Genomic DNA, 142,916 nt, shown 5'->3' on the forward strand with positions numbered 1-142,916 from the left:
CTGGTAGATATTGGGAGTCTGTACAGGAGACTGGTAGGTATTCTCTACAGGAGACTGATAGGTAGTCTGTACAGGAGACTGGTAGATAGTGGGAGTCTGTACAGGGGACTGGTAGATACTGGGAGTCTGTACAGGGGACTGGTAGATACTGGGAGTCTGTTCAAGAGACTGGTAGATAGTGGGAGTCTGTACAGGGGACTGGTAGATACTGGGAGTCTGTACAGGAGACTGGTAGATACTGGGAGTCTGTACAGGAGACTGGTAGATACTGGGAGTCTGTACAGGAGACTGGTAGATACTGGGAGTCTGTACAGGAGACTGGTAGATACTGGGTGGTGTTTCAACAGTGGGATTCACATTTAAGAGATTAAGAGGAGCGTTACTGTAATCATCCAGCTTTATGCTCCAATTAGCGCAAGCGTTGTACAATAGAGAACCACAGGGGTGCGTCTTCTCATTCATCTGGACAGACTGCTCATTTCATTCATCTTATAAACACTGCTGTGTTTTTGAAAGCTGATTATCGATGGAAAACAAATGAGACTGGGGCAGAAGCAGCCTGGGAGCAGATTGTGTTCGAGGTTTGAATCTGGAACTTGGAATGTTCAATGTAACTGTCCAATGACTAAATGGGTGTGATGATTCATGGCTTAGTATGGCAACTGAGTTTGCAAATGTATAACTTAGTCATATTTTCTATCATATTTAATTTGTAGTGTTAAGTTAATATACATCAACCCTGTGAAGTGTCACCAACTTCCTGTCAGTGTACAGATCTGGCTTGGATTCCAGTCAAGAACAAGATGAGCAGTTTGTTGTGACAGGCGGTACCACAGGGCCCAGTCTATCAGTGAGAGTGGGATCAGAGGGAGAGTATCAGGGCATCGGGGCAGAACATGAGGCCTGCTCCCCGGGGGGTCCTGGAGGCTTGCGTGTGTGGATGTACTTATACACAAACATTATCCAGACTGATCTGGTGATAATATCTCGCTAGTCCAAACATCTCAGATGGTACCGAGGTAACAGGAAGGTAGAACTGCATCATGGGACTGAAGATCCATTCCAGGCTGAAAACGTCCACAGGGAATGCTGCCCGGCCCTGGGAACACCGCTAGTCCAGAACATTCCCAACTTCTATCCTTGTTACGCTGAAGTTCAGCAGTTACACATGATGGAACTACTTCCCACGTTATCAAAATCCCACAGAAAAAACAACGCTTGGTATAAGTTAGCTAGAAAACCACTTTATTGAAAAAGCAGATTATATCATCTACAGTTAAATGATACGTCCCGATTTTTTAATACATTAAATAACTTTAGACTTTTCATGTTTAGATAAATAAATCTAGTTTCCTTTTTTTAATGAACCATCTAGGTAATCAAACACTTAACGATACAAAAGAGTGATGTGACAGGTGTGCTTGTTCAATCTACTGATAGGAGAGCTTGAAAGGTCTCTCACTCATAGTGATCTCTGCATGAAACAAAAACTAGCCTCTTTATGTACATTGATCCTAGCTGTGTACTATGCAATAGAGATGGAATTGAAGTAGTATTTTTAAAAAAGAGGTGTATTAAAGGGTATAAACTCTTGTCAAGGTTAAACTTTTTTTTCAGCTTTAATGAACATGATTTGAGATTCGTACGTGGGTCTTATTGTGCTATTACAAACTATCGTTCAGAAAATGCCATCATGTCAGTCTTCAAGTAAAATACACGTTCCTTGACTAGGAATCTCAAACTAATATGCTGAGGAGATTCGGCTCATCTACATCAAAGGGAACATCCCAGCAAAATCAAAAAACATCATGTGGAGATACATGGTTTGCTTGTACGACTGGGAGCGGAACAAATACAGTTTGCCAAACATACACTAATAATTACATTCGAAAGAATCTCATCAAGGGTTACATGAAGAAGCACATGACGCCTGTAGGGGCCCTCTTTCTCTTTAATCTCTAGTTCAGCCTCCCTGCCTGACAGATTCAGTAGTATTGGAGGAGACTCTGGTTGTTGAGAGAGAGAGAGAGAGAGAGAGGGAGAGAGAGAGAGAGAGAGAGAGAGAGAGAGAGAAGGGATGGGTTTGTGGAGCCGGATAACAGCTGTTTACTGTAAGCTGCCCTGCTTACTGAGAGGTGCATGTACAGTACCATGGCCCTGCCACTGGTGTGCTGCAAACACAAACAGGCGCACACACACAAATCCATACCGCCACACACACACACACACACACACACACACACACACACTCACTCACACACACCGGCATATCCAGCAAGGAGAACGGACCGCATTAGAGACGCGGGTGGGACCAGCAACTCCGGGTTATCAGGGCCCTCCTCCCACAACACAAGTCCAGACAATCTAGAGAGGACCAGTACAGGGTGAGTGCACACACACACACACACACGCATGCACGCACAAACACACCAACAAACAAACAAACACATGTTCTTCTGTCTTAAGGCATGAGGAAATGTTGGAGGCCACATTACACCAAACCAGTGTCTGGGACGCTGAGAGAACCGGCGGCCCCTCAGGAGCTGCCGACCGCACTCAGGGGCCTCTGAGGCCCCCGCTGTCCTTGAGGGGAAATGATAGACAGACCCCACTGCTATACACTCCAGAGGCTGAGACTGTTACAGCTCGCCTGAACCCCCCCCCCCCCCAAAAAAAAACAACAAACCAAACAACAGAGACTACTCCTGGAACTTTGTGGAAAATGACAGCAAAATATATATTCGTGTACAAAAGACAATCTATGTGCATCTAACCCCCCCCCCCCCCCCCCCCCCCCCACCCCGCCCCCTCTCATAATATAATCATCGATTAAGACACTGCTTGTGAAACTCGGGAGGTAACGTCTAAGACTGTGAAGTGGAATGAGAGCGTCGGTCGGCGCTCTGGCCGGCGATGGCGTGTGTGGCTCCGGCACCACGGGCATCTGATGAGTCAGAGGGCACTGTCACTGGGATGGGGTTTAGGGTTAGGTAGTGCGAGTCTCAGTCATAGGATGGCGCTGGGTACCCTTGCATAGCCGTAGCCGGGGGCGTGGCCGGGACAGCGTGCGCCCCTCGGAGGGCACAGCGCGTCCCGTCCCGGGCGCTGCCAGCCAGCCGGTGCCCCTGGAATGTTAGCGGCCTGTTTCTTTTTCTTAACCCCCCGGCGTCCCTCCCTGCCGGCCGTCAGGCCCTGGCATTCTCCGCGACGGACGAGCAGCGGGCGCCATCGGGTGAGCGCGCCGCTTCAGTCAGCACGATGGAGGGGAGAGGGAGAAGAGAGAGAGAGAGAGAGAGAGAGAGCGCGGTTCCCTCCCTCCAGCTCGGACCCCTCTCTGTGATAAATGTGCAGGGGTCAGGGCTGTGACGTCGGCCAAAGCTCCAGGATGGCCCGGGGGGGATGGGGGGGGGTCGGGGTCGGGAGACCGACAAGGAGCCGGGAGGAGAAGAGACGGAAGAGGAGGAGGAGGAGGAAATAAAAAAAACAACAGATGGGAAGAAGATCCGTGGACTCCTTCCAGCCCCCGGTCACATGCTGCTGCTGCTGGGGCCGTGGAGGGAGACGAGTCTCCCACCCCCCCCGTCCCCCCCCTCCCCCATCCTCCAGGGCGGGGCCGGGCCGGCGAAGGCCTCCCCGGGTTTGGGCTGTGCAACTGGAGGTGGGTCCGTGGAGGCGGGACTTCCTTCCTAGTTCAGGTTCGGTTGTGCCTGGCGGCCCCGGGGCCCCTCTCCCTCGCTCTCTCCTCACAGCTCGGTGACGTGCAGGGGGTAGCCGGGCGCCGGGTGGGGGGGCGCCGGGGCCTTCAGCCGGTGGATGTGGCAGCCGTGGCACAGCAGGTGGCTCTCCAGGGGGTAACAGCGGTGGCCCTCCTCGTCGTTCAGCTGTAGGCCGCAGTCCTGGAGGGGCACAGAGGGAAAGACACAAGTTGGTCTCTGAACGCTGGCGCTCAACTAGAGGAAGTAAGGAAAGTAAGTAGCCTGGGGAACCAATGGTTCTGGAAACTAGTGGCCCATAGGGCAGGGGCCTATCTCCTGGTTCCTTAGCGTGAGGCAGCTTTATGTACAAGTCCACCACCTGGACATGAGGCTAGTATGTCGCAGGGACCCCCAATCCAACCCTTGATGCTGAGTGCCAAGCAGGGTACCGTTTTTTATAGTGTTTGGTATGACTCGGCCGGGGATCGAACCCCCACCTCCCAATCTCAGGGCGGACACTCTAACCACAAGGACACTGTTACATTGTGATTAGCTGGTCGCTCAACTAGAGACTGAAGACCAGTGGTCCAGGTTTTGTCACTAAAAGTCACTAAAAGTTAGTAGAGGTTGAAAAAAAAAAAGTCTTTAGGGTGGTCCTTCCTAATGGGGAAGTGAATGTTTAGTTTTGTTTTTTTGATTCTCTACTCCAGTTTGTTTGGAGGACATGATTTCTGGTAAGGCGGGTCTTAACGCTATTGGAGATGTAGGCAGTGGCTCTGATTGGTAGTGTCAGTTTTCGGTAAGATGTTCATGATGTCTCCAGACTTAGGAGGTGGAGATAACCCAAGTCTGGCATCGCGAGACTAAGGATCAGTGAAAGGACGCCAAGGGTTGACTCAACACAATGAACGTTTCCTTGAGCTAAATCCCCCGAGTCACCATATTTGGGAACATTCCTCTGTTCATGCATTTTGCACTAATGTGTAATACTGCCTACTGCCTAGTTAACCGAGCGTGTCTCTTAACCTTCTCCCACGATGCAACGCTTCCTCTCCGTCGCGTCCCTCTGGACTTTACCCCACATCCGATAACTGTCCAGGAATGCAGGTTCTCTGAATCATTACCTTCTGTTTACGTAATTCTTTATCAATTAGCCAGAGGGGCGTACGAGGCGTACTGCGGAATGTGCTGCGATAAAGTAAGTCAACTGGATGTTTTACAGCTTTCCATTTCACATGTGCGGGTCAATATCTCTTAAACGCACATTTTTGCCAAACACCCGAGGGGGCGCGCTAAACACGTGTCGTTTAAACGCCTTCGCGAATCCACGCACCGATGGGGCCAGTGCTCGGATGGGTTGACGTGCGGGACGATGGTGCGATGTTCGGAGCTGGTTTCCTGAGTGAGGTGAGTGATCGGCGAGCTATGCGACCCCCCAGGTTAAAGAACAACAACCCCCAGCTGAGCCCCGGCTCAACGCTGGAATGCGTCTGGTCAATGAATCACCAGGCTGGTCCGCTCTCTCTGAGATTTAAGACTGGGCATGGACGCTCGCGGACGCACGTGAACGCACTCCCGGAGTGAGGATGGGTGTCTCACCTCGCAGTGGTAGCACTCCACGTGGTAGTCCTTGTCCATGGACACCACTCGGATGGTCTCTTCTGAGCCCTGTGGGGAGGCGCATGAAAACACAGTCAGTCAGACAATCAGAAATCTCCAGTTCATGTACAGTGTACAGACAAAGAGACAGATGGACAGACAGACAACGAGAAAGACAGACACGGACAAAGAGACAGACAGTCTCTGTCTGACAGACAAGACAGATTGACAGACAGACAGACACAAGCCATGTTTCCATCCACACGTTTTATGCGAATTTAGTTATATCGAATTCAAAATGCCTTATGGAGACAGTAAAATTTGATAAAAAGTCATGAAAATTGACAAAAAGTTTGTACTGTCGACCTCGTCAGATTTTCTTTTATTCGATAAAAGTCTTTTGTAATAAATGCTTTATCCAATTTAAAGCCATAGATGGAAACGCACGTTCACCGGCTTTATTCGCATTCATATTTTTAGCGATGCTCACATAATTCGATTGACAAGTGGATGGAAACATGGCTATAAACAGACAGACACACACAGACAGTCTCTGTCTGACAGGCAGGCAGACAGACAGACAGACAGACAGACAGACAGACAGACAGACAGACAGACAGACAGGCAGACAGACAGGCAGACAGACAGGCAGGCAGATAGACAGTCATTACCTGGGCAGGGAGGATGGGCTGGTTACAGGAGGCGCACTTGGGGGCAAAAACCCTGTGGGAGAGCACGCAACCACAAGGTCGAACTCAGTTACATATGGTCATCTTCATACTGTATCTAATGCGTATCGGTCTCAGAACACGGCTACCGCCGGCACTAGGATTCATGACGTGCCGTGGCTGTGTGTGTGTGTGTGTCTGTGCGTGTGTCTCTGTGTGTGTATGTGTGTCTGTGCGTGTGTCTCTGTGTGTGTGTGTGAGGTCCTGGTCCTTACGTGTGGTAATCCTTTACACAGTAGATGTTGTTCTCGACGTCGACCGTGAAGGGAACGCCGTCTAGACCCTCTTTGCACACCACGCATCGGAAACAGCCAGGGTGGTAGGACTTGCCCAGCGCCTGGAGGATCTACACACACCCACGCACACACACACACACACACATGATAACAATGACACAGAGGAATGAGTCCAGGCGGTCAGTAGTGAATGTTATCACACCGCAAGGAATCAGGGAGGTTTTGAAGTGCGGATAAATCGGGACAAGCGGTGCGGTGTGAGGGGGTCTGGTGGAGGAAGAGCTTGGGGGGTCCGGGGGTTGAAACGCCCGGGCTGGTTGTTCATCACGCAGACCCCCCCCCTCTGACAGGAGGATGTCTTACCATGTCCATGATGAGGTGGCCACACACAAAGCACTTCTCGGCCGTCTGCTGGAAGCCGGAGTACTGGCGGGTGATAAAGAGAACCAGGCTTGTTAGGAATGTTAGGCCTGTATCAAACATTCAAAGCATTCAAACATTCAAAGTATTCAAGGCCAGCGGAGGTGTCGCACGTTTCGGGACATTGTTTGGTTGGGAAACTCGTGAGTCGCGTGAGTGGAGTCGTGCGTAGTCACTGAGTCAACGGCGCATGAATACAGGTACACACAACCTCCGCGCTTTCTCTCTCTCTCTCTCTCTCCCGGTATGAACCCGCCTATAGGGGGAGCTGCTGCTCTCTGTATGTCTGTGTTAAAGGAGTCGGCCTTTTGTTCTTTTCTTCTCAGAGTCCGAGCAGGAGCAGCGGCGGCGGCTGGAGTCGTTTACCGTGACCGGCCGTCGCCACGGCCCTAAACCAACTCGCGCCACCTCAGAGCTCCCGACGGGCAGAAGCACAACAACAGACCAGACATGTAGCCTGGCTCCCTCCCTCTCCCTCTCCCTCTAAGCCACGGCCGCGGGGCGAGGTGACCATCTGCACAGCTCGGGTCGTCAGGGTCGCGACCTGATGACAGTCTTGGGGGGAAGGGTCGAGGTCGGGGTAGCAGGTGGAGGTGGGCGGTACGGGGAGTGGGTGAGACAAGAGACCAGGCTGCCCCCCCCCCCCCCAACCCCCCCGTTTACCCCCAGACAGACACACCATCTGCCAGACCCCCACCCCCCCCCCCTCCACCCTCCACTCCCTCAGAGTCAATACTCAGCCGGATGAGGAGGAGCAGGAGGAGGAAGGGGCTTTGTCACTTCCACCGTCTGACCCCCTGGGACCTATCAGGAGCCGGTCCCCTTACGGTCATCCTTCACTCCGAGCAAACAGGAAGCCCCGGCGTTACGGGGCTGCTGTTCTGCAAAAAAATGACTTTCAAAAGTGCTATCGCAATTTCCCTCAGAGCCGAGCAGAAAGACTGGATGATGTAAACCTTCTGAAACGACTGCAGTCAGAGGCGGAGCGCGGCAGAAGCCGTGGTGTCGGTTTCTCCTCGGTCGGCAAACCTGGGCAGATGGACCTGGAGGTCAGACCTGCAGCTGGCATGACTTCCTCTCCCCCCCCCCCCTAATTGTAAGTGTGGTGGGGGTAAACGTGCTCCTTTGGGAAATTTGGGGGGAATTAGTGGGAATTGGTGGGGTGGTGCTTCGTCGTAATTGTGGCGCGACGTCTGTTCTCTCTTGAGGATTCTAGAATGTGAACCCCCCACTTTCTTATCCCCCACGGGGAGGGGGGCGGGGGGGGGGGTATGGAGCACTACTCAGGCACATCTCTGCATCTCTTCGCATCACAAACAACAAACATCAGCCACACACACACACATGCAGCACAGACAAGAAAGGGATCACTCACCAAGAAGTCCTCTTCACAGTAGACTTTGCCGTTGACATTGTAGAAAGCTTTCCCTCTCAGCCTCCGCCCTGGGAGAGAAACACAGTAGATGGCATCTTTGATTGCTACTACAATTACACAGCATACCTCTTAGCTTTGACACATACGAACAAGAGACATACTGTCACTGCAGTCCAGCATTAGAAGATGTTACACTCAGCAGCAACAGCCTGTTGAACAATATGGAGGCACATAAAAATGCACTATACCAAAAAAGGTTCAAACTAAAGTGTAAAAAAAGTCAATTCAGATATCAGAATAATCAATATCAAATCAATATGACCTCTCCAACCCATCCTGTCTATTACAGACACCAACAACAGGAAGCATGGTGTCTGCAGCAGATGGCTGCCTAATGTAGGTGACACAATCGGCTCAGCTGGCACAGCTGTCTCGTCCCTCTGGCCATCGATCCCCACAGGAGGATCCCAGCCAGCCCGTCACACAACCCGCAAACAATCAATAAGGCAGCCACAAGCTGCTTTACAAACTACAACCCCCCCCCTCTCCTCCCACACACACACACACACATATGGGGGCACACACACACAGACACACACCACTACAACCCTGTGGGCTCATTGTACGCCTCTCTCTCTGTCGCTCTCGCTGTCTCTCTCTCCCGCTCACTCTGTCTCTCTTTGTCACACGCACGCACGCACGCACGCACGCACGCACGCACGCACGCACACACACACACACCAATAATTAGAGAAGCTGAGAGTGGGGCCTCCACCAAAAGCTAACAGGTCTTTCCTCAACAAGTCCCCATCTGAGGTTCCCCGATCACTTCAGCAAGTCACATGCTTCAGTCAGGCCCCCAGGTTGGTTTAAAACGAACGGGTCTCCGCTTGGATCCCAGGAAGTTCGTTTTTTCCTGTCGGTGCTGTCCTTTCACCCCCCCCCCCCTCCCCCCCGGGATGCTTCGCCTTAAAAAGCACGGTCATTCAGACGGACTAAACGGCGTCCGCCTCTTTCTGGCAGCGCGATGACTTCACCGCGGAGCCGGCGGGCGGACGGAGCGCACGCGGGTCGTAAATCTGCGGCGTTTTTAGGCCCGTTTCACCGCCGCCCCGATCTGCCACGGCTTTTATGGGGTGCCCTGCATGGGAAAGGCATGACCCCCCCCCCCCCCCCCGCCTCCCTTCTACGTCCAAATTTATGCAATTGCTGTATTTCACACACACACACACAGTGACACACAGAGCTGGAAGATAGCAATACATTAACACCCACATTAAATGGCTGCGGCGGCCAAAGAATGTGGGCGGAACAATGGGTGAGAGTTTAAGACTGAGAGACATTAGCATTCGGCGGACGGTGGAGGAAAAAGGAGAGAAAAAAGCTGTGTCCTCCTCGCCGCCGCCATCCCAGCGGAAGCGTTCTCAGAGAGCATCGACCGGTGAAAGGGCCGCCAGGCCGGGGGGGGGGGGGGGGGGGGGGGGGCGGAGCGACCCGGAGGTGGGCTCGGCGGCGCTGGGGCTTGTCGCTGTGCGGCGTTAAGAGCGCCGGCCTTTGCTCCGGCGAGCGGGACTGGAGGGGTGACACACAAAAGCCGTCGACGCTAACTGGGGTGCCGCTGCTAGGGGAGCGGGCTGCCTGAGCAAACGGGGACATTCTTTCTGCCTGAGGTCACTAGCTGGTCCCATTCAACCCCCCCCCCCCCCCCGGCCCCCCCTCCAACCTCGGCCGCCCCCTCCCTCAGTCCCTCATGGAGAGGGGGAGGGCTCCCTCCCTCCCTCCATCCTCCTCTCTCTCTCTCTCTCTCTAGCCTTTGTCACAAGGGCCAGCCCTCCTCCTCCTCCTCCTCCTCCTCAGCCGCCGAGCATTGTGGGACATGTGGCATTTTCCACGGAGTCCAGGAACCGAACGGCTCTCTGATCGGGATTTTACACTCCCAGATATACACGTCATTTCTCCTTTTTTTTCTCTCCTACTTTTCTCTCCGCCTCTCCGCTCCGTTTCCCATGACTCGAGCCGTTTCACAGACATGCCCGTACAGACGGGCCTCCTGAAACAATGTGGACTTTTTTAATCCCTTCCGCCGTCGTTAAAGGACAGCATGTGCGCGGCGGTTGGCCGATGCTCAGATCTGACAGACGGTTGGTTTAGTGGAGTGAGGTGGCCTCGGTGACTCAGCTCTCTCTCTCGGTCACCAGACAGTCCCGGTCTGTGGATCATCTTGGTCTGTGTACCAGATTATTTTGATTGTCGGGCGATTTGTTGACGGGGGGTTGGGTGCGGACCTTTTGTCTTAAATTCTGGATCTTTGGTCTTAAATTCTGGACCTTTGGTCGTGAGGGGGGGTTTGTTCGATCTACCCGATCCCCCCCCTGTCAGCGGAGGTTTGGTGGGGTCATCTGGTCTGTGTACCAGCCCCACTGACCGTACCCTGGCCGAGGATGTTTGGGGGGGCCCCCTGTTGGGGGGCCATCCTTCTGGGGGACTGTTAGGGGACCCTGTGTCATCATCTCTCCCGGCCCGCGCGGGACCCTGACCGGGCCGACGGCGGGGGGCTTACGGGACTCACGCCGGCCGAACGTTGGCCGGTGGCGTTCGGCCTCTGGGATGTCGACGGGGCGACGGTGAGCTCGGCGGCGCTCGGCGGAGGAGCGGGCTGGGGACCCGCGCCGGTTTCGGCGGGGTGTCGTTGAACCCCGTGAGGCGCGGCAGACGGAGAGTTCTCACACTGACTCGCGACTCAAGACAGGAGATTCAAAACACAATCGCACGGTACGAAAGCATTAGCAGACCATTAAAATACCAACACACATGCGTGCTTTATAGAATCCTTCTGCTCGCAATTCTGCTTGCAGCTTGCCAGCAATGCGGCAACTTTTCAAAACACTTCATCGCCAGGCAGGCCAGACTAACACACCAGGTCTTCCAACTTTCCAGTAATTCAATGTACCCAAAGATTGCGTGCGGTCATTGTGAACAGATTGCTGGATGTTTGGGAGGGAAGCATCTGAGATTCCACGTCCCTTCACCTCCTCCTCCTCCTCCTCTCTCCTCCTCCGCCTCTCTCTCCTCTCAGAACAAGTGGGCCTTTATCACCTGCAGGCTGTGTGGTGAAGATCGGGAGGGGGTGGGTGGGGGGGGGGGGGAGGCGGGGAGGGAGGAGGGAGGCTCAGTGCTGGCCGGGTTAGTGAGAGAAGGTTGCATACTGGCGGCGGTGAGTCACTCCCGACAAGAGGGACTTCAGACGGGAGTTTTTTGGTTCCCGGGGCGGGAGGTGAGAGCATGTGCAGGCCTGCTGCCTAGAGCGTGGCTCTCACAGTCTCCCTGGGTGGGAACAACAACAGCAGCCCCGGTTAGTCAGCACCTCTGATAGAACCACAACCGCCGCCGCGTCGCTGCGAAAGGAGGAGGCCGAAGCCATGGAGTCGCCCGCCCAGAGACCAGACACACTCCCGTCTGGGATCAAAGGGTCTTGGTCTGGTAGAAAACGGCGCGGTACGCCAAGCTCTTGCGGATGATGATCCCACATCGAGACACATCAGTCGACTAGGAGTCAACAAAACAAAACAAAACAGCTGCTAAAGAGCTCAGGAGAAGGAACGGCGTTTTTTTTTCCCAGTTCTACTGCAACACACAGCTCAGGCCTAGCGTCCTCCATAGACGAGCTCAGAGGAACCAGTCAACTAAAACGCAGGTGGGGAGGACGGCAATGGCATCTGCTGCACAGTAAAGACTGAACAGTTAAGCTAGTGTTTTTCACGCTCAAGGTGTGCCCTGCGCTGTGTGCCAGGTGCAGCTGGCTGGAGAGTGGGCAGAGATGAACGCATCACAAACAGGTTCCACAAATCTAAGGCCCGCGGCTGTTATCTAGAGTGTCTGTTCTGAGAGGCAGGTTGTGTTACAGTAACATGCAGGTGAATCACCAACCATCGCCCATATTAAAGGCACGGAATGTGTGCTGGCAGACAAAAGACGTGGGAGTGGGTGATCCAGTCACGACTCCTGTCTTAAAACATGTGGAGTGGGTGATCCACTCAGGACTCCTGTTATAAGACATGTGGGAGTGGGTGATCCAATCAGGACTCCTGTTATAAGACATGTAGAGTGGGTGATCCATTCCACTCAGAGCTCCTGTTATAAGACATGTGGAGTGGGTGATCCAATCAGGACTCCTGTTATAAGACATGTGGGAGTGGGTGATCCACTCAGGACTCCTGTTATAAGACATGTGGAGTGGGTGATCCAATCAGGACTCCTGTTATAAGACATGTGGGAGTGGGTGATCCACTCAGGACTCCTGTTATAAGATGTGGGAGTGGGTGATCCAATCAGGACTCCTGTTATAAGACGTTGGAGTGGGTGATCCAATCAGGACTCCTGTTATAAGACATGTGGGAGTGGGTGATCCAATCAGGACTCCTGTTATAAGACATGTAGAGTGGGTGATCCATTCCACTCAGAGCTCCTGTTATAAGACATGTAGAGTGGGTGATCCAATCAGGACTCCTGTTATAAGACATGTGGGAGTGGGTGATCCACTCAGGACTCCTGTTATAAGATATGTGGGAGTGGGTGATCCACCCAGGACTCCTGTTATAAGACATGTGGGAGTGGCTGATCCATTCCACTCAGAGCTCCTGTTATAAGACATGTGGAGTGGGTGATCCAATCAGGACTCCTGTTATAAGATGTGGGAGTGGGTGATCCAATCAGGACTCCTGTTATAAGACGTGGAGTGGGTGATCCACTCAGGACTCCTGTTATAAGACGTGGAGTGGGTGATCCACTCAGGACTCCTGTTATAAGACGTGGAGTGGGTGATCCAATCAGGACTCCTGTTATAAGACGTGGGAGTGGGTGCACTCAAAATAATGCTTTGGATTTACTTGTTTGTGGACAGTGGTTCCACATGATTAATATGTTATGAAAATGCTGATTTGGATATACATAATGTAATTGTGTTCCACAAACGGACAGTGTTAGCAGTCTGTTCTTCAGCATGTTTTGCATATTGGGTTCTTTATGGGGGAAACCCTTGTGAACATGGAGAGAACATGCAAACTCCACACAGAAAAGCCCGGAGACCTTCTTGCTGTGAGGCGACAATACTAGGTACTGCGTGAGGTCCGTGATTTTGGCATTCAGTGTCTTGCTCAAGGACGCTCCGGTACACTCCGGAAGCTGGGATCGAGCCGGGGACCTTGCGATCCGCCGCTGGCTGCTCTACCTCCTGAGGTACACGCCGTGCGGTCATATATTAGGTCAGCAAGCAGTACTTGGTAGTTTTTCTACACCATCCTCCCGCCCACTATGGCATTCAACTGACTGACACACTTTGCTTACAACAACAACAAATCAATTTGAGTTGTGAGATTTCAGAAACGCAGAATCTTTTAAACAGCGCCCCCTTTTTTACAATACGCTTGATATGACGAAATTGGTTAAATTCAATATGAAAATCATTGCGCAACATTAACACATTATGATAAAGTAAAATTGAAGCAAAGCAAAATATATTTTTTTGAAGGTGATCCACTCAGAGCTCCTGTTATAAGACATGTGGGAGTGGGTGATCCAATCAGGACTCCTGTTATAAGACATGTGGGAGTGGGTGATCCACTCAGAGCTCCTGTTATAAGACATGATGTGGGAGTGGGTGATCCAATCAGGACTCCTGTTATAAGACATGTGGGAGTGGGTGATCCAGTCAGAGCTCCTGTTATAAGACATGATGTGGGAGTGGGTGATCCTAGGACTTCTGTGAGAAGGGAATAAGGGACATAGCGTTACCGAAGGAGAGTGACTGACTGAGTGTCCTAGGCACTAGTACGTCTAATGAACAGTGTGTGTGTGTGTGTGTGTGTGTGTGTGTGTGTGTGTGCGTGCACGTGTTTCGTGTATAGTGTGTATTTACGCATGCACACGTGTGTGTGTGTGTGTGCGTGCAAGCGAGTGCGCATGTGTGTCTACGGGCATGTGTGTGTCTGTGTGTTGTTTGCTCAGAGCCCATGCCAGACCTGCCCCCTCTGATAAGCAGGCCTGGTACACTGTGTGACTGTCTGATTCAGGTCCTCCTGGGAAGGCCGGCTGAAGTGGAGGGGGGTAGTTTGCATTCCTGGCCATTTCATGAAAAAAGGGTGCAACCATGGGAGTAAGCCAAGAGGAGGGCTCAATTATGCATGGTTAAACAAAGCCCACAGCGGCCAGCGAGCGAGCAATGTCTCAGCAAACTCCCTCCGCTGCGCCGAGGACTGGCTCTCGCGGGGACGTGCGCTCGGCACATTTCGGTCAGAAACAAACAAAACTCCACCACAAATAACGTCTGATAAATCACCGGGTTTGTGTTATGACATCCGCAGCCACTTCCCAACTAAACTCCTCGGCAGCGTTTAAAACACTCGGTTCCAAGGCAAACATTCCCATTCACGAGAGGGGGCCCGAGTAATACATCACAAGAGTTTACGTTAGGAATAAGCTATCTCAAGAGGCGGGGCGGACTGTGAAGTTATCGTTCGCTGAGACCCGCGCCGGGGCCGTAACCAAAGAGCAACGAAGGAAGACCCGCTCACTTATCAGGGATTAATGGGATCGCATTTTCAGTGCCCTTGAAATAATTCATATTAGTAGACGTATTAGTATTTTCTGTACTATTCAAGGCTTTGAAAGACGAGGAGGACTGGAGAACCAGACTTTTATCAGGTCAGGAGAAATCTATAGAAGCACGTCAGGACTAAAGACACTGCCCCTCATTCTTCCCGGCAGACAATAAATCTGAAAGTGTATGGCTTCAGTTACATGTAAATTATATGCATTCCTTCCGAAGCCAGGGGATCAGTATCCATGTATATCACACACATGAATGAAAGCAACCTTTCCGCTCAAAACTCTCAGACTTCTCCCCCTTGTTTCCACTTGAAACAAGAGAAGAGTGTTCGGAGTCAGATGACGGGGCAGCACGCACACACACACATGCGCGCATGCACGCGCGCAAATACACACACACTTTCCATTTTTCAGGTCGACAGCAGATTTCACTCCCGTCTCTAGAACTTCAGTCGGTGTACAACTTTACCTCATTCAAATATGCTTAACAGAACTCCCGGTGCGTCCGAAACTTCAGTCATGGCCACACTTACTATATTTGAAAAAAGGGCTCGCCACTCAAGTATAAAGCTCTGTACCTTTATTTTAGTACATGACGTAAAGAAGTTCTTAACTGATCGAAACGTTGTTCGCTAAAATAAGGGTATGGAGCATTATACTTGAGTGGCGAGCGCCCTTTTTGAAATATCGAATGCCTGTTTTCTAGAGTTTGGGCTCAGCGCCAAACCTGAGATGTGCGTGAAGACCTGCTGTAGTACAAACAGAGCAACACTTACCACAGGAGCAGCAGGTGAAGCAGTTGGTGTGGTAGAGGTTGCCCATGGCCTGGCAGGCCTGGCTGGCCCCGTACACACCTTTCCCACACTTGATGCAGATACCTAGACGAGGGAATAGACGCCAGTTAGCATACCGATAGACATTAGCACGACAAATCTTGGCAATTTTCCCTTCCATAGTTTGAAACTATGTGTTCCCGCTGGTTCGAGCGCATTGTGTTGCCTCTGTATGAAATGAGGTATATAAATCAAAGTTTGATTTGATTTGGTCAAATATTCCCACACCTCACCTGTATATCGAAGCATGGACAGTAGATATTTGTGTTTAACACATGGAAAGAAACTACATTAACCAGGGGGGTGGGGGTGCAGGCAGGAAGTTCTCTCTGAATGTGGCACAATGGGAGAGTGAGTCAGCGAAAGCCAAGGGGCCAGCCAGGCAGGGCTACGTTCCAATGGTCTGAGATGGTGGACATCCTTCCTTCCTGGGACGGACTGACCACTCAACCATAAAAGACTGCAGAAGTAGCAGGGGAGGAAAGCGGACTGTTCCACAGGTGCAGGATTATAGAACGTTCCAGTTATCATTTCCATCTGGTACTTCAGTCATTTCAGTAAGAGAGGACAGCAGAAAGGAAGGAAGCAAGGCCTTCACTGAGGAGTATTTGGACATAGCAACGGACTAATGATCCCGCAGGCTCTCACACACAAGATGGCCTCCGCCGGGGTCGCATTCCACAGCGAGTGCGGGGTCAAAGCCTGGGTGGGGTGAGTCCAGGGTCACCACGCCTACAGGACACAACATCCCAAGCCCCCCACCCGCCCCACCCGCCCATAGCCCCTTATCCTTCACCATGCCTACAGGACACAACATCCCAACACCCCCCCCCCCCCTATCCTCCACCATGCCTACAGGACACAACATCCCAACACCCCCCCCCCCATCCCCGCCATCCTCCACCATGCCTACAGGACCCCTCCTCCCACCAACCCATCCTTCTAAAGATGACAGTGATGAGGAAAGTGTCATCTCACAGACAGATAATCACATCAAGTCAGAAAAGATTAATAAGATAAATAAGCACTCGTCAGGTTTTTGGCAACATATACTATAATTAAGCTTTGGCTGCGATTCTTTTTTAATCAGCGTAAACTCTGATAGCTGTCTGTGACTTTCTGGAAACGGAGGAAGGACAAGAGGACTGGAAGTGACACAAGGAAACTATCCAAGAGTTCCATGCTTTCTTTAAACAAGGCTTTTGTAAATACAAAAAAAAATCTGCTGGATCAAAGTCAAATATTGGCATTCCCTACTGCAGCTTAAACCCATGACTCTGTTCCTGCACTCAGCAGAGATAGCACAGCAGGAAAATGAGGGCTATTCTCTCCGATAAGGACAAAGGGCTAAACGATGAATCATCTTAAATCGACTCCAGGGTTTGTGCCAAAATAAATACCTGCGATAGCCTCTGGGCTTGATCCCCTATCTCTGCTGTTACCTCTACATCTGCTGATGAGCAACCTGGGAACACTCACTCTGAAATACTAGATCCAGGTCCACTCCAGCAAGAGAACTCTATCTAAGGGTAATGGATCCTGGAACAAGTACAGATTGATTAAAATCTTCCCTCAGCTGCCAGTGGTTAGGTGTCTGATTAGATCGGTGGCTGTCTTCCGATCTGAACAGCCTCCAAACCCAGCGTACTCCTCAGTACGGGCCTAGTGAGAGTTCCTGTATGTTACAGCCTCCAAACCCAGCGTACTCCTCAGTACGGGCCTAGTGAGAGTTCCTGTATGTTACAGCCTCCAAACCCAGCGTACTCCTCAGTACGGGCCTAGTGAGAGTTCCTGTATGTTACAGCCTCCAAACCCAGCGTACTCCTCAGTACGGGCCTAGTGAGAGTTCCTGTATGTGCGTCAAGTGTTTTATTAGACCTTTCTGAGACATTTCTGTGCGACATGTTCTCTAGTCTATCACTGGGAAAACGTGAAATCCTTTATTACTGAGTTTGTTTTGGGGGGACCAGCATTGACGGAAGCCTCTGATGTGTAGATGTTTTGGCTCTGGTGATCCTGAAAATGCTAAGTCACAGCAATACGCCATCTGTTTACCACAATCAGAATCATTTTTATTGGCCAGGTAGTTTTTACACATACTAGGAATTTGTTCTGGTCAGTTGGTGCATAACACTGATGGAGACGACATTAGACAGGGTGCAGGGATTAGACGGGACAGTGCAAAGACAGGACAGTGCAATTCCCACTGTGGGGATGAGAAAATCAGGTATTAAATCAGGGGATGATTCCCTTATATTCATGAGTTCCTCTCTGGTGAGAGAGCTGCCGTTTTTGTCGCAGAACACTGAATTAAACGAAAATACCAAAAGAAACGGCACACCAAGTTCACCAACACACTGTAGCAGCCATCCCTGGCAGCCATCTTGGTGAGTGTGACTAAAATAGATGAATAGAGGTAAGTCTTTGAGTGGTAAACACAGTAGTAAATGTCACAAGCGTTCATTCGCCTAAAGCATCAAGGGGAGGCAGCAGACTTGTGGTCTCTGCTTGTATCATTTAACAAACAGAAAGTTAACCAGATGTGGTCGAAATGACCGTTCTTTCATTGTTAGAACCACCTGTTTGTGGAAGGTTCCATATCTTTTCGAGCTGATAATGGAAGAATGTGGAGAGTGGGGAGAGACAGTGCAGCAGCCAGGTAAAGTCTCTCTCTTTCTGCTCTCAGTGTTTGGGTTGGAGGATCAAGTGCCCTTGGGGATAAACATTTTTGGTGTGTGGACTCCCACCACTCGACAGTATCTAAAGGAGGTCTTTATCGTGACCTCTGCCCCCCACACACAGTTTATTGTGCATTCTCCAGACCAAGGTCTCCTCCAGCGGTTATCTCCAGCCACTTCTGTTGCATTCCAACTGTGTGCACTTGCCTGAAGCCGCCCTCCGCGGTATCTAGCTAGGAGATAGCAGCGGAGAGCTGACTGCAGGGGAGTGCGTTCACCAACGACGTGGGGTGATGCTACATTCTTGCAGTCTGTTAGCTACATTCTTGCACTCTGTTAAATATGTCCATCTTCAACACTGCGGCCGTTCAAGACGTCTTTGTTTTCACCCTGTCTTTTTTTCCACTTGCACGGCTTCTGCGTCGTTCCACAGCGATTAAACGATTGTTTATTTCCACTGGGCTTCCACGACTAGGCCCGAGTTTTTCAACGTAAACAAAACAATTAACCATGTGCACGTCATACCGTAATGTAACGCGCCCATGCCGTTCCTCGAAGTGGAAAGATTGCCATGGGACAAGGAGAGCTCTGGAGGGAAAAGCTAAACAAAGCAGGAAAACTGCTTCAAGCTAAGGACACTTTATGGCACCGTAAGCCAAACTGATTAGAGATTATTCCCAAAACGTCGAAGCGCAGGCCTAACCTCCGTGGTGAAAGGATGTTGTCAGTGTTTTACATGGGAGTCGAGAGAGGGCCGAGCAGGAAACGACTCATTTGTTCTTAATTTAAACCAGATTACAACTCCCTGGTGCCTGCCATGAATACACCATGTCCAGTTGATAAAGTAGACAAGACAGTCCTAGTTCTCCATCCCTTTCCCGAGAAAGTTCACTTGTCATCTCCGTGACACGGATTTAGAAACATTATGTTTGGTGCGCCCTCTCCTTCATTAGGTAGAGGGTACAACTGCGCACTTCCAAGAAAAAGGCTGAAGAATTTGAGAGCTGCCTACCTCTGGCAATAGGACAAGTGCTGTAAGCTATATGTGCCACAAAAACATAACACGTCAGGTCCGGTACTCCGAGGCAGTGTGAGAGAGAGATGCCATGAGTGGAGGCCAGGATGTTCATTCATCTCCCGTCCTGCTGAGAGCGACACGTTTTCACGCAGGGGCGGCGTGTTCTTTACTCCAGGGCCACTCGTGATGGAGTCGCTCCCCCCCCCCCCCCCCCCCCCCCCGAAAAAAAAACCCTGCCATGTGAGCGCTAGAAGGCCATCCAAACAAGCCGGACGTCCAACAAGGAGAGTGACGGCGTATTCTGGACCTTTGAGTCTAAACGTGTGCGGTCGGTGGTACGGTCTAGTCGGTGTGGATGACCGAAGACGTTTAGCTGCAGACCCGCGGTACGACTTGTTGAATCGTGAGTGTTTTGAGTCTGGTTGCTCGGTCACACTGCCGTACAGAGATGCTGTGGTGACTTGGGGCTGAGCGCTGGCCTGACCGGGCCTAACTCCCCGTCGCCGCCAGGCATGTGCGCATGACTGCTGTCATTATTATTCCGAGCAGGTGATCAGACTTGACCCCCCAACAGCCATGTCTGGCCCGTCAGCCAAGATCGTGTGCCAAGTGTCTGGTGCTGCCCGACTCCCCACTGGTTGGTTAATGAAGGGCTTCGCGGGGGTGGGGGGTAGGGTGTGTGTGTGTGTCTGGAGGGGTGGGGGATAGGGTGTGTGTGTGTGTGTGTGTGTGTGTGGAGCGGAGGGGGGGTGGGGGGGCGTAGGCGGGTCCACTCCGGGGCTTCAATGCTGCCTGTCCCCGGCCACAGCTGTTGATTCACAGCTCCTCGGCCACCACAACAAGCAGAGGCCACACAGGGGCCTGTAGGCAGGCAGGGCCACGCAGTGTGACAGAGCAGCCCTCTCAAAAGCCCCAGTGATCAATTTCTCCGCCGTCGCCACGGAAACCGAGCCTTCTCTCTCTCTCTCAGCCCTGGTGTGTGTGTGTGTGTGTGTTGGGGAGGAGGGGGGGGCGGAGACTCTTTCTGCTCTCACCTGCTTCTCTGTGACAAAACCCACAGCCTCACTCTGAGCTGCACCACTGTTCTCCAGCCACTGTGTCCTGTGTGTCTGGCTGGCTCTTTCTTAGTGGCGTTTTCCTGCGATGGCGCGTCCTCTTACTTTATAAAGCGACGGTTTTACGTCTGAGGGAGGAGCCTGTACCTCAGATAGGGGGCAGGGTGGGCGCCCGTGTCGTGGGCGGCGGAGAAACAAAAACCTGAGGGGGGGGGGGCCACAGTGGCACAGAGAATGGGACTTCCAGAGGTCGGCTGCTGTGCCCGTTTTTTCAACGAGCGAGACCACTGAATCACAGAAGGGTTCCTGCTCTGACAGAACAGAAGGTTCCATTCAGTCCCACTCAACGCTGTGTAAACGTTAGCTCTGCCAAGACCGAAATTAGTATTTCCCCGCAAAGGGCACTCTTATCTTCCACAGAGGGAGCTGTTGTTAGCGTTAAAGAAGAATACACATGTTGTTGGTTATGATTTGCGAGTAGACCTTAGACGAGGTGACAAAGCTCTATTGTGTACTCGCTCCTTACTCAACACTGCCTTTTAAAGCGCTGACAGATGAGCCCTATCTGTTTGATGCAATTAAAACATTAAACCCATTTTGAAATAAGACTACCCTTACGGGAACTATGCTGGTGACCAGGATGGAATTTTCCAGATGAGTAATAATATCTGGCTAGAGACCAACATGTGTAATAACAATGTAACAACAATGCAATTACACAGTTGTTATCAAATAGATAGGTTGACTACAGATCAAGATAGATCTTGTGGAAGGACTGTGGTCCCACACACATACACAAACAAATGCGTGCACAGCTGCGGCGCACACACAGACACCCAAACAGACACACACATACCCAAAGACCTGGAGAGAAGGACTGCTCCAGGCAACACCAGGCACATTGGATTTGCCAGTAGCTGGACTGCTGTGAGGCCAGGCCAACTCTTTCAACCAATCAGTGGTCAGTGGGCTGGTGGCAGCATGGACAATGCAGACCAGACCACACTCAGTTGATGCTCCAGTTACCCCGATACTCATTATCGGACACACCACTTCCAATAAGGAAAATATGTTAATTGACATTCCATAGAGATGTCCGAGTGAGATGAAGATGGTAAGATAAGGTCGGTAACCCAATGGAATGACTGAAAACCATAGTAGGCCTCAACTAAAGTTCATGCTTGTTCATAAGCCACATCAGAGAACACCAAGTAGAGAATGCATAATGGCCAACAGAAATCATTTCCTGAGTTCAAATAGTCGACCAGAGTTGAGCTTATCATATTCTATGTATTTGTTCTCACGTCAAGCAAATGCAGAGGCTTCCTACTGGGTCCAAAAAGATATAATGCATAATGCTAATGTCCCGAACATTACCACAACAAAATGTCTTATAAAACCCTCAAACATTAATGTTAAACATGCATTGTGTGTTTGTGTGTGAGTGTGTGTGTGTGTGTGTGTGTGTGTGTGTGTGTGTGTGTGTGTGTGTGTGTGTGTGTATGTATGTGTGTGTGTGTGTGTGTGTGTGTGTGTGTGTGTGTATTATCCTCATTCACATAAAGCCATGCCAACTCATGTGGATGATTGAAAATGAAGACATCTTTCAAAACAACTTTTCAATGAATTTCATTAGGGGTATTAGCCCTGGTATAAGGGTATTAAACTTACCAAAGTATTCTTTCTTCATGTGCATCTCCAGCTCCTTCTCGAGCTCCAGGGTGAGCGCCTCCAGCCTCCTCTCGGCCTGGCTTGGCCCGCTATCCCGGCACGGGGTCACCTGGTAAGGCAGCTTGAACCTCTGGCCCGAGGCTGAGCTTTTCGAGGTTACACCGTAACTGAAAGGTGACGGAGGGCCCGCGGTCACCTCTGTACTCATGCCCGTCTGGGTGGGCGATTGTTGTTGCGCCTGCTGCTGTTGCTGGCAGTCTGGCATAGCCGACAACGCTTGGAGATGGATACGGTTGTGGACACCGTTCGCGTCTCCAAAGTCTTGAAGTAGCGTGTCCTCATGCAGACCAGTCCCCAGCATTGAGGAGCGAGGCGAGGGGAGTTGGAGGTCCGGGTAGGTGCTCATAGATCCCCGGGAGCTGCGGGAACTTCTCGAGCTGTGGCTGGAGATGCTGGAGCGCGGACTGACGACGCAGTTCGCCGTTGTACCGGGTCTTGCGCTCCCGTCCTGGCTGCAGATGCTTGACCGGGGACTCGCCACCGGCATGCCGTGCAACACCGCGCCGTCAAGATCATGGTTTCCCACAGGCATGTATCGTGAATCGGAATAGCTCGATCTCGGGCTGGTGGTGCAAGAGTATTGACTTGCTGTGCTGGACCTGGGACTGATGTGCCGTTGGTCGTAGCCCATACTGATGCCGCTGGTGCGGTTGCTGCTCGGCTTACTACAGCAGTCATAGCTGTTCAGACTGGCCCTTGGGCTGGAATGTTTACTTGTGTCGCTGGCTGTACTTGCATAGCTGGACCGGGGACTGAGGACACTAGTCCCTTCGCAGTGTACTAGACTGGACCTGGGACTCGTGTACTTGTCCTGCCCGGGCACGACCAAACTCGTGCGGGGGCTACTGATGCTCGACCTCGGGCTTGCATGTTTGCTTTGCTCCTGAGAGGACAGAGAAGACGCTAGACTCGACCGCGGGCTTGTTGCATTGTATCTGCCGTCGTGGTTCGACGTTACGCAGATGCTATTGCATCGGTTTCCAGGTACGGGTGTCGGTTTGTTCAGAACCACGCCGTCGAACGCGCTGCCGGTGCTGTACCTGTGGCCCTGAACCTCCAAGGAATACCTCCGGTTCCGCTCAGACACGCCGCTATAACACGGCAAAGCAACTTCGGATTTGGTGCAATAGCTGTCCTCGGTATACAACGTGTCTCTCTGAGGGGTGCAGAAATCCACAGGAACCGTTCGGTTGCCGTTCACGGGGCGCACGGGAGCCGCGGTGTACACTTTATTTCCAGACATGTAATTTTCAACGGTGTGGAGCTGCTGGTGAGGCGCAGAGTTGCCATTCATTGTCTTACTCTTCTGCTCTGGTATCGCTGGAGCCGAGAAATCCAAATCAGGGTTAATGACCAAGTCCCTCCTTACATTGTACATCCCATCTTTGTATGCTTCATATAAGGAAAGATCCTCCATTAATTTACTCGCCCGGAGTCCCAGATCTTCCTCATAGTGCTCCATGTTTGGCTCCCGAGGCGAGAAACAAGTTCGGAGAGTGTGTGCACTACTCAGCCAGCCGACTACCGAGGACGAGATAGCAATAATTGCATTTCACATAGAAATCATAACAAAACGCAGGCTTACAAGCGTCGCTCATATCCTAAACGACCAGTGTGCTCGGAGATCTTTGCGCACTGCACGGTTATCTCCTCCGTAAACATAAACCATTTTCACAAAGTTTCAACGACAGGATACGTTTGTCAACTTCAGTTTTTGTTAAGTTGAAAGGTCTTTACAGTCAATGGCGCGCTAGGCGGAGGAATTTTCCCTTGTTAGTTTTTCACCAGTTTTCCTCCCAATCGTCATAAACGAATTTCAAGTCGTGTAAATATATCAGTGCGTTATAGTAATCCACTATGTCGACACCAAAACTCGCCGAATACGTCGGAATGACTATCAAACACAACTTTACGCAGGGGACTCGTTCGTGGAGATGGAATGCGAGGAGGCGGACGGGGTGCGCTCCGCCTCTCTGGAATGTGGTTAATGCTGGAGCGAAACAATGATTGCGACCAACTCAGCAAGGGGGTGCCGGGTTTGAAAAAGACTAGTCCCGAGAGGCTACGTCTGCATTCATCCCAGTCTCAAACCGCACAAAGGACGAGTCTCACCTGGCCCAACTTTCTTTGCCTCTATATCGAGAGGCACCTTCAGTGAAACTGGGATGGATTGTTATAGAAATATGTGAGCCATCAGTATGAGATGGATAGCCTACTAACATGAAAGTTTAGACACCTACAATGTAGGCTTTTATCCACTTGATATCAGACGGACCTTGCCATTTACCCAAGCAACTTCACATCTGCTCATCATTACGAATATAATGTAGTGTTAGATAATTAATTGTGTGTGTCAAGTGCAAATTATCAAAACCAATCGTTTTTATAGTGCGTGTGATTTTTTTTACAGGGCATCTGAGCATTTCACAAGTGCAACAATATTAGACAGCACAGGCAGATAATTTATGTAATTTTTATTGAATACATTTGAGTACTGTACGCTATCATGACGTGGCATTATACAAAATCGGAAAAAATCCCCCATAGAAACAATTTTACTTAACAATAATTAAAGATTTGTCATAGAACAGAGCACCTTTGTTAAGTAAAGAGGTTAGCAGCATACATGCTTGACGTTTTCATATGCTGACTAGAGGCTCACAGATAACCGTGACTTTTTTAAATGAATGTTTATCATTTAAGATGTTGTGAAAACTAAATACAGTAAGTATGATGTGGGCCTACATTGTGTATCTACAGATACATTCATACAGTATACAGTACATAGCCATGTTTGGATAAACCTTTTGTAAATACCTGTATGCAGCAGGTGGACTATGATCACCTGCTTTCACAGACAGGCACACAATGAAAACAAACATTAAAAAGAACACTTGCCAAAAAGTCACTGTCCAATAAATCTGACAACAAATTAGGGAGTTTGGTTAACAAAATTATCCCAGTAGAATAGTAATAATATAATTGACCCCTGTAAATTGTTTGAAATTAAGGTCAAAATATAGCTCAAACTGACTTTGTTAGTAATTATAATAATAATAATAATACAACTTTATTTGTATAGCACCTTTCATACAAATAAAAGCAGCTCAAACACAGAGTGCTTCACATAAAAATAGACATAAAAGAAACAAAAAGAAGGAAAAAAACTGATTCTACAATGTTACCCAATGTCCAGAGATGAGAGATTAGAGGAACCTATCAGCACCGTAGTTGCAACATGTTTAAACATGACAGATTATGGAGGTGTGGAGTTTGCTGATGAGCTGCTGCCCACCACAGGTAGGTAGGAGAGGGCCACAGCAACCAAGGCGAGCACAACAAGAGCATCCACTAACCATCTTCTGAGGGGCGAGCTGGGTTTTTTCCCATGACCTCTGCTTCTGAACCACTGCACAACCTCATCCAGGTCATACTCCCGGGGCTCGTAGCCCAGCTCCGCCTTGGCCTTGGCCATGCTGAAGTAGTGGGTCACCCCGGTCTTGTACACCTCTGTGCGCGTCAGCAGCGGCTGGAAGTCGTAGACGGGCCCGACGAGATGGTGGATCATTTCGGTGAGGAATGCAAAGAAGTAGACAAGCGAGACGGGCAAGCGCAGCGTGGGGAACGGAAAGCCCAGACCCTCCACCAGGGGCCTGAAGAACTCAAAGTTGTTGACGGGCCGTCCGTCCGAGATGAAGTACGCTTGGCCGGCGGATCGGTGCCGACGCTCTGAGGTGAGAGCCTCCGCGGCCAGCTCGTGCGCAGACACCAGGTTGTCCACGTGGACGAACTCCACCTGACTGCTAGGCTTCCCATACACAAATCGGAATATCCCTGCCTCTAAGTACCCCACTATCCTGGGCAGGTGCCTCTTCTCCCCAGGGCCATAAATACCTGCTGGGCGCAGGGCACAGGTCCTCAGCACCCCGGCCCCGGCCTTTAGCGTCGTACCGTTAGCCTCCATCACGGCCATCTCAGCCACGGACTTGGTTCTGGAGTAGTGGTCAGGGTGGAGATGGAGAGGTAGATAGGGGAGGCTTTCGTCCCCACCCTCGATGACCTGGCCTCCGAACACCACGTTGAAGGTGCTGGTGTAGACCAGTCTCGGCACTCCCCTCTCCACGCACGCCCTGAGCACGTGCTCCGTCCCGCGGACGTTCACCTCCTCGATCAGACGGCGGTCCAGCTGCTCCCGCCCGGACATGCCGTAGGAGGCGATATGGAAAACGCAGTCCACGCCGGTGACAGCCATCTCTACCTGAGCGTAGTCACGAACATCTCCCTGCATGAATACAATACCCTCTGGCACCTCTTGGCTTGGTGGGCTCTTGTCAAACAGAATGATCTTAACTCCCTTCTTGTGTAGTGAACAAGCCAGCCTGTGGAGAGTCAAAGTTTATTGTTGTTGTTTTTTTACTTTTAGAGAAGGCTCCCTGGACACATGGCAGTATCCAAAAGCAATATGGATTTCGGATAGGCCCTGGCCCTACAAACGGTATGGAACGGTTCTGGTGGACTATAACTGGTATGATAACTCCCCCTAGTGGCAACCTACTGCTATAGCCACACTGAGGAGCATTATTGCAGCAGAGCATTTTCTTTTTTTCTTTAAATTTACACACCAGAATGTTCACTGCCGCAGTTATTATGGTTCACTCATGTACAAAACGGATTAAAAAGAAGAGATGATCTCACCGGTAACCAAAGTATCCACTTCCCCCGGTTATCAAAAATGTATTACGTGTATTTCCCATTGCTTGCAGTCTAATTATCTGATCTGCAAAGAAAAGATTAGCAGATTCAATGAGCTTCAGGCTACGGATAGAATATAAACAACAGATTGAATGTGTAATAAATGCACTACACTACAGAGAGAAAGAGGCCACCATGCCATGACGAAAGCAAATGCAACTCTATGTGTGTCAAAATGCAACTAGCCTATTAGCCTAGACTATGCATGCGCTTCTGTTTTCGCGGCCAAATTGTTTGCATCTGCGTCCACGAATTGTAACAGTAGCGGTAGCCTACGTCTAATAGAAAGCAGTTAAGGAGATTCGTTATTTAATCCTTGTCAACTCATCATTGGCGATTGTTTTACGTAACCTACGTTGCAGGCCGATTGTAAAATATGCAATCTACCAGGAATCAAAAATTTCATCCGATGATGTTACCAACCTTTTCATTTGCTCAGCATCAACAAATACCCTAAAGCCTGTATCAGCTACTGTATGTGGATAAATACTGTCGATTAATTTTTGCGTAGCCTAGCCTACTATAGGCTACGCGACTTGGGCGGAGCTACATAGCCTGCGTGAATTCATGGAAGAAGTTTACGTGAGATCAAGAATATTGTGGTAGTGGACTTTCGGGGAGCGTGTTCCCACAGCCCAATGGTCCCACAGCCTTAGTAAGTCATAGTAATGTGGGACCAATGGGCTGTGGGACCAATGGGCTGTGGGACCATTGGGCTGTGGGACCATTGGGTCTAATTTTGAAAGAAAAAAAAGTCTAAGTAATGTGGGACCATTGGGCTGTGGGAACATAGAGCTGACCCCGACTTTCCGGACGGTCTCTGATGGACGAAGCCTGTTAGAAGTCGACCGTATGTGATGCTGCTCCGCTCCCGCTTTCATTTCTCCGCGAGCGCAGGACTGCTTTCTCCGGCGCGCGCTCATCAGGGCTCGCTTTTCAATGCGGAACAGATCTTCATCTTCATCATCATCACCACTGAACTACCTCTCACTCACTCACACGTGTAGCCATGGACTTGCACGGTCGAAGATGGTTTTAAAAGTGTCTCAGTCGACTCACTAGCTCACCGACTGTGTTGTTTGTGACAGGTAGGCAAGCCTATAGACTACATTTGTAAAATATGATTAAAAACACTGTAAATTCTCAGACAGACAGACAGACAGACAGACAGACAGACAGACAGACAGACAGACAGACAGACTAGATGAACATTTACCCTCACAATTTCTCTTCTGTTCTTTCACAGCACAACTGTTTACACACATACTTTAAATAACAGTACAATTGGTCAATTTAGTTTAAGATTATGCAAAGGCACTCCACCTCTGGGCCACAAACTCGGGTGTCTGATTTGGGAGTCAGATTGTTGCATGGGCCAATTTAGAACCCATAACATTTTGGAGCAGAACTGAATTACGGGGTAGATCCACAAATTAAAACAAAACTTTGAGCTAAGCCAGCTCCCTGTGTGGGGGCTCAAAGACACAGGGTTTGTACTGGGGGGTGCGGTGGGAGAGCCTGGAGTGCACCGAACTACCCAAAACTAAAAAAACAAAGATGCACCACCAGTATATTTTTTACTTTTGTCGCCTCCAAGTATCAGCACCCTAATGTCACTGTACATGCTGACCACATGCATTCATGGGCGGAGGCCTGCGCTCTCTGAGTGCAAATTTAGTGTCTAAATGTTTTGTTACACATGACTCTCATATGGCTTTTCTCCTGTGAGAATTCCAAGTAAAGCACCACTTTGAATTGTCCATTACAAAAGTCATTAAGTTACAAGGCTGGAGAGGTTATCATGTATCAATGTTTTCATATTGACCCTATTAACATTCTGGTACCATTAATGTTTGGACCAAAATCTGGATTGGCCCCTGGACTACATGTTGTGCATTAGGAGGTTTGCATAGCTTGTGCATCAAAGGGTTAACTGTGTAATCGTATACCAATGTATGTGTATATGAATGAAAGATAAAACACATTGGAGGCATAATTCACCATTTGTAAGACCATTGATTTCCAAGAATATTGTCTAGAAGTAAAACAAACAACTAAAAAACTAATGAAACAACAGTAATCAGGGTTTTGTGGTTTTATATGGGGTTATGATTGTTTACAGAGTGATTACTATCATTGAGCTACTAGATAGGCAGGATTATTATACAAAAATATAAACGAGATGTAGGAAGACAAAAATATCAAAATTGTTTGGTCACCTTGGGTGGTAGCCTACCGATTTGCGAAAATATCAGCATTGGTCCCTGGCATACGTACTATGACGTAATTATATATATATAATATACGTACACAGTGGATTTGCACCAATGCCCCATATTGGTCCTTGAGGGAGAATGTAGGATTGATCCTTCTGATCTCCAATGATCAGGACACTGAGAAACACAGGAAAACCAGATGATCCTAAAAGCCGAGGCTAAATATCAGGGGATAAGCCCTCTGGGATCACATAACATTATTAGAAGAGTATAGGCCTATATCTTGCCCCATAATAAAAAAAAAATTGCATAGGTCTTTATGTCCTGCTCCTAAGGTTAAAGCTTGGATTGTTTTGACAATACATGATATCATCTGATACCATCTGATCTTGGGTAGTTGTCTTTTAATCTTGATTTAATCCTGATTTAAGCAGTTTGAGACTTTAGAAGGCTTTTATTTTGAAATGCCATATCAGAATCTCGTGAAACTCCACAGGTCAGACCCAGAGGGGGTCTACTACCACTCTGTAGCATAGAACCCGTGGCATCTTGGGTAGTTTTCTTTTAATGCTGATTTAATCCTGATTTAAGCCGTTTTTGAGATTTTAGAAGGCTTTTATTTTGAAATGCCACATCAGAATCTCATGAAACTCCACGGGTCAGACACAGAGGGGGTCTACTACCACTGTGTTGTATAGAACCCGTGACATTTTGGGTAGTTTTCTTTTAATCTTGATTCAATCCCGATTTGAACCGTTTTTTAAGGTGGACCAGATAATTCCAAACGGGTTCTGAGAAACGGGTTCAAACTTCAGCGTCGTCTGTGGACGGTAGTCTGGTCTCATAAACGCAGAGGGGTAGGCTACACCTGCTGTCGGTACAGGGCGTGGCTACTGTACGGTAGCCTACACATGGAATGGCAAGCCGCATGATACACGATAGCATAAAGCCTGAATATGAATTTGCATGTGAATTTATACCGTGATAACAGTCTTTATTAAAGTCCTATAAAACTAGAAACCCAAATGAAGCGAAGTCTAGAAAATGTATTCCGTATTGCACCGCTTATTTTTCACTAGTTTGCACTTTTCGCTCCTCCCCACACTGATTTAAAAGCAAATGATCAGTGTAAACGTTCATTCCTACACAGAGACTTTGCTTTTAAATCCATGGACTGCCTACGGTATGATCGGGTAACTTCAGGGAAGTGGATGGCCGATAAATCAACGCTAGCTTCTAACTTTCTCTCACAACCCTGCCCCCTAGGCTATTTGACGGAAGGCAATATATCGCTGCTTAAAAGGTAGGCCATGTGAAATGGGTATTAGTACCACCTTAATGTAAGGATTTGATGTTCATGTCATTATATGACAGTTATTAGTTTGGAAGGAACATCGTGTAAACATTTGTGAATTGGGGATAGCCTGCATTCAAGGTAAACCTGAAAGGCTATTGGGGGCCAAGCAGCGAAGCTACGTAGGCCACCATTGTTCTTGTGCTTATTATGAAATTGAAAAGTTGAATCCAAAACCAAGGTGTGTCTATGAAAATTAATGTTCTAAAAAAGCATTTGCAGATTTAACATTTCATATTTAATCCTGCATGATCATTGCTATGTATCTTTTACCTATAGGACAAGATGAATTTGGGGGAGTACTTTGAGAGAATTGGGTTCCAAGGACCATTTGATAAACCAGATCTTGCAACACTGAAGCTGATCCATAAGCAGCATGTTATGTCAGTACCATTCGAAAACCTCAGCATTCACTGTGGCGAGGAGATTACCATGGACCTTGAACTGATTTACAGCAAGATTGTAAGAAGCAACCGTGGAGGTTGGTGTTGTGAGAATAACCTCCTTTTTGCTTGGGTGCTGAAGGAAATGGGTTACAACCCCATAACCCTGGGCTCAAGGGTCTTCAACAGCGTCACCAATGAATTTGGCCCTCGGGACACTCATCTCATAAACAAGATTATCATAGATGGAACTGCATACATTGCAGATGTAAGTTTTGGGGTATCTTGCCAGATATGGCATCCCCTTGAACTTGTCTCTGGAAAAGACCAGCCACAGTCCCCTGGCGTCTTTCGCCTCACAGAACATGAAGAGATGTGGGTTCTGGAGAAGACTGGACGAAAACCCTTAGTTCCGAATGAAGAATTTGCCAACTCAAGTCTCTTGGACAAGAGACTAACAAAGAAGATATATTGCTTCAACTTAGAGACCAGAGGAGTTAATCATTTCCTGGAGACGTGCCACTTCCTTCAGACAGATCCAAATTCTCTGTTCATCAACAAGTCCATTTGCTCACTGCAAACTGCCACGGGATTCAGAGTGCTGATTGGCTGGACTTTCAGTGAGGTCACCTTCAATTACCAGGAGGGCGTTGATGTCTTGGATATGAAAGACATATCTGATGACCAGGTGGAGAAGGTTCTGAAGGAAAAGTTTAATATCTCGTTGGTGAACAAGCTGGTACCCAAAAACAACAAGGCCTCATACAAGATCTAGTACGGCAACACTTGTGCTTCTAAGAACTAGTGCACTGCCTGTGGGTATGGTGTGATTTGTAGCTCACTCCATCAATCTATTGATCTATCTATCAAATATCAGTGATTATAAAGTGAACTCTGCCAGGCTGCACATATAGGCAAACACAGGTTAGATAAATCAACTGAATCAGTTAAAGTTCATTCTTATCATCACCTTCGGCGTACACCAGAAACCAAAACAAATGCACCACCAGTAGGGAAGAAACGGTTACCGGTTTCACGGTAAACCACGGTGAAAATTCCCGACGATTAGTATTACCGTTTCAAAATAAATTATCATTAAAACCGTGTTCGATTACCGTGCTTTGAATAACCAGGGTAAATAGGCTACTATAGACATACAGTCCAATGGCATTCCCAGTTTCCACTTCAGAGGAAATCATCCAAAACTACTTATTGAGGATGTACTTATTGAGCATTTTAGCATATTTAAAAAAAATACAGTGATATACCGATAACCGTGGTAATTTTGGTCACTATAATCGTGGTATGAAATTTTCATACCGTTACATCCCTAACCTCCAGTGTACACCGGAAATCATTTGTATCGACTGTAGATTTTTTCTTGCACTTTGCCTTCAGCACTAGATTATGCTCTTAGTCACTTGTTTGTTTTAGAAAGAAAATGCACTTGTGAGTTCTGGCAAGTAGTAGTACATTGGCTCTTCCTACGTTAAATGCAATTATTGTTAGTCGCTTTGGATAAAAGCGTCTGCTAAATGACTGTAATGTAATGTAATGTAATGTAGACAAGACTTGGGACCCTTTCACACCTACGTTGTTTAGTCCGGACTTTCAGACTTTCCAGTTTGATCCGAACCAAATTGACAGGTGTGAAACCTCCTGGACCACGGTGCGCGGATCAAAGACTCAGTCTTTGGTCCGACCTCAAGAGGTGGTCTCGGCTCGAACCAAGGTTCGCTGCTGCCTAATGTGAAATCAAAGGTTCGCACTTTTGGATCAAGTGCATCCTCAAACCAATCAGTGTCAAGTATAGGGAGACGCACCCCCATGCAAGCGATGATGACATAATGTAGGTCTGTCACCAAAAATCCTTTGGTCCGCTGGTGTGAAAGCGAAAGTTATGGAACTAATTAATAAAAAATAACAAATGTGAAAGCGCCAAACGGGATTCTGGTTCGGACCTTGGTCTAGACCTCTAGGTGTAAAAGCGCCCTTAGATTTATGCCTGTTCAAAATGCACTTACAATGACACAGTTGCATCTACCTGGGTTCCCAGAATGTATATGAAGTATGAAGTGGAATTAGTGATTGGAAACAGTTTTGTTTTAAAGCTCAATGAGATAACTTTTTATAGTTCAATATTCAACTTTACTTGCTATTAGTTTATGAATTGGCCTTTGCAAGACCCCAAAAATCATTTTCGTGACATGAGACTGCATGAGACCCTGTGAATTCATTATTTTATAATTTCCGTGTACTGGCTAGTACACTGGTGGGAAATTTTGTGGTGGAAACAGAAATGACGCATTTTGCGTGTCACAATATCAGGAAGACAACAAACACTTCGCCCCACAAATCATGCACATAGAGGACTGGTATTTACCTGCATTGAAGCCATCCTTCCAGAAAGTCCATTGAAGTAGCTACAATATTCCAATCCAGTATGCTCCACGTGCACGTTTATCATACCCCCCCATCATTACAGAGAGTGAGTGGGGGGTTGTGGGAGGTATGGTTCTTAAAACGCAGTGCCGATTTTATCACGACCAGAGGGGCCGCCAAAGTGCCAAGTTATCTCATGTAGCTTTAATAGGCTTTTGTTTTAGTCATGGATGTATTAGTGTACATTGAAATACCTTTATTCTGAAATTCCACAGTGACTCGCTGTGGAAGTTCTTTAGCAGCTTTGAACAGACAATTACTACCTGATCTGACTGTAGATATGTTTTAGCGTTAAGATTTATGCCCATTCAAAATGTATGTATTGTCCTTACTATATTAGCTTATAATGATAGTGATCGACTCCAAACTGCTCAAAAGCAGAGGCCGAGAGGGATTCAATAATGTCCACATGTTGACATCTATCTATCTATACTATAATCTATCTTACTATAATTAGAGAAACGGTCTGACCGACCGGCCGTCGTAGGGTCGACCATGCACTTCAGCGCCTAGCCACCAGAGGGCGCACATGATTGAACCGGCCATATCTCGATGTGGGAAGGTCACAGAGAGATGCGGTTTGGACTGACAGAAGACTCTCTGCTTAATGAACGCAATACCAGATATGTCCCTCTCACACACAGCTAAAACAAAACATTGAACGAAGCCAGCTCCCCGTGTGGGGATGCTAGAGACAAGGGGTTTGGACTAGGGTGTGCTGGGGAGAGCCCTGAGTGCACCGAACCGCCCCCCTGCTGGCTTCAATCCGAGGGGGGCGCCATAGAGCCACCTGAACAAGTCCGCCCATTCATCTCCAGTCATCTAATGACAGTTTTCTTTATTTGTTGATTATTAGTCTTGCTGATTGCTAGAATAATCACTTTTCTCCCAAATTAATTGTTTGTGGTTAGGCAGTTGGCATTTTTAATTATTTCATCAAATGATGTTTGAAATGTTGTTTCTTTGCAAAAAGGCAATAAAACCATTGCACAGATTTTTTGACTTGGCAAAGTTAGTCCTTTTTAACCTATATTTAACCATGGAATTGAACCTATGTTGCATAATAGGCTAGATGATGCATAGTCTACACACATTTCATAGCAGAGCGTGGGACACGGATAGGCTATTTCAATTCTTGGACGTTCATGCGTTAGCTCCTCTTCACAGAGAACCCCCCCCCCCCCTCTCTCTGTATCATGAATATATAATTGAGTTATTATTCTCTTTTGATACAGTATGTTGCCATAGGGCCTATCAAAGCAAACATTCGCGTCATCATCGTCATCATTTAGCCTTTCATATCATCTGACATTTGCATAAATTAAATAACATAAAATAAGAAACAAAGGTGATCAAATATCCCAGTCAGATATAAACTGACTTTGAAGTTGCCGACACTGAAAACGTGTGTCTGGTTTCAACCAATGACACTACAGTTTTCAAAACGTCCAATCCACATTGGTCTGCGTCTGCGTTGACGGCTCCAGGAGAACCAGCCCCATGGAAGTAGCACAGCCTCCACCAGCCGGACAGTGAGCAATGAATTCCTTGGAACAGGCCGAAGGTAGTCAACATGGCAAGCAAACTAATTTACTTACCAGAACTGATCCGTCTCTTTGATTGTGTATTAATAGTAAAATGTCACGTTCAAGCAGTATTTTTCACAACGAGCATTGCGTTGTTGAGAGTGAAACAACATGATTCGGCGAACGAGCGGAGGGCTCAGACTAATTCCTGGACCGAAACAAGTCATTGAACGTTCCATTGAATTGTTACAAATGACCATCTAACGAAGTGCTTATTTTCTTACATTCCAAATAACGTTAATAGACTTGATTCCTTGTTGAGGTGATTAGCTAGATAGGTCATCGGGTTGCAAGCAAGTTATCTTGCTAGCTCCTTACGTCCTTTGCTTAACTGGCAAAAAGCTAGCTAACGCTAGCCAGCTCGGTAGTCAGCAAATAGTCCAGATGTCTATGGTGCGAGTGCATGCAGCTAGCTAACGTTAGCTGTATGAGATAAGATTCGAAATTCAATATTCCTTTTATTTGTCACATGCAATGTACAGTTGCAGTCACAGTGATTATACTCAATACAGAAACTCCAATACTCGATTTTCAAATTACACATTTTGCTAGTTTGTGTTCACTTGTTATTTAGCTCATACCACCAGAAATCTTTTATTATTATTATTATTATCATCATCGTTATTATCATTATTTTATAATTTAGTTAGCTGCCTACCTGGCTGACCTGCATTAGTGATTCTAGAACGATGCTTGGGCTTCATTCAAGTACAAAACTAGTTGAACTGACCACGTATTCTTCGCCTGAGAAACGACTAACGTTAGCTGGCTGTCACGTCGTTTTCTGTCAAGCTTTCTTCTCGAGTCAAAGTCATGTGTGACATGAGTGTGTTGACGGGATAGATGCACGTGTGTGTGCAAGTGTGTGACTGACCATTTTTATTTTATTCCTAGTGAGTTATGATCACTACCCATTTACAAGTGCTACACCCTGACATTTTCTTATCTTATTCTTCCAGCATGAGACAAATACACTAACATGCTACTTTTCTTGCAGACCTAAAAGCATTTGAGAGAAGATTGACAGAGTACGTGTCTTGTTTGCAGCCTGCAACAGGTCGGTGGCGAAGTGAGTATCTTTAGCTACCTCTACCTCAACCATGAACAATGATGATGAGGGCGACAATGGCGTTTGAGTTCACATACAGTCAGGAAGTATTTAAATTAATAAATATTTTATATGTATTTAATACTCTACTACCTCTTTGTTTCAGTGATCCTGATAGTGGTGTCTGTATGTACCGCGACCGGAGCTTGGAACTGGTTGATAGACCCAGACACACAGAAGGTTGGTGTGTTTATGACCAATTGAACCTGGGCTGTAAGTGTTTGAGAGAGAGAACATGATTTGAATATCTCTAACCAGTGCACCCCTTTCGTTGTTGTGTGCAGGTGTCCTTCTTTTCGTCGTTGTGGAATCATCCGTTCTTCACAATCAGCTGCATTACCCTAATAGCTCTGTTCTTCGCTGGAATACACAAACGGGTTGTGGCACCCTCGATGTATCCTTTCTACTGTAAAAAGTTTAGAATTAGAATCAGATTTTATTTTGCCAGGTAAGTTTTTACTCATTCTAGGAATTTGTTGTGGTCAGTTGGTACATAAGACTAATGGATAGACAACAATAGACAGGGTGCAAGGACAAGATGGCAGTGCAGAGACAGGACAGTGCAAAATATGAATCTGTATAGAGCGTTTCATTCTTTAGCGTTATGATGCATGTTATTGCTATGTTTGTCATCCACTGTCAAATTAGTCACGTCCTTGACTCGCCTTCTTTCAGTATCGCTGCTCGTTGCCGGACGGTTTTAGCAGAATACAACATGTCCTGTGATGATGTGAGTTAAATGAAACCATCTGTTGAATCAAATAGTATTTGTATAGCACATTTCATACACAGAGGCAACACAATGCGCTCTACAGAGAGGAAGGAAGGGAGCGGAGAATGTACATAATGATCCTACACCTAATTTTCCAGAGGGAAGCAAAAAAAACAGTTCTCTCACTCAAGTCTGAATATTTGAAATTCTCAGTCTGTGAATATTTGAAATTGCATTATCTCAAGTGGTCATCTGTGCATTCATTTTGTTTATTTGTGTCTTTTCTACAGACGGGGAAACTTATTCTCAAACCTCGACCAAACATCCAGTAAACACAAACTGTGGGTTAGGGGGATTACATGTTCTTAAAATCACTATGTTGATGGTCTGAACAACATGTTGTCCCGGATCTCTAAACAACGTCACATGGGAGGAGATGGCTGATCCGCTCCCTGTAATGGAAATTAAATTGGACGAATGAAGAAATGAAGGAAGAATAGAAAACACCTTTGATCAGCATCTGTGTGTGCGTGTCTGTAAACACGCATACTCTTTCATATTGTACTCATTCATCATGAGTTCAGATGTGTTTATTTCTAATGACGTGCATTTGTTTTAGATAAATGTTTATATTTTTAAACGACTTGTTATTTACATAATAAATGCCTAAGTGTAAAATGTTTCCCATCATTTACTATATTTCATATGATTCCAGTTTAATCAGCTATTTTTGCTTTTTGTACATCCTGTGTTTTTTTTGTCCACAATACAGTACATCCTCAGCTATGAAATTCTAAAGGGTATTATATATATATATATATAAGGGAAGCATATTTATACCAGATTATTTCAACTTTCATGTGATCCAATTATGACAAGTATGCCTTGATTAGTTTCCAGGACATTCCAGTTTGCAATCCATCTCAATTGACTTTCTCCTGGTAGAGAGCTATGATCTTAAGAAAATGTACGTTTATGTGTTATACACTGCTTTACAAAACAGTCATCGACAGAGGTAATTAATTTCAGGGCTAAAATAATATTTCAGCCGCCTCTTTCTGTTTTGAATCTGGTCATGCTATTTACGACAGATGACACGACATACCTTCACTTCGCGACTGTGGCGTGTACGGATTTACGGCAATCGACGAATTCATGCCGACAACTCCACATGGCTACGGATGTGTAAAGTGAATTCGTGCCAGACTACATGATACGAGAACTGGCTATATCGTTTGACCATCCGCACTTTAAATACATTCAGCCATGGGTAAAAGCAAAAATAACAAATTCAAACGCCCCCAGTTCAACTCTGCAGGACTGCCAACAAACGCTGTGAAGGAAGTTGAGGACGACCACGATGAAGCCGATACACCAGCCGGGGAGTTGCTCGAAAAAGTAGGAGCCTGCTGTTCCCCAAAAGCTGCCAGTTACTCTGCCAGCACTCTTAATAAATAGCGTCTTTCTCATGTTATTGAAACGTGATTAATACTTTGCAGGTCAGGTCAACCTACCAGTGATGCATTCTAGTGATTAATAATAGATCTAGACGGCTAAATTCACACGACATTACGTTATGTTGTGCCCCACAGTACCTCCCTGGCCCTTTACCCAAAGCCCACGTATTGCAATGCACGCATTCTTATTCAATAAATACTGTGTAGTCATGCAACTGCTCGTCTTCAGCTGCAGAGCCCCAGTGCAGATCTGAGGGAGTTTGCCTGTGCCACCATCTCACGCGTGGTCCAGCAGAGCCAGACCATCCCTGGGTTCCTGCAGAGAGACGCAGTGCGACGCCTGGGGCCCCTGGTCCTGGACCGCAGCCTGGCCGTCAGGGAGACCGCCACAGGGGCACTCAGGTGAGCCATGTTGGGAGTTGCCACTGTCCACCCAGTCTCACGTAGCCAGACCTATCTCCACACTTCGTTTACGCTGGCTAGAGAAAGGTCTGGGGGGGGGGGATGCTCTATTTCTTTAAACCAATTCATAATTGTCTTCGGCGGAGCAGTTGCTAGGTTATTGTTGTTTTACCTAGTCTGGGAGAATCTTCCATCGCCACTGATTGGTTAGTAATAAACAAATGTCAAGGCTTATCCCCAAAACCTACATCTGTTGAGTCAGACTACTTGTCCACTACACAACCACCCAAACCCCCCAACAGATAAGAGGAAGGTGTTGAAATGAGTCGTACCTTGCAGATATACAGTAGCATAACATGGTCCACTGCCAGACGCGCACACACTGATGTGAAGTGACGCAATCAGGGGATTTCACTACAGAGGATATCTTGAGGGGGGGTATTTGTTGTTTGAATCAGAGACGTAGGTGTGTGACAGTTACATTTGAGCAAACAATAATAATAATAACTGGACCCGAGGGATCTTTTTCTTTATTTTTCACACGGTTAGACACACACACACCTTTAGAGGTCACTGGTGGAATTTGTCCTCTCTGCATTTTCCCGTCCAAGCTGTCCTCCTCCAGGCGCAGCCAGGAGTAGTGGCCAGCCTCGTCAGTGGCGCCCGGGGACCAAGTCCAAGTACTAAGTTCGTCAGGGACAGGACTGAAGAGCACCTATTCTTCTGCATGTTTTTAATATTGGGGTGCTTGTGAGGAAATCCTCGCGAACACGGGGAGAACATGCAAACTCTGCACAGAAAAGCTCAGGACCTTCTTGCTGTGAGGTGACAGGGCTAAGTACTGCACAACCGTGCTGCTCGTGAGCAATTTGGGGCTCAGTGTCTTGCTCAAGGACACTGCCGACCCCAAGACCTTCCAATCCCCAGCCGGCCGCTCTACCTCTCGACTTTTATGTGAACTCATACATTTGTGTATTGAGGTGAAAGCAGGGTCCAACAATAAGGGGTGGCACATAGCTCAGCAGGTAGAGCGGCCAGCTGGGCATCGCAAGGTCACGGTTCAGAGTGCGCCGAAATGTCCTTGAGCAATCGCTCACATGCGGCACTCTGGCGCAGTTAGGTCTCTGGGCCTTTCTGTGTTTCGGAGTTTGCATGTTCTCCCGGTGTTCGCAAAGGTTTCCCCCATAAAATAAAGAACCCAATATGAAAAACATGCAGAAGAACAGATCTCCAACGCTGTCCATCCCTGGCGAAGATGGACAAGAGCCCTTGGTTGGCCACTGGGCATGCCCATGAATGCAGCCTGCTGTCTGCTCCCGGCTGGATGAAGGGATGGGTGAAGAGCAGAGAAAAATTGCAGATTGGAAAGAGAGGCCAATAAAGAATTGGTCATTGGCCAAGAAAGAATTGAGTGGGCTAGTAGTGTGACGCATGGCTGCCAGTCATCTTTTAAATGGCGGCAGGCACGTAAAGACAAGAGTTATGAGCTCAAGTGCAAGCGAGCGTTTCAATTGTCTTGGACAAAGGGTAGCGGTTGGGTGGTGTTAGAGGATGTGGGCGAAACTCCAACTATGTGCAGTTTGTGGAATGTTTGAGAGCAAGGTGGATAAAATGGGGTCGTTTTTCAAAGGCACTTCAAGTCTTTGTTATTTGATAACTGCTACTAGATAAAGCAATTTGTATTGGGGCAATCATATTGAATGATGTGTGTGTGTGTTTCTATTATGTCAGGAACCTGAGTGCCTGTGGGGGTCATGATGTGTGTGAGGACATGGTGAAGCAGGATATCTTGACTCCGCTGACAGCTCTGCTCAGAGAGGTGAGTGGCCTTATTTAACCCACTGTTCCTCTTATATAGGCTACCTTTCGGGCCTTTTCACACCTACCCTTGGTCCGTTTTGATCGAACCGGGCTGTGCTTACTCTGTATCGGTGAGAACACACATTCAAACTCCGGTGCAGCCCAAACACTCGAACCATTGTCCCAAAGTCGGGACTCGGTCCGGTTCCAAGTGCACCACAGTTTGGTTTGCTTTAGATTAAAATGTAATCAGACTTAATATAGGAAGCAAACCAAAATACAGTGCATTATGGGTTGAAAACGGATGTTTGGCAGAGATGGTAACTAGCAGCAAAATGAGTCAAGGACAAACATGAGGGAATGATGAGGCTGATGATAATATTTCACAGTTAGTTGCATGTGGAAACATACTGTAAGAATACAGAGGTCTTCAAACTCTTCAGTGATACGCTGAAAGAAAGGGGAAATGAGCGCACAGTGGACCAATATCCGTTGAAAGCTAAAAAACTTTGACAGTAATGCATAAAAGTGCATGATGTTCTATGGAAAAGTGCTAGCTCGGGGAACGAGAATGATACATTTCCATACTGGAATTTCTCAATAAAGATGTGGACAGGAGAAGTTGTCTGTCTTGGTTTTGTTATCACGCCTGCACAGACGAGAACACTACAACCTTCAACACAGTCTCAGGCAGAGAGCGATCCTCCCCCGGCCAACAGTCTTATTTATACATTCTGAATACAGACAAAGCATACTTTCATCCGTTAATAATTAACAATTGCTTACTGTTATGTGTGTCTGCTCCAAATTTGTTGAACGCTTATGCTATGCAATCTGTGCCATACACTAGAGATAGGGCCCCCTATTCATCACACCTCTTAGGCATGGTGCACACAACCAATAGCTCTGAAAATCACCTTAATCGGTCAATTCACTGGGTAATACAGAGTTCAAAAGTTCATAGGTTCACAGAGAAGTCGTTAGATAGCCTACATAATTATATCTCAACCAGCTCTTTAGCTGAGCTGTCTTATATTACATAAAGGGCACTCTTATACAATTAGCCTAGCCACAGACACAAATATCCACTTACCAGAGAAGCAGATATTCACAAACACATTACATTAGTCATTTAGTAGACGCTCTTATTCAAAGGTAGGAATAATTGCATTCAAGAGAATTCACACACAATGCATTCAAGAGTACACGTTGGGGTCAGTTATGGACACGTTGGACTTATAATGATTAACCTCATTGTATTTTTATGCAGTGCAGCTTCTGTATGTGACGTGTGTGCATGCGTGCGTGAGATTTAGACCAATCAGGAGTGGCCAATACCGTTTCACACCAGCACTAGAGGGCAGGCATGAGGAAAGTTGGCCAGCTTCAGACAGCTCTATATCAAGAAGTATAAATGTCACTTGCACAGCATAAATATCTACACCATTGTAATCCTGGAAGCCAGATGACCATTTTGAGATATAACATGTCTGTAGCTTTAGTTAGAAGTTAGAAAATGAGTATGAATTTTAAGTTACCAACTGTCGCATGGAGCACTGAACATTCCACCATTTGTGTGAATGGGGAGCATGATTTTCAAACAATTAATATTTCAAAAACTATAAATGGCATCGATATTTGAATGTGAGTGAAAGCATGAAAATCTGAACATTTTGGCGTATAATATGTGAAAGTAGTCATTAGCAAAATGTGTATATTTTCAAATCACCAACTGCTACCACTCTAACAACATTCCATCATTAATTTGAATGGGACAAAAGCTATGCATAAAACTTAAGTGCAGCCGCTTACATAACGTTTGTGGCCGTGTGTGTGTCCGTTCGTAGCATGGATTTAGACCAATCGGTAGTTGCTAGTACCGTTGCACACCAGCACTAGAGAGCAGTAGAGATTGCTCATAAACCTGAAACGCTTATTTCACCACCTGGGTGTGATTTTTGTATCCTGGATAGAATTCTGGGTACAAGACCAACAAGCAACGCATGCCTCGGACATTTTCTATCCAAGAGATGAACGACCTGTATTCACTTAACACAGGACCATGTGAACACAAACAGGACCTAATGGAAAGTGCAACAAAAGCAACGTGCTCTTGAATCTAATCTAAAATTAGTGAACTATAGTTGTGGAAGCACTTGGCTGGTGTTATGGGAAAATAGTTCTGTATATGGGTTTATTTATGATACAGCGAACGTACCCTTGAGGTTTTTAGATCACACTTTTTTTTTTTGATGCATGACAGAGAAAGGAAGATCGGCCATTCCCTCAGGGGTAACACATCAGTGTGTAGTGTGGGAAATATGATTTCATTAAGTTGTTTTTTAATAGTTTCTCTGAACTATGGAGCGTTGTTTCTCCACAGTGTTGCGCTGGGTTTGAGACCAGCTCCGCCCTCCCGTTGAAAGGGCAGAAGAACAAAGTAGAAGATATAGCCAACGAGGCCGTGAACTTGCTATGGAATCTATGGTAAGCTTAGAATTTAAAAGGCCCTTACTGGCAAGGACGTACTGCAGACATCCACTGAGGATTTGAAGATTTGTCAAATTATGACCCTGCTGACAATTTCTCATAATAACAAGCATATCATATATAAAGTACTCTAACATCTTTCAGACAAGCTAAAATTAATGGTAGTTGATGGGAGTTGGTTTGTTTCACACGGTCTCACTCCTGTGTTGTATCACTCTTGTCAGTGAGAGCAGTAGCCAGGCGGTGTCTGTGTTCAACAAGGCCGGCCTTCTGGACGTGGTCCTCCAGTGTCTGGAGCGACACCCACACAACACAGAACTGGCTCTGTCCGCCGGTAAGACTCCTTCACAGGCCTGCTTGCACTATGCTTCACTTTGCATCAGTATTAAAAATACGTAAATATCTAAGTTATGCTGCGAGGATAAATACAGTTTATGTCTGACACTCGGAGCCAGTTTGGAGCAGTTTGGGTACACCCACTTTCTCAAACAGGGCTGTAGAAGAACATTCTTTGTTGGTGGTTGAATTTTATACATGCTCAATCTTTTTTTTCTAAAACTGGTGTCGAGACTGACACTGAATTTTAGAAACAGCAGTGTAAAAGACGCATGTTTCACAGAGGAGCGCTTTCTTTAATCCCTTTCGATTTATAATGGCAATGTAGAGATATTCGAATGCTTGAAATCCTACATATTTGACCTTTATCTAGGATAAAATATCAACATTCCGTACCTGACTATGTATTTGTGTGTGTGTGCGTGCGTGTGTCTGTGTGTCTATGTCTGCAGCCCACTGCTTGCACACAGTGACTGAGGACAACCAGGAGCTGATGTGCAGTATGAATGCGGCGGTGCTGGGAGCTCTGGAGAGCGTGCTGCTGTCCCCACAGCCCGGCATCGCTCACACTCTCCTCAGGACACTGGCTGCAGGTGGGCCTTTCATACTCTCAAAGGGATTCACATAAAAATAGGCATAAAATGAACATAAAGGCAGAGAAAATAAGATGGAAAATAAACACCTCTGTGCTATAATGTGTTCTTTAATCTCTTGATACATCAAAACTAAGCCACTACTCTTGTATATTAATGCCAGTCATATACTAAATGTAAGACAGTTCAATGCAAATGTTGAGTAAGAAACTAAGAGTTGAAAGATGAATTGACTTTTGAGAGGGGGCGGAGGGGGGGGGGTTTATCTTGAGTGGCTCTGGTCAGAATCTCACCCACGCCCCTCCTCTCCCTCATCGCCCCGCCGCCAGGGTCAGTGTGGAACATGAAGAGCGGCCTCCCTTCGGCCCGCCAGGCCCAGACGTTCAACGCCCTGGTGGCCACGCTGTCCCAGAGCCTGGAGCTGGACGCCGGCGCACTCATCGCCGAGCTCCACGGGGCCGAAGCCGCCCGTGTCGCCGCCGCCTCCCCGACGGGACACCCGGAGGAGCAAGCCGCGAGGGACACGGTGGTGGAGATGGAGGAGGAGGAGGAGGAGGAGGGGGGCGAGGAGCGGGGAGATGGACACAGGAAGAACGGCAAAGCGACCAAGATAGATGCAGACTTTTCTGACCTTTTGCCCGTAAGAGCCTTTTTTTTTTTAAAATTATAGATTGATTTTGCTCTGTGGAGAATTTCGGTATAGACAACTTCCTGAACTCTAATGCTGCGTTCACACCGGGCGCGGCGGGAAAATTCGCACCGCCCAGATCGCCCCAATCTCGCCGCGGGATTCAATGGGTTGCCTTGCGAATCCGCCGCAGAAAGTTCAAAAAATTTAACTTTTGCGAATGTCGCCGGCCGGAAATATTTGCGCCCGGTGTGAACACAGCATAACACAGTAGAGTCCCAGCTGGGGCTCAGAACGCCTCTCTGCCGTAAAGGCTGCTCTTTGTCACATCTGACAGGAGCTGCAGATTACGACCAAATCCTCCCACGTCTCTCCGCTCACTGTTCCTGTCTAACTTGTGAGACAGTGAGTCATCAGAGAGGGAGAGAGAAAGAGGAAGAGAGGGGGGTGTGTCCTTACGCTCGGGGCAGAGGTGCCACGTCGCCCGGCGGGAAGGAAGGGTCAGGGAGGGAGGGTCAGGGACGTGGCAGTGTCCCGAGCACTGCGGCGCTGCTGTGACCTCGGCGAGACAGAGCTGCCCCCGGATGCCATCATCGGTGGCCATTCTCCTCCAAAATGTATATTCGTATCATGGGTGGTGAGACCAGGCTGCTTCCAGCACTGTGTGAGCTTCTCCCAGGGGGACACGCCCCTTGCAGGGTACTCCTAACACCAACTATACTGTAATACTGTTCACATATCTACAGTAGGTATGGCTAACACTTTATTTGAAGGGCCGTGTGCATGAGACTGACCTGACACTGTCATGGCACTAAGGGGTGTGACATGACACTATTGTAATGTTTAATGTTTGAGGACTGCGGATGGAAACTAGCTCCTAGCTAAATCCGGCTAAATCCGTTTTACATAGTCATGTACTTGTATGTGTTCATTAATATGCACTGTCCTCACCCAATAAATAAATAAAACACTGGGCGCGCGGATCATGCCCACAGCGGCTCAGAGACCGCGACCGAAACGGTTGCATATTATGCAACCATTATTTTTGAGAGCAAGCGAGTTACTGTTTTGGAGCACGTCATATTTCCATATCATAAGATTCCTTCATGTGTTATATCATGGACAGTTATGACTGTCATGTCAGCCTTATGCACACCCCTTCAAATAAACTTTTACCAAAGTATATTACCAGTGATCAGGCTAACTTATAACTTCATTATTTTTGAACTCTAAACAATAGAATTAGATGTGTAGCTATATTTACGGCTATTTGTAGTTCAAAAAAAAAAAAAATCACACGAGACACCACAGGAAGCTGGTCTCCAGCTGGTTAAGTGCAGAAGTGTCTGGAGAGATGTTGATGACTAGTGGCTTCCTCCTTTGTCCAGCGGGGGAGGGAGGAGCTGAGGGAGGCGACGGCGCTGCTGACAGCCCAGCAAACGTCCCTGGAGATCATCGTCAACATGTGCTGCTCCGACGGTGAGAGCTGCCGCCGCAGGCACGCAGCCCGCCGCGCTGACCTCATGTGCTTCCCGTCGACGTTATTGTCTGGGACACACGGATCTCTTTCTCCACATGAAAAAGATTTATGTGTGGACGTCGAGGCATGGCATGGCTTTTCATTGCTTTTCAGGATGCGTACTACTTGTATTTGTGTGGTGACTCAGGCCCAGGCTTCCCTCTTCAGCAGCGTGTGTGTGTGTGTGTGTGTGTGTGTGTGTGTGTGTGTGTGTGTGTGTGTGTGTGTGTGTGTGTGTGTGTGTGTGTTACAGAGCCATCGGATGATGAGTGGGAGGCGATGTCGAGCAGCGACGAGAGCGAGACGTGTTCTGACGGCCCCTCTGATGGAATCTCCAGCCAGTTGTCGCCGCTGTGTTTGTCAGCAGAAGTACACGGAGCCCTCATCAACTATAGCATCCCGGAGAAGGCATGGCCCGCACACACACACACACACAATTGTATTTCACAATCTTGTACCTCAACACTGTATTAAGGTAGGTTCTAATGGCTTCTCTCTATGTACCATATTCAAGGTCCTCAAGAAAACTCGGTTCCCCAGCAGTGAAGCAATGGATGTGTGTCGTCAAGATCCAACCTGGAAATGCCTGATCAAAAAGTAATTCTGTCATGTAGCATAAACTATAGTAGACCACATGTCATAAAAAGAATTTTAGAATCAGATCATTTAAGAGGTTTGACACCAGTGGTGTGCCTCCAGGAGTTGACAAAGGTGCAATCTGTGTGTAGAATGCAGAGGGTGCAGTATCGGGCCCTGACTTGCCTACACAACGTCCTGTCTACTATGGATGCGGAGTCCCTAGGGGGAGCAGCAGCTCTTCAGGCGGTCGCCCAACACCTGTCCACACTGGTCTTCAGTGTCGTAGGTCAGACACTCAAACTCAAAACATCCCAAATAAATGATTTTCTGATTCAGGGATTTAGCTCATTGGATATTTGATTATTTATTTATGCGTTTGATTATGCAGAGATCCCCAAGGAGGAGGAGTTCCTGGAGGCGGTTACTAGCGCCATGCGGTCACTCTTGCAGATGATGGCCATTAAAAACATCCCGCAGGTCAGACGTCAGAAGCTCAGGAGCTTTCTCTCTCAAGCAAATTCATCCTTTCCTCCTTACTGTGACTGTCAGTAAGGATGATTGTGTGTGTGTCAGTATATCGGCACTTTCTCCCATTAGTGTCTATTTGGGATGACTCATTTATCTGTGTGTGTGTGTGTGCGTTTGTGCGTGTGTGTGTGTTGACAGTGTATGACTCCCCAGCAGCTGATGAGCCTGAGTGAGGCAGCGACCCGCTGTGATGTGGTCAGTGTCAGGGTCAACGCTCTGGCCATCCTGGGCATCACAGGCAGCACACTTGCCAAAGAGAAGGGCACTGTTGAAACCCTCCAGGTACACTTTTCAGCTGACTCCCAAGGTCCCGTGCAGTGGAATATGTGATTAGAAAAGTAGATTACTACTTGTGAATTGTGACAATTGTGCTCCAGAATGTATTACAAAATTGGTTTCAGTGACCTATCATTATTAAAATATTGTAAGTGCATATTAATGGATTTTTGAAGTGCTGATTAATGGATTTTTGAAGTGCTTTTGACTACTTTTTCCTCTATGATCTATGATTGATTGATTGTGGAGAAGAATGAGCTAGAGCAGGCCAGAATGTATTATGATTTTATGCTTGCTCTATCCAGATGATTGGCAACGCCTTGCTCCAGGTAGCCTCCAAGGATGCCAACCTGGTGGTTTGTGGGGAGGCTCTGGATGCCCTGTTTGATGTTTTCGCAGATGGAGAGGAGTCAGAAACGGCAGCTAAAAACATCCACTTGCTGCCTGCACTGAAGGCTCTTCAACCTGTCTTCAAGGCGAAGGTGCGAAGGTGTCAGAGCATCTTAGAAATCACACCGTTGAATGTGTGACACTAAAAAAGAACCAGGGTGTCTGATGACGACTGCCTTTGCTCTTTCTGTCACAGCTTCGTAAAGAGGGGAAAGGAAAGTACAGCCCGGAGCAGCTGTGCGTCCTCGACAACATCAAAGTCAACCTGAGGAGGTTCATAGGCTACCTGGAGACGGTGGTCAAAAAATAAGAGCAGCAACTACAACTGCCCCAACTGACTGGCTCACATTAAATGGGGCAAAACCTTCAGTGTGATGGAATGATAGTTGCCCACAGACACAGCCTTGGGACACGACAGGGACAAAGGAGGTTTTGAAATCCCCCAATCATCAAATCTTTATCAACATCCATAGCTTGCTTTTTTATTTGCGGTGTTTCTTTTTTTTCTTTCTTTTTCTTTGATTTACAAGTAAATGATTTACTCTTCTACTTAGTTCAGTGGGTGTTTGATAGTTGTGTACAAAAAGAATGAAAAAAATCATGACTTGAAATGACGCATCTTGTGCTTTACGTAACAACTATATATAATAAAAGTACATTTTATTGTACTGTATTTTAATGAAACTTTTTGGAAAATATGTATGTATGTTTTATTCCCTTCATTCACATAAATAATCAGTCAATTTTCCAACAGTATCCTACAACTGAGCTTATTGCATTACAATGCAATCTGACAAATGCATTGTTTACTTTTAAAATGTATATGTGCAAGGCATGGAACGTGTCTTCCAGCCTCCCCTCTATCCAAGACATGTTTCTGGAGGGACACGTTTTGGATGAGAAATAAAGCAAGTGTGTTTGAGTTGAGAGTTAAAACATTTTTAGAACAGCTATTTGACGCTGTTCGTTCACAAAATAGGCTACTATTCAAAATCAAATGACTCAAATGTTCTATCGTGGCCGGTCAGATGGGTCTTTCAGGCATAGTCACTCGATCTAAGTTCATTCACAGTGCTTTTGCTCGTAGATAAAATGTAAAAAAATAAAATAATCGGATCATAATTTCCATGTGAAAATAATTCATCAATCGGCCGTTTGTTACGTAACAAGAAACATGTTCTCTTGCGTAACAGCCCTCTTGTCTCCGCCCTGTTTCAATCCTCTCTCACTGCCAGGGCGCGCCTGCGTACTGCCATCGTGCGGTCCGCCATTGAGGGACCCGCGATCGGCAGGAAAGGGTCACAATCGTTTCGATAGGCAACAGCCGCACGTTTGCTCCATTCTAGAACCCGAACTTTGCCAACAGCTTTACATTCAACACATCGGCACAGCGCCTCGTCACCTGAGCAGCGGATGGGTTTTCTTTTAAATTCATGGAGATAAATCGCACGACAACGATATTGTATACCGACCTGAAATAACGTAAGCAAAGCGAGTTAGCTGCAAAAAAATCCTAGCTAGCTAGCTCGAGGCTAGGCTAACCTGGCTAGCTTCACACGAGCTGAGCCTTGCTCGGGGGGCAGTGCGCCTGCAGTGCCGTTTGATGGATCCAAGAATCGCTTGGTTTCAGCCAGAACAACGCGGACCAGCCAACAGCCTGTGGATGCAGATTTGGGAGACGACACAAGGATTAGGGAATTTGTACGTGAACAACAATTATAGCACGGGTTCTTGTCCTGGCACGACGAGCCACCTCAGTCCGAAATCATCGAACATCAACGGGTCATCGGGTAACGTGATCTCCAGCAAAAACGGAGCTGTCAACTCAGGCGTCGGTCACAGCGAGCCCGGTAGGAGCCAGGGGATGTCCAACAAGATGGGAGACAGCGATGTCGTGGGACAACGAGACTTTATACCATTGGAAAGCAACAATAACCACAACAACCGTGCCGCGGGGAGGGGCGGCGGAGGAGGGGGGCAAGTGGGGAGGGGGGTGTCGGACAACGCAGGACACCCCAACAAAAGGAAAAGAGACAATAAGGCTAGCACTTTTGGATTCAATAGCAGCCTCTTGCACAGTGGCACCAGTTCGGACGAGTCGGGGCGCTATGCTATTTACACGGGGACCCCATGGAAAGTCAGGAACTACTCTGAAGGAGTTGTCGGGTAAGATTGAACTCAACCTCGCCTTATCCACTCGGCAACAGTTATGAATTTAGCTAGCTAAACTAACTACAGCCCCAGCTGGTAAGTTATACAGTAGCTAAGCCAAAACTAAGCTGCTAATAGTGAGCTACTCGGTTAGCTACAGTAGCTGAAGTTACAGACTTGTCAAGAGGAGTCGTACAAGCAGCTTCGTGAATTTGGCAGATTCCTGGGTTAGGGCATCATCATGTAACAGTTATCCATATTTGGCTCGCCATTCCTCCGTCACGGTCTGTGACGCCCTTATAACGTGTCGAAGGCTTGTTGATTCAGTGTTTCAAGAACTATCCTTATATCAAACTACCTTGTGACCTTCATAGATACAGGGAGTCATACAGGTCCACATTGGCATGTGTGTCAATTCTCTAGGATTCCAATGACCAACGTTTTCCTTCTAGTTCTGAGCATGGTGGCATTTGGCAAAGATGGAAACGCGTTTTAGAGGAATCGAAACCTATAGGTTATTTCCACAATTATACCCTTCCCATATTCACCTAAAGACTTATGAACGAATTAACCATTCTTGACCAGTAGCCTATATCAAATAACCTGTAACGAGCAATCCCCATGTCACAACGACCAATAGAGAAAGCTGTTGCCAACTTTATGGACATCACTGTGAGGCGAAGACATCCGAATGGTGCTTGAACCAGCTACCTGCAGAGACAGGTGCTACTGCACTGTCAACTGTGACACGAACTCCTGGTAGAAGCCATACAGTAGTAATAGGCCGTCGTACTTTGAGCCAGTTGTAGGCTTGCTGATTATTGCAAATGAGTCAGTATCTCTGCTTTAATATTTTACTTCTTAAGAGAAGTAGCCAATTTTTCTGTGAAACATGATTAACTAGCACCACCTCCACCAGCTTATCTTATCGCTTGCCATTCACTGAAGTCTGCTCCGTTTTTGATTCCTTTAACACTCTTCAAGGCCAGATAAATGTAAAACAGGCTACCTATTCATCATCAGTGGGAAGTGAACTCTTTTGGAAATTCTGCTCTGTCTCTTGAAACAGGATACAAGTTAAGGGGTGGGTTGGGACTTTGTTAGTTTAAAAAGCGCCTTTTAAAGGTGTGGAGGGGTGTGTTCCCCTCTGGCATGCGTAGGCTAGTAGCATTTCTCATTTATAGTAATATTGAAGCAGACTGTTTATATGAGTACATTCCTTAGTGATTAGCCTCTCTAATACTCCTATCTGTAGCACAGCCTGGATAACAGTCTCAACCAGCCTCTCTTGTCTCACTCTGACTGTCTGTCAATTCACAAAGCGTGGCTGCTGAACTGTATTAGTTACTTGCTAACAAAATGACAGTCACAATCAGCCTCCCTTGTCTCACTCTGACATTCAGTCTGTTCACAATGCCTGGTCGCTGAGCTGTGTTATTTGCTAACAGAAATGTTGAAATATATGAGCCTACCGATCCATGTCATCTTAGCTTGCAATGTGGACTGAATTTTAAAAAGTTTCTCGTCCGTTAATCTTGGGGTGTAGAAACTTTTCATTTCCTATCACTCCGCGTCACACACTGGGAAGCAAACTATTGGAAAGTGATTTACATTACATCCAAATGCATTTTGTGCCCGATATACCAATCAAAGGTTTGAACACACGTCATGGTGTAGCTTGGTAACCACACAGCAGACACTGATAACCGAGAAGGAAAGAAGCGGTTTTCCTCTGGTGGTGCTGGTCGCTGTTCTTGGTTGCTGGGGTGGGGATGCGGAGGGGGGGGGGGGGGGCGTATCCGTGTGCGAATGCGGACAGTCTGGACCGGGCCTGTCGAAGCCCTGAGGGTCCGGTTCGTGCCACGGCCCTCCTCCCTGTGGAAAGGGGAGCTGTGTTTACATGCAGCGCACGCTGAGCGTGTCCTGGCCTCGGCTCTCCCAAAACAAACCCAGCCCTCTCTGGGAGAGAAACCTGAGCTCTCCATCTCTGTGATGTCACAGGGCCCTCATCCAATCATGTGTGGAACAGCTAGGGAGTTCTGCAACCTCTAACTCACTCTTCCAACAACCCTAGTAAAAAAAGAAAAGAAAAAATAGGCCCTCTACTATGGGGCTGTATTGTTTTGAAGCAGAGTTGGATCTCTTGTGTTCTCTAGTTCAGAGCCATTTGTGAGCTCTGCTGAGGGAGACGCTGTGGAAGAGTCGGTGAAACACCTATGTAGGCTAGTTGAATTCTGGCCTATTAAAGATGACCTCATGTTCATGTTAGGCTGTTTTCGATAATGGACTCAAAAAGGGAGGTTCCAGGAAGAGATCCCGATCACAACTTTCCTTTCTAGACTAGTCATTTATCATTCCTCTCAGCCACTCTTTGTAAGGAAACAGAAAGCGGCTTTTAAAAGACCCCTGGAATGTGTTGCTTTCTGACTTTGTTACCCCAACTTAATCAATTTCTTCATCTACTCCGATGCACAGTTCAAGTCAAGCTCAACGTTATTGTCATGTGGACCTCAAGGGGTCTCTACTCTGCCACGCGGCAAGTGACACACACAGGTACACTTGAGAGGTCGCCAGTGGAATTTGTCCTCTGCGTCCCCCCCCCCCCCAAGCTGTCCTCCTCCAGGAGCAGTGGGAAGCCTTGTCAGTGGCGTGCCCCACAGTGTTCTGATCAGGGACAGGACAGAAGATCAAATTTGTTCTTCTGCATGTTTTTCACATTGGGTTCTTGGGAGGAAAGGAATCTCTCGCAAACACGGGGGAGAACATGCAAAGTCCACACGGAAAGGCCCGGGAGATACCCCGCCTGAGTACCAGACAACCCTGGGGGAGAACGTGCCAGTCGGCCGCTGTGCCATTGTATTCAAAATATACAATGAGATACTTGTCCCCTGGCTCTCTGTCAGCCTTAACAGGAGCGACACACGATAGCGTTACATAATCTCATACAACAGCAATGTGCGGCACGTATGGGCGCGTCAGCTGTGCGGCAACAAGCCGATGCACAGTTCAGCGTGTTCCCTGTCTCTTTGGCCCCAGATACCGGTCTTTTAGTAACTGATGGTTAATTGACCGGTGCTGCGCTCCAGTCCTCCTGCGCCGAGGCCAGCGGCCAGCGTGTTTCGACCAGTGGCGCTGCCGGCGGGACGTGCCCTAATGGCCCGCTGACGAGCCGACGAGCAGCCGGTCGGTTTATAGCAACTGTCGCTCCGGAGATTTACGAATGACCGGTATCACCTCGGTGCTCAGCCTTGGGCGGCGGAGAGAGACCCTCCCTGTGCTGGCGATGACGCGCGCTCACACTTTTCCTCTCGCTCCCTCTACCTTGCCCTCTTCCCCTCTCACTTTCTCTCTCTCTCTCTCTCACACACACACACACACACACACACACACTGTCACACGCACGCACTGTCTCGCACCTTCCCTCTCGCTCTCTCTCCCTCCCCTCCCCTTCTCTCTCACGCTCCTCTCCTGCTCGTCTGTCCCTGGCTGCCGGCCAAGTAGTAGTCCTGAGCAGTGATTTTGCATGCTGCTCCTTTGGACTGTGTGGTGAACCAGCCCGTCCAACCCCCAGCCCCCCCCCCCCTCTCCCAAAGCCCCCACGCCCTCCACCCCTCGTCCCATCAGACACGTGCAGGGAACCCTCCGTAACCCGGCCCTCCCATGTGCACCGAGGAGGAATGTGCTTTCTCTCCCTTTCTCCCTCCCACCGTCCAATCGCAACGGGCGAAGAGCTGGAGCCGACGCAGCCAGCCCGAGTCGGAGAACGGCGAGCAGCGCAGTTGTCGGAGAGGAGTTATTTCTAGGCCCGTTGTCACATTGCACTTCCGGAACCTTCTTGCCTACCTTGTCGTGTGGCAAAGCTTTGACTACGCAGGTCGAGGTGCGTCCTGGTCGCTGGTAGGCTGGGACTAAATGGGAAAGAGTAGCGCTGGTTTTCCCGGTCTCCAACACTAGTATTTGGAACCTCTGCGCTTCCAAAGGACAAGAATGTGCGGCGCCCTTTTTCTATATTTCTATATTTCTATCGATGAAGTCGGTGTGTGCGGTGTAATTAAAGCCACAACATAGACCTAACACAGACCTGTCATGCCTCTCACACAGCCTACACACATGGTCGTTCTTTTTTTTAGCTCGTCACCGTAATGCAGAAGTCTCCGAGCGGCGATGTTCAGATGACTGGACGCCGTCCAAGTTTGAGGAGAAAAGTTCCACGCCTCACATCATCCACGCTTCCCAAGTTATTGATGAAGTCAGTGTGCACCGCAGATTCTAGCCAGCTAGCGCAGACCTTCCAGCGTAGACCTGTCATACCTCACACAGAGCCCACAAACACGGTCATTCTTTTTTTTCTTTTTTTTTTTCTTTTTTTCTTTAAGTGTCACCCTAATGCAGAAGTCTGAGCGATGTCGAAAGTGCAGGCGGCGAACAGTTTGTTTGCTGTGTGTCTGCAGTTTGCAGGCTACTTCGGGTGTAGCCCAAGATCAAGCTGTCCAATTATAGAGGAGACGAGACTGATTGATTCACTGTCAGTTTCCTCTCTTGTGATCCAAGTACGGCCGTCCGTCCGTCTGTGGCGGAGTGTCTCTTCTCGTTCTGGATCCTTGATCTTTTCTGGAGACGTTCTCCCAGGCTCAGCAGAGGAAGAGTCTGCCACACACCAACAGGTCGTCCAACAACGTCTGTGGCTTGACCTCCGCTGCGTCCAGCTCATTTCCACCCGCGTGGAATGCTATAAGGTTTTGTTTTATAACCCAAGATTTTGCCACAGCCAGTGCCAGATAGTTTTCCTGGCCTAAGCGCAGCGGAACACTACTACTGCTACTGATCAGGGCTGGCCCCGGGGCCTTCCCCGCGGCGGGCCCTCATTGCCCTCCCGTGTAACCCGAGGACCCCTTTTGTCACGTTAGCCTATCTAGTCTGGGGATAAGCTGGCCACCAGCTGTGGCTCTTTGATGAAACTTTAATGCGTTGGCCATCTCTGGGACACAGACACCTCGCCGCTCCGCTTGCGTTTGACCTCCTTTCCACGGGCGCGAGGGCGGCGCTAGCTACAGGAACCCTGCTCTCTCTCTCCCCCTCTCCCTCTCTCTCTCTCTCCCCTCTCCCTCTCTCTCTCTCTCCCCCCCCCTCCCTCCCTCTCTCTCCTCTCTCTCCCTCTCTCTCTCTCCCTCTCTCTCTCTCCCTCTCTCTCTCTCTCCCTCTCTTTCTCTCTCTCCCTCTCTCTCCCCTCTCTCTCCCCTCTCTCCCTCTCCCTCTCTCTCTCTCTCTTTCTTTCTTTCTCTCTCTCCCTCTCCCTCTCTCTTTCTCTCCCCCTCTCTCTCTCCCTCTCTCTCTCTCTCTCTCTCTCTCTCTCTCTCTCTCTCTCTCTCTCTCTCTCTCTCTCTCTGCTTTGTCATGCAGGAATAGCCCCCGGGGTGAGCATGGGTAGCAGGCCCTATATTTACTCTCTGGTGAACGCTACCGCCGGCCAACAGGAGGACTGCCCTAATAAGCAGAGACCTGGCGGCCGACCCCGCGGCCTTGGAAGCGCAGCGCCAGTGAAGCCACGTGGAGAGGGGGTGCCTGTCCTATGACAACGCACGTGAAGGTGGCGGTGCCACTCTGAAACATGGGCAGGGTACAGTGCCCTGTTATTTCCGTCCCTAACCCCCCCCCCTCCCCCCCCAGCAATATTTATAGCCGGGCGCTATTTGGTGGAGGAGGCTGGCAGCAAGTCCGAAAAAAAGAGGCTCCCCTATGATGTTGTTGACATTTTACAGCCCTGTCCTAAAGCCAGCAGCCACATGCACGCTTGCACCTTTGTACCGCGGTACACCCGAGCGCTCGATAAGCAGCGCCGACCGCGGGTTGATTCGTTCCGTTTCGCTGCGACGGCCTCTCTCGCTAACCTGGCAGATGGCCCCCTCGTGTTCTACCCCCCCCCCCTCCCTCCCACCCCACCTCCTCCAGCACCTCTCCCACTGTCCTGCGTCAGATCTCGCTGGCACTTGTTCACTTTCTCTCTGTCTCTGTCTCTGTCTCTGTCTCCGTCTCCGTCTCTGTCTGTCTGACTCTGTCTCTCTTTCTCTCTCTCTCTCTCTCTCTCTCTCTCTCTGCCTGGTAGTTGGGTTACATGTCGTTTCATCTCTCCAGAGCCACCCCAGGGCTCTCAAACAGGTTGGTCCTCCTCCTCCCTGTCCCCAGGCCAGAGCCTCCTCGGCGATAGGAGCAGACTCAGTCCTCTCTGGAAGCCCTGCTCGCCTCGGAGCGGATTACACTCAAATCCATTCGATGAAGGCAGGCAGATCATCTGATAATAATTGCCAAGGATCATCGTGTTCCTTTTTGGCCGGGGCCCAGGCCACCTGTAATATGATCCGGCAGGAGGGCGGTGCTTCCAGAGGGGATTGTTTCCGTTAAACCCGCGTTCCTTCCTGCCCGGGGCAATTAGGCCACTCCCCCTATAAGCCGTTCCCCCGGGTGACGGAGGAGGCTGCTTGGCCGAAGCTTTAACCCTGAAACGAAACTTAATGCCTGCGCGCATGCACACACACACACACACTGAGGAGCAGACTGTGATTGCAGGCTGTAGGGGGAAATGAAGCCTCGCAGCAGTGTGGCTAGCACGCCAGCAGGGCCTGTCAGCTGACTCGCTTGACTGTGGGTTTAGTCTTTTGAAGCGCAGGCAGTGTGAGAGGAAACTCAATTTTCTAGTAGCTCTCAACTATCTCACTTGGGAGATTTTTTTTGAAATGAAACTTGCCCTCGCCTTCAACTTCCCAGCTTTGAGGAGGGGCTTTGTGCGAGGCGTTGGCAACGCATCATTATCGCCGCGTGCGGCGCAGACGACGTGTGCGTGCGGCTGATAAGTTGGACCACGTGCGCCCGTGACTGCGGACTCTCGCTCCGCCGCGTGCGACCGCGAGTGTGCACGCGACGTCTGCCTGGAAGGAAAAGAGCGAGAGGGAGAGAGAGGAGGGAGATATAAGTCGGGTCTGTGAGAGCTGTACTGTGTCAGACCCCGAGTATGTCTTCAGGAGCGTGTCTCCTCCAGGCCCGGTGCCAGAGTCTGCCCACCTCCTCCCCCTCCGGCCGGGGTAGTGACCCAGGCGCGCTGCCCTCCACGCCGCAGAGCTTGCTGTGTTCACTCTGGGGTGTGTTCACGTTGCAGTCCTGTTTGCAGTGGCTGGGCGTGATGAATGCTGTCAGGTGGCCTCTGCAATGTGTGTGTGTGTGTGTACTGTGCAGTGTGTGTGTGTCTGTCGGTGTGTGTGTGTGCCACTGGGTGTATGGCGCACGTGTGTGTACTGTACAGTGTGTGTTTCTGCCGGTGTGTGTGCCACTGGGTGTATGGCGCATGCATGTCTCTGTGTGTGTGTGTACTGTACAGTATGTATTTCTGTCGGTGTGTGTGTGTGTGCCATTGGGTGTATGGCACACGCATGTCTGTGTGTGTGTGTGTGTGTGCGCGTCTGTACATGTGTGCATGCTGCAGTGCTACGGGGTGTTGAGAGGAAGGGAGGGAGGGAGGGAGGGAGGGAGGGAGGGAGGGAGGGAGGGAGAGACGCCCCTCCCCCCATATGTGCTGTGCGTAGACTACTCAGTCAGCTCACGACACACGAGCCCCCCCCACACACACACACACACGAGCGCCCCCCCTCCGCCCAACCCTCATGTTGGGGAATATAAGGGCTGATTGTTGTCTGTCACACTCATAGATCAGTGTTGCTGCACCATGACATGATGTTGTTATCTGTTATCTAGACGGAGTTTACACTCCCCAGGCGTAGGAGACCGTCTGGACCTGCTCCCTTTTCCCTCTCCATAGACGATGGGTGATGACTGGGAGTGAACGGTCGCCATCAGTGTTACAAAATTCCTCGAATATTCACAAACTTCCCATGGGAAATTAACAGGAATTAATGGGAATTAGCAGGAATAAACTGGAAAATGGAATTTATTACCATTCATTTCCATTAATTCCCATAAATTCTTGTTGGGGATTCTGGGAAGTGTGTTAGTATTCGCAGAATTTAGCAACCCTAGTCATGATGATGATGATGATGATGATCATCCATCAATAGACTAGTCTAGTCCCACACTGCTGAGTACCAGTCTTTAGACACAGGGTCCGATCCGGCCTCGCTACGCCAGGACATCCACCCTGCCTGTGTTGTGTGTCTGTGCGCCCTGCGGTGTGTGACAGGTGACACCTGTGAGCGTCGTCCTGACAGGCAGGACGAGGGTGTTACATAAAACCCCGGGCCTCCGGCGCTGCCTGCTCGGTGCGTGACCAAAACAACAGCCCTCTGACAGAGATAGAGTTTCACACAGCCCCCCCCCCCTCCCCCCTCCCTCTCTTTCAAGCCAAGCTCGCCCGGCTAAAACTGTTTCTTTGTTGTTGTTTTTTTTTTGTCATGTGTGGCAGAAGTGGTTTTTATTCTCCGTCTGTGGCTGAAGGATGCGGCGCTGCTAGCCTGTCATTGGCCGCCGTGCTCTGTTTTCACGGCCCTGCGCAGGACTGCGTAACTCTGTTTTTTTGTGGTGTTTGGTTTATTTTCTCAGCCTGCCCGTTTATATATGCGCGTGTGTATATAGGCAGGCCTAAGTCTATTATTGTTTGTGTGCAGCTGCATGTGAGCATGTTTGTGCGAGTGTGTCTATAGACAGACCCGGTTTAGGGGGCAGGGCAGAGTGACCCGCTCTGCGCCCTCTAGCCAGCACCCCCCCTTCCTCCGGTACACGGTGTTCATAACATTTCTGCGGTATGTACTGCTGGCGAGCCTAACAGCACCGTGGGGGGTCCCCCGCCACTCTGCTGTACTCTCTGTACCAGAGTCACAGATGCAGTTATTCAAGGGGGGTTCTCTAGCTAGCCGACTTCCGTTTTATATGAGGAGATTTAATTAGGTGTGTGTGTGTGTGTGTGTAAGAAGTCGGTGGTTCTTGTTTGGTGGTTAGTTGGTTGGTTGGTCGACCCAGTGGTCGGTTGGCCCAGCGGTTTTGCCTTTGAGTCCTCGTCCTCATTCATTGCCGTCGCCTCAAACAGGACCTGACCAGAAAATGCAGGAGCCGGCCAGCAGAGCAGGGAACAAAGCGGCGCTTCGCCCGGGTCAAAGGGCGCGGATGGCAGCCGCGTGCGTCATGAGGGAATGTGTGTGCGTCTCTGGTGTGTGTGTGTGTGTGTGTGTGCTGCAAGCAGGTAGCCAAAATGGGAGAATATGGGTGTGTGTCAGGTGTGTGTGCGCTGCAAGCAGGTACCCCAACTCTTTGGTGTAAATGGGCTGTATTAAAGAATGTGTACGAACATGTGATCTGTTTGTCTTTGTGTGCGTCGCACAAAGGCCAAAGACTTATAGATAAGCTGTGTGTGCTGGGTGGGTGTGCTTACACGTGTGTGTGTGTGTGTGTGTGTGTGTGCGTGCGCCACGTAAATCTTCAGCTGTATTAATAGATAGCCTAGTAGTGAATGAATGGTGGCACATTATCGTGAGCCAGTGTGTCTGTCTCTGTGCCATCGTCCAATGAACCAGAGACATGGAGGCTTAGCACCCGGCCATGCCCAGTCCTGGCATGCATCTCTGGGCCATGCGGCCCCCACACAGGGCCGCGTTGGCATGACCAGCTGTGCTATCTGGGTGAAGGCGATGAGCTCCTTTCTCATTAATCGTTATTTAAAGTTGATTTAATTGACTCTTAAGCCTCGTCACGTCAGTGTGCCGATGATGTGTGTGTATTAGCTTGAGGCTAACTCTGAACGCCTTGATCCAGCAGCACCTTGGCTAGTTGAATGGAATGGCCTTTTTGGCCGGCGTTGCAAGAAGATTAGGCCCCAGTTGTTTTGAGATAAAGCAAACCTGATGATCTAATCGTGCTTTTTGGAGCTAAATGAGTATCCTTCACTTCAAGTTCCAGGCCAGTTGAGGTAGTAGTAGTTGAGCGCGGTAGGTTTCATCTTGTAAGGCCGTAGGGCTGTTAGCGTAGCTGCGTTCATCCAATATTCACCATCTAACAATAACACTGACGTTGTGAGAAAGAACAAACAACATGATTGTCTTGACTTGTGTGATCGTGTAGCGTCTCTTAAATGTCGCCAGCCAGCCGGTCATAATAATCCGGTGATTAGCCATCCTCTAACCTTTATTGCAGTCATCTTTGATTCATGGCAATTTAAACACGGGAGGGATTGTCTGGTGTCTGTTTAGCCTTCAACGCAGTTAACCTCAGGATTGGGCTGGTTTCCCACACACACACACACACACACACACACACCTACCTGCATGCCAGAGGGACCGTTTCATTCTCATCCCTGGTAGAATTGCAGGACTTGTGGCGAATTATACAGTTGGGTTTCCTGCGTCTTATCAAGACTACGTGTGATGTTTGCTAATTCAAGGAAACGATTTTCAGTCGCGCGGCTCTCCAGCCCCCAGTAATGAAACCTCCCCGACGTCTTCCGTGATTGGGTGTTTGTTTTTTTTCTCACCCTGCCATTTCTCTGTTTCCATGTGTAGCTTTCTGCCGCGTCCCCCCCCTCTCTGTCTCTCTCTCCCCCCCCCTGACTGTGGTGTTTTTCCGTGTGCGCCCCCTTCAGGCTGCACGAGGAGATCAAGGACTTCTACGCGTACATCTCCCCGCGGCCCGAGGAGAAGAGGATGAGGCTGGAGGTGGTGGACAGGATCACCGACGTCATCCGCGACCTCTGGCCCAGCGCCGAGGTAAGCAATTAAGCGGCTAACAATTAATCGATAAGCGATTCTTGGTCGTTAAGGATTTGCTCGAGCACGGGAAATGTACGCGATCTACTATCAAACACGTTTGATAGCAGACCACGTTGTTTGATAGTAGATCGAGTAAGTTTCGCGCGCTCGTGCAAATCCTTAACGACCACGAATCACTTATCAATTAAGGGTAAACATCCATAGTTTGTGGGATTGTCTGCAAATTTTTCCAGTTGTCACCGTTCATATAATCGGCACCTGAGGAAAAGAACATTTTAGATGTGTGACATTACTCTTCTACCTCAGACAGTGAGATCACTGACCCCTGAGACGGGACCCTCTTACAAGCGCGTGCACACACACACACACACACACACACACACACACACACACACACACACACGGACAAAGAACTCTTAAGCAGCATCAGCATTAGAGAGCCGTCAGGAGAGGCAGAGCTTGGCACCGGTTCAGTTACTGCGTGAGCCTCGCCCACACGACAATCTGCTTGAGATTCTGGCAGCCTCTCATCGCCCCGTCATGAAGAGAGAGAGAGCGCAGAAACGCTGAGAGGCCAGAAGAAACGTGAGCTAGAATGACAGAGCCCCGCCCCCCTCCCCCTCCCTATCTCTGCCTGTGTCTCCAGTGTTTCTATGGCTGATTGATAGTTCCCTGAGAGAACAGTCTTTCAATTGAAAGTGCCCCCCCGCCCCCGACGCTTGTAAAAAAGCCACCATCCGCCCAGGCCTCTGGATGAGGTGTTCAAAGATGGCGGCCCGTTCTTCCCAATGGAAGTCGTTCGCCTGGCGCGTAACGCCGAAAGCGTTTCAGCAGCTCCCTCCGTAGCCCTCGGCGCCCGCGCGGCGGTGTTTTTCTTGGCCCCCGTCCCTCTCTTTTGGCGCCACGTGACTTCGGCAATACCGATCTTGGCCACCGCCCTCAAACCCGCCGCGCAGCCCGGAGCCGCTCGGTCCAGTCTAATCCTGCCGCTCTGGGTGATATTTGCCAGGGCTCCGCAATCAACAGCGCCCCAGGTGTTCCTTTTCCCGCTGACTTTGAGCAGAGAGAGTGTGTGCGCGTGTGTGTGTGCGCACGCGTGTGTGCGCTCTGCGCGCGTCTCTCCTCTGAGCACCACAACAACAACAACCAGGTGACGAGGCCCGAGCGTTGGCTAGACAGCTCGCCGCCGGTTCGACACGGTAGACTCCAGAGGTAAGGCGCCGAGCCTGCCAGGCTTCCACACAGACTCGCGAGCAGCTTACTCTCGGTCCGGGGACTGCAAGGTGAGCTCGCCAGGTATCCCAAATAACCCAAGTCAAGGTCAATTAGACTGAAAGAGGCCAAATTTAGCCTTCCGCTCGGCGCCACCCTCTCCAGCCGTGTCTTTCTCCGCCCAGCAGTGTCCCCTCAGTCCCCCTTCTATGTATGTAACTTTCCTACTGTGTACTATTTGCCCCACTATTTTAAGACTGTATATTTATTTGCCCAGGGACTGCGGGTGGAAATTAGCTGTTTTAGCTATAACCTTGTACAGTGCATCTCTCCCTATTCTATAGGGTAAATGTCTACTGTACCTTGTCCCTGTCTTTAAAATCAATCAAATCAATCAATCAATCAATCAGACCCCCCCTTCGGCGCCAGTCCTCAGGGGTTCAGGGCGTAGCGCGTGCCCCCTCACGGAGAACAGGCGTTAAGGATGCCATTCAGCAGGCTCCTTGTTTGTGATCCTATCACATGCCCAGGCTTAAGCTGATCGGAGGCTTTAACCCACAGGTTCAGGCAGGCGGGAATATAGGAAGGTTTTACGGCTTAAGACTGTCTTGTTGGGTTTTTTTTGCGCCCTCTTGACTCAATCTGAACCGTTGTGACGGGCTCCGATGAAACGGGATATCGATGGCGCTGCATGAAAAGAAAACCTCGGCGTTTTGGCCAGGCAGTCGGCTTCTGCTACTGTCTGTCAATCCTGAGGAGAAGTGGCGGACGGATGTGAGGTAGATATATGTTCACGCAACTTGAAGAACAGGCTCTGTAAAGGCAACGAAACTGATCAAGAAAGCGGCGCCCGGCCTGTTGAGCAACAGATTAAAGCCGCCTCCTCCTCCTCCTCCTCGCCCAATACAATAACTCCTCTTTTTATGGTCGGGGCATCGTTTTACTTGACACGACAAAATGTCAGGAATCACCTGTCAAACTGTTTTCGTTTGAAGAGTCCTTTGTTGTCTTTTCCCACCCATAACACGACGTGACATGTTTCAGTGCAAAGCAAGCACTTCATTTGATGTATGATGCAAATGATATGAATGATTATGATTAATTTACCTGCTGTGACCTGTGTGTGTGGGTGTGTGTGGGCGTGTGCGTGCGTGCGTGTGTGTGTGTGTGCGTTTCCCTTCAGGTCCAAGTGTTTGGGAGCTTCAGTACAGGTCTCTATCTGCCCACCAGGTAAGCTAGTTTGATTCTCTGGTTTGTTCTGCTGATAAACCGGCCACTCATTCGACCTCTTATCTTAATCTGTTCTTGGCTGTTAGTAAAAACTGGCCTTGCAGCGAAACACGGCAGCAGCTCAGACGCGGTAGCGCTCGTGCTCGTGGAGCGAGCCGTGTTGGCTGGCCAGTGTTGTGCACTCGTTCACCTTTTTAGTTCGGGGGGGGGATTAAAGCCGTGGTAAATTTAGCTCCTCTGATCCAGGGCCTTTAAAAAATATATATTTTACCTGGTTTCTGAGAGAGCCAGGCCCCACACACGTCACAGGCACACAAATATCACAGGCACCCACACACACACATACACACGCCACTCACACGCACGCACACACACACACAGTCTGACACGTCACCTGGATTACTAGTTTCTGGCATTTAACCGTCAAGGACAGTAGATTAATGTAATTAAGCTCTTTGTGCGTGCGTGTTTGAGAACTGTGTTGAGCTTGTGACGTGCTACCGTGCTACCTCTTCCTGACCTCCCCCCCCCACAGTGACATCGACCTGGTGGTGTTTGGGAAGTGGGAGACCCTCCCCCTCTGGACCCTGGAGGAGGCGCTCCGGAAGAGGAACGTGGCGGACGAGAACTCTGTCAAAGTGCTGGACAAGGCCACGGTACGCAGGGCGTGTGTGTGCGTGTGCGTGTGTGTGTGCGTGTGTGTGTGCGTGCGTACGTGCGCGTGTGTGTGCGCGCGCATGCGCGGAATGTATGCGTGTGGACTGTGTAGGTCTACGTGGAGTGTGTGCACATGGAGTGTGTGTGTGTAAATGACTGTGCTACTGTCTTTGTTCCCAGGTGCCCATCATCAAGCTGACAGACTCTTTCACTGAGGTGAAGGTGGACATCAGCTTCAATGTGAAGAGTGGCGTTAAAGCTGCTAGACTCATCAAAGAGTTCAAAGAGGTGAGTTAGCTTGGAACACACAGCGTCCACAACAGTCTGGATAAACAGACAAGCAAAATGGAACAGGCTTAACAGCAGGTTCTATGGGTTCTGATGGAGGTCCTCCGAAAACCCCGCAATCCAATGTTTTATTTTATTTTAAAATGTTCGCCACTAGGGGGTGCTGTAACGCCATCAGGGTCCAAACCACTTGGTCCTCCTCACATGTGCTCTCCTCTCCTCTCCTCCTGCAGAAGTACCCGGTCCTTCCCTACCTGGTGCTGGTCCTGAAGCAGTTCCTGCTCCAGAGGGACCTGAACGAGGTGTTCACCGGCGGGATCGGCTCCTACAGCCTCTTCCTCATGGCCGTCAGCTTCCTGCAGGTGAGACCCTCCCCTGCTTCATCCTCCTGTCATCGAACCCGGCCGACACTTCGTGCGACGGGGGATTCCGGCCGGTTGGGGAGTGACCCTGGGTGTGCATGCGGGTGACCCCATGTCTGCTGGGCAGTGCGGTGTGGGGTGACCCTGGGTCTCTCTCTCTACCGTTCCTCGTCTGTGTATTAACGTGCCTGCACACGGCCCCAATCAACGCCAACCAACTGCCAACACCCAACATTCTAAAGTTGGCAGCTGTTGTTAGAATGTTGAAAGTTTAAATTTCGGCTGCAAAATCCATCCAACCGATGCCGTCAGTCAGTAACACATGGCACCACCGATCCAACGTTGGTGTTGGTTGGCGTTGGTTGGGGCATTGTGCAGGCACCCTTTAGATCATGTGCCGTGAGTGAACTAGAGCACTACTCTTTTCTCATACTGTGAACTAGCCAAGATGACTTGACCTCCAAGATCCAAGATTATTTTATTTGTCACATGTAATGTACGATATACAGTCACAGTGATCAAGATTATGCTATAAATAAACTCATTTTCAAAGTACAAATTTACAAGTGACACATTTTCAACATAACAATTTTACAAATTAACACAAATTACGCAATAAGTACCCTTTCTATAAAGTATATGTATGTGACAACACATCATGTGCCCCCCCCAGCAGCACTCCAGGCACGACGTGTGCAAGCCCACCGCCAACTTCGGCGTCCTCCTCATAGAGTTCTTCGAGCTCTACGGGCGCCAGTTCAACTACCTGAAGACGGGCATCCGCATCAAGGACGGCGGCTCCTACGTGGCCAAAGACGAGGTCCAGAAGACCATGATGGACGGCTACCGGCCCTCCATGCTGTACATCGAGGACCCCCTACAGCCAGGTGAGGGAACACGGAACGCGCCGTCTCAATCTCCAGCCGACAGCGGGAATGATCTAAGCAAATAAAACGACGGCCTACCGTTTAAAAGGGGCCGGCTGTGGCTCAGAAGGCAGAGCGGGTCGTCCAATGACCACAGGGTCGGCGGTTCGAATCCCGGCTCCTCCCCGTCCCCATGTCGAAGTATAGCTGCCGCTATTGGTGTGTGAATGTGTGTGTGAATGAGAGGCCATTGTATAGTGCTTTGGATAAAAGCGCTATATAAGTGCAGTCTATTTACCATTTAAAGTCCCCCCCCTTTCCCCCATCGTGTAGATAATGATGTTGGCCGCAGCTCGTACGGTGCCATGCAGGTGAAGCAGGCGTTCGACTACGCCTACATGGTGCTCAGCCACGCTGTGTCTTCCATCGCCAAGTACTACCCCAACAGCGAGGCCGAGAGGTGAGCCCCCCCCCGACCCTTACTGTGGGATCTCTGTGGTGTAAGGACGTTTAACTTCAGGTACCCCGGTGGCCCACTGGGTTGAGGCGTGTACCATATGACTAGCCCTTACCACAGTGGCCTGTGTTCAAATCTGGCCAGGCCATATGCTGCATGTCCTCCCCTCTCTCTGTGTCTCTCCCACATTTTCTGTCAATCTTCACTATCCTATCCAATAAAGCACAAATAACCTACAAACGGGTTAAAATAAACTTTTTGGCTCACGGTGAGTCACCTGCCAAGGGGACTGTAGATGAAAAAATCTACCGGCCAAGTATATATTTTTTTCAGATAGCCTTCGGAAATCTAGTCGCCAATTGGAAATTTTACCTGCATTTGGCCGGTGGTGTTGATTTTCAGCCCTGCCTACAAAATATTTTTTTTTTAAAGTGTACTTTTTCTGAACGGTGTGCTGACTAACACCTCTCTCTCTTAACCTCAGTATTCTCGGCCGAATAATCCGCGTGACCCAGGAAGTGGACGAGTACCGGGAATGGATCAGCAAGGAGTGGGGGCCCCAGTCTCAGAACGACCCGGCCCTCAACGGTAAGCCTGGTACCACTTTTGATGCCGCAGGGCGGTGACTATCCTGGACTTGCTGAAAACCGGAAATGGTTCTCGGGTTCAGATTTTATTCGTTACATGTGGTACAGCGTACAATGTACAGTGAAATGTTTCTGCAGGCTCTGTGATATGCTGTAATTTTAAACAATTGATTCCAAATTACACAAATTACATAAAGCTATACAAATAAAGGTACTGGCATGGATGATTTATGTACATGTTGGGAGGGGTATATTATTATTATTATATATTATTACTGTGATATTATATACACTAGATATACTAGCGCTGTGTACACTAGATGTAGCAACGCTGTTTTTTCGCCTCACCTTTCGGCCGCCCCCCGCTGGCGTCCTGTTTCCGCAGGAAATGACGTCACCCTGGACGAGTGCAACAACAACGTGTCCGAGGAGGGGGGGGTGCTGCCGCCCACGCCACGCAGCAAAACCTCGTCCAACTCCTCCTCCCCGTCCCCCCTGTCACGCTCCTCCCCCTCCTCCCCGCTGTCGCCCTCCTCCTCCTCCACCGCCTCCAGCTCCAGCGACGCTGTGAGTGCCGCGGACGCCGTTTTGTGCGACACGCATACACACACACACACACACACACGGGCGGCTGTGAATCAGGCGGTAGAGCGGGTCATCCAGTGATCGCAGGGTCGGCGGTTCGAATCCCGGTTCCGCCTGTCCACGTGTCCTTGGGCAAGACACTGAACCCCAAATTGCTCCCAATGAGCACCTTGAATGGCAGCTGCCGCCATTGGTGTGTGAATGGGTGAATGAGAGGCCATTGTAAAGCGCTTTGGATAAAAGCGCTATATAACTGCACTCCATTCATCATTTACACACACATGCACACATGAAAGTTCTCATGCAGTGTAATGGCTCCTCGTACCTCAGATGTCTCAGTTGAACTACATCAGTGTGATCTAAAAGAGCAGAGTGTGCGTGAATTGTCCTATCCCTTACGCCTGTCCTGATTGGCTGTCTGCAGGACTCTGACGTGACCCCCTGTAAGACGGCCAAGCAGCTCCCGGGGCGGAGCAACAGTGCCCACAGAGACACCTCCGCTGGGGTAGCCAATCACAGATCACAGAGCCACTCCACCAGCGCTCCTACTGGCAACAGCAAGGGCGGCAAGGTGAGGAGACGACACCCAGGGCCCCGTATCGATTCTCCAAAGATGCATCCTTCTCACTCCTCCCTTCTCTGGAGCAATCTTTTATCTGACGTGTGTGAATAGGTATCTGCTGTTTAGAAGCTCAGATTTTCAGTCGTCCATACATGTTAGATCAAAGATTACCTCAAGTAGGGAAGGGCAGGTCGAAGGATCCATTTTTATGGGATTCAGAGTCTTGATGTACGATCTAGGCTCAGAGTAGTCTCTCATAGCCAGACCTATCTACATGCTTTGTTTACGCTGTGCCAGCACTGGAGACAGGTCTGGCTGGACATATTACCATTCTGCAATAGGGGGGGAAAAAACACAGTATATCTTTAAACCAATCACAGTCGTCTTGGGCAGAGCCAGCCCCGGACGCAGCGACGGTGCTCTTGCAAAATAGTCTGGATCGAATCTGATTGGTGCCGAGAGAATCTCTCGGCCCGAATCAGATTAATTTGCGTCGCCAGTCTCGCCACTGTGTTCAAAGTCAGTGCTGGATATTTGTATCATGATCTAACAATGTATCTGTCTGTGTTTGTCTGTCTGTGTGTGTTTGTTTGTCTGTCTGTCTGTGCGTCTGTCTGTCTTTCTGTGCGTCTGTCTGTCTGTCCGTCTGTCTGTCTGTCTGTCCAGGGCCGGTCGCCCCGGTCGTCCAGTAAGAACACCCAGGGCCAGCAGAGCTCCTCATCCAGCAGCAAAAACCACCAGAGCCACAGCAAGCCTCACCACCAGGGCAACGGCAAGAAGAGGAAACCGCAGCGTGACGCCACGCACGAGGACCTATGCAGATAGGGCCCCGCCCCCTGCCCTGTCCCCGGCCAACTGCCCACAGGACTAACTGTCCTCAAATCTGCTTCCAGACCCGGCCCTGGGAGGTGGTTGGTAGTGTTCAGGATATTTCTGGTCTCAAAGATCTTGAGGGGGACAGGGGACGGGTGTCTTTTTATAGCTGAAAAAGAACAAAAAAAGAAGAAAAGTGATATAGGGGGTAAATGGTGCTTGGTTCCTTGGGCCTGTACTGAAAGAGAAAAAAAAATCATGAAGGATGTACCCATTTGCTTCCTCAACAAAAACACGTTGCCCTAGGATGGAGCCTGTTCTGAATCCAGCACCTCCATGCGCGGCCAAGGCTGCCCCCTGGTGTCGGGGAGGAACGGAGGGAAGGCGGCTAGGAACAGTGGATCTGGAACCTGGAACTGCCAGCGGCACATTTCAAGGAGGAAAATTCAAAAAAAGAATAAAAGAGACAAATGACGACAAAAAATGTTCAAAAATGTTATGTTCATGAAAAAGGAAAAAAACATGTACACAGATTTTTAAAGAAGGTAACCCAAAAATGCAATCCGTAAGGGGCGGGGACATAACGTTATGCATGACAAGTTTTTTTTTTTGTTGATGGGTGTTTTTTTTTGTTTTTTTTTTATGTGTAAGCAGATTATACAAAGATTTGTACAAAAAAACACAAACATGCAAAAAAGCCTAAAAAAACAAACAAATGGTCACAAAAAGAAATGGTTTCATATGACTTTTTACAAGATATATTGATTCGAGACATAGATGTGCACATTTTTTTCCCCCAGCGATTTGGCAATTCCAAGTTGCGGGGTTGGGTTCCATTGCCAACATAAATCATCAGCATCTATTTGTACTTGGCTGCTTTTCTGAGTGTGACGGTGTTAGCAGTGGGCCTGTAGTCAGGTCATGCACATACAGCCTTAGAGATCATTGGCTGGAGAGGAGGCGCATCACTCACACAGCTCTATACTACAGCGACACTTTAGCGGCTTTCAGACTACAGGTAAAAATTAGCATTGGAAATAATGTAATGGTTTTTAGCAAATCCTACACTTGAAATGTGTGAAAGATTCATAGGTGTGGGTGGTAATCCCTTTTCCCATGGTAATTTACCTATTATGACATAATTTGTATTTGTTAAATGTATTTATTTTTTTATTAACTATATATGAATATAATATGTATAACATTAGAGCCCATATCCTCGTGTCCTATATTTGAATGGGGGGAGGGGGGGGGGGGTATAGTACAATGTCGCTGTTCAGTTGTTTCACTGCCTTTTCTTTCAGTGATAGTTGAGTGACCAAGTTACTTCAGAAAGTTGAGAGACCATTTTATGAGTCAAAAGTGAAATTTTGTTTTAATATGTGGCTGGTCTACTTACTTTAACAGGGAGCTTTTTGGTTGATTTTTTTCTTTTTTTAATTTTGTGTTATTTTTCGAATATTATAGAAACAAAACGCCTAGGTATGTCAATCTCATTGCAGTGTACACCATGTCAACCTCTGATTGCAGTTCAGCAACTAACCTGTAGGTGGTGGCATCACTCTAGGCTCAGTTTTCACAGTATTGGCACCTGTATACTGCATTAGGATATTTTACCTCTCCATAATGTGTAATTGATGATTCCCTTGCCGTAATGCAATGTGTACACATAGAAACATCTGTAATTGGTGTGCTTCCTTCAGCCAGTGATTCAAGTGTACAATTGCCTTTTTGGAAACACTCCCATACTACCCCATAATATCTAAGCTACCCAACATGTTAGAACTGTCCCCACTCTCCCACCATCTGTTATGATCACTCAGACTACACTACTACATTTCAATCACCTCCACATCTGATCATTTTACCATTATTACGACATTTATGCCGCAGCTAAAGCAAGCACACCGTTTTCTTCTGGATATGTGCCTCTAGTTTAACGACCTAAGTATATTATTTATGTTCTTGAATGAATATGCTTCAAATATTGACGTTAAAGTTGATGACAGTAGATTGTCCCCAGATACAGTTTTGACCTGAATGCAGTATATTTGTGCTGGTCTGGAGTTAACCGACAGGGAACGTTGAACACGTCATCTGTGCCATCAGAATCTTCAATCATCTACTCCCTGGAAGGACTGAACTCATCTGAATTGTAGCCTCTCTACAGATATCCAAATCCATGCAATAAAAACCACAGTACAATTAAATCATAGTGATTGCATTTTTTCCATGTTCAGGTTTAGGAATTTGTTGTGGCTGTTCCCCCCAAGAATATTGAGAATTTACGTTTTTATTTTACAAATGTATATAGGCTACCTGTCACAAACAACACAGTCGGTGAGCTAGTGAGTCGGACAGAGCCACCTTTAAAACCATCTTCGACCGTGCAAGTCCATGGCTACACGTGTGAGTGAGTGAGAGGTAGTTCAGTGGTGATGATGAAGATGAAGGTCTGTTCCGCATTGAAAAGCGAGCCCTGATGAGCGCGCGCCGGAGAAAGCAGTCCTGCGCTCGCGGAGAAATGAAAGCGGGAGCGGAGCAGCATCCACATCGGTCGACTTCTAACAGGCTTCGTCCATCAGAGACCGTCCGGAAAGTCCACTACCCCTACCCCTCTGCGCGTATGAGACCAGACTACCGTCCGCAGGTGAGGCGAATTATGGATGATGATTCTGACAAAGCAGTTGCAGGCTATTTGGTCAGCTAAAGCCTACCGTAGCAATATGACCGTCAGGTCCGTGTTAATACTTATATCATATCTCCCGATAGTCGTCGAATATCGCTACAGAGTTGTTTCCTTTGTAGAGTTTTGTGTTTAGAGTTTATTTTATTTTAGCGTTTTTGGGGGGTGAATGTCCAACCTTTACGTGCCTTTGGAGCAGCCTTGATAACACGTTGCTGCCACTTTGAAATGTTCCTTATGACAACCTGAAAAGCTGGACTTTTAGTGGGCGACCGTGGTGTTGTTTAGCTTTTACAAAGTTTATTGACACGTGTGCCAAAATTAGAAAAAAAACAATGGGTCAGTTTTTTATTGAAATGTTTTAAACACATGTATCAGTAAACCTTCTGACGATGACCTGATGGTATCAGTGCGTTGTCTTGTCAAAACAGTCCAAGCTTTAACCTTAGGAGCAGGACATGTATGCAATTTTTTTTCCAATTATGAGGCAAGATATAGGCCTATACTCTTCTAATAATGTTATGTGATCCCAGAGGGCTTATCCCCTGATATTTAGCCTCGGCTTTTAGGATCATCTGGTTTTCCTGTGTTTCTCAGTGTCGTGGAGATCAGAAGGATTAATCCTCCATTCTCCCTCGAGGACCAACATGGGGCATTGGTGCAAATCCACTGTGTATTTAGTCTCATAGTACGTATGCCAGGGACCAATGCTGATATTTTCGCAAATTGGTAGGCTACCACCCAAGGTGACCAAACAATTTTTATATGTTTGTCTTCCTACATGTCTCGTTTATATTTTTGTATAATAACCATGCCTATCTAGTATCTTAATGATAGTAATCACTCTGTAAACGATAATAACTCCATATAAAATCACAAAACCCTGATTACTGTTGTTTTATTAGTTTTTTAGTTGTTTGTTTTACTTCTAGACAATATTCTTGGAAACCAATGGTCTTACAAACAGTGAATAGGCTATGCCTCCAATGTGTTTTATCTTTCATTCATATACACATACAATGGTATACGATTACACAGTTAACCCTTTGATGCACAAGCTATGCAAACCTCCTAATGCACAACATGTAGTCCAGGGGCCAATCCAGATTTTGGTCCAAACATTAGTGGTACCAGAATGTTAATAGGGTCAATATGAAAACATTGATACATGATAACCTCTCCAGCCTTGTAACTTTATGACTTTTCTAGCCTAATGGAAAATTGAAAAAGGTGCTTTACTTGGAATTCACACAGGAGAAAAGCCATATGAGAGTCATGTGTAACAAAACATTTAGACACTAGATTCACACTCAGAGAGTGCAGGCCTCCGCCCATGAATGCATGTGGTCAGCATGTACAGTGACATTAGGGTGCTGATACTTGGAGGCGACAAAAGTCAAAATATACTGGTGGTGCATCTTTGTTTTTTTTGTTTTTGTTTTGGGTAGTTCACTCCAGGCTCTCCCACCGCACCCCCCAGTACAAACCCTGTGTCTTTGAGCCCCCACACAGGGAGCTGGCTTAGCTCAAAGTTTTGTTTTAATTTGTGGATCTACCCCGTAATTCAGTTCTGCTCCAAAATGTTATGGGTTCTAAATTGGCCCATGCAACAATCTGACTCCCAAATCATACACCCGAGTTTGTGGCCCAGAGGTGGAGTGCCTTTGCCTAATCTAAACTACTAAACTAAACTAAATTGGCCAATTGTACTGTTGTTTAAAGTATGTGTGTAAACAGTGTTGTGAATGAACAGAAGAGAAATTGGGAGGGTAAATGCTCAGAGTTCATCCAGTCTGTGTCTGTCTGTCTGTCTGTCTGTCTGTCTGTCTGTCTGTCTGTCTGTGTCTGTCCCACTGTCTGCCTGCATGTCTGTCTATTGGTCTTTCTGTGTCAAAAATGATTAATCATTCTAACTCCATTCCCCTGTTCTCTTTATTATATTGGAGCTACTGTATCTGTGGGTGTACTTTCAAACGAACATTTCTGAAGATAGAAACCAGATACCAGCCTCTCTACATCCATTTTGATCTGATGATCACATATTGACCTTAATCAGCTGTGTTTTATTCCTTTGGATTTAGGAACATCTCATGACATTTTTTTAGGTATGAGGAAATTGGGTATGAGGAACTGCAGTTGTTTTGTTATCTACATTATCACTTATCTAATGATCATAGATCATCATGATCGTAGATCAACCTGAACTCCTCCCACTGCTGCTTGGCCCAGTTGGTCCAGTTTGTTACATTCCTCATAGAGCTTCTGTTAGTGTATTTTGGCTACTGTAGTTCACATTACTCCTAATTTCCAAACATTTGGAGTGGTTCCGTAAAGTACGTTTTTAACATGGGGATGGAGTTAAGGTTTGTTAACATTTTGTGTTAGTGCCTCTTGTACTGTAAGTGGGATACTGGGGTGTGGGGTGCTGAGAAAATGTATTTGATCCAGCATTAAGCTACTAGATAGGCAGAGTTATCATACCACAATATAAACTAGACACACGTAGGAAGACAAAAATACCAATATCCTTTGGTCACCTTAGGTGGTACCAAAATCTGCATTGGCCCCTGGACTGTGTTGCTGTCCACGTGTTACACTGTTGACTATTGCCCCAGGGATTGGACCCTTGAAAACCGAGACCGATATGGTGTGTTGTAGAGATGCACGATAGATGTACAGTATGCATTTTTTCAACCGATACCGATAATCGATATTTACCTGCTTCTCATGGCCAATGCACAATGCTTTCTATAGCCAAGAGTGAATCTGGCCTCCTTTAATGAGAACAAAATACGGCTATCTAAGAGTAATTGGATCAAAAGGTGTTAAAGACAGAGTTGTTAAAGCAACACTGGCTTTGTATTATCAGCTCTATTTACCAATCCCATCCAAAGCCCCATCTGTACATTGTCATAGAAATTGTCGTTTCACCACCTCCTTTGTAATTCACCACCTCACTCAACCTTTCACATAGCTGTGCTAATCTAATTTATGACAGAATGACCTCCAGGAGGTCAACACACCTAGACGTTGTCTGCTCCAAAATAACCATCCTTTGTCCCATTGTCCCTGCAAGAATTACCGCCTTTTCTCATGTTTCGTGTCTGTATTCTCGACCACTGTTGATGATGTCCGCCATTTAATATGTGTACAGATGGGTTAGCCAATCACATCCCTGGAAGCGTCATACCTGTGTATTGCTTGAATATAAGGCGGCACAAGACAAGCCTACCCCACTTCTGCTGGATGCCACTCACGTGCGTTGTCCTGAAGTCCTTGCGCTCGTATGTTTTCTCAATAAACCAGACTTGACCTCTTTGAGCGAACCTTGGCAAATCTTTTTACTTTGATCATATTTAATTCCATTACGGCATCGATGAGCGGAAGTGTCTGACGCAGGTCCGGAGGCGATTAAGCCTCGCCCACGCCGGTCTGGGTAAGTCCATCCCGGGAGGGGAAGAACGAGCGGCCGGGATAAAATCACGGAGTCTGGAGTTGTTTGCCTCCCACTCTGTACGCTAGGTGTGGTTCGCCCATCCTGCCTCGCTGAGGTTAGGATCTCTGCATTGCTGCAGGAGATACCGTGCGGCAGGAACAAAAGGGTGTCTCGACTTGAGACGCCGGGGAGACTCCGCTGTTACAGTGAGCTTGTCGTGGAGCAGATGGTTTGGCTCCACAGCCCGGCAAGCGAGACGTGCTATGGTTCCTGTGCGGGGGAGGACAGCGGGCTGGATGCCTGCAAAGATGGAAAGATTGTCCACAGGAGTGGGACGCAGGCATCCCGTCACGATGCTTAAGGCTTTGTTGATAGGCGGGGCGATGAGGTGGGTGTGAGCGCTGCGGCACCAGACCGGTGCGCAGTATTCACTGGTCGAGTAGAACAGGGCTAGGGCTGCTGTACGCAGTGTTTTTGCCCCGGCGCCCCAGCCTGATTGGACCAGTCGCCTCATCAATGCCACACAAACTGTTCTTGCGCAGTGACTCGAGGTGTCGGCGAAACGTGAGCAACCTGTCCAATGTCACGCCGAGGTAGGCTGGTTTGGCGCTGCATGGCAGGAGTGTTCCATCGATGTGCACTCGGAGCTCACGTTTGGCTTCCTTGTTGTTAAGGTGGAAGGCCGCCAACACCGTCTTTGCCTCGCTGAGCTTCAATCTCCATTTCCGGAGGTATGCCGCTAGTGTCTGAATGTCCTGGCTCGAGGTCTCCTCCACGGCCTGCCAGTCTACAGCTGAGTACACCAGTGCAAGTTCGTCTGCGTAGGCATACTTCCTGGAGACTGTGATCGGCAGGTCGTAGGGGTAGATGTTATAAAGGAGGGGGGCCAGGACAGATCCCTGGGGGACGCCGTTCTTAATGATTGTATCGCAACCTGCTTCGCTGTCCGCTACCGGTGGTGAGGGTGAAGCTGTGATTTCGGACAAGCTCCATGATCATGCTGACCATGTGCCTGTCCGGCAGCAGGTGGAGCAGCTTGCAGGTGAGCCCACGGTGCCATACGGTGTTGTAGGCAGCCGTCAGGTCTATAAAGATGGCTCTGGCCTTCTTTTTAGCCGAGAAGCTGTCCTCAATGTCTTGAGTCATCAAAGTGACTTCGGTCGATCTCCTGCGTCAGAACCCGGCCTGCTTCTGTGGGAGCAGTGGGTCGATGATTGTTTCGACTTGGGCATAGATGAGATGCTTGAAGGGAATACAAATAGGGCTCTTCTCCAGATTTTGGGGATCTTGAGTTGGCACAAGCAGGAAGAGAGGAACGCTCTTAACCAGGACTTCAAGGCAGGCGGTGCATAGAGTATAAGCTCCGGGCAGATAGAATCAGGCCCCAGAGCTTTTCCTGGCTTTACTGTACATGCTGGAGGGCAGCAGCAAACTCCTCCGGTGTGAATTTGCCGGAGATGTTACCGCCGCTAGGAGTTGTGGCCTTCCAGAGGTCAGACACTTCTTTTGCCACGAGACGTGATGATTCACGGTCTTTGCCCTCGTATGTCCCACTTTTCACAAATTGTGATGCGATTTTGTTTGCAGAGATGGGGCAGTGACGGGGGGAGTGTCTGGACCTACCAGTGAGGTTGTTAAGGATGTTCCATGCCTTGCGGCTGGAGTGTGAGAAGTCAGTGGAGTTACTGGCCTCCTCCCAGCGCTCTTGTCTCCTTCGGCTGAGTCTAGACAACTGGGCTGAGGCAAGTCTGTCTGATTCGGCTCCTGGGGGGGCCCGGAGGAAGGACCAGTAGAGACTCTCACACACCGCATCCCAACACTGTTTGTAGCTATAGCGACATCCGCGTGGGATGGATTTTTTTTTTTACCGCTTTCACCAATATGCCACAGAGTTCCCGGCTTCATATAGCCGATAAATACATAATATAAATTTCCCATTATCTGCCCGTTAATTATTGGCGCCAATAATATTATGCATCCCTAGTACTTTGTTGACCTAAATTTGCCTGAGGAAATGTTTCTGCACCATGAACTTGTGTTTGGCCTACATGTACAGTAGGGTAAGGCTGAAGAAATACAGTTTCAAAAGTTCAAATGTTCCTTTGGACATTTGATTTGTGAATATGATAAATATTGACCTGACTTCCACAGAGGGGCTTGTAATGTGGGATACCGTGTGTTCAGTATGTTTAACATGTCACCTGACGATGGATTCTACCACAGGTACAAAATATCGTCAAGGAAACGATTATTTGGAGGGGATAAAGGTGTGAGGTGAACACAAAGCAGTTGCCATCTATACCTCTTTTTTTCTAAACCAGAAGGAAGAAGGCTTTATTTGTTATATGACGTGGGACACCTACTACCCTTGTGTAACATCCGACTATTGCAGCCAGCTCTAATCTTTGGGAATTCGGATTTCCCCTGATGGCCTATGCTGTAAATTAATGACTAACTGACTGTTTCTGTGTTCTTACTCCCGTCATGCTGCTGCCTGTTGGCAACGCAGCACCATCTGCATCTGTATAATATTTATAGATGTCAAGAGAGCAAATGTGTGTGTGTGTGTTTGTGTGTGTGTGTGTAAATCATTTGGGCAATTATGTCAGTAATCCATTTGGCTCAGTGGAGATATTTAGCCGGTTCACCTGCCAGTGCTGAACACAGAGACGCACGTTGAGGCTTCCTCAAGGCTCATGGATCAGTGAATCAGTGCAGTGTTTGGAGTTTTCACAGAACGCAAAATGGTGACAATTTCCCATTGATGTGTAATTATGTATTGTGTGTGTTGTGATGTCTTTTGGAAGGCCTTGTCATGATTGTCCTGGTAATTTGATTGATTTCACAGTTTGATGAGTCAAAACAGGGGCCTGCTGTTATGAGGACCAGGCATTAGTCAATGCGCTGAGGGGCAAGTCTACGCCGGCTGGAAGGACGCCAGGCGTTTCAGCAGATTTGAGTTCAGATCTTTTATTCGTCATCTCTTGGGTTGTCGTTTCCCCTCTGATCACGGGGTTTGTTGTGTGTTTCACTAATGGCTGGTCCTATCTGTCTCCGATTGGGTCGTTGTCACTCAAGTCCTGATTTCTAACCAGTCATTGAACTAATTGTGAGAGCTCTAGTTCTTTATTAAGAAGTAGAGAGTATCAGCTAATTAAACATTTTTATTTTATTCTAGGGTCTATAGAAAGAGCAGAGAGTAGGGGAGAGCAGCCAGACACTGCCAGTAGCATGGGAGGGACCGCTCCAACATCAGGATACTCCCATCCAGCCTTCCCTGATTGGATGACAGAAGTAATAGAGACCGTGCATGATGGGAGTAATAGAGACCGTGCATGATGGGAGTAATAGAGACCGTGCATGATGGGAGTAATAGAGACCGTGCATGATGGGAGTAATAGAGGCCGTGCATGATGGGAGTAATAGAGGCCGTGCATGATGAGAGTAATAGAGACCGTGCATGATGGGAGTAATAGAGGCCATGCTTGATGGGAGTAATAGAGACCGTGCATGATGGGAGTAATAGAGACCGTGCATGATGGGAGTAATAGAGACCGTGCATGATGGGAGTAATAGAGACCGTGCATGATGGGAGTAATAGAGACCGTGCATGATGGGAGTAATAGAGACCGTGCTTGACAGTGAAGGATGTACTGGCAGCCGTCACAGGAAGTGACAATGTGACTGTTCGCAGGTTCTCTCGAGACCTGGGGTTGCCACAATCAGCCAGATCAGCCACGTTAGACACGAACCCGCACGCACACACATACATACACACACACACACACAACCACGGAAACGCCACCCAGAAAACACACACACACACTCCTCAGCTCTCTGCAAGTTTCACAGTGTTGTTATCGCTGTTAGAAACATGGGGTGGTTTTCTCTCCAGCTGTGGGACTGAAGTTTGTTCTAGTGTGAGGATGATGATGAGGCTGTGCTCTGATCTCCTCTTATTGCTGTGTCGGGAGGGGCTGCACTCGCGTAGCTGCAGGAGAGACCCTCCCTCCCTGCGTCACTCCAGGGTGAACATCTACCTCTCTCCCTGTCTCTTTCACACAAACACATTGTCAATTGATTGGATTCTCTCTCTCTCTCTCTCTCTCTCTCTCTCTCTCTCTAATTCCTGGGCAGTGGGAACACAAACTGAGGAGTAATCTGACTCATTAACTTTGACTGGATGGATTCCAGCTAAAAGGGCCTCACTAATCACTTTAGCTCAGCCCCAAACCAAGCATGTTGACATGCATGAAACACACCAGCTATTTCTCACTAATACAGTTAAAGCTAAATGTGGAACTGGACAAAGAAGATGTTTGGATGTAGGTAATTTATGGAGAAGATGTAAGTGTTCTACGTTTGGTTTTAGAAGTAGAAACAAAGACAGACATACCATTGGCAATTGTAAGGGTGAAACTGGCATATCTTAGAAAATGAACATTGGAAGTTGAAGGCTGGCTTGCAGGGGTACTCTAATAACTGCAGTGTGGGATTCTAGCTCTTGTGGTTCTGGGTTGCTGTTGAATACTTCATGCTGAGCACTTAAGTGTCCAGCCTGTCAAGTCTTTATCTCAGTACCAATGAGATGAGGCATATCAGGTCAAAGTGTTGGGTGGAGATAATAACCTCTAGGGTGAACTCCTTGGCTGTCACTCCCAGGATATCCCGTCTGTATTGTTTGCTAAAAGCATAGGAAAGCCCCGCCCCCCCCCCCCCCCTAAAAAAAAAGAGGTTCATTGGAGGACATTATTGGGAGTAAGGGTCTTCTGAGGCCGTTGGTAGGACAACTGCTTCTAAACCACATGCTATTGTTACCTTTTGATTATTGAAGGCAACTCTATAAACGAAACCAGCCAAGACATACTGTACTGTACTTTGTCACACACACACACACACACACACACACACACACACACACACACACACACACACACACATTTGCTTGGAATTTGGAAACAAGTTGTCTTTGATTGAATACCAACAAACACAATACTTGCATGCTACCATTGTCATTCCTCACTTCTGTACCATTACTGGGTCCGCGAAGTCTTCTGAAAAATATCTTCCCCAGTTCAATGGAACCAATGGACCAGTCCCAGAAGTGCGAACTGTGGACCAAATCAAACGCACCACAGTTCTAAAGTAATTGATGAGTGTAATTTACCTGGCTGTAGTCTGTGTCCTCAATCCCTAGTAGACACAACAACGAGACGCAGGCCACTGTATGCTATCTGTCTCTCCGTCAGATGCAGCCAGCAATTATTCACGGCTCTGACATCAGGCCAGACTGAGCCAGACCTGTCCCAGTCCCCTTCACCCCGTCTCCCCCCAGTCTGTGGTCAGTCAGTTATGACGGCCGCGGGGGCAGGACACCCGTGGAACCAGCATGGGTCTGCTCCAGACACGTGGATTGTCTTTCATAAAGTGCTCTAGCCAACCAGCTTACTCTGTAGCTAGTGCCTAGCAAGCGGTCCCTGCAGTGCATGAAAATGCAGTAATGACAATGAAGGTAAACCAGGCCTTATTTTGGCTGAGCTGGCTCTGGTTGAGAAAAGAGCTTCATAAGTGGAGAAAGTGCTTTCTGAATTAAATGCATCATCATCATTTTCACTGGGGAGGGTTGTGAAGAATAAGGATTCTTTATTCGTCATACAGCGCAAATGCACTTGTCTCAAACACACGTGTGTAATGGGCGTCACAAGGAACACACACACACGCATGCATCAGGATCGCTGATGAAATGCCTCTCCTGATCATAACCTACGCCGGCGTCCTTCCCACAAGTGCAGCCAGGAGCAGTGTTAGCAGTCTGTTCTTCTGCATGTTTTTCGTATTGGGTTCTTTATGGGGGGAACCTGAGTGAGCACGGGGAGAACATGCAAACTCCACACAGAAAGGCCCCAGATTGATACTGTGGCCCCATGCGGGAATCGAACCTCAGGAGCTTCTCGCCGTGCCGCCCGCACTGTCGGTCTGTCACCACCACACCACCACAGAGAGGAGACGATGAACCCTGGGAAACTACATTTATTAATATATTTGTGAAGTTGGAATTACGGGTGCTGTGAAGTGGTGTTTTTGATTGGAAAAAAAAGTGTGAACCTCATGCAGTAGACTACACAGATATGTGACGGTAAAAGCACCTAGTCTGAGAGTGAGACTGTTTTAGTTTAGTCTATTCGACATATCAGTTTAAAATACATGTCATGCATTAAAACAAATATCAAGGATAGCACAAAAAAGTCGTGGACTTATTTCCGTTGGGGTCTTTGGTCTCAACATAAAACACTTAAAACACAAACACATAAAACTGCATAACACAACATGTACACATACTAACAATCCCTCCCTCCCCTACCTGGCTATTCTTGGACTTTGGCTAGTAGCCATTTCCTAACATTCACCTTAAAACAGTGTGGGTTCATGCTCTGTTTGATGGTCAAAGGCAGTTCATTCCACTGTTTGAGAGGTTTGAATCCTGATCAACCTGCTCAGTGGTGTGTAAGTACAGTAGACCAACATAGATGCAGTACTGTGGACAGGTGTCAAAGCTGTGTGCTGTGGTTATTCTTGTGAAGGTTGATAATTGCATTATTTAACACTGCCATATAACCAAGCCACAGCATTAATAAGCAAAATCACAGTAACTAATTTAAACCTTCTGAAGTGTCTTCCTGTGATGAACATCCTCACTGCGATCATCTTGTGACTGTCTCTTTGGGCTCATGTTCATGTACAGAATGCTGTTGTACAGGAGTCATGCTGTTATACAGGAGACTTTGTAGCCAAGGGGGGTTTGGAGGACTTTCATGAGAGCAGAGCCTTGTAGGCACTTGGGAGAGACCATGTTATGTGAATGATAAAACTGCTACCATGTAACATGTACAATGTTCTTGGAAAGGATCAGCCCCACTGTCCACTCATCATTATTCTGTTCATATACGTACATACTGTATAAGGCTGTGCTTGAGGGGATTCTCAGTCTCTAGAGATTCTCTGAGTTGATTTTCCCTAACACACGCTTGAATATTGCTTTACAGACTGATGATGAAAAATAAATAAAACTAGAAATGGTGCTCGGAGAGCATAGACCTTCGCCCTTGAATGCTTTCCGTGGCTCTGTGGCCGCGCACGTGCGAGTATGTTTGCTATTGCTGCATTCGTTAGGTGGAGAGCTTTACACCGGGCTCACACGCTTGCGTTTGATGCGTGTCCGTCAACGTATGGCGGAAGGCGTGTCTGCCGCACGCAACAACAACCAATCACATTGTCCGAAACTGCGCTCGGAACAGCCAGTAGATTCTCTGAACCTGCTAGCGTGCACTATTTTGAAAACCCACCCGGCTTTTCGTTTAGTGCTGTCATGGATGCTAATCTGGTCGAACGTGTGGCGATCGTCTATGCATTGTGGTTGAGGCAACGTGAATGTGGTGCCGGCAGGTATTGGGTACATCCTATCCTGCAAACAAACAGCGATTGTCCTCCATCTTGGTATCAAAAAATGTGAAAATCCCGCCTTGCGATGACGTCTTTCTCCGTCAAGACATCTGATTGGTCGGCAGCTCCAGCAACGCATCTGAAAGTTGAACATTTCTCAACTTTCGACGCTAGCAACGCAGGCAACGCAACGCACCGGGACAACAACGGAACCAGAATGCCATTCGGCTGCAGCCATTGAAAGTGAATGGCATCCGTCAATGTTGACGCATCAAACGCAAGCGTGTGAGTGGCCCGTTAAGGCAGTCCAAACCCCGTGTCTCTGTGACCTTCCCTAATCCAGATATGGTCTTTTCAATCTCCCCCATTGACAATGAACCCAATGAAGTTCAAAAAATGACCGGAGGTGAATGGGCAACTGTGTTTGGGTGGCACTGCGGCGCCCCCCTCGGGTCACAGCTGACGGGGTGGTTCGGTGCACTTCGGGCTCTCCCCCCTCACGCCCCTGCAACAGTATGCATGTCCCAGGACAATGGCAGAGAGAAAAAGAAAGGTAGAATTTTCCAAGTGTGAACTGGAAGTCCTGACGGACGAGGTCCACAGGTATGCCTCACAATTACAAGCAAAAAACATCACACTCACAGTTAAAAACTATATTTGGGATTTTATATCCCAATCTGTGAGCGCAGTTGGTGTTTCCAAACGCAATAGGCTAGTATGGACTGCAAACAGAGGTGGAATAATTTGGAAAGAGAACAGAGAAATATCTTTCAATAACTCCCAGGCAAAAAAACGAACAACGTTTTTGTCACTGTATCTTTTGTCATTGTCATCATGTCATCCAAATGTCCAAAAATAAATTAGTTTGAACAGAGTGTCCATGGTGCTGAATGTTTAGGCCGAAGTTGGGCGTAGGATATTTTGCTTACTTTTCATTTTATGTTTGGTCGTAGGCCTAACGATGTAGGCCTAATTGTACCTTTGGTCACCAAAGGTGTAATTCGACAACTTTATTTGGTTGCAGAGACAGCAAAGCAAATAATGTGAAATAATGTGCGACTATGTTTTGCCTGACATGTCCGTACTACTGCTCGCACATGAGGCAAGTGGGCTGGTGGCTCCATCATCAGAGTCTTCATCTCCATGCTCCTCAGGATGCAGACCCACATCCATGCAGACCCACATCCATGCAGACCCACATCCATGCAGACCCACATCCATGCGCAGACCGGCTCTCATGGCAGTGGTGCAGGATGCAGCACACTACAGTACAATGAACTGGCGTACTTACAGGGGAATATATTGTCTTTTTAAGATGCCAAATGTGCGCTCGATCACACCGCACGTTCTGATGTGAGCCCGATCGCACGCCACCTCTCCAACGTTGGTAGGATTGCGCACGGGATGTCATCAGCCATGGCTGGAGTTGATAGCCGCCGTCACCTATGATACCAAAGCACATACTTTTTCCCCACACATTCGCAATGAATATTACAGCACAAACGTTTTCTCAAACAACTTTCTTATCCAGCAACCAGGGATTGTCATGCATGTCATGTCTCTGTACAGACTGCTGTTCCTAATGTAGCCTACTGTAGCTGTCGTGCACCGACCCTGGGAATTTGGGAACCACAGTCGTTATTATATTACTGGCGTTGCACACTACCTGGGAGTTGATTGAATGCGTTTGCTTCCTATTTCTAGGAGGTTTTCCCATAGTGGTACAATTTGTAGGCTACGTGAGTGCAGTCAGTAACGCTTACAACATTGCGGAAACCGGGAACATTTAATAACTCTTGCTTTGTAACCTCAATTTCCTGTCTGTTTTGGGGAAATTTGATTCATCTTCCCACTCTGCTAAGAGTTGTCCCATACGGCCCTGCTGATGGATGGGTGTGATAGTCCAGAGGTACCTGTGGCAGGTGTCTGGAAGGAGCCAGACGCAAGAACCTGGAGTGTTGACAGCAGTTTGACAATGCCAGGTACTGCATGGGATCTCTGGGTGGCAGGCTCAATATCATCCTTGATATCATCAAGTAGAGCAAGAATAGCTTGAGCTGGCAACTTGTATCTCCGGATGATTTCGGTCTCGTTTAAATCAAAAAGTGATATTCTCCTTGGAAATATTCTCTCACGAGCACACCTGACATTACGATGCCTTCGCCTGGCTACAACAACTGCTGCCATGATCATCGGAAACGCTGGTCATGACACCCCTCACAAATGCGCTTCAATTACCACCAACTCTCTGAATATGCAAATAATTTCACTATAACTGCGTGTGGCAATTAGCGCCAATCTTTGTGAATTGGACTGTTTTTACACTGAGGCTCATTTGCATAGAAATTGGCACATTTTCCGCCCATATTACCTCATTTAAATATCCGCAAATAGCACAAGCGCATAGAAACGCAGTGATGATAGCAATGCAGTTAACACGGTATTTCACCCTTTGCAAGTGCTTTGTGGATATCAAGGTTTATTTTGGGGTTATTTGCACAGGTATAGGCGCAACCCCTTTGTGAATTCGCCCCTCTGTCTCTAGCGCCCTCACACAGTTTCATGAAAATCGGTCTAGTAGTTTTTGCTTAATCCTGATAAAGAACGAACCAACCAGGTTACATTTGATTGTAACCAACAAACAAACCAAACAACCAATGAACACATGCCACCGAAAACATTACCTCTCGCCCTGCGCTGTTGCGGGGCGGAGGTTATAATAGAGAGGTGATTCATGACAAAGTGTGTCTCTTTCCGGGAACAAAGGAGAGACCAGAGGGAGAACAGTGAGACCAGCCAGGTGGCCTGTCGACTGACCTATGGCCACATAGAGGTATTGAGCTGATGATGATGATGATGATAGCCCCTGTCTCTCTCTCTCTCTCTCTCTCTCTCTCTCTCTCTCTCTCTCTCTCTCTCTCTCTCCCCCCCCCCCCCTCTTTCTCTGTCAGTCGGTCGGTGTGTCTGTCTGTGTCTTGTCTGTCTGGCTCTCTCTCTCTGTAGTGCTGTAGTGAGTGTCGTATTGTTTAGGGCACTCCAGCCCATTGAAAGAGCTCTTCACTTTATTGTCAGTTTAACCATTCTGTTTCCAGGGAGGCTTCCTCCCCTCCTACGACCCATCTGCCTCCTGCGTTGGGAATGGTAAAACACATTCCAACACACACACACACACACACACACACACTGGCTTGTTTAGCACGTGTGTGTGTGTGTGTGTGTGTGTGTGTGTGTGTGTGTGTGTGTGTGTGTGTGCGCGCGCGCACATACATAACACATCTAGATTTGCTCAGTTGACCGTGTGTGTGTGTGTGTGTGTGTGTGTGTGTGTGTGTGTGTGTATCTGTAAGTATCCTGCAGTCATTTTAAGTGCATCTGTGAGTCCTCTTGAGCATTTGATTGTAGCCTGTATGGGTGCTTTGGTTGGGTGCGTATGTGTGGGTGCTGCTCTCTCTTCTTCCATGGTGCTCTGTAGACTTCTTTGTGCCTCTGGCTCAAGGACATTATGTAATGCTTATGACAGCGCCCCATCCAGAGAAGTAGCGCCGAGTACATTTTGAGTTACAGAGCTCACCTATTCCAACAGAAGGCTTTGTGTCCCCTCATCCTCTCATTAGACCGTGCCATTGGGGAGCCAAAATCGAAGCGGCATTGTGAGGTCGTCGAACCAATAGCTAGGTAGTAGGGGCGGTTTAATTGCCACTAGTCTTTTGACTATCCCGTTGGAACGGAGGTTTCCGGAAGAGTGCGCCTCTCGGTGAGTTTTGTTCTGAAATTTTGTGGGGGGGTTATCATGGAATGCGAAAGGCACGTTTAGAATCTAAACGTTCAATATCTTCGCGAACAAGTGATGGTATAACGTCGTGCGTGCACCTTCGCTGTGGTCCGTTCCCTCAGTACAGCTGGTGCATGATATTTGTGTGTCATTATTGTTTTGGGCTTTGCTCTCTCAAATCCGATGCTGTTTGCATGTCATAGCGAGGTTTGCTGTAGTTGGATGCCTGCAGGCTGCATCAACAGACGGCTCATTGTGCTGGCTTGGATAAATGACTGATTAGCCGCGTTCGTCTCCCTGTGTGGCGAGGAGAAGCTGGGGATGATGCCTGTGGATGATGTGGAGCCCATATGGATGATTAGTCTGTCAGCATGTCTCTGACAGGGAGGGATGGACGGATGATGGCGTGGGGCTTATGGGCTGACGGCTGATGAGGCTGTGTGGGTAACTGGATACCCAAAGTATGGCGTCCATCCATAAGCATCAGTGCTGTCAACTATGGAATGCAGTGGGCTGAACTCAAGTGGGGCAACTAGAACCTTGGTGTTCAACAGGTGAGGTCAGAAGGCTGGAGCGTTCTGGATTCGGTCCTGTTTTTATACCTGACTGGCAGCGCATATTCTGCATAAACATATAATAAAAACAATATTTGATCAATGAACGTTTTCATCCATTTTCTATAGCCTGTATTGGATTAGAGTTCTTTGAGTGTGTGGAGTTTCAGGTCTTTGATGGTAGGTAAGGTATTTGGCAGAGCTACATGGAAATGTCACAGGAGGCAGACATAACCAGTTATCCACGTCAGAGATAGATTTAGCGTTGCCTAGGTTGTGCACAGATCGTAGAAAGACAGCCGTTGCTTCCACAGACGTCAGTTGGAGGCTGAGACTGTTGCAGCTTTCGAAGCTTCCTTTTATGAAGCTGCCCTCGCAAGAGCGTTGTCAAGGAAATGAGTCACAGTTGCCAAGGAAATGAGAGTGTGAGGTTGATGACTTCTCTATGTGGCTGTGTAGTGTAGCCTTGAACCGCGACCATGGGCTTGCATGCAGCACACAGCAACCCATAGGATTCTGTGAGAGACTAATTTTTGTATTCTTGACTATTCTATTCTTAATTGTGTTTTCAGCTTTAATTGTGAGGTACTAGCTTATGTACTTCATTTCCATGTATAACTAAGCCATGCCTGTTCATGTGTGCGAGATGGAGAGAGAGAGAAGTAGTTCAAGCATTTAAACCTTGCTAGGAGGACCACTGTCAGTCAATCGGCAGGTGGTTGTATGTGTGTGTGTGTGTGTGTGTGTGTGTGTGTGTGTGAGCGAGTGAGTGAGGAAAGAGAGGTGACGACTTCAGAATTTTTCCATGACATCAATCGAATAGCCGGAACTTCCCAAGCCCGTTGGCTTATCAGGTCTCTTGAGAATGAAGCCGTGTGTCTTAATGAGATTTCCTGTCTAAATAACGGTGAAAACAAAGAAGCACTATGATGATAAGAGTTCACCTCACAGCTAACAGTGTCAGTCAGTGAGCCTGGAGCAAATGAAAGCCATTGTGGGTGGTTTCAGTTGATTTAGCAGGACTAACGGTGAAAGACATGTCACTGCTGCGTGGGTGTGTAATGTACAGTATGTGTATACAGTACCTTGTGGAGTTGGAGGACGCCTCTTTTTATAATGAGATTGAGAACAATAGCACTTTGAGACACTTTTCAAGGCTTCAGCGTCCTGTTTGCGCATGTGTGTGAAGTGAGTGTGTGTGTGTGTGTGCGTGTGGTTATCTAGCACCAGGTGGTAAGTGAAGGTTCTGGACAATGATCTCTGTGGAGTCCAGTGAAAGGGGGAGATTCCTGTGGCTTCTGGGCGGATGGCACACCACCTACGGTACCTCTGAGAACCAGCTTTGAAGCTGCAGCAAATTGCTCGTTAACGCTCTGGGCGGCGCGCAGATGGATTTCACGGAGGTCTAATGCTGCAGAGAGCCCCAGAGCAGGACAGTGTCTCTCAAGTGAGTTATCGACATACTCAGATGGTTAAACATAGTTGAAGATTCCAAATGATCTCTTCACACTTGTGTGACTCTGGCAGAGGAACGGTGTCGGTGATTTCCAGGCTGGTGCCGTCTCGCACCACTCGGAGGTCTGTAGTCAGCCACACCCAGAGTGAGTGTCTTCTCTTCTCATCCCCTCTCCTCTCCTCTCTCCTCTTCTATCCTCTCTCCTCTTCTCCCCTCCTCTCTCATTTCCTCGTCTCCTCTTCCCTCCCCTCCTCTCCTCTCTTCTCCTCTCCTATCCTCCCTCCTCCTCTCCTCTCTGCCCAGCCTCCTCAGAGATCTCCAGTCAGCCACACCTCCCTCTGGAGTCTTCTCTCTCACCCTCTCTCCTCCTCTCCTTTCTCCTCTCCTCTCCTCCTCCTCTCCACCCAGCTTTACCATGGAAACGCAAGGCCGGGTTCTTGCCCCTCCAGACATTCCAGACTGTGCGGTGGTTAGACGAGAGCACATTCGGGCACATTCCTTGGCTCCTGGTGGCGAAATACAGGGGGAGCTTTTAAAAAGGCGTTGTAACCCTAGCCCTGCGCACACGGGACTCTGCCCAGGCCCATAGACAAGGGGTACATTGAGAGCCAGGAGGAGGAGGCGTCTGGTGCCACTGGAGACAGCAGAGCAGATGTGGAGGGAAGACTGGACCTGAGGAGGGGAGATTTGGGTATGAGGCAGAAAGAAAATCTCCTCCTTAAAACAGGATACGTTCAGCGATCGTGACTCGACTACGCCGAGACTCGGGATCATAACACCCGTCCCACCGCCACGCACACACACACACCTACCTCTCTCACTCACTCCACACACACACACACACACACACACACACACACACACACACACACACACACACACCTCACTCACCCCCCCCCCACACACACACACACATACATATACTATACACTCCTTTCTCACTAACACACACACACACACACACACATCTCTCCCTCCCCCACCCCCCTCCCCCCACACACACATACACCCCTCTCTTAGTAACACACACACACACACACACACACAAACAGTACACACTCACTCACTCACTCACACGCACACACCATAATCAACGCTGATGACACGCCGCCCAGCGAGGGTAGGGATGCCATTAGCCAAATCCTCCGGCTCCATCCGTCCGCGCCGGCCACTCCTCTCGGGACGGGAGACGGACGGCGGCGGTAATGAGGCCCCGCCCCCCCCCCCCCCCTCTGCCTTGCCTGCGTCACTCCCACCGTCTGCCCGGCTCTTCGAACGCGGCACAGCTGTAATCGAGAGCTTAACGCTGCGTGCCGCGCTACACTTAGGGGATGGGTACAGTACGCCCAACCTCTCATTTCGTCCCCCCACCCACTATGCGGTGGTGTTTTTTTCCCCTTGCTATTGTGATCAGCAGGGGGGGGGTGATGGCGTGGAACCGGTGTCGAGCTATGATGATGTGGAGAGAGACTGCGCTCTTAATTTCCCGGCGGCCCACTCCTCTCTGCTCTTTTTTTTGGATTGAGAGCGGATCCGGCGCTTCACAGTAGCTGAGGTGGCCCCTGGTTGGTTCATCGGGGTGGAGGGGGGAGCTGCTTGAGGGGCGTGACTTGTACCGTATCCCTCCCTCCCTCCCTCGGCACTGTCCACTGCTGTCCACCCATGCTCTTTCGGCCCTACAGGGTGTGGGTGGGTGAGGGTGGTGTGTGTGTGTGTGTGTGTGTGTGTGTGTGTGTGTGTGTGTGTGTGTGTGAGTAGACTCGAGTTCTCAGTGGTCGGGCCTGAGGCCAGACAGCTGTTGCTTTTTAAGTGCACACCGGCTTGCCGGGCAGACAGTGCGACCGCTCCCTGCAATGCTGTCAGCCTCTCTACACACACACACACACACACACACACAAACCGCACAAACAGTTTGTCCTGGATTGAGTGTTTTTTCTCAGAAGAGCGTCAGAGATGTATGTGCCCTCCCCAGTGGTGTTGTGAATTATAAACGCCCACACAGAGCCCTCCCCCCCCCCCTCTCTGCTGCTAGTAATACGCAGTCTGCTGCTCCTCCCCCATAGCGTCTCTCTCCTGTAAGTGGCGGTTGCGGAAAAGGGGGCCGGCGATTCCACGCTGCACACCAGTGTCAGGAGGTTAAAGCCGTTTCCGGACGACCCGTCTGACCTCTCTCGTTGCCGCGGTGACCGTGTCACAGCCGAGGTGGTTGTAGAGATATCTCGCGGCGTTCTGTCACTGGGGTCAAAGGTCGTGACTTACACACACACACTCTGTGGTGGTCGCTCTTAACCCCAGCACTGTCAGGCCGGCTTATCTCTTTATCTGTGTAGATGACCAGCAGGCCGTCTGGTCAGCGTGGGGAGGAGGCCTTGCTCTGGGCTGACCTGTGCAGGCCACATGGGGTTTTCCTTAAGTTTTCATGTCTCAAATCAAGGGCTTTTATAAATAAAATAATTTTAATAATAATCATTAAAAAAAGAATTTAAAAAAAAAAAGAATAAAAATAAATATATAAATATATAATTTGATTACATAGAAGTGGCATCTAGAGAGACCGTGCCTGGTCTGGACAATAACCCATCATCATCATCTCCATCATCATCATCTCCATCATCAGCAGCAGCAGCATTGCCCCCCCCGAAAATTCTGCTACACTCTAATCCGTCTGCCGCCCCTGTTAGAGACACTGAGGGCGCCTGTGGTGAGCATGTTGATAGGAAGATCATGTACACTAGTAGGGAATTAAATTATATGGTGATGGGCGGGGGTCCCAGTCTGTACTCTGCACCCAGGGAATTTTAATCCTCTGATCTAAAAGCTTCAGTCTAGTGTTACACTAATGCATCGTTGCATTTGAACATTAGATTGGTCCATCTGAACATTGCGGTTTGTGCCTGAATGGATGTTTTGTGGCAATATGTGTGTTTCTGTGTGTGTGTGTTCCTATTCGTGTGTGTGTGTGTGTCCCTCCATGTACTGCATGCTCCATACAGACTGTATTGTACTGCGCTGTATGTGCTACTCAGCCCAGACTGTATTGTCAAGAGATTCAATGCTTCACCTTCAGCATCTCATCTCCATTGTGTTGGTGAACAGAAATTCCTGTACATGGATTGTGCTGATGATCTATGGCACCTATAGTATGACAGAGACAATTAACCATTTTAAAATGTCCTGTTGAGGCACTGGGGAACATGGTGTGTTCCGTTATTGCATAACACCTTTTGTTCTTTTGACAAAGAAGTCACTGCTCTCAAAGGCTGGCTGGCAATGATTGTCACTGATGATGAAAAAGACCTCACCCTGTTTCACAAACACTTAGGGAGAGAGTTCATCTCTTAAGTTGTTCTTGTTCTCATGTTGTAAGTAGGCATAGAGAGGTGAGGTAGCATAGCACGAGCAACATCCATCTCAGAACCAACTAAAGGCTTTTAAATTCACAAAATCCATCTTCAAGATGTATTTTAACTTTTATAACAAAATCTACTCTAGTCTGGGGAGTCTCTGTTAAACACACACCTTATTTTCGGCATTTTTCACATATCCTATTTAAATCTGGTTATAATGCTCCCCTCAAAACATACCAGACTTGAGTCAACAATACTATATCCCTTGCTTGAGTGTGCCTGGAAAGTCAGGTGGGGGGTTCATTTAACAAAACGACAACAAAACTTTTATTGTCATAACAGTGGGTTTTACACAGTACACCTTCCTCCCAGGACAGCCGGGAGCAGACAGTAGGCAGCGTGCATGGGGCATGCCACAGGGATCAACCAGGTTCTTCTGCATATCCAACCTGTTCTTCTGCATGCTTTTCATAATGGGTTCTTTTGGGAGGAAACCCTTGCGAACACAGGGAGAACATGCAAACTTCGCACAGAAAGGCCCAGGACTTTGCTGTGAGGCGACAGCACTTGCTGCTAGTGATTTTTAGGGGTTCAGTGTCTTGCTGTCACTCCTGGAGCTGGGATTGAACCGGGGACCTAGCGATCCCCAACCTGCTACTCTACCTACTGAGCTACGTGGGGTGTTCATTCCATTCCAAGTTGAAGTGCTGGCTTCTTCACATTTCCTTTCCTTGCTCCAAGGGGGAAATCCCCAAAATGCCCAGATGATGAACGGACGTCGGCAAACGAAGAAAAGTTCTGTTCAAATTGAAGCTACAAGGAAAGGAAACATTCACAATCTCTGGACCCCCTTGATCCCTCATTTTCACCTCCTTTCACCAAGGGTACAGAGAACTGTGCCTTCCAGCTCATAGGGGCATTCCACAGTTCTGCTATCACATAGACAATGCCTCAGTTGACCAATCACTGTGACAACAACAATCACGGTGGGAAAGCTTTAATTGTGTTGGGAAAATGTTTGTCTGACACTGTATGTGAGGTACATACTGTACCAGAAACTATTTTGTGCAGATTTCCTGCAGTCATGTAATTCTGTGTATTGTTAATGTACTACAGACACCTAAGTTATGTCACTAAACCATAGATCGCTGCAACAGGTACAGAGGCTAAATTGGCCTTCTCCATGGCTTTCACTCCTAACTTTTTTGTTGAGCAATATTTTATTTCATTTTTTTTTTTACATACAAATGTAACGTTTATGTGGTGGAACTACTCATTCAAACTTCCATGCAGTTGTTAGGAAGGGCGATGATGACATTTAAAGACAGGAAATGTGGTAAGGGCCGGTCCATTTTGATTGTCGTTCTCACTCTGTCTAGGGAAGGAAATAAGGGAAGGGTGTGTGCTACAATGGAATGGAACACATCCCTGGACAAGCCTGTTGGTTCCATTGCGCCAGACAAGACCAATTAAGCACAGGTACAGGTAGATTCTAAATAGTATTGCCACCCAGGCCTGAAGCAAGTCTTCTAGTACTTGAGGCTTGTTGGGCTTCTTTCTGTGTGGTCTCAGAGGAGAGAACACAAGACATCACTGCTGACAAATGAGGGTGTGGTGATCTGGGGATGTCCCAAAAGACGAGAGTCATGCACACGCGCACACACACACACACACACACACACACACACACACACACACACCGACACACACAGATGGAGACGACACGGTGCATGGAGAGTGATCAATGGTTGCAGCCAGGACAGGCTCCCACAGTGCGGCAGGGATTTCCATTCACAGAATCTCCATCACCTCCATTGTCTGTGCTTCCTAAAGAAAACAGGCCACACGTTTTATGAGGGTCATCCTGGAATGATGTTCCTATCCTTCAGAAGGCCTGGTGGTCTGAAGCATAGGAGCATTCACTCTTAGTTCTATAGCATCAAAGGGCTGCTCTCATTTGGAAGGTTCTCGTTGCCCCAGTCGTTCACAGTATGGAATCTGACAATTAACAGTACTGTACACTGACTGTGCAGCAGTATGGAAACGGACTATAATTACAGTTCATTGACTGCGTAACAGTATGGAAACAGACTATATTTACAGAACACTGACTGCACAATTGGCCTTCATGTTGATACTTCAGGCATGTGTACACCAAATGCATATCATACCCATTCTGTAGAAACACAATCTGGTGTTTGTGGAGCGTTTGTGGTGACATGCCACTGTTTCATTCACTAAACGCCTATAGCGTGAGTCAGGGTGGCCGGTTTCAAACCCTAGTTGGGACTGCTCTGTGCACCAAACATGCGCCAGATGGCCTTGTCAACACCCTTAGCTTTATGGCACAGTGGAAAATCATCATCATTAGGCCGATCTGAGGATGCTGTCTCCCCGGCCATGGCTGACAGCACCTCTTCAAAGATCGCGTCCGCCTTTAAGTCGGATAATCGGCGCTGTCGTGCCGTCGTGTGCTGTTCCTTCAGCTTTGTTAGGTAAGATGTTGATCTTTCACTTTGAGGCTGTGTGAGTAGTTTATTAGTGTGTGTGTGTGTGTGTGTGTGTGTGTGTGTGTGTGTGTGTGTGTGTGTGTGTGTGCGTGCGTGCGTGCGGAGGACACTACTACGACTGAGAGCGGCTGTGGCTCAGGAAGTAGAGCGGGTCATTCAATGACCGCAGGGTCGCCAGTTCGAATCCCGCCTCCTCCTGTCCACATGTCAAAGTGTCCTTGGGTGAAAACACTAAACCCCAAATTGCTCCCAATGAGCAGTCTTTTGCCTTTCACTGCAGCTGGGCGCCATTGGTGTGTAAATGTGTAAATGTGTGTATGGGTGAATGAGAGGCCATTGTAAAGCGCTTTGGATATAAATGCAGCCCGTTTACAGCTCCTTGTTTTGCCATGGCCTGTGTGCAAGAGGCAGCGCCCAGAGAGGGCCGTCTTAAGGAGGGCTGTGCTGCCCCAGAGAGGGCCGTCTTAAGGAGGGCTGTGCTGCCCCAGAGAGGGCCGTCTTAAGGAGGGCTGTGCTGCCCCAGAGAGGGCCTCCTGCCAGGGCTCTGCTGCTCGGCCGGGCCAGGCCAGGGCCAGGGCTTGGCGCCAACCCCGCCGGCCCCTCTCGGCCAGCTAACTGAGGGGGTTATGAAACCAGAAATTGGGATGTGGTTGGCTGCACCGACTGGAAACAATGCTCTCTTTTCTTTCTGCGCATATTTTTCCTCCCTTGTGTTTTCTTTCGGTCTCTGCTTTCTCCGTGCTTCTCCTGCGTAGTGCCGTGAGCTAGCGTAGCATTGTAGGCTATAGGCCGTGAGCTAGCATAGCATTGTAGGCTATAGGCCGTGAGCTAGCATAGCATTGTAAGCTATCGGCTATGTGTTGAGGAGAATATACGTCTGTGCTCCCAGTGGTGTAAGTGGTGACTGCAGGAGTGGCTTTATACTGTAACAGCAAATGTTCTCAATCGTTCAGTTTCTTAATCAGTGGTGGATAAGACGTGGGTGCACTGTGCGTCTGTGATAAAGAAGTGGGTGTACTCCTCCTCGACTACACTGCTGCTCACTCCCCTGTGAGTGTGCCGGCGGTGGCTCTTGTTTTGATCCTAACTTCATCTCAAGAGCAGGAAATGGCCCCCTGCCTGACGCAACTGATCAAATCTAGATATTGGATTTCCCAAGCGACTGATGTTGTTAGTCCATATATACAGTGTATATACTGCCGTCCATATCTCTCACTGATAACACCGCTGCCACATCCCAGGGCCCCTTTTTATGCGCATATGTGTGTCGTTTTCTGACAAAAACAGTTGAGCCCATTTTGGCTGTATGACACGGGGCGTTTGTGTGGAAGTGAATGTGAAACACTTGCGCGGCAACGGGCGGTTTCCGACCACACGGCGATCTCGCCGTGGACTTCCTGTATTTATCATGAACAAGGAGGCAAAAGCAGAGCAAGAGATAGCATCCTGTTAATGTCATTAGCGCTCGGCAGCCCCCTGCGTCGCGCAGCTTTTAATCCAATACCGTCGGATGGGCCTGGGAAGTGGGCTCCTAATCGAATCCCCTCTGTGCATTGCTGTACATATTTTTGGCAGCTGGTTGGTGTGGAGCCCGGGAGTAAGGTGGACTCTTGTGTCCCTGCATGGTCGTGTGTGTGTGTGTGTCCCTGCATGGTCGTGTGTGTGTGTGTGTGTGTGTGTGTGTGTGTGTGTGTGTGTGCGCGCGCGCGCGCATGTGTGTGCGTCTGTGTGTTGTCCTCCGTCTGGGATGCGTTTACCCCAGGGGCATGGTCAGTCATCAGACATCGTCATTGGATTACACGGCTAACGTCTTCAAAGAGTTCCCCCCCCCCCTGTTTTTTTTCTATCAAATCCAATTCTCTTATCATTATAAAACTTGGCAAAACGTGGAAGTGTTCAGAGTACATTGGAAGAGAGAAACTACTTCAGTGGAGAGAATGGGGCATGTGTGGTGAATTGGACTGGTGTTGGCAGACTCTGCTTTGTATCTGTTGCTGGGGTCAGAAGTCACGCTGTGATGAGGGGAGGCAGCGGAGTGGGTGATTTGTAGAGCACTTGTTCTCTTGCCAAGCCGGGACTTCTAGGAAACCGGGGATCTGCTGTAGTGTAGCAGTAAAATATGGTTTTCTGAGAGAGCAGCTTAACGTACTGTTGCTTCTAGATCTCTATCCAGACTTGCCGTGAGCTACGACTGTAATAAGAGGAGATTGTGATTGGTCGGCTTGCGCCCCTCCCTGGTTTTTCCGACGTCCGATGTTCTCTCATATCGAAGGGGGCTTTACAATGTGCTTATCCCCAACAGATGGATGTGGCTTTTCAGCATTGTGTGAAATTTCTCTTGTTTATCTGTCTTTGGGTATTGAATATGAAAGCATACTCTGGCTAATGAAACGCACCACCGAAGGTTATGGGGGCTTTCTGATGTTGACCTTTCTGCTGACCTACTCAAAGAGATCACTTGTACCCTGAACTTAATCAGTGCTGGATCTTGCTGGAGTGTTCGCCGAGTCAACAGTCCTTGTGTTATTAAATCGAATGGAATGTCACACTGTATAAGTTATTTCTGATAGAGGTGATTGATCCCATGGCAAAGCCCAACCTGCTGGTCCGTGGAAGCCAGAACCTGTGAGTGAACACCTGGCCTGACCTTCAACACCACTGAGCATGAGCAGTGTGAATAGAGGTTATCACAAAGGTCAAAGGTCTCTGTCCTTCTCTCCGTATGGGCAACAACACAAAGAAAACCATAGAAGGGTTGAAAGACTTGAAAGGATTTGCTGCTAGGGCCTGCCTATTTGCGTCTAATGAAAAGCTTATTGGTTTGTCCAAGGCCTGGCCAACCAGACTGTGTCATTGTGTTGATATTGGACAGCCTGGATGCTCTTATCTCTGAAGGCATCCAAATGTATTTAATGGTTTCAGGTTCAAGTGCTCAGGAAGAATGTATGCACAGTGAATCAGAGCTGACTCAGCATAGAGAGACGGGAGAGGGACTCGTTCAGATCCCCCGCACCCCGACTGCGCCTCTTACTCAAGGCCTCAAATATGCGGACCGTTCCGCTTCATCCCGACGGTAACGATGCGCTATGATTTCTTCCTAGTTGTTCACTGTCTCCACACGAGAATCCAGGGGGAGAGCAGCGTCCGGTCTCTCTTACATACCTCCCTCCGTTCCCCGCGCGCCCCCGTCCGCGACCGCCAGGCGATGACGTCGGCAGGGTCTTGTTTCGCGCGCAGTTTCAGGAGTCGGTGACGACAGTTGGCGAGGCCATTTTGAGACCCTACCCCCCTCCCACCCCCACCAACACCACCACCACATTCAATCACCGGCTTTCGGAGAGAGAAAAGACCTGGCAGACAATATGCAGCACTTACTGCTATTCATGCAGAGAGAGAGAGTGAGAGAGAGAGTGTATCGAAGTGAATGTTTCTGCCTTCTCCCCCGGCCCTCTTTCCCGGCGCTGGGGACACCAATCCGCTGGCACCAGCCTTTGCCATGGCAACTTTAGAAATGCAGTATAAAGCCTCGTCGGGCCGGGAGCTGAAATGTGGCGGCCGTAAATGCATTGGTGTCAAATGGCTTGACTGTCTGGGGACTAAACATCCTGGATGCAGGTCTGTCTGACATGTTTGGCCTCTCTCTCTCTCTCTTTCTCTCTCTCTCTCTCTCTCTCCCTCTCTCTCTCTCTCTCTCTCTCTCATTGAGTCCTCGGCATCCCGCTGTCCTGACCCTGAACACTGGAATACAACACAGCGCACGGTACACCTACAACCACCCTCCACTCAAAGAAGATGATGGTGTAGAGCTGCCCATTTAGCCCCACAGGTTGAACAGACTGTGCGAGTTTGACTGGAATCAGCTCCCTACAAAAGAGCCTCAGTGCAAAAGAACCAAGCAGCGCTGATAGCAGCCTGTTTGTCGTTAGCAAGTTCCTCCTGGCTGAGGCGGACAGGAAGACGAGCAGATTGAGAGGAGAACGTTGCTCTTGTTGTGTAACGGTGATAATTATGCACATATTCCCTGGAGGCTTCCAGATGATAACAGGCCTCTTGTTCTCTGTCAGGGGTACTGTTTGTCTGCTGTCTCGCTGCTTCAACACCACCATGCTCTGAGTCAATGTACTTCACACTCACACAGGTAACCGGTTCAGATATCATCTACCACTGAATCATGGACATTCAGCTAAGTGGCCATGACTAGATTGGGACGGACATTCACTGTCGTTTACAGCGTGTTTACAGCCTACCGTTTAGGCTACATTGGCCGCCCATAATCAGTTATTATACAACGGTTAGTTCTGGTTCTTCATTCTGATTGGCTGGAAGCCGTGTTAAAATACTTTGTAACACACACCTGGGACCGCATATCATTCCATTTTCAGTATTAATGCGCCTCCCATTTGATCCAATGCATTGTAGTTGTTGTTGTTGCTTGGCAACCCATTTGTTAGGGGAACTATTTTGCTCCGCGGAATTGAGGGAATGATGCTTCGTTTTGAATAAATGTTAATATTTTACATTGCTGTGTGTCTATTTTACACTAATAGCTGTAGTAACCGTTGTATAAAAGCAATAAACCACAAGAGGCCGTGTGTTATAGTGATTTTATAACAGCTAGGGGGGTTTCTCCGCTTCGCGTCGTGCCTAACAAAATGTCAAAAAGTGTCAATTTATTAATTTCAGTGTTTTATTCATCAAATGCACAATATAACCCAAGATCATACTGAATAATGAAATTCTTAGGACATGGTAAACAACAGATATGTAGCCCCGTAGGCATAGAAAATAATAATTAAATGTTAAAAGAGGACAGATCTATTGCCACATGTCTTTACCTACCCCCCCGTCTGCTTGAACTGCCCCCCTCAGAGCCTTGGAGGGGCAGTCTGTCTAGTCTAGGCCAGGGCCTGGGGGCAGGGGTGGGGGGGTTGGAGGGTGCTGTCCTCGGTTTATAAAGAACTTTATTAAATTTCACAGTTTATACAAAAACAAGCAGATGGCAGTAGCTGCAATGACAGGGACAGTTTCAACCTCTGCTCCCCCACCGTGGCGTTCAGGAGCTTCCTGCCTGCCTGGTTAGTTAGCTGGTTTGCTGGCTGGTGTCCCCTCCACGCAGCCCAACAGGTGTCTCTCCTCCTCTCTCTCCCCTTTGGTGAAGCGTCTCTAGAAACCCTGCCGGGCTCTTTTTATTGGTGGAGCATCTGCTGCAGTTGCCATGCAGAGAGACAAACGGAGAACAATACTTCATATCGTGCAGTCAGAGCACTGATTAGAAACCCCTGGCCAAATGAGGTTGCTATTGACTAACGTGCCAGGTTCATTCATATCATCCCCCCTCCTGGGCCCCTTTCAACATGCTAGTCTTGTCTCTACAGTTAGCTATTGAATCCAATAACAAAAATGAAGCGATATAATTTCTCGGGCTTCTGGTCCTAGAGAGCAGTCTTCTGTACCGTAGCCTAGCTGTGGTGCTCTGTGGTGTATTGAGTTTTTATTATCAGGCGAGACAAAGACACCCGCCACACACACACACCTCATATTAAACAGACAGATAAGAGCTCTGTGTGTTTGACAGACTACCCTGCTCCTTCACTCCGCCTCTGATTGGTAAATACAACATGGCCTCTCTGATTCACTGAGCAAACTTCCTGTGTGCCCGCCAGCGGCCGTGAGGAACAGGGCAGCTCATGCGGACGTTTTTGTGGCCAACGTAATAGCAGAAGAGCAGGAAAAGAGACGCACACAGCCACCCAGCCAACTGGTCGTGACAACTTGGTAGACTGTTGTCTCTCGGGGTAATGCCGAGGCCAAGGGTTCATGTCACAATGGCCCCGTCAATGTTTTCCATCGAGAGAGAAGTGTGTGTGAGCTCGTGTTTGGACGTATTCCAGGATGACACAAAGGAGAGTCCCTTTTTTTTCTCGTCCATATTTGACTAGCTTGTCCATTGGCAGTGATTAGAATGATTAGATGATAGCAGCTAGCTCTCGGCCTGCCCTTTACTCCCCAATGCCCATCAGTTTTGTGTGAGTGAATGGAGCGGAGGGCTGGCCAGCGGGTGGTGTGTATTCACGGAGTTCATCTCTCGATGGCGTATGTTCCAGTAAAGCAGCCCCCATAGAGATGTTATTCATTAGAAGAGCAGCTTGTCATTGTGGCCGCTCTCCATGGAAGCCCTGGCCAAACGGGCGGGGACTGGGACCGAGGCTTGGGCCAAGGCTGGCTGGGGCTTGGGGGTGGGGGGGGGGGGGACACAGACAGGGCTTTATTAATCGTGGGAACAACTACGGAGCTCAGGAGCGCCCCCCCTTTCCCTGCTCCCTGGATAAAATGAATGGATGACCATTCACTCGATTACTCAGTGTGTACATAAATATTTACCCCCCAGGCTATAAGCACTGTCTTTGTCATGGGGAATGTCTCGCTGCAGTGGCAGACGGTTCCAGTGGTTTCCCGTAACAAGGTTTCAACTACAATTGTTTTTAATATGCCTTGGTTTTTCTGTGGAAATGAAAGAATTATAAGTAATCATTTTGATTAATTTTTGAGGTCAAGTTTTCTAAGGAAAGCTTATGTGCTGGTGTTTTTGCATATTTGAGCTTGTGTGTGGTGGTGTCCTGAGTGACTTTTAGGACAGAAAGGGAACACAATTTGACTGGATTTTATGACCATGTAATGAGAGAAAGTACTCAAAAGAAGAAATGCCATTAACTCTTTACAGGCTAGAGTGTGCAAATTTACCATGCTGGTCCCAGTAAACGCATTACTTACCTCTTTCTCTGCCCCCCCCCCCCCCCTCTCTCTCTCTCGGTATTGATCTCTCTTTTCCCATCCCTCTCTCACTGTCTCTCTCTCTCTCCTCTCTCCTCTCTCTCTCTTGGCCTCTTTTTCCATCCCTCTCTCACTGTCTCTCTCTCCTCTCTCTTCTCTCTCTCTCTCTCTCTCTCTCTCTCTCTCTCTCTCTCTCTCTCTCTCGGTATCTCTCTCTTTTCCCATCCCTCTCTCACTGTCTCTCTCCCTCCGCTCTCTCCTCTCTCTCCTCTCTCTCTCTTGGCCTCTCTTTACCCATCCCTATCTTACTGTCTCTCTCTCCTCTCTCTCTCTCTCTTACTCTCTCTCTCTCTCTCTCTCTCTCTCTCTCTCTCGGTATCTCTCTTTTCCCATCCCTCTCTCACTGTGTCTCTCTCCAGGACCTCTGACCTCTGACTGTACCATCTCCAGCGTGCGGAGTCGCCCGAGGCAGGCCTCCCACCTGCCCGCTCAGCTCAGCTCAGCTCAGCCCAGCGCCTCTGGGACATCCTGAATCCTGCTGGAACCCTTAACGACCCCTCTCTCTGTCCGCCCTCCTCCCCTCCCTCCTCCTCCTTCCTCAAACCCCCCCCCCCTCTCTCTCTCTCTCTCTCAGCTCTGGGCTCATTACTCAAAGCCTCTGAGGAGAAGAGAGGAGCACAGTAATGAACTGTGTCTGCCTGCCAAAGCAGAAAGGAAGATAAAAGAGAGAAAGAGAGATCGAGAGGGAGAAAGAGAGAGAGAGAGAGCGGGAAAAAAGGGCAGACTGTGAGAGACACGGACCAAAGCATTCAAATGTCCGGGAGAGAGAGAAACGCACCAAGTGCACTGGCAGCAGCCTGACTAGGAAGGAACTGTAGACCAGCGTACCACCTGGAACTGTGGATCTGACCGAGAAAACACACACACAAGGACACGCACGCACGTCCACACGTGGAGAGGTCCAAACCCGGATCACCACCTGCTGGGTTTTTAACCGCTCCGTCAGACCTGCTATGCCCCTGTGAGGACGGAGGTCGCGGAAGCCATGCCGGCCAAGGGGAAGTACCTGTTGAATGACAAGGAGCTGAAACATGAGGCGCTGTACCGCAAGTTCTCCTGCATCAGCCAGTACCAGCCCCTGGTACTGCTGCTGGGCCTGTCCATGCTCTCCTGCGGAGTCCTGCTCATCCTCTTCTTTGCCCTGCAGCTGGTGAGTGTACACACACACACACACACAAACACACACACACACACACACACACACACACACACACACACACACACACACACTCAGAGCTCCTTTTAATTACAATCCAGACCCTTAATCAGATGAAGCTCTGGATATCCCCTCCCTAAGGGGATTGCTGTTGTTTTTGATCTTTTTGTACAGGATGATGGCTAACGAAGGACGATAAGGGGGGATTAGCACATTAAAAGACACCATTGTAGGCTGCGCTACCTCATTATGTGGGGACACGCCGGATGAGGGAACATCCTCCTCAGAAGGGATTTTGAAGTGTGTGTGTGTCAAGTATTAGACGAGCCAGCCAGTCTACAGTATAATAAGGGGTTTTGAGGAGCCGTTGTGAAGGTTAAAAAGCAGACAATCGCTCCTCCCCAGTCACAGGCGAAACGCACAGTCCAGGTCTAGATGTCCCGAGGTCCTCTTCTCTCTGCTGTCGAAAGACTGTTATTGTGGTTCTGGGAGGAAAAGGTGGTGGCTCGGCCCGGTCCGTGGAGGCCTGGTGTGCTGTTGACGTTGGCAGGACCAGGGCTGGTCTTCTCGGCCAGGTGTCGGCAGGGCAGGGGTGGTGCCGACCAATCAGTCTGTAGACACTGTCTATCAGCCTCATTACTGCTCTCAGTAGGAAAAAGGGCCCTCGCTTTCCTGTCTTTGTGCTGCTCTCAGACACACACACACACACACACACACACACACACACACACACGGACACTGATATATGGAAGGGCTCCCATCCCGGCTTTAAAGTCACATTTTCCCCTCTCTCACACAATGTCTGGAGAGGCTGGCTGTTGCCGGGGCTGGCGAGGGGTTCAAAGGGAATGTTTTGGCCGTGGGAGCCTTGTGCGATGCCATTGTTACGAGTGGGATCCTGCAAGGGAGGTGTCATAAAGTGTGTGTGAACTTATATAGCTCTCCTCTCCATCACTGTGAGGGCATCTCTGAGAGGAAAGGAGAAAATGCTAACGTTCATCTCAGAGGAGAGGAGAAAATGCTAACGTTCATCTCAGAGGAGAGGAGAAAATGCTAACGTTCATCTCTGAGAGGAGAGCATGCTAACGTTCATCTCTGAGAGGAGAGCATGCAAACGTTCATCTCTGAGAGGAGAGCATGCTAACGTTCATCTCTGAGAGGAGAGGAGAGCATGCAAACGTTCATCTCGGAGAGGAGAGCATGCTAACGTTCATCTCTGAGAGGAGAGCATGCTAACGTTCATCTCTGAGAGGAGAGGAGAGCATGCTAACGTTCATCTCTGAGAGGAGAGGAGAGCATGCTAACGTTCATCTCTGAGAGGAGAGGAGAGCATGCTAACGTTCATCTCTGAGAGGAGAGGAGAGCACGCTTGTACAGATGAGTTAGCCAATCACATCCCTGGAAGCGTCATACCTGTGTATTGCTTGAATATAAGACGGCGCAATACAAGCCTACTCCACTTCTGCTGGATGCCACTCACGTGCGTTATCCTGGAAGTCCTTGCGCTCGTATGTTTTCTCAATAAACCAGACTGAACCTCTTTGAGCGAACCTTGGCAAATCTTATTATTTTTAGATCAAATAATTCCAGTACACAAGCCAACGTTCATCTCTGAGAGGAGAGCATGCTAACGTTCATCTCTGAGAGGAGAGCATGCTAATGTTCATCTCTGAGAGGAGAGGAGAGCATGCTAACGTTCATCTCTGAGAGGAGAGCATGCTAACGTTCATTTCTAAGAGGAGAGCATGCTAACGTTCATCTCTGAGAGGAGAGCATGCTACCGTTCATCTCTGAGAGGAGAGGAGAGCATGCTAACGTTCATCTCTGAGAGGAGAGCATGCTAACGTTCATCTCAGAGGAGAGGAGAGCATGCTAACGTTCATCTCAGAGGAGAGGAGAGCATGCTAACGTTCATCTCTGAGAGGAGAGCATGCTAACGTTCATCTCTGAGAGGAGAGGAGAGCATGCTAACGTTCATCTCAGAGGAGAGGAGAGCATGCTAACGTTCATCTCAGAGAGGAGAGCATGCTAACGTTCATGTCTGAGTGGAGAGCATGCTAACGTTTATCTCTGAGAGGAGAGCATATAACGTTCATGTCTGAGTGGAGAGCATGCTAATGGTCATCTCTGAGTGCCACTCCAACAGATTAGTTGGGCTCTGATAGAACGGAGAGAAAGGTTTGGAGAGAGCTGACGTTCTGTTGTTTTAGATTCTGATTGGGTACAGCGAGAGCCAGAGAGAACTGTAAGAGGGTGCTTTTAGAGGGAAGACTTCACATAACAGCCTACACAGCTGGCTGAGTATACCACGCTCGCGTATGTGTGTGTGTGCGCGCGTTATAAACTCTGGATGTGTCTGAGCTTGTTCTGTAGGTTAGCCTGTTAGTGCAGAATACAGTTCCCCACAGGGGTCTACAATGTAAACATACAGAATAATTTCACTCCTCCTGCCGCGCTCAGATACAGAAGCCCATAGGCTGTGGGCGGGGGGCGGAGCTGCTGGAGCAAGAGGCCCTCGCTCCTGCTGCTGCCATGGAAACCAACCTGCTCCATATACAGTACTATTCAGAAAAGGCCTTTTCCTAGAGCAGGGACCTCTCTCTCCCCTTTCTTCACCCCCCCCTCTCTCTCTTTCTCTCTCCCTCCCTCTCTCTCTTTCTCCCTCCCTCTCTCTCTTTCTCCCTCCCTCTCTCTCTCTCTCTCTCTCTCCCTCCCTCCCTCCCTCCCTCTCTCCATCCCTTTCTCTCTCTCTTTGTTTCCATCTCTTGCTCTGTTCAACTCTCTTTCTTTTTCTTTCTTTCTTTCTTTCTTTCTTTCTTTCTTTCTTTCTTTCTTTCTTTCTTTCTTTCTTTCTTTCTTTCTTTCTTTCTTTCTTTCTTTCTTTCTTTCTTTCTTTCTCTTTATCGCTCTCGCTCCCAAGACACACACTTACTGTACACACACACACACATACAGTCAGACAGACAGACAGCTATCTACATCTCCCCCTCCCAGCCCTACAGTATAACTCAATCAGGGAGATGATGTGCCCCCTAGCTACAGGACATGACGCACAGACAGATGTGCCGTAAGCCTGAATAAGCCTGGATACTTGTGTAGATATTATTGGTAGCCCTCTTAATCAGTTCCCAACACAGAGAACAAAGGACCTGGTGCTCAATGCTGTTTGCCACAAACCCTTCAGACACTCACCCTCCAGACACAGTAGTATTGATCAGTCTGGTGCTCAAGTCTTCTGTCCCCTCAGTCTCTCTCGAGTGCACCATATTGTCTATCGCTTTCATCATCCTTTTTCTGTGTATAACTGTTAGTGCACAATGTACAACGGCATTGTATTTAATGCTTCAAATCAGATCCGATTCTTTTATTCGTCACATGTAATGCACAGTGAACAGTCACAGTGAAATGTTGCCGCCGGCTCCAAGATGTGCTCATTACAGATAACTACAAGACACAATTTACAAATTACACAGGAAGTACCAATCTATACAGTATAAAGATAATAGATAATACGTGTGGATTATGTACATGCTGTGTATATATATATATATATATATATATATATATATATATATACCGGTGTGTGTGTGTATATATATATATATACACACACACAAATAAATATCCCAGCGGTTGTTGGGGTGGGGGCATGGGTGTGTTATGCACATGGTATAGCTATTATAAATAATACCCGGGGGTTAGACATATTGTCAACTGTATTTACATGTGTGGGGATTTTAATATGCACTAGATATTCTGACCCACTACATATAATGGCACTGTATACATTAGTCAGTCATTCAGGTGCCAGAGGGGTGAGTCTCCTAAAGGAGCCGGCAGCAGGTGTCAATAATAACATCCCTTCCCGTCCTCCAGGGTGATAAAGTGGATTGTGTTACATTGTGTGCTTTGTTTGTTGTGTGCTTCCAGAGTGCGGAGAAGCACTGTGCGTTTGTGAGCGTGGTGAGCTGCAGCCTGTGCGTGTTCCTGGCTGTGTTCGTGCTGGTGTGCACGGACCGGCTGACCCAGCGATGGCGGCGCCTGTTGGGCCTGGTGGTCTGGGTCACGCACCTCACCATGGGCTTCACCTTCATGTTCTGCGGCCCCCTCATCCTGCCCTGGGACCAGGTACTGTACTTCCTCTTGTACCGCCACATCCTCACACAAACACACACACACACACACACATGGTTATAACATCTATAAATAAATCAAAGTTTGATTTGATTGTTCCGTATAGGCCGTACCCCTACAGTATATAGAAACACCACATTTTCACTAACATCCGTCACCAAAACCTTATAAATGATACGGTGAAGTGGAGACCAGCATAAACCAACCTTTTGCTCTGTTCTCAGTGACCTCCCATAGAGAATACTGTATGAAGGTAGATAGGTTGATTGCGTATTATTGTAAAGGTATAGACTGTAAGTCATAGCCTAGGTCCAGATGTTCGAATCCGCCCACTCCAAAGTTGACAGATTCTTGGTCTGGCGTTATTACATGAAACATCTGATTCTCAGAGTAAAAAACAATCGACCAGTGAGCGCCGTGGGTTCTAACGATTAGCCAATCAGCGCCAAGGGTGGTACTAACGCCGTTGTCAAGCTGTTGTCGAGCGTGTTCGGACAATGCGAATAGAGAGATGCTGCAGCAAGGGCTTCTGGGAACTCAATTACTTGAGACAAGGACGATTGATAGTAGTTGCTAGTAAACAAAGTAACAAAGTAGTCTACCCAGTGTTTGTTACAGTAGCCTACTACAATTACATTAGTGTTTCACTTCACTCTGTGTTGTCATTATGTTGTCTGTGGTTGTCATAGCTACAGTATGCATCAGCAGTGATGTTAAAATCGAAACTCCCTCCCCCATGGAAATTGGTTAGAGTGGAAGCGATGTCAGACTGAAGTCCTCAACGGAGTGTCACTGAGTTGACAGTTCTGACTGATATCAGGCTATGTAAGTTACAGATATATGTATTACAGTTTGTAAACAGAAAACAAAATGTACAAATGGATTTCAAGTCCACAAACACCAAATGGTCTGCAAAATATAAAGCACAATCTAATTCTCTGTTTGCAACTTCCGTTTTTGAAATGTCAGATCTACAGACATCGGATCGTATGGTACTGGAGATTGGATCACATTTGTGGACTTTGAGTCCATTTGTACATTGTGTTTTCCCTTTACAAATTGTATGTGTATTTGTGACTTAAGGTTTAGATTAATATTGAGATCAATCTACCCCCATAACTAATAATTGGGCAATGAAGTTGCTCAACACTTAAGATGTAACAAATTTGCTACATTATTTCAAGAAAATATTTCCAATACTATATATGGTCAGAAATATCACTTGAGAATTCAACATTTGATTTAGTACTCCCAAATGAATTAAGTACTGTATACCTAATACTGTCTTGGATTCATTTGACCTTATCAACCCCCATACTTTAAGAACAGTTGTTTCACAAATGAAATCCACAACATGCTCATGTGATCCAATTCCAACATGTACCCAGGAGGAAAATCCCCCCTTTTTTTTCGGAAATGAGATCCAGAAATAATATCTAGGACCTTCAAGGATCACAACCTGGGTGCACAACCTGGTCAACAACGAGCTAATGGAAATCTACAGGGTGGCTCCAAACAATGCGAGCCGTAAATATCGCTTTTAACTCGCAGAAGTTGCCGATGATGCCGGCGTGATCAAATTCCATTGTTCTAATTTGATGGAATATCTCTATGATATTGGTATTTCCTACTCCCTAAAGCAGCTGTAGCTCAGTTGGTAGAGGGGGTCGTTCAATGATCGAAGGGTCAGTGGTTCAAATCCCAACTCCGACTGTCCACATGTCGAAGTGTCCTTGAGCAAGACACCTAACCCCAAATTGCTCCCAATGAGCAGGTTAGCACCTTGCATGGCAGCTACCGCCATTGGTGTGTGAATGTGTGTGTGAATGAGAGGCCATTGTAAAGCTCTTTGAGTACCTCTAAGGTGGAAAAGTGCTATATAAGTGCAGTCCATTTACCATTTAAAGCAGAGTAGCTGTGTGCACATCCAACCTGTCTTTAGGCAGGTGCGGGATAAAAAATACCAATCTAGCAGAGGGAAAGGATATTAATCCAGTGTGCGGATATCCTTTTCCTCTTAATTTCCTACTACCGCCCACCATATTTCACCCCAATCACACACACACACACACACACACACACTATGGATGAAAATCTAACTTGGTCAAGTTAGAGAATCAAGAGAACACGCGAGTGGTCGATTCATTTTGGGTTCAAACAAAGACAATAGTTTTAGTCTAAAAGGACGATTTGCAAATCGGATTCTGAAACAGGACGTGTTTCCCTCATCAGAATAATCGGACTGAAACATTGCAGGACATTTTATAGCATGGTAGAGGAAGTCACATGCACTCAGGGACAAAGGGTAAAGGGAGGTGATGTCACAGAGCAAAGGGTGTTTCTAAACAGACTGATTTCAATGGAAACAGATTAGAAAGAAGTTTCACAGAGGTTGTAAAACAATGAACAGAGGAGATCAATCAAATAGGAAGATTCAATCAGATACGAAGATCAATCTCAATAGGAAGATTCAATCACATAGGAACACAGAAAGGGGGTAACCCATTGACGAGAATTGACTGGAATTTCATTAACAACACACACACACACTTTCCGATGGGAAACATTATTTATGCTTACTAAGCTCTGAAGTCGTCCTGTAAACACCATAGGTCCTTTCGCCTCTGCATTTCGAAACAACAGTAACTTGTAAACAGTACTAATTTCACCGAACATATAACAGCCATCCCATCACGCTGTAAACCTCCGCGAAATTCGGATTCAGATGATACAGCGTGAAGAGATGGCTGTTGTATGTTCGGTGAAATTGGTACTAAAAATATTTTAACCTGTACTAGTTAGATACATGCCAGGGAAGCCAGGAATAGGGCTAAACATGAAATTCAGTGTACTTATCCTTTAAGCCAAGCTGGCACAGTTCTTGGCAATTTCAGACCAATATCTAACCTTCTGTTTTGAAGAAGGAACAGAAAAAGAAAGTGAAAGTGGTTTCCAGACAACTTAATGATTTTCTTAGCAAGAACATTTTGCAGATTTTGGCTCAAACCACAGTACTGGGACTCCATTAGTAAAGATTGTAATGATGTCAGTGTTATCGTTAGTGAAAATTGTAATGATCTCAGTGTTATCGTTAGTAAAGGCTGTAATGATCTCAGTGTTATTGTGGATGCTGGTGGTGGATCACTTCTTGTCTAGTTAGATTTGTGTGCTGCATTTCATACAGCAGGTCACAGTATTCTAATACATCACTTGCAAAACTGTGTTGGTCTCAGGACTTTTATTGGAGTGGTTTAAATCTTTTCTGTTCAATATTGCTTTTAAATGAATGCATTATTATTTTCTGAATGTATACTTTAAAATGTTAGTTCTTAGTTGATACGTGTATATATATATGTATATGTATGTACAGTATATAGCATTTCTCTGTGTCTACTATTATTTTTTATCTATTTGTATACATTTTATAGTAATTAAAACATTCTGTTATGATGAGCATTTTGTGCTACTATGCAATGTGCTCCTTCTCCTTCTTCATTCCTTCTTCTTCTCCTCTTTCTGCAGCTTCTCCTCCTCCACCTCATTCTGTTGCTCCCTGAGCAGTCTGTTCTTTCCCCAGAGAGCACTGATGGCCAGTGTTGTCTGATGTTGTCCAGTTTGTCTCAGGTCAAACCTAACCTGTGTTTATCTCATCCCCTTCCTCCCCCCGTGCAGGTCGCGTTCTTCTTGTTCATCATCTTCACGGTGTACACCATGCTGCCTTTCCAGATGTGCTACGCTGTGGTGCTCAGTGTCATATCCTCTCTGTCCCACATCCTGGTCCTCACCCTGAGCCTCACCGTCTTCAGCACCAAGCCCCCCCCTTACCTAGCCAACCAGGTAGGGCCGGTCAGCAGCTGGTATGCTTTGTGTGTGTGTGTGTGTGTGTGTGTGTGTGTTTCCTGTGGTATTAATCAGTATGTGTGTGTGCTGGATAGATATAGTATTGGATATGGATCTTGTGCTTTTCTAATAGTGTGTATATCCGTTTCGTGCCCCCCCCCCCTTCCCCAGCTCCTGTCCAACGCGGTGGTGTTCCTGTGTGGAAGCGTGGTGGGGGCGTTCCACAAGGTCCTGATGGAGAGGACCCTGAGGCAGACCTTTCTGGACACGCTACGCTGCCTGGGCATCCGCATGAAGCTGGAGATCGAGAAGAGGCAGCAGGTCAGCAGTCTCACACCACAGAATATTTTAAATCCTAACCGATTTCGAGATCGAGTTGCATCACGCACATGAGGAGAATCTCAACAGATGTTCTTCTCGCAAATCTCAAACAAGCACACACTGCAATATTTGAAAATAACAGCTCATCACACACTACAGGATATTATCGTGCCTGAGGTTCGCTGGTCTCACCGTCTCGCTTGTAAAGAAGTGACGTAATAATCTAAATATCAAACATGTTTGATATTATTGGGGCCTACAATGGGTCTACGAGCTGATAGGGAGGTTTAAGAATGGATCTGTAAACCACTTAACAAGATAATCTGGGCCGAACATCAGTACCGACCAACGTTCCAGACCATATTTCTTCCTCCGATTGTCGGGAGGGGTGAATCGGGAATAATCAGACCAAAAATCCTCTAGTGCCTGGCGTTATTGTAGCAATCTGCACCTCCTTCATCTGCCAACTGACTAATGTTTCAAGCGGATAGATATAGATACCCCCTCCTCCACACGCCTAAAGATCCATAGTAATTCTGACCATTTTCATAGTTGTATGCTTTCACATGAAAACCAGTATATAAGATAGAATATCATAAAATGAATTAGGAACTAGGAATTAGAAGTGTTGTGGAGTAGCTGTCATGGAATAGTAATACTTTCAGACATAATGGCGCTGGTTTGATTTTTTACTTTTATGTAAGACCATCAGTCTTGATGTTTGCCAGATGACAATGTTATTCATTCTAACACACACATCCCAAGCAAATTATAATGATTTTTAAAGTCGACCTTTGCTCCAAATGGCAATTGAACAATTATTGTTTCATTTGTTATGACTGTTGCTAAGGAAGTGACATCACACTCCATGAGAGAGAGAGAGAGAGAGAGAGAGAGAGAGAGAGAGAGAGAGAGAGGCTGCTGTGTTGCCTAGCAGGACAGGATGGAAGGATATAGTCGTTAACATTTAAGCTCTCTGTTGTGTTTGAATTGAGCCTGAGAAAGAAGAGGTGAATAGAATTGGTCCTAATGGTGAAATCAACTCAGGCGACACACACACACACACACACACACACACACACACACACACACACACACACTGCTGCATTGGACAGAAGCTGAGGTCACGAAGACAAACTCTCATTAACACACCATTCACTGGAACACACACACACACACACACACACACATACAATGGTGTTGTTGTTAGTCCCAGATAGGACCTGTCAGATCAATTACAGCTCTGGCCACACCAAGGCTAGTTTGTGTTAAATAACTTTACCGTTAGCAGAGAGGGTCAGAAGGGGTCACCTGGAGGTGACAAAACAAACTGCATCATACCAGCTGCCAGGAGAGCAGGTCTAGGAGGGGAGTCAGATGCCTCTCGTTAGACTGAACTGAACAGGGTCTCAGGACTCATTTCTTGAGACATCATCATCATCATCGTCGTCGTATGTCCTTATTAGATTCCAGGATGACTGGGATGAGTTCATAGCCCTGGATCTGATATTTTCTCTCTTTATCTCTATCTCTCTCTCTCTCTCTCTCTCCCCCCTGCTTGTGCTGGCAGGCTGTTTATAAAGCTTTTAGCAGAAATCTAGGTGAATGGTTAATGGGCTTCACTTATATATTATATAGCGCTTTTATCCAAAGCGCTTTACGATGGCCTCTCATTCACCCATTCACACACCAATGGCGGCCAGCTGCCATGCAAGGTGCCAGCCTGCTCATTGGAAGCAATTTTGGATTCAGTGTCTTAGCCAAGGACACTTCGACATGGGGAAAGGATGAGCCGGGATTCGAACCGCTGACCCTGCGGTCATTGGACGACCCGCTCTACCTCCTGAGCCACAGCCGGCCCATGAATGCTTGTGCAGTTCCCAGATCAGCTGGACGCTCTGACAGCTGCTTGACTATTACACCTGCTTTTTCTTTCACAGGTTTGTGACCATTCGCGTATCAGAGAGTGTGACCTTGACACGTGTGTGTGTGTGTTTGTGTGCTTGTGTGTGTCTGTGCGTGCGTGCGTGCGCAGGAGAACCTTCTCCAGTCGGTGCTGCCTGTCTACATTTCCATGAAGATGAAGCTGGCCATCATGGAGCGTCTGCAGGACTGCAAGGACAAGGAGGAGCAGCAGCGCCTCGTGAAAGACAACAACTTCCACAGCCTCTACGTCAAGAGACACGAGAACGTGAGGTAGAGCAGCAGCAGCCTGTCTGGAGCGGACGATGTCTCTGTCTTCATATCTGTGGCTCATAGCCTCCCGGGCAGCTCTATAAATACTCAGCACAGCATGCAGTCTAGAAAATACACTTCCTCTGTGGAAAAATGTTCACTTAAAACTTACCCAACCCAAATTAGATTTTCCTTTTGAACCTCCACTTTGTGCGCCCCTCTCTCTTCTTCCTTGCACTCCTCAGCTTCTCTGCTTCACTTCTCTTTCTCTCTTTTCTCTCTCTACTTCCCTATGTTTTCGGCAGTTCCCTATCTCCCTTTATGACTGGTGTGTATTCTCATGTTCTGTAATGGAATTAATTTCATCTTATCGGTTCTATCCACTCGGGAGGTCTATTTATACTTTCACACTCAAAAAAGTTCTCATGGAACGTTTTTATATTTAGACGTTCAGAACAGCACCGTAGCAAATGACCAAGTTACAGTATCATCGCATGACGAGTCCAGAAATACAAGTTCCGCTCTCACCTCCTCATGAACCAACACCACAGATTTGTAACTGTGGTGTGTTTTACTGCACATTGACCCAGTTTTTTTGTTTTATAGCCTTTCATTTGGGTAGAAAGTGCTGACACATGTTGGCTCTGTTAAGGTTCGACTTTGGCAGACGGCTTAATTCACACAGTGGGACATCCGCAGTGATTCTTTACAGACATGGACCAAAACGCTGTCCACTAACCTCGATGTAGTACGATCCATGAGCCAAATTCCGCTTGTGGCTTTTCCAGATAAGGCCCATTCGTTTGGCATTTTTATTCATTTGGTGTTCTATGATTGCTCATGGTACTGTATGTTATGTAATCCGCCCTTTTGAACTAGGTAAAGAGAACTCATTATGACAGTGTTGTCTGTCCTCTCCTGAACCCAGGGTGTGGCGGGGTTAAAGGATGCCCTCCATTCTAACCCCCATGTGTTCTCTGTAATAAGCCCTGACTGGCCTGTCATTACACCAGTGTAAACCACCTGGCTGTTTCTCAGTCAGAGGGGCTGGTGTTCGCTATCTGTGAGTGTTTCTCGGCCCGTGGCAGCTTAACTTTAATAGCTAGCTGCTTTAATGAGCCCTGCTTGTCTGTAGCCAGCCAGCCGGTCAGAGCAGAGGGCTGATAATGACCAGGTGATTAGGACTACCGTATATGGATGGTGAGACAGCTCTCAAAGCACGGCACATCCCCATGTTAGTCAGGGTCAAAGCCCTCCCTAAACACTCTTCACCCTTCCTCTACACGTCCCACCAATCCAGCAGCTCCAGCTATAATCAGCTAGCGCCAGTCTATTTCAATACCCTGAGCGTGAAGTCTTATCTGTGACTGATGCTTGTTGGGTCCAACATCAGACAGATTTAACTCAATTAAGAGAGGAGTCACAGCTGACAGACTACTCCCTACGTTCCGCATAGTCATTTGACCCTGCCATCTGACCTCACATGAACCACAGTATGTGGAGCAATCCCTTCTGTGTGTGTGTGTGTGTGTGTGTGTGTGTGTGTGTGTGTGTGTGTGTGTGTGTGTGTGTGTTAGGGCTGCACAATTAATCGTGAATTAATCGAAATCGCGATTAACTAATCGCAAAAGGCCGCAATTAATGTGATTAATAATTTTGCTTTGAATTGAGTGTGCTAGGACTACACGGACGAATCACATGCGTTCCTGCTGAGTGCGCTGTGCGCAGCAATTTCACTGAGAAGACAGATAGCAGTAGGTCAAGACCAATGTCACAAGAGTACCCGCAGCCGTGAGTAGTGAAAAAATTAGCGAAAACAACATCAGTGAGTTAGTAGCAAGAAAGGGAACAACGTCCATGATTTGGGAGCATTTTGGTTACGAAAAAGATGATCTCGCTCAAGCCCAGCAGGTCATATGCAAACTGTGCAGAGCTAAAGCTATTACTTTGAAATATTAATCACAATTATTAATCGCAATTACCATTTTGAAGCAAATAATCGCAATTAATATATTTTGTCATAATCGTGCAGCCCTAGTGTGTGTGTGTGTGTGTGTGTGTGTGTGTATGCGTGGCCAGCATTAATAAAGTCACGCCGTTTCCTGTCTCTTGTAGTATCCTGTATGCAGACATCGTGGGCTTCACTCGATTGGCCAGCGACTGCTCACCCAAGGAGCTGGTCATTATGCTCAATGAGCTGTTTGGGAAGTTTGACCAGATTGCCAAGGTGGGTTAATAATTCCTACATGTTGAGAAGTGAATACTGTGGTCTGATTCAACGGATGTAGGGTTGGAGGATAAGCCTTGTCATTCGTTTATTACTACCCAATCAGTGGCTACGGATTACACACCCAGCCCAATCAGTGGCAACAATCAGATTCAGTCCAGACTCCTCCCCTTTTTCAAATTCTCCTTCACTACGTGAAACAACAGCAACCTCCGAGGCAACCTTTCGGTGGATGATTGTAAAGATATACAAAGAATATGTTTTTACATTTGCTGTCTAATAAAGGGACATTGCCCACCGGTTATGGAAAGATTTTCATACTCCAAGCATTCTGCCCAAGACGACTGTGATTGGTTTAAAGAAATACAGTGTTTTCCCCTCCCCTATTCCTGAATTGTAAAGAGTCCAGCCAGATCTTTCTCCAGCGCAGCGCTGGCACAGTGTGGAGATAGGTCTGGCTGTGCGAGACAAACGCTGATCTGATTTAAGGACATAGCGGTATGCACTGTTTCTCCAAGAAAATCATAAATATGGGTGTCAATATTAAGACAGATTCGAATCCTAATACCTCTTAAATGGAACTTTTTGAGTTATGTCGTTCTCATGTGTGTGTATTTTGCTCTCTGCTTGTCAGGAGAACGAGTGTATGAGGATCAAGATTCTTGGCGACTGCTATTACTGCGTGTCTGGCCTCCCCGTCTCCCTGCCCAACCACGCCAAGAACTGTGTGAAGATGGGTCTGGACATGTGTGAGGCCATCAAGTAGGTCCAGGAGAACCACACAGAACAAACAGCCTTAACGGGAGAAAGAGGGCCGTCTCTTAAAACGGATGGGATCCTATTCCTTTTTAACTTTATTTAGTGTTTTGTTTACAGAGACAGTGCAGTTTAACACATTGGCTGTGCACATTCAAGCAGAGACAGTGGTCTTTAATTTAAATTCCGAGAGATGTCTAACATTCCTTCTCACTTGCGTGACGAATAGTGTTTGGTAAATCAAAGGTTGAAATGTTCCTAATTGATTCATGGAACCACGTAATGTGAGGGTTGATTCTCAGATGCTAGCGGTACAGTGTGTCGAGGTGATGGAGCCGTCTGTCTGGCTGAATAGTGTGTGAGAGCGCTCCAGAGGAATGCTGCTGGTGTATCAGATGTTTGGGGGAGGGCTGGGGGATGTATTTCTGCTCCCGTGTGGCTTGCCAAGACAAAGAGGCCGTGCGAGCTCCATGTAAGAAGAAAACAACGCCACGGCAGAGCAGAGCTCCGGTCCAGCTGGTTGTAAAGTGGGAGCAGTAAGAAGAGATCACGAGTAACCTGGGCAACGGAGAGGAATACACACACACGTACACACACACATACGCACAACACACATAGACGCACACAGCGCTGACAGGCTCTGACTCCCCCCTTCCCTCCCTCAGGCAGGTGCGTGAGGCCACGGGAGTGGACATCAACATGAGAGTGGGCGTGCACTCCGGAAACGTGCTGTGCGGGGTGATTGGCCTTCGCAAGTGGCAGTTTGACGTGTGGTCACATGACGTCACCCTGGCCAATCACATGGAGTCTGGAGGCCTACCCGGGTAGGACCATGATTGGGTCACCTATAATATGACGCATAAGATACTGACCTGATTGGATAAGATACTGATGATTGCTTGATACACATACTGTACACGGTATTCATATACTGTACATCATACATGATTGCGTGATACACATACTGTACACAGTATTAAGTATATATTAAACATTCATGAAAACCTGAATATGCGCTCACTTTAACCTTTGTACGGTGGCATTGTCAAGTTCAAGGCTTTTATTGTCATGTGTATTTATAAAATACAATGAAATGCACTGTGCCCGGCACTCTCAGACATCAAGACATGACTTGAGACATAAGACAGTAAGACATTACAACAAAATGACAGGAGACGTTTACAAAATAAGACATTAAGACACTATAGACACTACGAAATACGACAATAAGAAATTAAGACATTACAAAGAGACATTAAAGTGCATAGAGCAAACTAGTCTAGTAAACTAGTAAAAGTCTCTCCTGTGGTCAGGCGTGTCCACATCACGGAGGCCACACTGAAGCACCTGAACAAGGCCTACGAGGTGGAGGAGGGTGGCGGTCAGATGAGGGACGCCTACCTCAAAGAGCTCAGCATCCAAACGTACCTGGTCGTCGACCCGCGGGTGAGCCGGCTCTGAAAACCCGCCGTGGTATCCAGGTGTCTGCACACCGCCCCGACCGACGCCAACCAACACCAACGCCAACCAACACCAACATTGGATCGGTGTGCCATGTTTGTTGGTGACTGTTGGCGTCGGTTGGGTGGATTTTGCAGCTGAACTTTAAACTTCCAACATTCGAACAGCTGCCAACTTTAGAATGTTGGCGTTGGTTGGGGCTGTGTAGAGGCCCCTTCAGAATACCTCGTTTGTAAAACTAGTTCTCCTCGTTCATGTGTGTGTGTGTGTGTGTGTCTCCAGTCTAAGGACCAGGCTCTGAACAGCCGCAGCATGCCTAAGCCCCGTGTGAACGACGGTCTGAAGATGCGCGCCTCGGTGCGTATGACCCGCTACCTGGAGTCCTGGGGGGCCGTCAAGCCCTTCGCCCACCTGCAGAGCCGTGAGGGCTACGCCACGGACGGCATGGTCAACGGCAAACGCTGCAAGGTGAGGGGAGGCGTTGAGGAATAATGGGTGAAGGGCACGGGTCAAAGGGCCATCTCTGATTATACTGTATAACTCTCTCTCTCCCTCCCCTCCTCTCTCTCTCTCTCCCCCTCTCTTTCTCTAGGACATCCCCATGCGCTCCGCCCCCAAGATCACAGAGAGGTGAGAAGTGTGAAAGCAGGGCCGGAGGATGAGCTCATGTGTGTTGGCACCATTTTAGAGAAATGTATGTGATGTCAGAATCTCACGTTGGAGCTTGCGCTCACTGTTTATGTTTCATGATTTGGAGGGGTTCGGAAGAATCTAGTTCCCCTTTTAGACCTGCTCATATTAAAACACCCGCTGGACATAAACTGACCTCATGTTCCTATTAAGTCATCCTGATTATACAAAGCCACATAACGTTACACAAATCCGCACAAACACTCTACTTTGGTCGCCGGGACTTAGAAGTCGCCTCTCATCAAAAGCCGAGCTACTTTTATTTGACCGCGGTAGACAGGACAGGGAAATGAGAAAAGTGCCCTGTCAGACCGTTAGTCTGGCTTGTGGGTAACGGTCCCAGATTGCTCTTAAGTGGACATGTAAGACAAACGGGGTGTTCTGTCTGTGATGTGGTCCTTGGCAGTTTGCTCTTCTCGTCTGGTCGCGGCCCCCTCTCCGTGTCACTGTGACGAGTGTGTGTGTGTGTGTGTCTCACTGTTGCTCTCCGACAGCTTTGATGAGACACTAGAGGAGCCCTTCTCCTTGCCCGCCCCTTCCATCAGCACCTATAAGTGAGTGGGAGTCGCCAGCCTGGCTTACAAGCTCCTCCCCCTTTCCCTGAGGGGAGAGCCTTGCAGTTCCCCCACTAACCTCCAGGCCACTCCCCCACCCTCTCTCTCTCCTATCCCATAATATCTCCAGCTGCTTACTCCTCTGTTCTGTAACAGGGCTATACTCAGGGACTCACAAGCCTCTATAACGTCTGGCTGCAACTACTCCCTACTAAATGTTTAAAGTGTGTCTTTGTACCCCCCCCCCCCTCCCCACTCGAGTTATGTGCTGTTATCAACACCGGGGGATGTGTGTGCGTGTGTGCGTGTGTGCGTGTGTGTGTGCGTGTGTGCGTGTGTGTGTGCGTGTGCGTGCGTGCGTGCGTGTGTGTGTGCGTGTGTGTGTTCGTGTGTGTGTTCGTGTGTGTGTGTTTCCTTCCTGATGGGGCAGGGGGCACTGCAGAGAGACTCCTGTTCTGTCCCCAGAGTCCGGCTCGCACGCGACATCCTGCCTTCGCCACGCGCAGCAGCAGAGCGCAGCTCTCACTCGCACACAGACAGCCTCACTTTCCACTAACGCTGAGAATGGCCTGAAACCAGTTGTTCTTCCCTCACAGAGAGCTGGGACTCAATAACACGCATGACCCTGTCTGGTTCACCCACAAACTCCCACAACAAGTGTTTATCTGTCTATCTGTGTGTCTGTCTGTCTGAGCGTTTGTCTGTCTGCCTGCCTGCCTGTCTGTGTGTGTGTGTGTGTGTGTGTGTGTGTGTCGTCTGTCTGAGCGTTTGTCTGTCTGTCTGAGTGTTTATCTGTCTGCCTCTGTCTGTCTGTCCGTCTGTCTTGAGTGTTTATCTGTCTGTCTGTCTGTCTGTCTGTTTCTCCATCTGCCTGACTGTCTCAGTTCTGTCCCCAACAGGAAGTCCCAGAAGAGCAAGTTTGACGAGGAGCTACACAACGAGATGATCACCACCATCGATGAGCTCAGCAGCAAGTGGGTGAAGTCTGAGGAGATCAGCAGCCTAGCTGTGTGGTTCCCAAAGAAAGAGCTAGAAAAACAGGTCAGTTCCACAGTTTCTGCACGTCTAGACTTTAAGAAAGGCAAGGTGTGTAAATTCTCTTGTACAAGCATATTTACAGTAACAGGCACATATACTGTACATGTACTGTATACGGTATAATTCAAAACAAACAATATTGGCATCTCACGTTTGCCTAGCCAGACCATAAACAACTTCTGAAACTAGTTTTCTGTTTCTCGGTTTTTGTCCGAGGGTTAAATGTGTCCTGTCCTTTCGTCCTCCACAGTACAGAGCCATAGACTTGCCCATGTTCAAGCACTACATCGGCTGTGCCACCTTCATCTTCCTCTGCATCTTCGCTGTTCAGATGTTCGTGACCAACGAGTGAGTTTTAGACTTAGAAAACCTCAGAGACAAACTGCTGGTCGGCACAGTCGGGCGCCCGGAGAGTGACTGTAATTCTTCAAAATGGAATGTGTTTTCCCAACCAACAGTCCGTTTCGTTTAAAGTCAACGGTGTGTTTCAGCCGGTGATCACGGTAATTTCATCAACGAATAGAGAATGACGACTGGTCTTTTTTATTTTTTTGTGTGTGTCCCTCATCAGTCACATAAGTCTTGGGATTTCGTTTGGAGTGCTGGCCTGTGTCCTGCTGCTGACCCTGGGCATCTGTTTCGCTGCTCACCTCCAGGTCAGCACTAATATCACAACAAGGGCCATGGCTATTTATGGACAGGCTCTGCGTGTGTGTGTGCGCGTGTGCGTGTGTGTGTGTGGAAGGGTGTGGTGAATAGGGCTTTGTTTACATATGTGTGATGTATGAGGTATACTTTGTTTACATACAGTATGTGTGATGTATGAGGTATAGCATGTGTGTTTTTTGCCAACCAAGTAGCAGTGGGAGTGGCGGTGATTAATGTTCCTCGCTCGGTGCTTGCGCAAGCTAATCGGCCACTGTCACGGGTCCTCGCCTATTCTGAGTACCCAGAAGCTCTCGCTACGGCAAAAACCTCTAAGAACAAGCTATGACATTCACAGACATCGATGAGAATCCGATCGGATTTTCAACTGGATGCTGATTGGCCAGCGCAGATAGTGGGCTGTGCGGAGAGGCTGATTTGGCTTCTGATTGGTCATTGTCCGCAGATTTCCACTTTTTGACTCCAGACTAGCCACTGCCTGCTGGTGGTGACCGTTGACGTGTCGGGGCCAGCCCTTGGACACAGAGGCAATCTTGGCATCCCGTCACACAGATTCTGCCCGTCTAGAAATAGCCTGAACATTCAGGGCCATGTCAGTCACACATGATGATGCTCTATAGATGGACGACCATGTCCGTGTCACACGGTCATTTATTTGGGTTGTATGATGACTGACTTCCTCTCTTCGGCTTCCTCTTGCATTCTCTGCATCTCTCTCTCTCTCTCTCTCTCTCTCTCTCTCTCTCTCTCCGTCCTCTCACCTCTCCTCAGCGGTGGTTTCCAGACAGGCTGTCCACCTGCCAGTGGCTGCCCGCCCTGTCTGAGGCGGTGGTCAAGAGGCCGTGTGTGCGCCTCCCCCTGGCCACCATCACCACTGCAGTGATCATCATCCTCGCTGTCTTCAACCTGGTAACAAACAGTACTTGTATTTTTCTATACTCTGTATTACTACATATATTGTTTGTAAGCAGGGCACATCTGTAAAAGAGACCTGGTCTCAGTATGTTCTTCCCTGTGTAAATAAAGGTATCTATCTATGTATTACTGTATATATTGTTTGTAAGCAGGGCACATCTATCTATCTATCTATCTATCTATCTATCTATCTATCCTTCATAGTTACATCATCCATGTTCTATGTGGATAATGTAGTTAATAGTTACACCATTCATGACTGTTACAGTACATCCTGATAACCTAAACCCATTACTGATGACTGATTGGAATAGAACACTTCCACTCATAGTGATCAAGTTATTATCCCAGTGCTTGCAGCTCACTGAAATAAAACAGTAGAATAGCATGTGACTACTGTATACAGTAGCTTACCAATAAGTACCACGCCACACTTTTACAGCCTCTGCCTTCTCTGACCCACACAGTAGCCAACTAACCCACATAGCAGACAGCTGACCAACACTGTAGCCAGCGGACCAACACAGCAGCCAACTGAACTACACAATAGCCAACTGACCAACACATTAGCCAGCTGACCAACACAGTAACCAACTGACCAACACAGTAGCCAACTGAACTGTGTCATAGCCAACTGACCCACATACTGGCAAACTGACCCACACAGAAGCCAACTGTCAATCAACTATTTTCTCCCCTCAGTGTTTCATCCAGACGGAGTTGTGCCTTGATGTTCCGTGTCCTGATGACATTCTGGACCTGACCCGACCAAACCACTCGCACCAGGGGGATCCAGATCACAACAATCTCATCTACCTGCCAGTGAGTTCTGATTGGCTGTGCTTGGTACCTGCCAGTGAGTTCTGATTGGCTGAGCTTGGTACCTGCCAGTGAGTTCTGATTGGCTGTGCCTGGTACCTGCTCTAGTTAGTACAACTGTGGTTGGAAAAAAAAAACCCAGTCCTCTCAAATTGAGAATAGGTTGATGGAGCTTTGAGATTGATCATCATCTCTCCATACCATTCTGTCTCTCTGTTGTGCTATCTCTCTGTCTGTTTCTCTCACTCTGTCTCTCTCTGTCTCTCCCTGTCTCTCTCTTGTCTCTCTCTGTCTCTCTCTGTCTCTCTCTTGTCTCTCTCTGTCTCTCTCTCCCTCTCTCTGTCTGTCTCTCTGCTGCAGTACTCTGTCTACAGCTGTATCCTGGCTCTCATGGCGTGCGGGGTGTTCCTGAGGGTCAGCTTCGAGCTCAAGGTGGTCTTCCTCACCGTGGCCTCAACCGCCTACTACATCATCATCCTCAGCTCCAAAAGCGACCTCTTCAGGTGCTATGAGCTCATCCTCTATGCCCAGCTGAACGACAGCCAGAACTGCAGCAGGTGGGCGGCGGCACCATGGTTGTTTACAACAGGATGTTGTGAAATCTCATCCTTCCTTCCTCCTTTTCATGATCAACTTATTTTACATGCTGTATATATTAAGCTACTCTTGCACTTTGGCTTTAGCACTACAGTAGATTATGGTCTTAGTCACTTGTTTAGAAAGGAGATGCAGTTCTGGCGAGTAGTCGTACACTGACTACCTATGTTACATGCAATTATTGTAAGTCGCTATCAGTGTGTCCCCTACTTTTAGATCTCTAACATTTTTGGCATAAGTCAAAGGAGTTTCACATAGCGTACGCGGCTATCGCGGCTAGCGTACCTTTTCTGACTGGGAGAGATGATGAAATGAAAATATTTTCTGTTGCTCTAGCTACATACAGTAAGTAATGTAACTACCAGGTAATGTAACCACCAGGTTAGTGTATGTATATCTGATGTAACTGTTAGCTAGGCTATGTATTGTGGACTAAATGGGGTTGCATTCAAGTTAGTTCACATTTTTCCCATTTAGGCTATTTTCAGCAATGCTTTTGCAATTTATTTTCAGCTGCTCAGCATTTAACATGCATTTTCTGCAGGAAATGTGATTTCCTTTCTAGTAATATGTTTTTATGTGTTGTAAGTAAATATTGTTAATATGTATATTCATTCATTTCAGTTCAGTGTAGAGATAGTAACAAACGCCTTACGAGACACCATGTGTCTGTGACATGCCCGCCCCGCGACAACAGTAGTAATTTAGTTTCAGGGGGCCTACCACACACGGATTACTGCACGGGCAAAAGGGACACGTGCCCAAGGCCCGAGAGTCAATAAGAACCCTTGGCTTTCCTAAAAAAGAAAAAGAAAATACATTAATATAAAAAGTAATAATAATAATAATAATGTAGTATGACTGAAATTGTCTGAATGTTTTGTCAATTAGCCAGTTTTGCGGGCCCAGGCTCTTGACATTATATTTAGCTGATGTAGGAGTGAATTAATCACCTTCAATGTATGTTGGGTAATACATGCTGCTCATCAACGTTCTGCTCAAAAATCACCATCTATCACTTGGCGCGCATTGTTAACTAGCAGATGTTCAACGAACAACATGACCAACATGAGCAAATATAAACACAAAAGTGTAGCTCAAAAAACGAAAAGAAAAATCTGGAATGAGGAAAATCCAAACTGCCAAAATTAGACACCATTTTGTTCGCCATCATCATTCAGTGAGGTTTTCCTCTCTGTTATCTCTCACTTTCCCCATGGAGTTGCGACTGCCGAGCGCCTATTCTCCTAAACTAAAACTAATTAAAAACTGGACTGGCGATATTATCGATTGAAAATGACGAGGCAAAGAAGTTGGGCAATGTGGTTGACTTTGTGCAGCGCTAGTCTGGCAGAGTGCCCTTCCTATAGTGGTGAGTAGGCTTGATGAACTGGCCACCGTGCCAGATACCTACAGTAGCGATCGGTACATTTTTCTAAACATAGCTATTGATAGATAATCTGTGAGTGGTGCTCAACTCTTGGGTGCTGCTGTCGTCTATGATCTGTGCTGTATGCAGTCTGGCACGTGGTGTTTTTTGATCCCGTTTTAACCAACCAAACAACATTAAGTAAGACTGATTAGATGAACCAAAATGGTCTAAATATGGTTTAGTCAACTTATTCTAACAAGTTCTATATAACTTGTGAGAAAAAATTAAGGCTTGAGAGCCCCGCAGTTAGCATGCGGGCATGTTAATGTGTGCGAAGTAACATGAAGGCAAACTGGGTCTAATGGGCTAACTTGATCCGCCACTGTGTGTAGGCTACTATTTGCGCATGTAAGGGCCCATGGCAAATTTGTGTCTAGGGCCTGTGCTCATGATGATCCGTCCATGTCTAACCCCCCCCCCCCCCCCTGAAAAAAATCCTAGAGGAAACACTGGCTTTGGATAAAAGCGTCTGCTAAATGACTAATGTAATGTACATGGCAAGGTTCATATATAAGCTATGCAGTGGTGTGCTTGCTTAGACCAATCCAATCATGCCAGATCCATGATTACCTTAAGGTAGGGTGGAAGGGAGGATGGAAGGATGGATGCGTTTTTGAGGTATTGGAACAATCAGTGAACCTAAGCTCTAAGCAAGGAAAACTCATCTCTTCAAGAAGTACTACAACGATCCTCCCTCTTAAGCACCTATTGTATTTGAGATTGCTATTCTTGCACTTTGCCTTCAGCACTAGATTATGCTCTTAGTCACTTGTTTTAGAAAGGAGATGCACTTGTGAGTTCTGGCAAGTAGTAGTACATTGGCTTTTCCTACATTAAATGCAATTATTGTTAGTCGCTTTGGATAAAAGCGTCTGCTAAATGACTAATGTAAAAAAAAAAGAATTAAAAAAAAGACTAATGTACCCTGACCCCTGTGTTTCAGCTCTGGGGACATCATCCTGAGGAGGCTAGGCCTGGTCAAAGACCCCCGGGTGATGAGCTGCATGTACATCACCCTGTTCCTGGTCACCATGTTCCTCATCTCACAACAGGTAAGGACGTGCTCTCTCCTCCCCTCTCCTCTCCATCCCATGTTCATCTAACATCTTCTTCTTCCATTCTCCTTCCCCCACGCCCCCCTGTTCATATTCTCTTCCCCTCCTTCTTATCCTCCTCTCTTCTTCTCCTTCACCATGTCACCCCCCTCTACGACTCCTCAATGCCCTTCCACAGGATTTAAGAGCTGCGGCTTCTGTGGACATTTTTAAAAGGCAGCAAAAGACTCATCTGTTTAGACAGGCATTTGTCCAGCAGTGCGTGTCTGTATTTTTATGTTGATGTCCTGTCTCTGTAACTTATCATACTTTTATCTGATGTGCTCTGTGTGTTTTTAATTCTGTGAATCACCTTGTGACTTTGTGTCTATGAGAGGTGCTACAGTATGCTAAATAGACATACTTACTTACTTACTTGCTCTCCCCCCCCCCCCCCCCTCCACGACCACCTCACTCCTCTTTCCCAGAACGAGTCGTGTTTCAGGCAGGACTTCCTCCTGAAGAACAAGAACCGCACGGAGCAGGACGAGATCGAGACCCGGGAGAACCTGAACCGGCTGCTCCTGGAGAACGTGCTGCCGGCCCACGTGGCCGCCCTGTTTGTCGGGGAGAATAAAAAGAACGAGGTGGGATCCCTCACAAACACTTTACTGACTGAGAAGTACAAGGTAGGGCTCCAGGAGGGGCTTCCGAGCTCGATGCACCCCCCCCCCCCCCCCCCCCGTGCTTCCCACCCCCCCCCAGTCCCATCTCCGCTGGCCTGCAGTGTCCCTCCATTCGTCAGCCCCTCCATCGGAACGACTAGTGTCTAGATCCAATCTATCCAGAAGATGGTAGCTGGAAAAAGTCATTTATTTTACCCAAGGGGGGAAGAGGGTTAACCATTACCACAGGTGTCTAAGGACTTGCAGTAGTTTAACCAGAGTTCAAGGACTTCTCTAACTGTGTCAGCACAGTTTGCTGTCCTCTGGGTCGTTGGGATCTAGATGCGACATATTGTAATGGTGACTTGTGGCATACTGGATGTGTAAGTGTTGTGGAGACCGAGTCACTTCATCCGTAACAGTAGCCTCTGCTTCTCTCTGCCCATCTCAGCTTCCCAGCCCCTTAACACAGAGACAAACCAGATGTCTCGCAGACGTCACATAAGTACATTATACAAATCACTGATAAGGGTAGAGTTCACAAGAAATGCCCTCTGAATGGATTGTGTAATGTCCCGGATAAATCAGATTCTATAGATCTGTACTGAATTTGAGCTACCGTATTTCCCTTTCACTGCAAAAGACCATTGACATCGAATCCATTGTAGGTTCCAATGAGAGTTCACTCCTACTCTAAGCCTTTGATCTCTAGTCATGAACAATGCGTTTAAATCACCCTCTTGACAGCCGACACGCTCGCAGGACTGACCTACCATGACAGAGTTGCTCAAGCTCGACTGTTTTAGCTCCTTATTCCTGTTTTCTGCCCCAGGAAATATATTTGCAGTTCGCAGCCTGGGAAAGTCTCAAGCTCCAACAACTCCTCATCCTCATATTGCTGAGAACAACCTGTTGATTGTGTGATTCGACATTGCTGTTCATATGCCAGTGCAAACCCGGCCTCTGAGGAAAAAGCCTTGTTAAAACCAGAGAAAATAGGATCTTTTGTTATGGAATATGTGGAGGCTGAGAAATAGGACTTTGAAGTCCGGGAGAGCAAGATGGGACGTCTGTTTTCCGTGGTCGACACGGTGAACGCGTACGGTCGTGCCTTCGCAGCCCCTCTCATCTGCACCACCGCGCTCTCAGAGGCGTGCGCCTGTCCCCCCCGAATGCCCTGACGTCCCCCCTGTGTACCCTGCACTCCCCTTGCATCTTTTGTGAAGAGTGACTTACTTGTACTCCAAACTATTAAGATGTAACGTCGGTTCTCACCGCGCCCCTCCCATGTTCGTTCGGTTTCGTTCCTCAGGACCTCTACTACAAGTCCTACGACTGCGTGTGTGTGCTGTTTGCCTCGGTGCCCGACTTCAAAGAGTTCTACACGGAGTGTGACATCAACAAGGAGGGCCTGGAGTGCCTGAGGCTGCTCAACGAGATCATCGCCGACTTTGATGAGGTGAGGGCCGCCGGTCGAACGTTGGTCCCACAGTGTGTGCTTGTGGATAAACGCTCACGGTGAAATGTCTCTGGTTCCCCCACGCGCAGCTGCTGTCCAAGCCCAAGTTCAGCGGGGTGGAGAAGATCAAGACCATAGGAAGCACCTACATGGCTGCTGCAGGCCTCAGCGGGACCCCTGGACAGGAGAACAACCAGGTAGGGATGGAACCCTGGACAGGAGAACAACCAGGTAGGGATGGAACCCTGGACAGGAGAACAACCAGGTAGGGATGGAACCCTGGACAGGAGAAAAACCAGGTAGGGATGGAACCCTGGACAGGAGAACAACCAGGTAGGGATGGACCCCTGGACAGGAGAACAACCAGACAGGGAGGGCTCTGATCCCAGTTACATCAGGCCGGATGAGAACTAATGACTTCATCCAACTTTTCATTACCTTTTTTGTGATTTTTATTTTAACGTTATTAATAAGAACGCACGACCAAGACAAACCACACACTGGAGGCAAACCAAACACATAAAGTTTTTAATATAAAACTTGGAACACCGATTGGCAAGATGAATGACCACTGGCAAGAGTACTGTGCCCTTTATTGTGGATACTCATAGCAATGTATTAAGTGTAATAACTGTGTAACCCTGTGTGTTACTCAGGACCGGGAGAGACAGCAGGCCCAGATCGGCAACATGGTGGAGTTTGCCATCGCCCTCATTGGCAAGCTGGATGGCATCAACAGACACTCCTTCAACAGCTTTCGTCTCCGTGTGGGTGAGTGAATGAGTGCTGGGGACACTGTGTAGTCTGTGTCCCATTGACGCTGCGTGTGTAGTTAGCATACAGTATGCGCAGCTCATGTAACTAAGAAGGTCTGCTAGACATCTGGTTGTAGTGCCCAGTTATGTAACTCATCAGTTATTCTTTAGCTCATATCCCAGCTATTCATATACAGCCCTGGCCTTAACATAATATCGCATTATCTGTTGCATTGTCTGTCTGTCTGTGGAGCTGTTACTGTGTATTCTTACGTAGCCTCAGTTCTGGCTTGGCCTGCTCCTCAGACAGCTTACTCTGAGCAAGTCCCCCTAGGCTTCCAGAAAACATTAGAAAACTTGGGAGATAAAAGCTCACATTATGATTTTTAGACATAAACTAAAAACTTGGCAGAGAATGCAACATAAACAGTTTTCAAAGGAATGGTTCTTGTGTCAAAACAATGGGAGCAGTATATGAGATCTGCTAAGCCCCACCCCCCCCTCCTGGGCCGGAGAGACACTTTTATTAAAACGCTGCGATGCCAACAAGCTCGTCTGGTAGATAGGCCAGGCTTTGACTCCCTGTTTTTGACCAAAAATAGATGGTTTTATGGTTAAGTCATTACATTACTAGACCATAAAAATCGAATGAATTACTTCATTGTGCTAAGTCCACTAAATCAGTAAGGCAGTGTTTTCATCTATGAGGAAAATTAGTTTGAGTTATATCTCCTTATACACTCTCTCTCTCTCCACAGGGATCAACCATGGGCCAGTCATCGCTGGGGTGATTGGAGCCAGGAAGCCGCAGTACGACATCTGGGGCAATACGGTCAACGTGGCCAGCAGGATGGAGAGCACTGGAGAGCTGGGCAAGATCCAGGTACAGCAGAGCCCAGCACATTACATTACATTACAGTCATTTAGCAGGGGCTTTTATCCAAAGCGACTTACAATAATTGCATTTAATGTAGGTAGTCAATGTACTGAAGTACTACTCGCCAGAACTCCCAAGTGCATCTCCTTTCTAAACACGTAACTAAGAGCGTAATCTAGTGCTTAAGGCAAGGTGAAAGATTAACAAGCTAAAAATACAATAGGTGCTTAAAAGGGAGGATCCTGATTGTACTTCTTGGAAGACTTGAGTTTTGTACACAAGATGAGAGGTGAAGCACGCTTGGGTCAAATAACATTTGCTTCAGTTTGCCAGCTGGACTGTCAGGTAAGTGCGGTTTGAATTTCCGGGACTAGTCTGTTGGTTCCATCGTGCTAGCCAAGAACAAGAACAGAGAGGGATTCAACAGGATTTCAAATAGTATGTGGGATCAGGTCTACTGTAGACTATTACCATACACTACATCCCCGCTGAAAGCCGTGTGTGTCCTCCCCTGTGTGGATGTTCCTCCTCAGTCCTCCTCGTGTGCCGTCTCCCCCCCAGGTGACGGAGGAGACGTCCGACGTGCTGCAGAAGCTGGGCTACTCCTGCGAGTGCAGAGGTCTCATCAACGTCAAGGGAAAAGGAGAGCTTCGGACCTTCTTTGTGTGTACGGACATGAGCAAGCAGCAGGGCATGGGCTTGAGCTGAGGCCAGCCTGCCTCTGTGAACTCTGGATCCAGAGGCTCCAGGTCTACTGTACCAGGCTGCAGACGTGAGACAAGGTCCCTCCATTCCCTTCACACAGGGCCTGGCTACCAAGAGACACGGATTCAAGTCAACATTTCTTGACTAGCAGTGATCCAGTTAAGCCTGTGACTGAAGAGAGGTGGATGTGAGACAGGAACTCATGTGGATCATCATGTCTCATTACTCATGGAATGGAAACAGGACCAAGCACTGGACCCGGTACTAGGAAATGTGTTCAAGCACTTGACTTGATACGATGATGATGATGGTGGTGTTGATGAAGAGCACTCAAGACAAAAAGATGTACATATTCCCTCCATCAATTGTTGTTCTCTAAACACTCACTGCATACTTGTATTTTGCTGAAATGTTTCTTCTGGCTTCTCTTTAGTTTGGCTTGTCGTGGGAGTTTGTGTACCATACTGATGCCAAATGGTGTTTATATTACCGGTAATCAACAACTCGGAGACTAAGTGGCACCTTCTGTTCTGTTACTGTGTAATGGCCAGATTGTTCATGGGAGGTGGATTGTCTAACACAAACATCCTAAAAATGAATAAAACTGCTAAAGGAATGTTGCTTTGTTTTGCCAGATAGCTCAATCGGTACAATCAAACCTGAGCAAAATGAAGGATAGATCTTTAGACTTTTTATAAATGTATAGATAACATTGTTGAAATGTCACTTTATTACAATGTACTGCCCAGTGCCTCTAGTCAGAGTGGGCGTGTGTCTCCTGTGTAAAAGTGGATGTCTGCATGTGCTATGGGGGAACAGTTGGCTGGACTGGCCAGAGCTGGAGTCAATTCAATCAAATTTAAGATGTAAATCCAACTTCCTAATTCAGTCAAAATGTGGTCATTTTCATTCATTCAAATCAGTTCCTGAACTGATCAGACGTGATACAGATACTCCTCTCGGTGTGTACAAACCTTACTGCAAAAAAAAAAAAAAAAGTTCTTGCTCTTTTTCTGTATCCTTCCTTCTCTGTGCCTCTGAGAAATTACTTGTCTTGTGGCCTTATTCAATGTCTGTGACTGCCAAACTTGTCCATAATAATGGTTTATGTGTTGCTTTCATGTGAACTGTATGCTGTCTTATTGTGGAACAAATGTTGAGTTAGCATTTTGTACAGTTATGGGATGTTATAAATGGTTTTGCAAATTTGAGTCCCTGTAGCAATGTCTTCTGTACCTTACTGTTCTACATGAAACCATTGAGATCTCATCACTAGGAGTGAACGGCAACCACAAACATTTTATAAAAGAGGTTTATTGAATGAAATGCATACAAATATCACACACAAAAACACTTTTTTTGTACAATACATAGATAATGTTACGAGGGTGGTTGCTCCTAAGCTCAGTTATACTGTGATGACTGATACAGGCTTCTGAACCACAGGTGAGGTGTCCATAGTCGTCTCTTCCACTGCAAAAGAGACAAGGTTACAGCTTTGACAGAAACATTCAAACGACCCCAAACAAGTAATGACGTGAACAACACCATGTAGACCTAGACCAGAGAGTCCGGCTGATTCTCAGGGGTCTACCTGTGGCCATGTCATCGGGTTCGAGTTGAGACCAGGGGGGGAGGGGTGGTGGTTTACCTGTGGTCAGGTCTACGAGTGTCTCCTCGGGCTCCGGGGGCAGAGAGATGCCCATGGCCCTCCTGATCCCGTACGTGCTGCTCACGTCGCCCGGGGCCACCTGGCTGGTCAGCTGGGCCAAGTTCCCCGTCACCTTTTCAGCTGCAGAGGGAGAGAGGGAGAGGAGGGTCAGGGGAGTTTCAAAGTGATGGATGGAGTTCAGGGCCCGTTAACGAATGTTGTCAGTGGCGTCACAGCTGGGGGACCAACTGACTGGTGAAACAAAGGGGCCCTGTGTGTGTGTGAGAGAGAGAGAGAGTTGTACCCAGCTGCAGCTCCTTGGTAGTGGGGGCCAGCAGGCAGATCATGTTGGGGGGCTGCTTGGCGCTCAGGCGCTCCTTCTGGGCTTCCTGGAGCTCCCGGAGCAGCCTTGTAGTCTCGTCCAGCTTGTTCTGGAAGTGCTGGGCCTCTGATGCAAATAAACACTGGGTTAAACCCACAGTAGCTAATTGTATAAAGTTACACAATTGGATCTCTCACACAGTCGCCCCATCTCGCTTAATTGAATGTGTTAGATTTATTTAACTCTTGACTATACGTCTTGCCTTCACAGGCCGGACAGCCGCTAGGGAAACCCCAGAGCCTTTTCAAAAACAACCCGCTAATTGCCTGCATGAAGGGTCTAAGAGGATTTACAATGAGATGCTGTATGACTCATGGCTCATTTCCGTGGCTTAAGATAATTAGCCGGCCAGCTGCTAGGGGTTTTGGCTTCTGGTGAGTCGAGAGAAGATTTGATCTTTACCTTCCGAGAGGTCCTCTGCAGCCAGCAGGTCCAGGCCAATCACAGAGCTCAAAGACGCCAGCCGACTTCTACCCTCAGTTTCAACCACCTGGGGGAAAGAAAAAAAACAACTTTTGCACACCTGTAATGTGACAGGTGCGTAGGAGAATGCCAAGGGCCAACGGTAATTAAATAAAAATCTCCTCCTGCGCACTCTCTACTTCACTTGCAGATAAACTTTAATAGGGTGAGGTACACCAATCTTCTTCAGAGTTCACCTGAAAGGTCGGCGTACCGAAACGTTTTCCTATTAATTAAAGTTTATCTGCAAGTTAAGGAGAGTGTGCGGGAGGAGCTTTTTATTTAAGTTTAAAAAAAGGAGTGAGAGATAAGCTAAGCCCTCCTCTGGAAACCATCCAGCGACTGGAAACAGAATTCCTCAAAAGAGAGCGCTAGGCAGCAGCGTCTCTCTCATGAGAGCCCCTTCCTTTAAGAGCGGCTCATCCCTCCCCCCTCGTGAAAAACAGAGGTGATATAAAAGGCAGCAACACCCAAGCAGGGAATGAGGGATACGCCAGCGAGGCCAGTGGACAGAGGCTGCTGTGTCCTACGGAGCGCAGGGTTGGGGTTTCCTCTGGCCCCCGCGCTCGCTGTGAGGAGCCCATTCAGCTTCCCCGGGGAGAGGAGAGGAGGGGTGAGGGGGGGGGGGGGGATGGGGGGCATGGAAAGAAAACACAGGCGTTTCCAGAGCCCCGCAGGTCTGGGGGAAGGGGGTGATTCCACGTGTGGATGACGGGTGGCAGTTAATGACTAGACTGTGATGTTGACACAGCTGAGATGCACAGCAGCCATGTGCAGGAGCTGTGGGGGTGGGGGGACGGGACAGGTTTTGTTCAGAGCGGTGGTTAGCCTAGCGGTGGTTAGCCTAGCGGTGGTTAGCCTAGCTAGCGGAGTCTCACCTCCGTCATGTCAACCCCGGTCTCTGGAGCCTTTGCTGGTCCCTCTCTGCCAAGAGCAGTCTGAAGTACAAGCACACATGAAGCCTACGGAACATTTCATTTTCAAATGAAAGTGTCACGACTCATGACGTGCCAGAGCAAGTGCTCACAACTAAGGTTGCAAAATTCTGGGAAATATCACAAAGTTTATGGGAATTAATTAACGGGAAATTATTTCCCCCCCCACTTCATCCCTGTTAATTCCTGTTCATTCCCATGGGAGGTTTGTGAATATTCGAATTTTGCACCCCTGCTCACCGCTTCAGTCTCTCTGATGGTTTTGGAGTGTTCCCCGTTGGTCAGCGCATCCAGGAGGTTGTCTGCCAGTCTGTACATGTGCTCCTCCGACCTGACCAGGAAGTCTGAGATACTGACCCATCCAATGACACAAACACAAACACACACACACACACACACACACTTGTATTATTTCATAAACAGTGGCAGCAGCAGCAGTAGTAGTAATAGAGTCACATCAGGTTTAACATTGTTTGGCTTGAGGCTTTGCGGTGGTGGTGCAGAGTGTCTACTCCAAAAACAACGATACAACGCCCACTCTTGTGTACAAGCTCAGACCGAGGAAGAAGAGGGACATCTGGCCTGGCCCAGGAATGCTAAAAGCCTGTTTGTTTAAACACATCGTTTGTGAAGTGGTCTTTTTACTAAACGTGACAGATATAGGATGTATTACAGAGGCAGAGTCTCGCGGAGTATAAAAAATAAATAAATTCACATTCTATCCAGAACTACTGCTCGACCCGCGAGCCAAGTGAAGCCTAAATGCCATGGAGCTCCCATGTACTGTCTGTGACGTGTCCTCCTTTTGAAGTTCTTTGGGTAGAGCGGTCCGAAGAAGGCCAGGGTTGTGAGCAGCGAGCTCCTACTCAGCAGTCGGAGGAAAGCCAGGGGTGTGAGCGGTGAGCGGAGATCCTACCTCTCTGTGCCCTGGAGGCTGGACTCTTCTCCGTAGGACGAGTAGATGAGGTCAGTGTCCTCCTTACTGATGTTGGCGAAGCTGGAGTCGTAGGCGGGAGCGAAGGATGTAAACGGGCCGTAGTTCATGTAGCACACTGTGGAGATTGGGTTACACACATACGCACACACACACAGGTGAACACAAGCATTGGGGGCAAAGAGTCAAGTTCTCATACAATAATTAGGCCTTAATAATCCCTTAATTAGGGGCCAGGCAGTCTCAGCTGCCACTCCCTCTTGTATTTGTCAGTATTCTGAATCTGAGTCTTCTTCTTCTTAAGAATCTGACTTGTTGCACTTGCATTGTGGGCCAATAGTCCTGATGGTGGCGCTACAGCAACCGTCTAAAGTTTAAAAACAAAATAGGCCCAAGGGAACAGAAACGTCCATATGCTTTAAGATGGCGGAAATTATGAAGTCCATGACTCTGTTTTACTCAAAAACTGTAAAAACCTATCAAACCCTACTTCTCCCACATGTTTTGGTCAATTGATACCCTAATGCTACACTACATCTTCAGACTGTCCTCCACAAATGATCTTCAAAATTGAGCCCACAGCACATCAAAATGTTTTACTGTAAACGTTCATGAAAAAATGAAAATGTTCATGACCCGATAGATGTAGTGTGCAATCTTTCAGAATTTTATTGTTAGTATTTTGAAGTCTGTGCTTATTTTGTCCCCTCAAACTACTGCTGTTCATACAGGAAAAAAATACACTACCCACAATCCTACAGTGCAACAGCAATGTCTCCACCAATCAGAGACGTTGTTGGCAACCCCGCCCCAATAGAAGATCCTAGGACTACAACTGGCTAAATAGACTGATTGAGAGGAGAACTGTGCCCCTGATTGTTTGATTGGTTTTCACCTGTCTTTATATATAGCCTACATGTAGCTCCCCCAGTCCAGTTCTTTGTCTATTCATTATTTGCTGTAGCTGTGCGTTTTCCGCGCCATCTTGTAAGCTTGTAAGCTTTGTCTTTTGTTCTCCACTTGTTGAGTGTGTACCTTGGTTTTATTGTTTAGTCTTTGGTTTAGTTTTTTACCCCTCGTGGTGCCTTTAACATTTTGTGGAAAATTGTTAGACCCTTGGTCTAACTTTGACTTCATGCCCAGGGTGATGGAGCAACAAAATATAAATGCATACTCATTGTGCTGTGACATGATTTTAAAGATATTTTAAAGTTGTTTTAAATTATGGTCCTGGCAGTTCTGCTGACCAGACTCGTGTATGTCATTCGTCTCCTCTTCCTCCTCCTACCTCATGCACACTTTCCCATAGTTTCATTTAGCTTAGCTGTTGGTCTTTATGCAGTTTGTCCTTAAGGGAGTGCCAGTATAGTTGTACTTTGTTGTATTTGTAATATTTTTTTTAAATGTTAGTTTGTCACCCTCTAGTAGTTAATAAATGCCTAGTACAACTTTAAGCTAGAGCAGGCCAACTTGTTCCTAATTTGTAGCTTCTGTAGCATCTGACCAGTCGTCTGCTAATCAGTCCCACTTGTGTTCAATCCAATCAATCAGTGAATCTATGCTCAATCCAGAGCCCACAACTCATTCCCATCACAGTATGTAGGTCTTCAGCTGCTCCCCTCCACCCTACCTGGAGTGATCGAGTTCCTCTTGTCTTCCCTGAAGCCCTGTAGCGTGTTGATGCCAGTCTGCAGTCTGCCAGACATCATGCCCAGCTTCACGGGGCAGTACCCCACATCTGCAGAGGACACAGATGATATAACACTGTTAGACATCCACATATCTGAACGGGTTTGTAGAAATGCCTGAGAGAACTAGCTAGTGAGCCCTGGCTGTACCTACCTCCGGCCGTTAGATCAGCCGGGTTCAGGATGGCCAGAGTGGTAGAGCCATCCGCCTTCCGCCTCACAAACTCCAGCTACAAGACAACAGCAGAATATTACATTGTTACCCACAATATGAGAAACATAGTTGAGGCTTATGTAGATACACACCATCTGACAAGATATACCTAAAGCTTGGTGTGTGTGTAGTTGGCTACAGTTGGCTACTTTCATGTAGGTGTTCGGTTCCAGTTTAGCCAGCGGCTCCTCTCACCTCACTCTGCAGTTCTCTGTTGGAGAGTTTGCCTCCTGACTCCCTGATGACCTTGCGCATCTCCTCCAGCTCTTTCTCCGCCAGGCTGACGGTCTTAGAAATCTCATCTTTACTGTCTTTGTCCTGACTGGAGAAACAGTGCAACACAGAGAAGGTGAGATGCGTTGCCCCCGGGGGAGTAGGGCTTCACAGCCCTTTTGGCACCAAATAGCAGCTCAATGACAATGTTGCTGACAGCCATTAGCGATGCTGAGATTATCTCCTGCGATAAGAACAAGAATGTGCTTGAGGCGTTTTTTTTTTTAACCCAAAGATGAAGACTAAGAGGATGAATTCTGCTGTATATAGGACCTATGCATATTTCCACTATCAGCGTCTTCTTTAAAATGTCTAATTAACCTAAATTGTTTTCCACCTAATATCTTTAGGTGGTTTATGAGGGCAACAACCCGAGGTTTGCATTTTCCGTGTGTGGTAAGGGTAACATTCTGCATAGTGCTGACTGCATGCAAGACCCAACATGCTCACAGGCATTCCTTTCATTCCCAGCTCCCGGCGCCTGTGTGGAAAGAACTGATTCACCAAAGTCAAAGAAAAACTAGCCGACAGACGCTGGAACTTCCTGATTTATCAACATCAAGGGGCAGGGCCCAGACACTTCCTAGTTAGCCTCTATGTCTTTGACGGATGCGCTCAGTCATAACAAACAATCTCATGTAACAGCATATCAGCTGTCTTATGTTACTGCAGCGGCTGCCTATCAAGCAAACATAACAGAATATCCTGCTGCTACAAAATATACAAACTAACCGCATGAACAGGCAGGAGTCCATGCAGATAGTCAACTAGATACTATTGTAATTGGGCGAACTGTCCCTTTAAGTATTTTAGTCTGACCAAATAAGGCGATCGTGCCTATAAGCTTTTAGATGTAAGATGCATGTGTTCTCCTACAGGGATTTAGTAACAAAGGTATAGAGAGTGGCCGTGTATTTGTGCAGGGAGCAGCACCTGGGAGGGCAGGGGGACTGGGAGTTCTCGCTGGCGTCTGTGGGGACGGCACCATCTTTAGGACGGTCAAGGCTAGAGCCTCCCTCCTCCTCCTCCATCTTCCCTGATTGGCTGGCAGGGTTGTCCAGGTCCGTCATGAACTCTATACTCTGCCGAAGGCTCTCAAGCCTCTCCTGGAAGGTAAAGAAAATGTATACATGATCACATTACTCGTCACAATGCTCACTGCTCCAAGCCAATAGACCTCTGGGGATAAAGAAAGTTGATAGCTGAAACTTGAAAAGAACTGTCCGTTTCCATTAGTGCAAGTTTAGTCACACACATAATGTAGTGATCCAGATCTAGAGATCGAGGGCAACTTGCAGCTATCTGGTGCCCTCTGCTGTTTCTCTATGGAAACATCCAGTGGCTTGACATCATACCTACTGTAACTTTCTCTTCTTACTGATAGGGCTGCACAATTATGACAAAGAAACTTGCCTATATTAATGTGTGTGTGTATATATATATATATATATATATATATATATATATATATATATATATATATATACACACTAACCTGATATTGTATTTGTGATTATTAAGTGCGATTAACCACTTGGCACCACAGTGGTACCACTTTCATATAAAAACGATGGTTACGTATTGTAACCCTAGTTCTATGAGTGGAGCGGAGCCCCACAGGGCTAGCTCCTATTGGCTAGCGAAACCCAGCTAGCTACATTGACTGAAGAAAAAAACATACACGCACCTGTGTCCAACCAGGTCCGGTGCACCACTGTATAAGCGGGCTACGCCCGCACATCTGCTCCTAACCGAAATTTTCAGCGAGCAGACTGCGGGGCAGCAAGTCTGTTCCCTGTGGGGCTCCGCTCCACTCATAGAACTAGGGTTACAATACGTAACCATCGTTCTATTTCGTGGAGCTCCGCCCCACAGGGCTAGCTCCTATTGGCATAAGCGGAGCTACACGACCGCACCATACACTCTTGCTGGCCCCAGTAAGGGAACCAGTCAGGACACAAGCCAGGGCTCCAAGGCGAGACCATACTAACAGTTGATCCGACCCAAGCACTGGCCCCACCCCGCCACACTCAGTCTATCACAGCCGAGGGCAAGGAGAGGTACGTGGGGCGAGAGCTGGACCAAAGCGGTTACTCCGTAACAAGCCCGTCCCAGCCTCACACATAAACAGGAACGGAACGTCACTAGACGGGCCCGCTCCTACCTTAGCTGAACCGGTGAGACCTGAGTGAGTCACGTCTGCTTTCCTAGCAGGAAAAGACCCCGCGGCTCAAACCGGTTCTCCAGTAGCGGCGAGACCTGCCATGGTCAATTCTGACTCTTTCACAGAAGACCCGGCGACTCGAGCCGAACACCTACATGAAAAATCCTGTCTAACGCTGGCTCGCACCGGCGGCTGTGTTTAGCACAGATGACGCCACAGAGACAGAGGACATGGATAAAAGGTAATAACGGACAAAAGGAGACGGGGACGACCAAGTCGCCGCCGCACAGATGTCCTCCACTGACACACCATTGAACAGGGCAACTGACGTGGCCACACCCCTTGTGGAGTGTGCCCGAACAGCACCAGGCAGAGGACGACCCGCAGTCACGTAAGACTGGGCGATGCCCTCACAGATCCAATGGGAGAGACGCTGTTTCGACAACGGAGAACCCACCTTCCCTGGGCCGTGGCAAACCAACAACTGGGGGGTGGTGCGGACCGCAGCCGTGCGCTGGACGTAACACATCAACGCACGCACAGGACACAACAAATGCAGGCGGGCCTCTTCCTCGCTCGCATGAGGTGGAGGATAGAAGGCTCCCAGCTCCAAATCCCGTGCCCTATAGGCGCCCCGGACCACCTTCGGAACGAAAGATGGATCCGTGCGCAACACAGCTTTGCTCCCATCACCCGTGATGAGAAAAACTGTCAACGCCCTCAGATCACTGACCCGCTTGCCCGACGTCAGAGCAAGGAGCAGCGCGGTCTTAATCGACAGCCACTTGAGAGATATCCGCTCCATTGGTTCGAACGGCGCTTTACATAGCGCATCCAGAACCAAGAGCAAATCCCAAGGCGGCGCCGCAGCCTTACGCACAGGGCGAAGACGGCGCGTGCCGGCCAGGAAGCGTTTAACCAGGGGATGCCCGAAAACCGTAGTTTTGGCGAACCCCTCATGGCATGCGGAAATAGCACACGCATACACCTTGATAGTGGATGCTGCCAAACCGCCACCATGACCCATCAGGTGCTGAAGGAATTCCAAAATCGCCTCGACCGAGCATGACTCGGGAGCGAAGTCCCTTTCCTCACACCAACGCGCAAAAGCAGCCCATTTGCCAGAGTAAACCAAGGCAGTGGAAGCCGCGCGCGCGCTCTGAATTGTACAGATCACGGCCGGAGAGAGTCCCCTATCAGACAATCTCCGCCGTTCAAGAGCCAGGCCACCAGCGGCCGTCCCAAGACTGGAGGTGCGCAAATTGAGCCCTCCGCCTGGGACAGAGCGTTCGGCCAATGAGGGATGTGCCACGGTTCTACAGTAGTCATGGCCATCACTTCTGCATACCATCTCGCCCAGTGGCGGTCCGGCGCTATCAGTATCACTGATGCACCCTCTGACCGCACCCTGGCCAACAATGGTAAAATCAGCCCCATCGGCGGGAAAGCATACAGCAGCGCCCCCGGCCAGGGGGCATGCGCGAACGCATCCACGCCCAGCGGAGGCTGGTCCTGCTGTCTCAGAGAGAACCAGAGGGGACACTTCGCGTTCTCTCTCGAAGCAAAGAGATCCACCCCTGCCCTGCCGAACCGGGTCCAGAGCTGAGCCACTACCTGAGGATGTAGGCTCCACTCGTCCGGGTGAGGCCCGCCCCGAGACATCAGGTCCGCCCCGACGTTCAGACGGCCGGCAATGTGCCGCGCTGTCAGTGACCGGAGATTGACATGAGCCCATCGCCACAGCGTTACCGCCAGACGGTGAAGCGCTGGCGAACGGACTCCCCCTTGTCGGTTGATGTAAGCTACTGTGGTCTGGTTGTCTGACCGCACCAGCACATCGCGCCCCTGTACCAGGTGTACAAAGTGGCGCAATGTCAGTAGCACCGTCTCCAACTCCAGGAGGTTGATGTGGCGCCGTTCTCCGACGGCCCACAAACCACCTACGGCCTGGGACAGACATGTACCACCCCAGCCGCTTAGAGACGCGTCTGTGAAGACAGCGACGTGAGCCGACACCCTGCCTATTGGAACACCGTGCGCTATTACGCGCCGGTCCCTCCAATAGTCGAGGTCTGCTGACAACGACCCCGGCATCCGCACAAGGCGCCGTCTGTGCCTCACAGGGTCCAGACGAAGCCGCGCGAACCATCTCTGCACGCACCTCATGTGAAGAAGGCCCAGTGACACTACCACATGGGCGGCTGCCATGAGACCCAGAAGGCGCATGATCGACAGAACCGCGATCTTTCGAGAAGGACGGCAAACACTGAGACTCTTCTCCAGTGTTTCCCTCCTTGAATCGGATAGCCGTGCTCTCATGGCGCTCGTGTCCAGATTGATACCTAGGTAAACAATCTGACGGGCCGGCCACAGAGCACTCTTCTCCCAGTTGATTGCAAACCCCAGGTCGGTGAGATGCCGCACCACCGTGGCGGTATGCATCAGAGCCAACAAAGGCGACGGAGCCAGTACCAGCAGGTCGTCCAGGTACGCCAGGATCCTGATGCCCTGCCGGCGCAGTGGCCTCAACGCCGCCTCCACACAATTGGAGAAGGTTCTGGGGGCGAGCGCATATCCAAACGGGAGTCTGGTATATTCGTACGCCACACCCAGGTAGGCGAAACGCAAAAACTTCCGATGCCGATGAGCTATCGGTATGTGGAAGTAAGCGTCCTTGAGGTCTATGCTGGTGCAAAAATCGCCGGGAAGGAATGCCTCCAGCATTTGTCGCACCGTAAGCATATGGAACTTCAGATTCGCCACCGTTTTGTTGAAAAGGCGGAGGTCCAAAATTGGCCTCACGCCCCCCGTCTTCTTTGGCACGAGGAAGTAGCGGGAATAAAATCCCTCGTCCCTCTGGCCTGACGGGACCACAGTTACCGCTCCCTTCGCCATCAGTTCTGCAATCTCTGCTGACAGAGCGGCAGCCTGAGCGGGACGCGGTATCACTGTCTCCACTACGCCCATGAAGGGCGGTGGGGGGCAACAAAACTGAATGAGATACCCTTCCCGTAGAACACGCTGCAACCAGCTGTCCAGGAGACATCTCTCCTGCCAGACTGTGAAGCGGTTGGAAAGAGGTTGTGCCGGAGATCGCGGGAACAGATCGAGGAACCTGCCATAGTTCAATTTGGCCCTGACCGCCACCGGACAGCTGAGAAACTCTGCTGTCCTGGCCCAAGGCGGGCCACCCTCGAAAGGGAGATGAAAAATCCCCATTGGGAGTTCCATGTCCCTGAACAGCGCGAGAACGAATGGCATTCCTGTCAAGAAGCACTTCATTCACAAAAAGAGGAAGTGAGCCGACACCGTCCGCATTGCTAACAAGCCGCCGTCGCTCATCCCATTGAGAGAAAACGGCGGAGTGTTGCAATGCGGGAAGCCCCGCCTTCTCATTTGCATGATCTGGCAAGGTGCCGTCTTTCGCAGACCGACTAGACGGGACATGAGAGGCGGGCAGTGTTAAATAGCCAGCCGAGGCAGTAAACACGGAAGTATTCTCACTGACCGGTGAGCGTGAAAACTCTCTACCTGTCGAACACACAGGGAGAGGCTCGAACGCTCGGCCCGAATGAACGAACGCCGTCTGGGGGTCTAGCGCATCTTTTTCGCCGCTAAACCCCGCCAGCGGTCGGTCCCGAGAAAACTCCGAACAGGGCAGTACAGCCATAGCACTTGGCCTGGGCGCACACATCCCCTCTGTTAAAAACCCAACCGGTCTGTTTAGAACAGGGGCGGCGAGACCTGCCGTGGTCAAATCTGACTTTCTCACAGAGGACCCGGCGGCTCTAGCCGAATATATTACATTCGCTGAACCGGCGAGAGCTGCGCGCGTCACGTCTGCTCTCTTTGCAGGAAAAAACTCCGCGGCTCGAGTCGGTTTTTCAGCTGCGGCGAGACCTGCCATGGTCAATTCCGACTTTTTCACGGAAGACCCGGTGGCTCTAGCCGAATACATCACATCAGCTGAGCCGGCGAGCCCCGCGTGAGTCACGTCTGCTTTAGCAGGAAAAGACTCCGCGGCTCGAGCCGGTCTCCCAGCTGCGGCGAGACCTGCCGTGGTCAATTCTGACTCTTTCACAGAAGACCCAGCGGCTCTAGCCGAGAACATTACAGTAGTTGAAAAGGGAGGAGATGCGGACTGCACATTACAACCAGCTTGATAACGTTGCATCGTGTTTGTTTTATTGAACAGGGAAACTTGCTCACCGCCGCTCTGAACAGAGCGTGGTGTGGGCACAACACAGTCACGCATCTTCACGCACCGTCAATAGGTGCGCCTCTTCCTACCCCAAGCCGGAGGCGGAGCGGTGGGCGCGCTTGAAGACGCCGGACCGGTCCCGGCACCCTGGGCGGGGTAGGCAGGGGGAGGTCGCGGGGGAGGAGCCGCGTGCGCAGTCCAGGAGCCCGGGCGAGCCGGTCCATGGGCCGTAGCGGGGCGGGACCCCGTGGCAGGTTGTTTAGTCTTGTGTGTCCGCCGGCGCTTGCTCCCAGTCGCGGCAGCATCAGCCGGAGCACGCGGACGTGCCGGCACACTGCGCTCCCCCGGAGCCGCGAGGTGGCGAGCGAGGAGGAGCCGGTCCTGCTCCTGGCTGCGACACTGCTCCAGGATTTTAGACACAGCTGCCCCAAACAACCCCTCCCTACTGACCGGTGAGTTGAGGAGGACACTCTTGCTTTCCTCGCGCAGACGAGTCAGGGAGAGCCATAGGTGGCGCTGCTGCACCACCGACGTGGCCATCACTCCACCCAGACAGGAGGCGGAGATTCTCACAAGCTGAGCCACGGCTCCGGCGGCTTCGGCCATCTCCGCTCTCCTGTCTTCATCCATAGAGGGGGGGGTTTGCTCCGTAGCTAGCTGGCCGATGTAAATGGCCAGCATAGCAATGGAGGAGGAAGCAGCCACGGCCTGCGCGGCCAGAGAAAAACCTTTGTCGGCCAAGGACAGGGTTGTCTTGTCTTTGACGTCCGGCATGAGAGGCTTCCTGGCCGAGCCCCAGGCGGAGGAACCAGGCACCAGGACCGCTGCAATGTCGGGTTCCAGAGGAGGAGAGCCGATAGCTGCTACGTCAGTCCAGCCGGTTACCCTCGTAGCTCTGCTGAACTGGCGAAGCGGACCTCTGATGGCCAACGGCCGCTCCCATTCAGCCTCGACGAACGCCTCCAGGTCAGGCATAGCCGGCAGGAGACGAGGAGCAGGCTGAGAGGGACGCCCGTAGCAGACGGAGCTCCACAGTGGGAGCCCCGTAGTCGCAGCAACCTCCGGGACGGAGATACCGAGGTGATGCGCGGCTCTCTCCAGCAGCCGGGGCAGGTCGCGATCGAAGGAACCCCGCCCCGGGAAGGAGGCGCCACTAGCCGTAGTGGCTTCCGACGCAGAGAGAACCTCGTCTTCCCCGGAGAGCTCATCCTCATCATCCGTAGGCGCGAGGGAGGTAATCGGGGCCGCCGGTTGTTGCGGGGGCGCGCCGATGTCCTCGCCGACCAGCTGGACCAGACCTTCAGTCTCCAGCGGCGGCGGAGCGAAGAAATGCGCCCGGAGCATCCTCTCCATGGGGTCCAGGAGGGCGCAGATCTCGCAGGCGGGGGACGGAGCCAGACCCGCTCTGGCGTGCTGCGGCCCCAGACAGCGGAAGCAGAGGTGGTGTCCCACGTCGCTGTAGCGGGAGCCGCAGACACAGAAACGATCCGGCGGATCCATCGGCACCGGCAGGGGGTCATCTAGGGACGCCGCCAGGTCCGCTTGGGTCCGCTGAGTAGACATCTTCTGATCTTCTCCAGTAGCAATGCGAGCTGAAAATTTCGAAGGAGCAGATGTGCGGGCGTAGCCCGCTTATACAGTGGTGCACCGGACCTGGTTGGACACAGGTGCGTGTATGTTTTTTTCTTCAGTCAATGTAGCTAGCTGGGTTT

At 48.4% G+C, this 142,916-nt stretch overlaps 8 protein-coding genes across 8 annotated transcripts in view; 5 read left to right on the plus strand and 3 right to left on the minus strand.

Moving 5' to 3' along the window:
* Positions 1-3,608: 3,608 nt before the first annotated feature.
* Positions 3,609-23,608, minus strand: wtip (WT1 interacting protein). Its single transcript, XM_084436523.1, has 8 exons — positions 21,912-23,608; positions 15,433-15,534; positions 8,054-8,121; positions 6,622-6,684; positions 6,238-6,368; positions 5,966-6,017; positions 5,295-5,363; positions 3,609-3,896 (listed from the first exon to the last, which is right to left on the minus strand). The coding sequence occupies exons 1-8, from the start codon at positions 23,431-23,433 to the stop codon at positions 3,744-3,746; spliced, it is 2,160 nt and encodes a 719-aa protein (XP_084292649.1). The 5' UTR covers positions 23,434-23,608; the 3' UTR covers positions 3,609-3,743.
* Positions 23,609-24,567: 959 nt separating this feature from the next.
* sdr42e1 (short chain dehydrogenase/reductase family 42E, member 1) lies at positions 24,568-26,725 on the minus strand (the record flags this gene model as incomplete). Its single annotated transcript, XM_084436879.1, has 2 exons — positions 24,568-26,350; positions 26,667-26,725. The coding sequence occupies 2 exons, from the start codon at positions 26,723-26,725 to the stop codon at positions 25,228-25,230; spliced, it is 1,182 nt and encodes a 393-aa protein (XP_084293005.1). The 3' UTR covers positions 24,568-25,227.
* Positions 26,726-30,156: 3,431 nt separating this feature from the next.
* Positions 30,157-34,028, plus strand: LOC311307927 (arylamine N-acetyltransferase, pineal gland isozyme NAT-10). The gene is made up of 2 exons (XM_084436823.1): positions 30,157-30,242; positions 30,573-34,028. The coding sequence occupies exon 2, from the start codon at positions 30,579-30,581 to the stop codon at positions 31,449-31,451; it is 873 nt and encodes a 290-aa protein (XP_084292949.1). The 5' UTR covers positions 30,157-30,242; positions 30,573-30,578; the 3' UTR covers positions 31,452-34,028.
* Positions 34,029-35,682: 1,654 nt separating this feature from the next.
* cnep1r1 (CTD nuclear envelope phosphatase 1 regulatory subunit 1) lies at positions 35,683-37,166 on the plus strand (the record flags this gene model as incomplete). Its single annotated transcript, XM_084437422.1, has 5 exons — positions 35,683-35,773; positions 35,919-35,992; positions 36,097-36,206; positions 36,488-36,542; positions 36,815-37,166. Coding segments are annotated over 5 exons (372 nt in total), but the record flags the coding sequence as incomplete, so codon positions are not given.
* A 624-nt stretch (positions 37,167-37,790) lies between these two features.
* On the plus strand, positions 37,791-48,097 carry heatr3 (HEAT repeat containing 3; the record flags this gene model as incomplete). Its single annotated transcript, XM_084437165.1, has 15 exons — positions 37,791-37,922; positions 38,211-38,383; positions 40,115-40,202; positions 42,567-42,670; positions 42,898-43,007; positions 43,462-43,602; positions 43,932-44,242; positions 45,619-45,709; positions 46,003-46,157; positions 46,264-46,346; positions 46,478-46,614; positions 46,717-46,805; positions 46,995-47,138; positions 47,438-47,614; positions 47,719-48,097. 15 exons carry the CDS (start codon positions 37,791-37,793, stop codon positions 47,830-47,832), a joined length of 2,049 nt encoding a protein of 682 aa, XP_084293291.1. The 3' UTR covers positions 47,833-48,097.
* Positions 48,098-48,844: 747 nt separating this feature from the next.
* tent4b (terminal nucleotidyltransferase 4B) lies at positions 48,845-69,208 on the plus strand. Its single transcript, XM_084436727.1, has 12 exons — positions 48,845-49,688; positions 60,247-60,370; positions 62,769-62,815; positions 63,351-63,471; positions 63,653-63,760; positions 63,994-64,122; positions 64,796-65,009; positions 65,322-65,448; positions 65,930-66,033; positions 66,418-66,599; positions 67,042-67,188; positions 67,846-69,208. The coding sequence occupies exons 1-12, from the start codon at positions 49,126-49,128 to the stop codon at positions 68,002-68,004; spliced, it is 2,025 nt and encodes a 674-aa protein (XP_084292853.1). The 5' UTR covers positions 48,845-49,125; the 3' UTR covers positions 68,005-69,208.
* Positions 69,209-101,009: 31,801 nt separating this feature from the next.
* On the plus strand, positions 101,010-128,303 carry adcy7 (adenylate cyclase 7; the record flags this gene model as incomplete). Its single annotated transcript, XM_084437094.1, has 24 exons — positions 101,010-101,174; positions 105,111-105,308; positions 108,987-109,151; positions 109,326-109,475; positions 111,511-111,671; positions 113,766-113,877; positions 114,512-114,639; positions 115,299-115,457; positions 115,947-116,079; positions 116,377-116,562; positions 116,687-116,724; positions 117,279-117,338; positions 118,238-118,379; positions 118,627-118,724; positions 118,948-119,032; positions 119,814-119,984; positions 121,137-121,333; positions 123,749-123,857; positions 124,328-124,486; positions 125,817-125,963; positions 126,053-126,160; positions 126,620-126,734; positions 127,477-127,601; positions 128,157-128,303. 24 exons carry the CDS (start codon positions 101,010-101,012, stop codon positions 128,301-128,303), a joined length of 3,258 nt encoding a protein of 1,085 aa, XP_084293220.1.
* Positions 128,304-129,640: 1,337 nt separating this feature from the next.
* brd7 (bromodomain containing 7) overlaps positions 129,641-142,916 on the minus strand; it is a 22,813-nt gene continuing 9,537 nt past the window's right edge. Inside the window, exons 7-17 of the mRNA XM_084436872.1 lie at positions 135,773-135,945; positions 134,762-134,888; positions 134,507-134,582; positions 134,295-134,402; positions 132,647-132,782; positions 131,971-132,082; positions 131,674-131,757; positions 130,736-130,823; positions 130,256-130,399; positions 129,952-130,092; positions 129,641-129,773 (exon numbers count right to left, since the gene is read on the minus strand). Of these exons, the coding sequence (XP_084292998.1) occupies positions 129,709-129,773; positions 129,952-130,092; positions 130,256-130,399; positions 130,736-130,823; positions 131,674-131,757; positions 131,971-132,082; positions 132,647-132,782; positions 134,295-134,402; positions 134,507-134,582; positions 134,762-134,888; positions 135,773-135,945 (1,254 nt within the window). The 3' untranslated portion in view covers positions 129,641-129,708. The remainder of the gene's footprint in view (positions 129,774-129,951; positions 130,093-130,255; positions 130,400-130,735; positions 130,824-131,673; positions 131,758-131,970; positions 132,083-132,646; positions 132,783-134,294; positions 134,403-134,506; positions 134,583-134,761; positions 134,889-135,772; positions 135,946-142,916) is intronic.

The sequence above is a fragment of the Borostomias antarcticus genome, assembly GCF_949987555.1.
Source record: "Borostomias antarcticus genome assembly, chromosome: 4".
Classification (NCBI taxonomy): Eukaryota; Metazoa; Chordata; class Actinopteri; order Stomiiformes; family Stomiidae; genus Borostomias; species Borostomias antarcticus.

Coding starts and splice junctions, on each gene's coding strand:
- wtip (XM_084436523.1), bottom strand. CDS start 23,433: ATGGAGCACTATGAGGAAGATCTGGGACTCCGGGCGAGTAAATTAATG. Junction 6,369..6,621: donor GCCACCTCATCATGGACATG/GTAAGACATCCT, acceptor GGGTGTGTGTAG/ATCCTCCAGGCGCTGGGCAA. Junction 6,018..6,237: donor TGTGTAAAGGATTACCACAC/GTAAGGACCAGG, acceptor GCTCTCCCACAG/GGTTTTTGCCCCCAAGTGCG.
- LOC311307927 (XM_084436823.1), top strand. CDS start 30,579: ATGAATTTGGGGGAGTACTTTGAGAGAATTGGGTTCCAAGGACCATTT.
- tent4b (XM_084436727.1), top strand. CDS start 49,126: ATGGATCCAAGAATCGCTTGGTTTCAGCCAGAACAACGCGGACCAGCC. Junction 66,034..66,417: donor GAACGACCCGGCCCTCAACG/GTAAGCCTGGTA, acceptor CTGTTTCCGCAG/GAAATGACGTCACCCTGGAC. Junction 67,189..67,845: donor GCAACAGCAAGGGCGGCAAG/GTGAGGAGACGA, acceptor CTGTCTGTCCAG/GGCCGGTCGCCCCGGTCGTC.